General features: G+C 40.9%; 7 protein-coding genes across 14 annotated transcripts in view; 3 read left to right on the top strand and 4 right to left on the bottom strand.

Annotated features, from left to right (window-relative positions):
* Positions 1-18465, top strand: part of LOC126406148 (myosin heavy chain, fast skeletal muscle-like) — a 33729-nt gene extending 15264 nt beyond the window's left edge. Inside the window, exons 37-75 of the mRNA XM_050070326.1 lie at positions 6531-6757; positions 6941-7084; positions 7170-7326; positions 7421-7448; positions 7538-7643; positions 7729-7821; positions 7910-7973; positions 8071-8169; positions 8258-8361; positions 8450-8588; positions 10307-10425; positions 10538-10687; positions 10770-10940; positions 11027-11333; positions 11460-11536; positions 11635-11722; positions 11847-11964; positions 12079-12202; positions 12294-12430; positions 12519-12774; positions 12885-13127; positions 13242-13418; positions 13540-13685; positions 13795-13885; positions 13979-14368; positions 14637-14763; positions 14988-15106; positions 15345-15541; positions 15641-15824; positions 15919-16084; positions 16170-16294; positions 16462-16770; positions 16854-17057; positions 17142-17267; positions 17379-17549; positions 17703-17807; positions 17932-18027; positions 18121-18252; positions 18349-18465. Coding sequence (XP_049926283.1) covers positions 6531-6757; positions 6941-7084; positions 7170-7326; positions 7421-7448; positions 7538-7643; positions 7729-7821; positions 7910-7973; positions 8071-8169; positions 8258-8361; positions 8450-8588; positions 10307-10425; positions 10538-10687; positions 10770-10940; positions 11027-11333; positions 11460-11536; positions 11635-11722; positions 11847-11964; positions 12079-12202; positions 12294-12430; positions 12519-12774; positions 12885-13127; positions 13242-13418; positions 13540-13685; positions 13795-13885; positions 13979-14368; positions 14637-14763; positions 14988-15106; positions 15345-15541; positions 15641-15824; positions 15919-16084; positions 16170-16294; positions 16462-16770; positions 16854-17057; positions 17142-17267; positions 17379-17549; positions 17703-17807; positions 17932-18027; positions 18121-18252; positions 18349-18369 — 5837 coding nt within the window. The 3' untranslated portion in view covers positions 18370-18465. The remainder of the gene's footprint in view (positions 1-6530; positions 6758-6940; positions 7085-7169; positions 7327-7420; positions 7449-7537; positions 7644-7728; positions 7822-7909; positions 7974-8070; positions 8170-8257; positions 8362-8449; positions 8589-10306; positions 10426-10537; positions 10688-10769; positions 10941-11026; positions 11334-11459; positions 11537-11634; positions 11723-11846; positions 11965-12078; positions 12203-12293; positions 12431-12518; positions 12775-12884; positions 13128-13241; positions 13419-13539; positions 13686-13794; positions 13886-13978; positions 14369-14636; positions 14764-14987; positions 15107-15344; positions 15542-15640; positions 15825-15918; positions 16085-16169; positions 16295-16461; positions 16771-16853; positions 17058-17141; positions 17268-17378; positions 17550-17702; positions 17808-17931; positions 18028-18120; positions 18253-18348) is intronic.
* A 698-nt stretch (positions 18466-19163) lies between these two features.
* On the bottom strand, positions 19164-27375 carry LOC126405214 (mediator of DNA damage checkpoint protein 1). 2 transcript variants are annotated; one of them, XM_050068840.1, is made up of 15 exons: positions 27144-27375; positions 26134-26250; positions 25977-26041; positions 25743-25886; positions 25457-25616; positions 25116-25279; positions 23752-23934; positions 23499-23643; positions 23204-23379; positions 22884-23045; positions 22598-22751; positions 22363-22511; positions 21719-21895; positions 20209-20247; positions 19168-20109 (listed from the first exon to the last, which is right to left on the bottom strand). In XM_050068840.1, the coding sequence occupies exons 2-15, from the start codon at positions 26216-26218 to the stop codon at positions 19681-19683; spliced, it is 2232 nt and encodes a 743-aa protein (XP_049924797.1). In that variant the 5' UTR covers positions 26219-26250; positions 27144-27375; the 3' UTR covers positions 19168-19680. The 2 variants fall into 2 exon arrangements, with proteins under 2 accessions (XP_049924798.1, XP_049924797.1); XM_050068841.1 differs by lacking the exon at positions 23752-23934 and having other exon boundaries at positions 19164-20109.
* Positions 27376-29425: 2050 nt separating this feature from the next.
* Positions 29426-42379, bottom strand: stxbp2 (syntaxin binding protein 2). The gene is made up of 19 exons (XM_050068846.1): positions 42299-42379; positions 39688-39737; positions 39524-39605; positions 39260-39336; positions 39080-39155; positions 38755-38858; positions 38114-38262; positions 37943-38027; positions 37273-37403; positions 37052-37159; positions 35942-35999; positions 35755-35820; positions 35314-35394; positions 32983-33124; positions 32738-32844; positions 32496-32594; positions 31356-31441; positions 30231-30391; positions 29426-30139 (listed from the first exon to the last, which is right to left on the bottom strand). Exons 1-19 carry the CDS (start codon positions 42333-42335, stop codon positions 30060-30062), a joined length of 1779 nt encoding a protein of 592 aa, XP_049924803.1. The 5' UTR covers positions 42336-42379; the 3' UTR covers positions 29426-30059.
* Positions 42380-45714: 3335 nt separating this feature from the next.
* LOC126405251 (protein PET100 homolog, mitochondrial) lies at positions 45715-47911 on the bottom strand. The gene is made up of 4 exons (XM_050068900.1): positions 47757-47911; positions 47480-47566; positions 47324-47356; positions 45715-46613 (listed from the first exon to the last, which is right to left on the bottom strand). The coding sequence occupies exons 1-4, from the start codon at positions 47781-47783 to the stop codon at positions 46524-46526; spliced, it is 237 nt and encodes a 78-aa protein (XP_049924857.1). The 5' UTR covers positions 47784-47911; the 3' UTR covers positions 45715-46523.
* A 1537-nt stretch (positions 47912-49448) lies between these two features.
* Positions 49449-93159, top strand: brd4 (bromodomain containing 4). Of its 4 annotated transcripts, none has more exons than XM_050068816.1 (19): positions 49449-49734; positions 75453-75864; positions 77525-77662; positions 77758-77893; positions 77996-78333; positions 78491-78874; positions 78976-79104; positions 80944-81174; positions 81267-81496; positions 83341-83672; positions 83826-83921; positions 84003-84389; positions 85552-86400; positions 86495-86592; positions 86685-86835; positions 86952-87082; positions 87218-87423; positions 88503-88767; positions 90530-93159. In XM_050068816.1, exons 2-19 carry the CDS (start codon positions 75592-75594, stop codon positions 90596-90598), a joined length of 4443 nt encoding a protein of 1480 aa, XP_049924773.1. In that variant the 5' UTR covers positions 49449-49734; positions 75453-75591; the 3' UTR covers positions 90599-93159. The 4 variants fall into 4 exon arrangements, with proteins under 4 accessions (XP_049924773.1, XP_049924771.1, XP_049924772.1 ...); XM_050068814.1 differs by lacking the exon at positions 49449-49734 and adding an exon at positions 57476-58135 and having other exon boundaries at positions 86688-86835; XM_050068815.1 differs by lacking the exon at positions 49449-49734 and adding an exon at positions 57476-58135 and having other exon boundaries at positions 86952-87076.
* Positions 93160-97925: 4766 nt separating this feature from the next.
* lpar2a (lysophosphatidic acid receptor 2a) lies at positions 97926-107304 on the top strand. The gene is made up of 4 exons (XM_050068873.1): positions 97926-98150; positions 101317-102069; positions 103001-103263; positions 105207-107304. Exons 2-4 carry the CDS (start codon positions 101319-101321, stop codon positions 105291-105293), a joined length of 1101 nt encoding a protein of 366 aa, XP_049924830.1. The 5' UTR covers positions 97926-98150; positions 101317-101318; the 3' UTR covers positions 105294-107304.
* Positions 107305-108046: 742 nt separating this feature from the next.
* On the bottom strand, positions 108047-141266 carry pbx4 (pre-B-cell leukemia transcription factor 4). 4 transcript variants are annotated; one of them, XM_050068869.1, is made up of 10 exons: positions 140331-141266; positions 136229-136302; positions 119596-119840; positions 116889-117079; positions 116582-116717; positions 115938-116094; positions 112018-112020; positions 111804-111907; positions 110713-110799; positions 108047-109638 (listed from the first exon to the last, which is right to left on the bottom strand). In XM_050068869.1, the coding sequence occupies exons 1-10, from the start codon at positions 140513-140515 to the stop codon at positions 109549-109551; spliced, it is 1272 nt and encodes a 423-aa protein (XP_049924826.1). In that variant the 5' UTR covers positions 140516-141266; the 3' UTR covers positions 108047-109548. The 4 variants fall into 4 exon arrangements, with proteins under 4 accessions (XP_049924826.1, XP_049924824.1, XP_049924823.1 ...); XM_050068867.1 differs by lacking the exons at positions 111804-111907; positions 112018-112020 and adding an exon at positions 137892-138005 and having other exon boundaries at positions 108047-109665; positions 140331-141259; XM_050068866.1 differs by lacking the exons at positions 111804-111907; positions 112018-112020 and adding an exon at positions 137892-138005 and having other exon boundaries at positions 140331-141257.
* Positions 141267-141588: the final 322 nt, after the last annotated feature.

Here is a 141588-nt window from a genome sequence, read left to right as displayed (position 1 = left end):
CTAATGTTACTGCAGTGACAAGTTAGCAGGGTGACATGACCGTTAGTTAATTTAGCCATCTTGTTATATTAATTGTAACAACTAAGGTTGATGTCAGGTTCACTACAAATATCTGTAGAAATATTTGCGACCTCCGTGTTAAAATAAGCCAAGAAAAAAACCCCACAACTGTTGAATTTTAGGTGTTTTTCCAACACCACTGACGGAAAGTCGACTTTTCTTCATTAGCCAGAAACCATGGCAACAACAAGGTTCGAGTCGTGTGCATCACTTTTTTGTTCCCCCTGGAAACAGTTTCCGATGTGTTGTGAGATATTTTTTTTTACAGCTTTATTCAACAATACACGAGAACTGAAACAAATTGCAATGAAGGATGAACAAATAATAAATAAAGTAAGAAGTTGTGTTGTGACTCTATGCACGGCAGCTCATGACGTATTTTCCGGTGAAGTGTAAGGCTGCTTCAACTTCTGCTAAATGTGGAACCCTGTACTAGTGTAGGGATGCTAGTCATATTGTAGGTTAAAACAGCCTAAACTACGTTAATTTACAATACATTTTGATTCGTTTCTTTGTGTACGTTATTCCAATTTTAGTGTCTATGTTTATGTCATGACCTCAAAATGAGCTAAAGTGTATTTTCAAAGACGCGAGGACAGCACTTCAGGACACCACTGCTGTGTGCCGCAATGTACAGCTTCAGCTAAGTTTAATTCCTCTTAGTTTCTATGCATTTCCCAAAGACACTGAACTACAGAAGAGGTGGTTGATTATAATAAGACACAACGTGAAAATAAATAAGTTTGCCCTCTTGGCTAGTTTTAGAAAAAGGATAATAGTTTGGGTTCAAATTAAGAGGTTTCTGTCGAAATGGCTTTCTGGCAGAAATCCCCTAAATGCTAACTTCTCTATTTGCAGCAATTTTCCTAATTGCTACATGTGTAGTCAAACTGGAGGAGATGTTTCCATTTTGCTCTTGTTGTGTCTATTTGCAGGGCGTTGAGCTCTCAGGGCCACTGTATTACATGCCATGGACAGAAGCCGTCTGGAAATGAAGCGCACACAAATCACTTAAAAGAATTCAAAACAGAAACCACTGGCAAGCCACTGTCTGAGATTATGGTGGGACTTAACATTGAGTCAGTGGCTCTTGTAACAGTGTAGACACTCACTGTTATGGAATGACAATTGGCTTAATATAAGCTCAGAACCATTGCAGGCATTCAAGCACTCTCCTGTGGCTTGGCTGTGTTCAGAGGGGCCATAGTCGGTACAAATTAATAGGGATCCCAATAGCACTCTAAATTTATGACCAGTCCTGCTCATTGCCAACAGGGCCCATTCATAAACACAGTGCTGACTGGCGTATTTGAAATGAAACAGAGGCAGTTAACTTGTGGTGCAATGTGGTACATAAAACTGTCATTGGCTGACAATGTGATCATTTAATTTTTCAGTCATATTAGTCTGACAATACTGAGTAAGGGACTGTACGTTATTTATGAGGGGGGGAAGTCAAATAATTTGACTTATGGGTTTTATGTTTTGGCTTAGGGGAAGGGCATACAATTTTCAGTGGTTGTGTTTTGAACTTATCTTCACACCAATTCTTAAAGACGACATGCAGGTTAGAAAGGCAGGTTTTCGTTAAAAAAAAATGGCCAAAATTACACAGTTTATCAAAGCCAGAAACTGTAAAAACAGAAATTATCGTTGGATTTTCAAATTTCCGATAGTCCCTGGACACATCATGTACGACTACTTTTCAACTCCAGGATTTTGTCTTTAACTTTTAACTTTCAAATATCAAAAGGTGAGTTTTAAAAATTTAGTAACAAATTTATAGTGGGGGGAGGGTCATGAATTTTCCACTAGTCACTCATGTAGCTTCAGGGAGGGTCAACAAAAAAAGTCACATCCCAGCCACCCTCTCCTCTGATAAGTATAAAACAGCCCCTAAGTAAGAAAGAAAATCTGGTGGACAACTTTCAACAGAGTAAAATGTAAAATATGAACAACCTATTATGATATGAACAATTACTTTCTTGACTTTATTGTGGCTTCTTTTTTTCTTCCAAAGTCAAACTCAGTGCACCAAGGTAGGTAAGATTAACTGGATATAGGACCAGGTGTTGTATGTGGGATTTTTACATAGGCTTTTTATGAAGGGTTCTTACCATAAAAATTATTTCTGTGAAAGTTAATAAATAATCCCACACCATGGTTCAGAAAAAAAAGTCATTGAAACCTTCTCCTTTAAATGATAGTCTTTCAAGAATGAGATAATTGCTTTCCTATGTTTATTAATATTTATTTATTTACTTATTTATTTGGCACTGTGACTAAGTGGCTCAAATCATTATTTTACAAGCCACAAATAAGTTTTAAGACTTGGCACTCAAGTCCCAAGTTTTTGTAGTCCTTGCCCTCACCATGTATTGCCTTTTTAAAAACAGAATAATAATGTTTTACGTTTACAAAAATTATGAATGCTTTTAAAAAGTTGTATTTATTTTTTAAAACAAGTTTGTTGGAAGTTACTGCATCTGTAACTGTAATTGTAAACCTGCACATTTTGCATACTGCAATTAGATTTTTGTTGACCACCACATAGTTTTTGTAAAAATGTACAATTGTTAGTGTGCTGCTGGGAATAAATAGCATTAATGTTTGCTGATTAAGGATATGTAGACCAATGAACTGATTCATAGCACACTTTTTAAATAACATTGTCTCATCCTTGGACTTGGGGGAAGGCAGCGAGTAGCCTATTTTCAAGTCAAAAGGTTCAAGTCCAAGTGAAAACAAAGTCACTGATGATAAAGTCCATGTCGTGTTGCATGTCTTTTTTGAGTCCAAATCATATGACTCAAGTCCACAATTTAGAGGACATGGGTGTAACTATATACTGTATACAGTAGGTTACATGATGTTACAACCAGGAAGGATTAATTAACAGCAGTTAAAGGGGCTCTTGTCTTCATGGCACTAAACCCTCACAGTATGCATAAGAAGCACAGGTGTTGTTGGACCTTGGGGCAGATGCTATTTATGTGGATACTGCAGACTAACAGGTTGTCCATTTGTGCACCAAGATATTTTAGGAGTTGACTTGGGCTTTGTTCTGCTTATTGACAACTGCAGGGGAGTGGACCCTGGCCCTATGGCTTGTGACGTACATAAAGGCAATTTCCTTTGTTTAGAACCACAAACACAGTATCATATGACCATTCAGCGCTGTTTGTGTGTCATTGATGAATGACTGACGGATCTGGTACGCTGCAATGATATGCCTCAACTATGGAGAAAATTACCGCTGTTAAATATTGTCTCATGTCTCACTCATGACACGAGATTATTTATGAAATATATGTGAAATATGATATAAAGCTTTAGTGTTGGGCTCACCTTCTCCAACTTTCTTTTGTACTCCTTGTAATTCATTATCTCTTTAGAAATCATTGCATTTCATGTCAGATAATTACTATTAATTACATAAATCCTGAAAACTCAGCATAAAAAAGTAAACCTGCCAGAGATCTCCCCCATTCAAACAAAATCAAACAAAGAAAAACTGAGACAGAGAGAGCTTGACCCACACAACCTTTGGTTCTCTCAATGTTACTACCCAGCCACGGAGGAGCCTTACACTCTTTTAAACCTTCTCAGGCCCCTCCTTGCCAGACATGTTTGGCATGTCATATGTCAGTTTAAGGCCTCAGTGCAAAGGGTGATCTATAAGCAACTACCAGACTCAAGGACATACAAAGGAGAGGGTTAGTCTGGACGATTTTCCGTCTTCTCTCCTAAACACAAAGGCCTGGCCCTTTCATGATAACCTAATTATGAGATGGACTCATATTGACATTCACAGTTTACACTTGCGGTAATGATGCAAAAGTTTTAGCTTTTACTTATTACAGAGAAGGAAAAAACTCAAACGGCAATATGTGCTCCACATATTCTGCATTTTAATCTTTTAAAAGTTAAATTATATACAACAATTTTTCAGGCAACTGGCAGTTGAAATGTGTCTTTTCACAAATCCTCCCTGCACACAAAGCACACACATGCAATCAGAGGCAGTTTGAGGGTTCAGTGCCTTGCTCAAGGTGAACTGGTACTCCTCCAGTTGCTAGTCCACACTCCACTCTTGATCAGTATGAGGACTTGAACCAACAACCCTCTGGTTCTCAAGCCAGGTCCCGATGAGCTGAGCTTCTGCCCTGATGGTGGACTATTTAACTATAAGCACTGCAGCACTGGCAGCATTCACACTGGTGTAACTGAAACAACTCTGCATTGTGGAATTACATTAATTTCTAATTACATGGTTCTGTCCCTTATACTTCAAGAATTGTATAACTACTAGCACCTCAAAGCACAACATAAATATAACACTAATAAAATGGCAACTTAGGTTGGGGATTTACTGGGTTGAAAGGTTAAATACGGCTCAAATCAGCTGGCACATTTTGTCACAGTCACAGTAAGAGAGAATAGTGGGCCCTGTGTGTGTATGTGTGTGTGTGTGTGTGCACAGCACGCTCTGTATTCAAGGTGACACAGCACGTAGCCATACATGCCATCTGTAGCAAACTTTCAGCCTTAGAAAATGAACAATTTCCGACCAGATAGATGTAATGGAAAGACAGGCTCTTGTTTTTGTGATGCAGACTGGGAAATAGTGCTAAACCACGGCTAAAAAACTAAATCCTCTCCCTCTGATGTGCAAAAATAGCCCTTTAATTTGTTTAAGCACACCAAGGGTCAAACAAGTTGTCAAAAGGGGAAAAAAAACGACTGAAGACCTTTGACCTTACTTGAATAGCTTGTGTGCGACACATGTCTGTACAATAGCCACCTACTTATTGAGTTGTCATTCCTCAAGGTCATTGCCTTTTTTAAAGTAAGAAGGTGAGGTAAATATCAAAAGGAAAAACACAACGTTACTCAATAAATACATCCAATAACTAGGAAAAAGTACAAATTTCTTTCCCCTCACTTGTTTCAAATCTTAACTTTCATTAATTCTGGATGCTCTTTTCATTCATGGTAATATTACAGCTCTGGAATCTCCAACATCTTGTTTATAGGCCCGCAATTTATTTTGGGTCTTATCCCTGCCTAGATGGCAACTGTTCTTCCACTCCATTCCAAGGCGATATGTAATCCCTTTGCAGCTTTTATGGAATGGTGCTCAGCCTCAATTTTATTTCAGACATCTGAGATGTACGGCCATCCTGCAACTGTATACCAGTGACATTTACATGCCTCTCCAAGACCACAGCCTGTGCCTGCCATAGCACACTACAGTAAGATTATTATTACTAACACTGAGGATCATTAACCAAGTAGCATTTTGTTATTGAAACAAGTAGGTGACAGATCTGTCTGTTAATGGAAAGCATATTATCTAGTGTACAAATGCTCAAAATATACCCCCAGAATGTCCTGCTATTTACTGACTGAACGACTCTGACCCTGTTTTATAGACATTGTTGACCCTGTTTTATTGGACAAATGTCCTTCAGCTGTACACCTGTGACGATTTGGGGCTTCCCCAAAAATGGAAAAAAAAACATAAATCCATACCAGTATATTTTACAGCTTACATGCAAATCTTTATTTTAGATATTAAGTATCATTCTTACCTTCAGCAATATTTATAGATATTTGAATTAATGTCAGTATATTCATTTGTACCAATATAATATTTTGCTGCTGGTCTTTCATACTGTAAAAGTGAATAAACTGTATTGTAAGCATGCATATATATTGTTAGATATGTGGTGCAATAGCTTGGAAGTCATATGGGATAAAATCTAATATATGTTAATAAATATATGTGACATAAAGTTTTAACTTTTTTTATGTAAACACATAATTTCAAAATAATTTTATGGACACTATGCGTTTTGACCATTCAGATTAAGCACCAACCAACAGTGACAAAAGTAAGTACAAGCGAACATCAATCAATCTAAAAGTCAATGTCACAGGCTTAGTGACAACAGGACAAGAATGCATGACCAAACTGAGCAGGGCACACCTACTGAGAAGACATGCTGCCTCTATAAAAGAGGCTGCTCAGGACTGTGTGATAACTGGTAGGCTTCCAGCTCAGGTAAGTGCACCAGCTTTCATTGATTAGTGTTGTGTACGTAGTTCAGTTATGTACTTGCAACAGTGCCTAAAAGCATCATTTAATAATTTAATTTATTTATTTTTACTGGGTGTGCTATATGAAATGTGTTACTGGTAAATACTTTAGAAATAGTATATTTTAGAGATTAACCTCTATAAATGCATGTACTCATGCTTGTCAATTCATTAATAGGATAAAAAGAACAGACCTGACTGTTTTCTGCTGGGACCAAAGGGGGTAAATTATAGATTATTTCAAATGATATCCACACTTTCAAAACACACCTCACCTGACAGGCCTTCAAACTGCATGTTAACATTCATTAAACAAATACCAGAGATATTTACTATGACTGACCTCCCCTTATTCTCAGTCACTTAAGGAGTCATCATGAGTACAGACGCGGAGATGGAGCAGTATGGCCCTGCGGCCATTTACCTGCGAAAACCAGAAAAGGAGCGGATTGAGGCTCAGACTGCTCCATTTGATGCCAAAACGGCCTTCTTCGTGGCTGATCCTGACAACATGTATTCCAAGGGTAAACTCGTCAAAAGAGAGGGTGGCAAAGCCACAGTTGAGACACTGGCATTGGAAGGAAAGGAATCAAAAGTAAGTGTAATCATGTAAAACTCAAATGACCCTAAGAAGGACAGACAGACAGTTCTCTAGCACATTTAAATGGCATTGACTTTATTGCTCCCCATACTATCTCAGCAAAAGAGAATATTTTTTATTAAACTACTATCTGAGACTACATGACAATCTGAGTGATTTTTTTTCTTTCCTACTCAGACCCTCACCGTAAAAGAGGACGACATCCATCCCATGAACCCTCCAAAGTTCGATAAGATGGAGGACATGGCCATGATGACCCACCTCAACGAGCCATCTGTGTTGTTTAACCTTAAAGAGCGTTTTGCATCATGGATGATCTACGTAAGCTCCAATCTTATAATAGCGGGCTTGTATCTGCAAAGCTAATGCATCAAAAGTGATTATGTTCCTCTCCATGCTGCCATAGACCTACTCTGGCCTGTTCTGCGTCGTCGTGAACCCGTACAAGTGGCTTCCTGTGTACGATGCTCAGGTTGTGGGAGCATACAGAGGCAAAAAGAGGATTGAGGCTCCACCCCACATCTTCTCCATCTCTGACAATGCCTATCAGTTCATGCTCACTGGTAAGACCCAAGTTAAGGCAGAATTTGAGGTGCAGTGAAAAAGAAGAATCTTAACTATAGGTTTAAGTCGATTGTGTGTGTGCTCATATTTCAGACCGTGAGAACCAGTCTATCCTTATCACGTGAGTACAATACAACTTGTGTGGACAGTTATTTTGCAACTTCATGACTATCTTGCTAATAAGTAAAGATATATCCTTTTATTCCCCAGTGGAGAATCTGGTGCAGGAAAGACTGTCAACACCAAGCGTGTCATCCAGTACTTTGCAACAATTGCAGTGGCTGGAGCTAAGAAGGCAGATAGTGGCAAAATACAGGTGAAATTGGTTGTCTGCTGAGCATTTGAGCCACAGTTGATTGTTGCTGAACACTTTTATACAGCCTCATAATGTCTTTATATAGGGTTCACTGGAAGATCAAATCATTGCAGCTAACCCTCTGCTGGAGGCCTATGGTAATGCCAAGACTGTGAGGAATGACAACTCCTCTCGTTTTGTAAGTGTTCATATCATGTATGTTTGCATAACTTTCTTTTGCTTATTGTTACTAAGAGTCAAACTGATATTTTCTGGTAAATGTTTAGGGTAAATTCATCAGAATCCACTTTGGCTCCAGTGGCAAGCTGGCCTCAGCTGATATTGAAACTTGTAAGTTAGTGTCCTTTTGTAGTTGGCAACAATTACGAGTGCACAAATGTGGCACCAGCTCCATCATCAATTCTTTATATCTTACAAACACTCACAGATCTGCTGGAGAAGTCCCGTGTCACCTTCCAGTTGTCTGCTGAGAGGAGCTACCATATCTTCTATCAGCTGATGACTGGCCACAAGCCTGAGGTTCTGGGTATGTTAATAGACAAAAAAATGATGATAATAATAATAAATAAATAAGAGTATGCACCCATTTATACATTTCCTCTAATTTCTTCTAGAGGCTCTTCTGATCACCACCAACCCCTATGACTATCCAATGATCAGTCAGGGTGAAATCACAGTCAAAAGCATCAATGATGTGGAGGAGTTCATTGCAACAGATGTAAGTTGATAGTTATTTGTAGAAAAATAGCAAGTGAATGTCAGAATTACCTGATTTTCTAAAAGGATTTGCTGTGCATGAACTGCAGACCGCTATCGACATCTTGGGCTTCACTGCTGAGGAGAAGATTGCCATTTACAAGCTGACTGGAGCTGTGATGCATCATGGCAACATGAAATTCAAGCAGAAGCAGCGCGAGGAGCAGGGTGAACCTGATGGCACTGAGGGTAATTATATGTGATATTATATCATAGAATGTCATTATACTATATCAAAGCACATTAAGCAGGTAGATCATGAAAACAAACACCTTTTTTGCATAAGCTGATACTGTAAGAATGGAATCACAACTTATTGGCATCTATAACCTATAGAGAAGGTCTGGCAGTCAGTGTTGTAGTACTCAAGGTTGGACTTGGTCTCAGATAAAGAGGACTTGGGATTTTGTTTTAAGACCTGTCAAGACCACAACCGTTCCTTTGTTTTCTGTGTACTCACAGAAAACAAAGGAACATTCTCACACATAAAATTTACCTCTGCAATGCCGTTTGATAATTTTATCAAGACATTTCTCCTGGTCAACTTGAACATAAACACATATATGCAGTATATGGCAATAAAAGAGATAAATGAAGATGAATCTTCATTTGTTTTCTGTGGGGGGTTTTATGGGAGTATGGATCTTTTACATCAATTTCAGGGGTGTCTCTGGTTTGCATATTCCACATTTCATTGTAAGTGCGTCATGCAGTGTGAGACTTGTGCTAGTGTGGTTTTGGTCTTGACTCAGTCTTAACCCCTCAAAGTCTTGGTCTTGACTACAACCCTGCTGGCAGTCAGCACTCTGATGTGTGCATTTTTAACCTCCTGCAACCCTGCGTCCTCATATGAGCACATTACATTTAGAGTTTGCTGCACCTTTTACTTCATTTTGCTGAACTTAGACCTGTTGTCCTTTTTCATGGACAATTTCTTGTGCCATCTAGTGGCAGCATAAGTGCAGTACACTAATCCATGAAAAAACAAAATGGCAGCCATCTCTGCTGAGTCAGTCTACAAGTGTGGATGAGGTACAAAACCTGGTCAGATTTTATGGTTGAAACTTGTTGAGATATATTAACTCTAATATGGCATACAAATCTTATCAATTTTAGCAGTAGTAACAAGCTAAGACGCTGTTAATTAGGAAGAACACATTTGAGGATATTAGGACTTTATTATTGTATTATTGCAGCATTTCAAGCAGGCTCATTAGGTGTGACAGATCGTTCCTACAAACAAAAAGGACATTCCTAGCTAGGAATATAGAGCAAGGAAAACTCATACAGAGTTACAAAAAAAAGAAGCAAATAACAGACAGTTAAACACTTGTGACTATTACAGATAAACCCATCGTCCCCATATGAGGACATCATTTTTTTCTCCAAAACTACAAAATGTTCACAGACAATGCTTAGTTTTTTTTATACTTATCAGGTCCTACTGATCCAAAATAGGAAGGACAAGTTAAAAATGCATACCAAACAAAACCTCGCTCTCAGAAGGTTACAGCAACATGAGACAGCTTACAGAAAGGAAAAAAGGCCAAAATTTCAGGACCATCAATCACTGGTAAATGATTTATTATGTCAAGGGAACAGTCTGCAAGGTATCAAAACATATTCCAGTCAAACTGCATGAATGAAGAGAAGAAGCAGTCATAAGCTGTAACTAACCAAAAGGCTCATGATAGACTAATATTACAGAGGGAGTGACAAATGAACTATCAGTAACTGCCAACGAGCGTTCTACTTACTATATATGACATACAGTTTTCAGGCGTGTTTTTAATGGTTGATTTTACAGATTTATTACAATTAATATTCTTGCTTAATAGTTTTAACATTGCTTTGTTAGATCCTGTGTATTCCAGTGCACTAATGGAAACATTTTTCCCCTCAATCAGTGGCCGATAAAATCGCCTACCTCATGGGCCTGAACTCAGCTGATATGCTGAAAGCTCTGTGCTACCCAAGAGTCAAGGTCGGAAACGAGATGGTGACCAAAGGTCAGACCGTGCCACAGGTAACAAAAAAGAAAACATGATGTTTGAAAAAAACATATTAGCGTTTTGATATAAAATCTGATTATATTATATATTTTTGAGAAACTGCCACACAGAAATCCTTATTTCTAGGTCAACAATGCTGTCAGTGCTCTGTGCAAGTCCGTCTATGAGAAAATGTTCTTGTGGATGGTCGTCCGAATCAATGAGATGCTGGACACAAAGCAGCCAAGACAGTTCTTCATTGGAGTGTTGGATATTGCTGGATTTGAGATCTTTGATGTAAGTAATAAAAACACATCAGTATTGATGATATATAAACACAACATGCCCAATAAACTGAGTATCCACCTGTATACTATAGTTCAACAGCTTGGAGCAACTCTGCATCAACTTCACCAATGAGAAACTGCAACAGTTCTTCAACCACCACATGTTTGTCCTGGAGCAAGAGGAGTACAAGAAGGAAGGCATTGATTGGGAGTTCATTGACTTCGGTATGGACTTGGCTGCCTGCATTGAGCTTATTGAGAAGGTAAAACAACTCTGTCAGGTAGAACTTAAATCCTGTTTTCTGACTACCTGCTAGATTTTTTTTAACATGGCAAAATGTCCTTTCAGCCAATGGGCATCTTCTCCATCCTTGAAGAGGAGTGCATGTTCCCCAAGGCTACAGACACTTCTTTCAAGAACAAGCTGCATGATCAGCATCTTGGCAAGACCAAGGCCTTTGAGAAGCCAAAGCCTGGAAAGGGCAAGGCTGAAGCTCACTTCTCCCTGGTTCACTATGCTGGTACAGTGGACTACAATATCACTGGCTGGCTGGACAAGAACAAGGACCCCCTGAATGACTCAGTTGTTCAGCTCTACCAGAAATCTTCAAACAAACTGCTGGCAATGTTGTATGCAACTCATGCTGCAGCTGATGGTACTGTAACTTCTACGTGGCAATTCGGTTACTCATTTAATGACAGCATGCACTTTCCTTCAGGAAGTAAACCAGTACAACGAATAAAGAGTTAATTATTTGCTGGCACTGTGTTTAAAAATGCAGAGTCTGGTGGCGGTGGCAAGAAGGGTGGTGGAAAGAAGAAGGGTGGTTCCTTCCAGACTGTGTCTGCCCTTTTTAGGGTATGTTTAACATCCCCAAAATCAAGTTCTAATTTAAGCTGATAGGCTCAAGTTTTGAATTTGGAATTTGTTTTAAATATTAATATTTCACCTCACAGGAGAACTTGGGCAAGCTGATGACCAACTTGAGGAGCACTCATCCTCATTTTGTGCGCTGCTTGATTCCTAATGAATCAAAGACCCCAGGTTTGTTCTTTTTGTGTTGTTGTTGTTGCTATTTTGTAAATGTTCTCTCTCAAAAGTAGCCACTTTTGAGGGAAGAAAAGACGAGCCAGAATGCTTAATACATTGACTTATTTTGTATGTGCAGGCCTTATGGAGAACCACTTGGTCATCCACCAGCTGAGGTGTAACGGCGTGCTGGAGGGCATCAGAATCTGCAGAAAGGGCTTCCCCAGCAGAATCCTCTATGGTGACTTCAAGCAGAGGTGACTGTAGTTTTAATTATAAGCAAGTCAATTTGACTTCAGTATAGGTATGGTGGTGGAAAAACACTGGGAAAAGATAGGAGGTAAATACAACAACACTATTTTCTCTTGCAGATACAAAGTATTGAATGCTAGTGTCATCCCCGAGGGACAGTTCATTGACAACAAGAAAGCTTCAGAGAAGCTGCTGGGCTCTATTGATGTGGACCACACTCAGTACAAGTTTGGACACACAAAGGTTAATTCCAATAGACAATATTGACAGACTTGTGCTTGTGCAGTTTTTCTGTTCTATTCAAAGGTGCTAATGATAAATTACCTTTACATAGGTGTTCTTCAAAGCTGGTCTGCTGGGTACCCTGGAGGAGATGAGAGATGACAAACTGGCTGCGTTGGTGACCATGACTCAGGCACTCTGCAGAGGTTTCCTCATGAGGAAAGAGTTTGTTAAGATGATGGAGAGGAGGTATGATTGTCATGCAGCATACTAAATCAACTCTCAAATTCCAGTGTGATGCTAAACAACAGTTATATTGTTAATGTTATTTTATCAGAGATGCAATCTTCACCATCCAATACAACGTCCGATCATTTATGAATGTGAAGAACTGGCCATGGATGCATCTGTACTTCAAGATCAAGCCTCTTCTGAAGAGTGCTGAGACTGAGAAGGAGCTGCAGCAGATGAAGGAAAACTATGACAAGATGCAAACAGACCTGGCTACTGCTCTGGCCAAGAAGAAGGAACTGGAGGAGAAGATGGTTTCCCTGCTGCAGGAAAAGAATGACCTGCAACTGCAAGTGGCATCTGTGAGTAGAAAGCAAAAGCAGATGTTTTGCTTTGCCCAAACAATCCATTGCATACAACTTCTTGAAGCATGTTTCAGTCAAAATAATGGCATATGTATATGTTACCATAGGAAAGTGAGAATCTCTCAGATGCTGAGGAAAGGTGCGAGGGGCTCATTAAGAGCAAGATCCAGCTTGAGGCCAAACTCAAAGAGACAACTGAGAGACTGGAGGATGAAGAGGAAATGAATGCTGAGCTGACTGCCAAGAAGAGGAAACTGGAGGATGAATGCTCCGAGCTGAAGAAAGACATTGATGACTTGGAGCTCACCTTGGCTAAAGTGGAGAAGGAGAAACATGCCACAGAAAACAAGGTTCATGAAACTTAAAATATACACAGATGTAAAATTATAAAATGTTTCTATAAAGATTTCAAAATGTATAGATCTTAAATTATGACAAAAATTTATCGTTCATGCCTTTTTTAGGTGAAAAACCTGACAGAAGAGATGGCATCTCAAGATGAGGCCATTGCCAAGTTGACTAAGGAGAAGAAAGCCCTCCAAGAGGCCCACCAGCAAACACTTGATGATCTCCAGGCAGAGGAAGACAAAGTCAACACTCTGAGCAAGGCCAAGACAAAGCTGGAGCAGCAAGTGGACGATGTAAGAAAACAATGTCATGACTTTCTTCTGACCTTTTCCCTGGAATGACTTGGTATTCTTGGCACTGATGATCTGTCTTTTAAGTGCCTCTAATGAACTGTCATTAACTGTCATTTGACAGCTTGAGGGATCTTTGGAGCAAGAGAAGAAGCTCCGCATGGACCTTGAGAGAGCCAAGAGAAAGCTTGAGGGAGATCTGAAACTGGCCCAGGAATCCATAATGGATCTGGAAAATGACAAGCAACAATCTGAGGAAAAACTAAAGAAGTATGTTTTTAGTTATTTTTGATATATGATCTTACTAGAAACCATAATGTAACATAATGATCCGGAGTCAGCCATGACATTAAAAAAACATTTTGTTCTCCTCTTCCAGGAAGGACTTTGAGACCAGCCAGCTCCTCAGCAAAATTGAGGATGAACAGTCTCTTGGTGCTCAGCTTCAGAAGAAGATCAAAGAACTCCAGGTAACATATTTGACATGGATATTAAAGTGAGTTTATCAAAAACAACATGCTCAAGCTAATAAGCTTCCTTGATATTATTATCAACAAATCTAGGCTCGCATTGAGGAGCTGGAGGAGGAGATTGAGGCTGAGAGGGCTGCTAGGGCTAAGGTGGAGAAGCAGAGGGCTGACCTCTCCAGGGAGCTTGAAGAGATCAGCGAGAGGCTTGAGGAGGCTGGTGGAGCAACAGCCGCTCAGATTGAGATGAACAAGAAGCGCGAGGCTGAGTTCCAGAAGCTGCGTCGTGATCTTGAAGAGTCCACCCTGCAGCATGAAGCCACTGCAGCAGCTCTCCGCAAGAAGCAGGCTGACAGTGTTGCAGAGCTGGGAGAGCAGATTGACAACCTCCAGCGTGTCAAGCAGAAGCTGGAGAAGGAAAAGAGCGAGTACAAGATGGAGATCGATGACCTCTCCAGCAACATGGAGGCTGTTGCTAAAGCAAAGGTATGCACTGTTTTTGCAGGAAAACACATTCACATAAGATGGCACAGTGGTACAGTGGTTAGCATTGTTGCCTTACAGTAAGAGGGTGGGGGAGCCCATATGTGCCGAGTTTGCATGTTCTCCCCACAACACCATGGGTTTTCTCCGGGCTCTCCAGCTTCCTCTCCCAGTCCAGAGACAAGCAGGTTAGGTGTTCCCGTGAGAGTGACTGGTTGTCTGTCTCAATGTGTCAGCCCTGTTCACTGCATTTACTTTATGCCAATTGCAGGCCAATCTGGAGAAAATGTGCCGAACTCTTGAAGACCAACTAAGTGAAATCAAGTCCAAAAATGATGAGAACGTTCGTCAGCTGAATGACTTGAGTGCACAGAGGGCCAGACTGCAGACAGAGAATGGTGTGTACCCAATGATGTATAATGTGTAATACAATGTTAATAGTGCTATTCCAATTTTCCAATAATATGATTAATTTGTGTGTTTAAATTCAAACACTGTGATGTGTATATAAGGCGTAGTTACTGAGGTCACAGCTTGCATGTCATGTTTTTTGTTGTTGTGTTGAAAATTCCACATGAATAACTTCTCTCTTACTCTTACTATCTGACTCTTATTCTTTTAGGTGAGTTTACGCGCCAGATTGAGGAGAAAGAAGCTCTCATTTCCCAGCTGACCAGAGGCAAACAGGCCTTCACTCAGCAGATTGAAGAGCTTAAGAGACACATTGAGGAAGAAGTGAAGGTATACTATCTTGCATTGTCCACTTCATAATGCAATGTGTGCTTGGACTGTCTGTCGATTCATCAAGTATGGATATCCAGTAATATGGTTTTACTGGATTTACTTATGGCAAACCTGGTAAGATATGTCAGTAAAAGGGAAATTGGGTAGCTTGTGTAAGAAAATCTGTTCTGTGTATGTGCTACAGAACTTTAACCAAAATAATTAAACTTTTATGCTTCTTATGATGAATTTGTAGGCCAAGAACGCCCTGGCCCATGCCGTTCAATCAGCCCGTCACGACTGTGATCTGCTCAGAGAGCAGTTTGAGGAGGAGCAGGAGGCCAAGGCTGAGCTGCAGCGTGGAATGTCCAAGGCCAACAGCGAGGTGGCTCAGTGGAGAAGCAAATATGAGACTGATGCTATCCAGCGCACTGAGGAGCTGGAGGAGGCCAAGTACATAAAACTATTCTAGTTTTCATAAATAAATATGGTTTCAATTCAATATTCACATCAGATATTTTTTGCAAAATTACATTTACTTCTTCTCCACAGGAAAAAGCTTGCCCAGCGCCTGCAGGATGCTGAGGAATCCATTGAGGCTGTGAACTCCAAGTGTGCTTCTCTGGAGAAGACCAAGCAGAGGCTGCAGGGTGAGGTGGAGGACCTCATGATTGATGTGGAGAGAGCTAATGCTCTGGCTGCCAACCTTGACAAGAAGCAGAGGAACTTTGATAAGGTAAATGGTTAAACTGGTAATTATAACTAGTTTTATCAAAAGAAACACAAACCTATGTAGTTAAATAACCATTTATTAACCCATATAATTTAAGGTCCTGGCAGAATGGAAGCAGAAGTATGAGGAGGGTCAAGCAGAGCTGGAAGGAGCTCAGAAGGAGGCTCGCTCTCTCAGCACTGAACTGTTTAAGATGAAGAACTCCTATGAGGAGGCCCTGGATCAGCTGGAGACCATGAAGAGAGAGAACAAGAACCTGCAGCGTACGTGAACTTCTATCTACATTAAAGGCAAATAATTTATTGCTGATTGTGAAGAGTCTAAGAGTTTCTTGTATTTTCTCTGTAGAGGAGATCTCAGATCTGACTGAACAGATTGGTGAGACTGGAAAAAGCATCCATGAGCTGGAGAAAGCCAAGAAGGCTGTAGAAAGTGAGAAGGTTGAAATTCAGACAGCTCTGGAGGAAGCAGAGGTATCATCTTTTATATTTCATCTGTTTGCTTTTGCAAAAAATATTTATTGGCTCTCTATGCCATTAGTTTTCTTTAACTTATCTAAAATATGTTTTGTTAAAATGACAGAACAATTATTGTGGTTGTTAGCTATGCTAACATGCTATGCTATATACTTTTCTTGCAGGGCACACTGGAGCACGAGGAGTCCAAGATTCTTCGTATTCAGCTTGAGCTCAACCAGGTCAAAGGTGAGATTGACAGGAAGTTGGCAGAGAAGGATGAGGAGATGGAACAGATTAAGAGGAACAGCCAGAGGGTGATTGACTCCATGCAGAGCACTCTGGATTCTGAGGTCAGGAGCAGAAATGATGCCCTCAGAGTCAAGAAGAAGATGGAGGGAGACCTGAATGAGATGGAGATTCAGCTGAGCCATGCCAACAGGCAGGCCGCTGAGGCCCAGAAACAGCTGAGGAATGTCCAGGGACAGCTCAAGGTGAGTTTTGTTCATTTGCTAATGAAAGAAACTGTTTGAGAGTAAGGGAAGTTAAGATTAATTCTTTATTTTTATGTTTTCAGGATGCCCAACTGCATCTTGACGATGCTCTCAGAGGACAGGAAGACATGAGGGAGCAGGTTGCCATGGTGGAGCGCAGAAACGGCCTGATGCTGGCTGAGATTGAGGAGCTGAGAGCTGCTCTGGAGCAGACAGAGAGGGGCCGCAAAGTGGCTGAGCAGGAGTTGGTTGATGCCAGTGAGCGTGTCGGACTGCTTCACTCTCAGGTATTGATTCATTAATTCATGAGGAACAGGTATTTTGAATACATTCGAATATCTTATTAAACACGGCTTCTCATTAACATGCAGAACACCAGTCTTCTGAACACCAAGAAGAAGCTGGAGTCTGACCTTGTCCAGGTTCAGGGTGAAGTGGATGATTCAGTTCAGGAAGCCAGAAATGCTGAGGAGAAAGCCAAAAAGGCGATCACTGATGTGGGTTTACTTCTCTACCTCACCTATGTTATGTTATTGGTCTTCTTCCATGCACTCATGTTAACTTTATAATAGTTTATGAATTAATTCAAGAAAACTGTATCATTTTAGGCTGCCATGATGGCGGAGGAGCTGAAGAAGGAGCAGGACACCAGTGCTCACCTGGAGAGGATGAAGAAGAACCTGGAGGTCACAGTCAAGGACCTGCAGCACCGTCTGGATGAGGCTGAGAACCTCGCCATGAAGGGTGGGAAGAAGCAGCTCCAGAAACTGGAGGCCAGGGTATGCACTGGATATAAATGTTCACAAATCATTTGAAGAGGAAACATCATTCCTTAAATGCACAATAAACTTTGCCTTTCTTTCTCTGAAGTCAAATACTCGTACAAAGCATTATTCATTCATTTTTTAAAATAATTTATCATCACATTTCAGGTGCGTGAGCTGGAAGGTGAGGTTGAGGCTGAGCAGAGGCGTGGAGCTGATGCTGTTAAAGGAGTCCGCAAATATGAGAGGAGAGTAAAGGAGCTGACCTACCAGGTAAATTTACTTTCACTAAAAAACACTATAATTACTCCTTGATTCAAGCGGTGGAAAGTAACCGAAGTGAGGTACTTCATCTATCTGGTTCAACCCTCTAAGTGACAATCCTTTATCTGTGTAGACTGAGGAGGACAAGAAGAATGTGACCAGACTTCAGGACCTGGTGGACAAGCTGCAGCTCAAAGTCAAGGCTTACAAGAGACAGTCTGAGGAGGCTGTAAGTGAACTACATTAATGTGACTTATCGCGCAGTGGAATTAATAATGATATCACCATTAACCAAATGAATATAACTCTAAACCCTTCACAGGAGGAGCAGGCCAACACTCACATGTCCAGGCTGAGGAAGGTTCAGCATGAGCTGGAGGAGGCTCAGGAGCGTGCTGACATCGCTGAGTCCCAGGTCAACAAGATGAGAGCCAAGAGCCGTGAAGCTGGAAAGGTAACTTTTCCATAAAATGTTCCATTGCTTTTTCAGTCAGTTGTACTGATTGAAAACCCATGTCTACAAGTACTAATTATCTGTCTCCTCTTTCAGGGAAGTGACTCTGCTGAATGAGATACAAGATCCAGCTGAGGCCTTTAAACACAGCTCATACAATATGAGCCTCTGAGAATTTTCTTCTGTATATCTTCAATAAATGTTTAACATGTCTCAAGTGTTGTTTTCTCTTTATTACTTCTTAGATAACACAGTTAGTGTTGATAGTGGTTACACGAAACTGTATTAGAAGCCTGTGTGTGAATAATGAAGAGCAAACCGGCGAATCATTGCTCATAATATCACAGTAGCTCAGTCCATAGGGACTTGGGTTGGGAACCGGAGGGTCGCCTGTTCGAGTCCCCGTCCGGACCAAATATGGAGCGTGGACTGGTAGCTGGAGAGGTGCCAGTTCACCTCCTGGGCACTGCTGAGGTGCCCTTGAGCAAGGCACCGAACCTCCCAACTGCTCGGGGCACCTGACCAAAGGGCAGCCCCCTCACTCTGAGATCTCTCCACTTTGTGCATGTATAGGTCCTGTTTGTGCATGTGTGTGTCTTTCAGACCTGTGTGTAAACATTGAATTTCCCCTCAGGGGATTAATAAAGTAAATAAACATAAACTTAAACTTAAGATCAAATGTTACACCTCTTTTTCTTGTGTGTGTAGTTGAGATGCCCATAGGAGTGAGTGTAAATGGTTGTCTGTATCTATGTGTTAGTCCTGCAATAGTCTGGTGGCCTGTCCAGGGTGTACCCTGCCTGTCGCCCAGTGTCATTTGGAGTAGGCTCCAGCCCCCCCGCGACCCCCAACAGGATAAACAGTCACAGAAAATGAAAGAATGAATGAGTGCCTGGTGTTGTAGTAAATTAATAGCTCTGTAATTAGTGAAATGTTACAAGGAGGTTCTAGTCTGAATTCTATGGTTCAACTAATCAAGAGGAAACATGACTTGGTGATCAGGTTTAAATTTTTTTTATTATCATAGTTTCCCAGACTTTGCCAGAGTATTTGGATAAAGCTGCTAACAAAGTAACTGTATACATTGCATTTACATTTGGAAAAGCAAAGCAATGCGTTCTCACCCACACCACTAAGCTTGAAACAAAATAGACAATGTATATATGTATGTTTATGGAACATTTATCCAGCAGAGAAGAAGAATAATTAAATGCCTCAACAAATTGCCTACCCAATCTTGAAATTAAAAACAATAAACTTGAGTTGTACTACAGCAACAGCTTCTAATTAGTGTGGGCATATGAAAACTACAGATACAGTTTTATAAATATGGTTCAATCAATTGTTTCCAAGCCAATTACTGACACATCACTTTTCATCTGTATTGTTTTCCTTAATAAATAATATACAACATGACATACCTGACTATTACTTATTGCCACTGTCCTTCTTATCTTTCTTGCCACCCCCCTTTCCCTTTCCTTGCTCTGCCTTTTCCTTCCCCTTTCCAGCATCCCCTTTCCATTTTTGTCCTCCCTGAGCCATCCCTTTCTGCAGCTGGGCTGTGTGAACCTTCTCAATCAGAGAGAAGCAGTCTTCGTCCGGAGTGATGGGGCTGGCCATGCTCCCTTGGTCATTTGGGTTGGGAGATGATGGCCTGGAGTGTTTCTTTCTGGGACTTGCATGGCTTGGAGAACAGTGCCTAGACCTGACTTCCTCTTTTGGGACAAGGTTTAAGTTGAAGGACACGGGTCGGCCAGCTCCTGGGCTTAGAGGGATCACAAGGTTATCTCCAGGGGCTCCTAGAGTGAGGAAGACTTCTGGGAATGTGCAATGTTGGCCGATATTCTTCTGTATCTTGAGCAGATAAGAGCCAAATAAGCAACGATAAAGGCACATGTCTTTTACTGAGACAGTCTACACCTGACAGTATACACAAGCTGTGGCACAACTTACCTGCTCTGGTGTGAAGCTCATGGACACCCTCACTGTCACCTGCACAGAACAGTTCAAAGACTTGACTCAAAGAATTTAAAGCACTTAAAGGGTACCGTCAATATTTTGAACCTGGACTGTATTTTCCCATGTTTTGTGTCTAAATGACTAATGGGAACATCAATTTCTGAAATTAATCAGTACTGAGCGAGAGTTCTGCAGCCAGTAGCGGCAAAACGGGCAGCTTGTAATCACTTGGGGCAATTGAGCACTGTCCATTTACGGCCACTAAAAGTGCTTGTTTTTCCCACTGACAGGTTCAGATTGTTAATACGAGTGTCTGACAACATTATGGAAAGATCCCTACAGAGGTCGACCTTTTGGTTAGTAAGTAACATTCTTCTTACTTAAGCAGAAACAGCCCTGAAATCGCCATCACCAAATCTACCAGGCTCAATTTAAATAGACTGTAAATGTATCCTCGTAAATCACAAGTTGTCAGAAACAAAATAAAACTCACAAAAAACGTCTTTCCAACAATCAGCAAACTCTGGTTTGATTGAAAAAACCCATTACTTCACGATGTTCAAATAAAATTATTGCCTCATAATGGATGGAAGAGCACAACTGTCCCTACCTCTAAGATGTGGCTAGAGGATTTAACTAACACACTCCATTTGGAAATGATAAGATGTGCCCTGAAAGATAGGCTTCAACAATTTAATAAAACCTGGAAATGCTTCATATCATATATTGCAACTGCAAATCTAGCACAACAGTCCAACCCCAGCACACACTGTAGTGTAACTGAAACGACTTAAGAGTGATGGGCCTCTGTTGGTGGAGGGAGGTGGGAGAAGTGACGTGGGTATGGGAGGGTAGCCCTGCGACTTTGGTGATTCTTTTTTTTTTTTTTTTTATCATATCATTTTGTGTTGATGTATTTGCACTTCATTTTAGTACCTTATTTGATCCTACTTCTGTGCCTATTACTTTTGATCCCTTATTGATCTCAGGGTATCGTGCACTATTGTTAAGTTTGGAAAAATGAGCCTTAAATGTAGATGTTGATTATATGTGGAGTCCATCTGCTCATTAAAAGATATTCATAACAAAAAATATGCTGGCTGTTTTCATACTAAAATTAATGTTTATTTAAATGGAGTCAGGTGAAATTGGCAATTCCGATTTCAGGGCTGTTTCTGGTTTAGCAAAAAGGATCTTACTCTTTAACAAAAACGTCTATCTCTTTAGGGATCCTTCCCATAATTTTGTCACTTATAATAATAACCTGAGCCTGTCAGTGGCAAAAACAAGAACTTTTAGAGGACATACATTGACAGTGCATAATTGCCATGAGTGGTGACACTGCAGCCTTTTTTTTTTCATTTCAAAAATGGCATTTGCATTAGTTACCTAGACACAAAACATGTGAAAATAGGGTCTAGGTTGAAAAGAAACCAAAGGGTAGGGTATGGTGATTCAATTCACTAAAAGCTGGACACTGTTGCATTTGGGGTGAACAATTTACCTGTGCTGTGGAATTCTTCTGAAATTCTGTCTCGTTGGTAAATGAAGCAGATTTGGGTATAGCTCCGGGGAAGACAGACTCTGCAGAAGCCATCTGGGGTTGAGAGGTACGTCTGGAACAGTCCTTCCTTGGTGCTGTTGGTGTACTTTCAGCCACAGTGATGTGTGGTGGAGAAGCCTTGCAGAATAAAAGTAAAACGAGAAGCAGTTGAGCTGCCAAGTATTCTGCCACAACAGCTGTTATTTATTAAATCATAATAAATTGTGGTTATGAGGTTGTTTATTAAGCAAATATCTCCGTGTCAACATACATTTTCTTCTTTACATATAATAAAGATGGTACAAATATGCTCCATATCTACAATCGAGTACCATATCTGAATTTGTTAACATCTAGATGCCCTAAAAGCTATTCTATAGGAGCAACTTGTGGTCCAAGGAGGACATTTTTGCCATGAACAGTTCTTGAGTTACAGTATTGTTGACATGTGAATATGCCTGCATACTGACAGACATACATCATGCCCTGCATACCATTAGCTTTCTGTGAGTGTGACATAAAAATAACAAGGAACTAAATTTAGCAACATTTGGCAATATTCCTTGTGTTTGTACCACCAATGATATAAATGTTGTTTAACTTACTGAGATTCTAGCCTTTGTATTTCCACCATTTTCCTTTCTTTCAGAATTCCCACTTATCCCCGGCAGGGTGGGGAGTGCCACACGCTGATCATCTAGCCGTTGCCCCTGACTGGAGGCAATATATTTAAAGAATGCGTCGGCATCTGCACCTGTTAAGGAGAGCCAAGAGTTATGTCTGTGACGTCTCAGAGACAGAAGACACATGTTTGACCTCGCCCTGTGTGTTTTTACTGACCTGTGGGGACATTATTTAAAGCACTTCCATTGTGTGTGGGTGTGGCAGGTGTACTTCTGCTGGGTTGTAGAGAGCAACGTTGCTCTTCCATACGTCCGCCTTGGGCATGACTTATCATTTTGAAGAACTGCTCCTGCTCAGCTGGAGATATCTCCTAATAGAGATGTAAAGGAAGAAACACATAACTTAACTTACAATGACTCAAAACAATCAGGGGGGACAAAAGTTTCCCAAAAAAATAAAACATAAATAAATAAGCTGTGTATTGTGCAGTGTGACGTTTCACCTGGCTATTTTTGTCAGGTTTGGCACGGGTTAAGGAGGAAGACCTTTGGGGAGTTTTATCAGATGTATCTGAACTGGGATGATCTTTGCGCTCAGTACGCGGAGTACCCGTATTTTGGAGGATTTGGGGTGCAGAACACCTCTGTTCATCCATCCTTGAGCCCTGAAGGAGGAAAACAGGATTCATTGGTGTATGTTGGATCAAAGCACTTGGATGTGCTGTTAAATATATTCTACATCTACATAAGAACATATGGCATGAAATTTAAAAAAAAAAACGTTTCACAATGGTCTTTACACCATGCTGTGTATAGGGCCAACCTGGACTTTGGAGACCATGTAACACAAGTAGCTTGCGTCCTTCTCTGCAGCAGTTGACGTTGATGTGCTACCGCCATTCTGTATCCCTGGCAACGAGGGAAGAGACACTCGCTGGTCATCAAGCCTTCGGCCCTGAGAGCTGGCCAGCATGCTGAAGAACTTCTCAGAATCTGGACCTGGGATGGTGAAAAAAGAGACTTATTCGTTTCATGTTCAAATATGTAAATGATTATGACATTAAACAACATTAAATACAAGAATAAAAACAAGATGGTGAACATGTTTGCATTCTGACCTTTGGGCTCGGTGGTCTCACTGGGCTTGTGTTTGGGTGTGCACTGGGGACTAACATTTAAGACACATCGCTGTTCATCCATTCGCTCACGCTGGAAGTGAGTCATTAAGGAAAAAAATTCCTCCTGTTCAGCTGAGGTCAAGACCTACATGGAAAAAATGTACAGTACATATTAAGGTCAGAGAATAAAAATTCTACAATATAAATTACATACAAAAACAAGAGGAGAAATCGCAGATCTAAGATCGTATACCTGTTTTTGAGGTGCTTTATCTTTACTCTTTGGTCGTTCTATGTCTGAGCCCGGGCTGAATGAGGCTGAACGTGGAGCGCCTGAACCAGATGCAGACAAATTCTTTTTTGGTGAACACTGGGACTGTGTCTCCAGCTTTGAAAGCTGAGGCAGCGAGCACCTTTGTTCGTCCATTCTGGAGCCCTGAAAATGCATTAGACCAGCATTCTGATCAGGAGGCATATTTCTTTGACTCATTATGTTCCACAGAGCCTCATGATGGCTTCATGTAAGTAAATGATTATAGGATTAGTAGCCCCGAAAAAGCAACACTGAACTGTATCACAGCTTTCAAATACTGCTAATAGCTGTCCCATGTGAACTGTTCTTTGTGGGGTCATATGAAGCACTTATTCATGGTCAGTGTAGGACATAAAGTAGATGTCAGTCTGCACGCCCTCAGTTTGCAGAAGAAGGCAGGAGTACCGCCACAGAAGATAAGCAATGTAACCTGACCTAAAAGAATAAAAAGTTTAAGTGTATGCTATATTAAGAACATTTTTCACATCCTTACTTTGCTGCAGACGGCCTGTTACAATGGGGAAGGTGATTATTGCTTCAGTTCCCCATGTGGGTTCTCATCAAAGCCACCAGACTCCACTGAAAAAACCAACTGAATTTTAGCTTGCTAAACACAGAAGCTACTGGTCTACCACTGCCTCGATCAGTTAGTGTGTGTTGTTGTGTGACTTTGGTGAATGTGAACTAACCCTTTTGAATGTCACACAATCACACAAACAAGCTAACTGATGGAGGCAGCAGTTCCTGTGTTCATCAATGTTAAATTACTGTTTTTGTAAGTGTGGAAATATTCAGAATATGGCTTCCACTTAAACTGTTGATTTTTTTAGGTGGGGCATCTTTTAGGTGGCTAAAATAAGTTTTGCTGCTGACCCCATCTGGAGCAGTACATTGCTGAGTTTCCGCGTTGGTGCTCCTGCCTGCTTCTCGAAACTGGAGGCAAACTGACCGACACTAACTGTATGTAACACACTGAGTATGGATAAGTGCCTCATACAACCCCACTTCAACCCCAACTCCAAACTATCCCTTTAAGATGTTGGCATGTTATGACATGACTGACTTTGAAGCACTGTACACTCAAGCTATTGAGAAGAGTGACAATGCCCTCTGTAAATTTATGGCTGTGTTTACAGCTTTGTAGCATCCTATAAATTACATTTTAACTGTGTAATATTTTGCCCACATTCTAGTTTTATATTTGTGCAACATTTATAGCCAGAGTTGTATACTACTTTGGTACTTTCGATCAACAGCTTTTTAAAATGTATAAATCTTTGGTCTTTGTAAAAGGAAGTACTAACCTGGACTTTGGAGACCATGTAACATAGGTAGCTTGAATCTCCCTCTGCAGTTGATTTGGCGTTTTCCTTTCCTTGCAATCCTGGCAGTGATGGAAGGGACACTCGCTGGTCGTCGAGCCGTTGGCTCTGAGTGTTGGCCAAGAGGCTGAAGAACGATTCAGGATCTGGACCGGGGAAGATGAAATGTGAAAATAGGTGAAATAGCTGTGTAATGATAGACAATGTACTACATTTCTATCAAGAAGAAATGGTAAGTAAGAGGCAATTTCAAGACTTGCAGCACATCACTGGAAATATATACAGAGACAGATTTATGAGTAGAGCCAGTTTTAGTTTTTTACCTGTGTTGGATGTACTCGCAGCAGACTTTCTGTCTGCGTGTTTGGGTGTGCAGGGTGCACTCTTGCTAGGATCAATGGAACAGCTCTGGTCGTCCATGCGCCCCCGCTGGCCACGGCTGATCATATTCATGAACTTCTGTTGTTCATCAGGTGATTCTTCCTATTCAACAAACACAGTGAGGTAAAGATTTGAACAAATGAGGGCAAACAACATCTAATTACACATACTGCACTGTGGAAGAAACCTGTAATCATTAAGTAACTAGAATGGCACAGTAGGACAGACCTCTATAGACTTGGAGTGCTCAGGCTCAGAGGGAACCTGTAATTGGTTGTCTGGTATGAACAGAAGCTTCCTGTTTCTATCCGGTGTACTCTCTGTCAGAGAAATCTGAGGTGCAGAGCCGTGATGGTTATGGCTCCCAGGTTCCTGAGAAAACAAGTCACATTTGAATGGATTAATCATCACACTACCTCTGCAGGTGCCTTTTACAGCCCTTTACAGCATCTAGTCTAGTACCTGGTAATTAAACCCCGGCAGTGACACCCGCAGTTCATCAAGGTGTTGCCCCTCAGAGTGTGAACCTGTGGGGAGCAGGGGTGAAAAAATCAGCAGTCAATCTACAAAAGGACACACACAATGCAGATGTTTTTTTGTGTGTGTTTGCCGTCCTAACCTGCAGGGGAAGTTTTGATCTGGCTGGTTTTAACTGGACAGGAGTAATGCTGTTCATCCATTGGTCCACGCTGTGAGGAACTCATTATGTTGAGGATTTGCTCATGTCCTGGGGCCTCTATTTAACATCAGCCAAAAAAAGCAAATAGTGAAACAGTCACAACTTATAGATGGTGTTATCCTTGATAGTTGTCCTCCATCATTCGGGCTCATTGGCCAATGTAAATTTTAAAGGAGCACTTCACTCACAAGATGCCCATTTGTATATCAGATGTTGATGCTGGATTAACTTGAATTCATAAAGAATACTTTTTTTGCATGCCTCCTCGGAAAACAGCAAACGTATTGATTTATTGTTAGATTGGGTGCCACGTTTGACGACCGCAAAACTATAAAAAATATCTGTCTACAAACTCTCACACAGCTCATGCAGTCTAATCTAAGTCTCATTTATTCAGTCATATCCTCAGTTCTCCCCAAACACATGCATTTTTAACAAAACAGAAGTTAAAGTAAAACCTATCTATGTTTTTTTCAGTTTTTTGGCGATCCCTATGGTCCCCAGTCTATCAGTAAATAAATATGTTCACCATTTGCATGCGAGAAAAACAACAAATTCAAGGTAACACGGCATGACTAATTGATTTACAATCGTTTATTTTGTGTGTAAGTAATTATTTCTAAAAGCTCTCACACCTTCCTATCACAATAAAAGTCCTGAACGTCATGTCAGGGACCAATGTATGACCAATGAATGCAACATGTAATCAATAATAATATTATTTTGCCAACGAATTGAGATAAAATGCTTGTTCATGGAAGAAAATGAATACAAAATCTTAAAATATTTGCCTTTTTGTTCACTTTCAAGAACTAAATACTATTTGGCACACAAATGTATAAAAGAAATATACAATATGCAACAAACAAAACATTGGTCAAGAACATAAGGCATCAATATAAACAAATCTTGCAAGCACAGGAATTAATGTTCTGCCATAAAAGTCTTACCAGTGCAGTGTCGGTAGCGTCTTATTTTGAGTCCGCTTCAGCAGCTGAAAGTCGTGGAAAACAATAAAAAAAAAAGCGAAAGAGCCCACAACTGAAAACTAAATAAAATGTACAACAGCACAGAAAGTTACTCTGATAACTGTAAATGACGGTGAGTCCTTTCAGTGCTTCTTGAATGGAACTATTGTATGTGCAGTGGAGATGACAATCCCGATTGACACTACTCCAAATGTGTACTGGATACAACTTGGTGGAAGGCTTTTAAATAGAGTTAAATCCCGAGTATTAACCCATTACCATTAAGACCCAAGCCAGTGCCGCGATCGTAATATTACCATCTGTAATCCCAGATGAAAACATAATCCTCGGTATGGAGAGGGATGATCTTTTTCACCGGTAGGTGTACACATTCTCTTCTCCTTCTGACCCAACACTGTACTTAAAGTTCATGTTTGCATTTTCAAGCCACCACATTGTATAGGGTGTGAATAGGCATATGCCCAGGTTGTGACATTGAGATGAGCAAAACCACCACTGCTGTGATAAACAAAGGTTAAACTCAAAATCTATGTACAATTGTACTTACAAATAAAGTCAGCTACTGTAACTATTATTATTGCTGTGCATCTCTTTCTCTCTCTCAACCAAACCTGTCAAGGCAGAAGGACATCCAGCTTGAGGCTGGTTCTGCTAAAGGTTTCTCTGCCGTTGTCCCAAAGTGCTTGCTCATGTTGGGAACTGTTGGGTCTGTAAATTAGAGTATGGTCTACTTTTGTTATGAGTTAACACCATATAAACTAGAAATACTGCCTATCCGTTGTATGACTCCATTAACCTGTCAAGTTGTCTGTCCAGACCCATATGTAGCCGTGACAGTAGACATGGGCCAATCATAACGTAGCACTGGGCTGGTTCAGATCAGGGTCTGACAACAACACAGCTGTGCTCCATTGACTCTAATGCAATCATCCCTTCATTTTCAGGCTGGTTTTGTGGATTTGGAGCTAAATGTTGTGCCTGGGGCACGTCGTGTATTAATGATACTCGTTACCTGGAGAGGTCGGAAAAAATTATACGTTTCTACCCTGTTCCAAAACCAAAATCAAACCCTGAAAAGTGTAGGGTTAGCTAGCTAGTGAAGATATAGCCTACTGAATGTATACACATGCTGCTTTTGCTTTTTAATGATTATAACAGTGAAAAAAGACCGACCCTGCTGTACAGGAACCAGTGAAGGGAAGCAGGGAAACTTTGCTGATATTCAACCAGCTGTGTGTCCTCGCAGTGTGTGCAGATGAATGTTGTTTGACTTCCCCCAGAGATCCCTGCTAGGCGGCTGAGGTCCGAGCACAGGGGGGAGGCCAAACACCGTTCATCTGCACACACTGTGATGCCACACAGCTGGTTCAATATCAGCAAAGTTTCCCTTTATATTCATTGTCTTCTGTGGCGATCAGCAGTGATGTGGTGGTTCACTTTTATACTGTGATCTGTAGCCTATAGTTTGGCTTTAGCTTCTAACTATCTTTGTCTTTTTAACCTGTTGTTGCTGCTGAGTCAGTTTGACATCCTGGATATATCCTTCAAACACAGACTGTAGACCCCTCTGTCTGCTTCTGTTTCATTTTTCAAAAATAGGATAATATTTCTTCAGGGAGTGCAGTTAGTTACAGTGTGGGCTCCATGCTTACTCTGACAGCTTGTCAGATGATCACAAAAGGGTGGGACTTAGCGGAAGGTCGATAGCCACTCATGATGGCATATTTTATAACTATATAACTACAAATCCCCGTAAACGTCCCATAAAGGCACCACTCATGAAAACCATAAGCAGAGCCCCCTATAGCCATTGTATGACACTTGAATAATGTTAGTCAGGACTGGGCCTCTGTGGGCTTCTTGCCTAGGGCCCTCGAGGCATTCTTGGGCTATTGTGTTCATGAGAATTGGACCAGACAGTGGATAGACGTACAACCTGAAAACATAATACCTCTGGCCACTGCTGTCACCAGCACAGAGGCATAATAAAATTGACTTAAGACAGACCGAACAAATTGGAGTAAATTCTCTTGATGTCAAGGATACAAGGAAAGCATGTTAGAGGTGGTTGGAAAAAGCTCCGCATTGACTTAAAATAATTCAGAGCATGGTTTATTCTCGACTTTGGGATCAGCACGTGTAGCGAGTTGAAATTGTTTGGTCACACATTTAAAACAACTTTTTATGCCTACTGAATGAATGAATGAATGAATGTCCTCTGGAACACTACGCACAAGACACAATTTAAAGTGAATATCATGTTTCTTTTATTTCTTATTTAAAACAGCAAAGAAACAAACACCCACCACACTTTCTCCCAGCAATATATTAACGTATTTGGTAAATGTGCAAGATCTCGTAAGACAGCAGTTGAGACATTTTGTCTAGGGTAAAATTTCTCAGACATTAAAGACAAAGGTACCTGGAGAAAAAAGGTATTCCACACTTCATATCACTGGATATATGATACAACTTCTACTGACTTATATACATCTACATTAAGACTTGATTTTTGGTGTGAGATGATCCAGTTTTGTGGGAATGATGCAATTTTTTAATAACAAAATTAGGGACAATCACACACGTATATATTGTAGTAACAAAAATAAGAATTTGAACGAGAACAGTAAAATAATCTAAATATTAATGTCTAATTAAATATTTTCATACATTTTTTTAATCACAGCAGTATACAGAACCCAATTCACAACACACAATAAAAAGGACCGTACTAAAAAAAAATCAAGAATCACAAATGTTTCCTTCCATGGCTACATCTAAGATTTGTCATGTTTCACTTCAGACGTCAGGGATGCTGTGACAGAAAATGCTTAACCCTTATTCCAGTGCGCTCTCCCCCATCTGGAGTCTAACCACCTAACAATCAGGATTAGGAACCTGGTCGAGACTCTTCAGGTCATTCAGGAAGCTGGTTGGAGTCATGACGTGAGAAGACCCTGTCGAGAAGAAAGTGGTATTTGTTTAAAAAAAAATATTGAATGCTGTACTTTTGGGACAGAAATTGCCTCCTAAACAGTGATTACTTACCAATCAGCACTTCCCATTTCCCATCGGTGGCTCGAGTGACTTCATACGCAGAGCGCATCTCTGAATGTGACACCCCACCAATCACAAATATAATAAGCCGAGGGCCAGTGCGGTATTCTGTTGGAGATTTATTTTTGTGCCAGTGTCCAAAACGTGCGCTGCTGTAAAGGAATTAAAACAGTAATTGAGCGACAAGTATTTTCTTCTGAAACTTAAGGCATGTGTGTGGGCAGCCAAACAGTTGTGCTAGCTAAACACTAAGTTTAAAGGGACAGTTCAACCCAAGATCAAAAAGACACATTCTTCCTCTTACCTGTAGCGCTATTAATCAATCTAGACTGTTTTGGTGCGAGTTGCCAAGTATTGGAGCTATCTGCCTACTCTGGAATATAAAGCCCCATTTCCACTTAACACTTTCGGTATAGTACCTTTGGAACCAGAAGTAACCCTGCAGACATGATGTCTAGACCCTAGGTCCATGTCTCTTTCCCAAAACCATGACTTGGTTACTCAAGATAATCCACAGACTTTGTCATGAGCAGTTTCATGTAGGAACCTTTGCTAATCAGTATCATAACCGGAACTGCCATGTCTGGTTTTACATTGCCAGTCTATATTCTAGTGTTAATATTTATGACTACTCAGTTTTAATTCTGCACTTTGCTAAAAACAAAGGAGGACAAGCATTGTGCATAGTGCAGATTATGAGTGAACTCAGGTTCATGAGAGTGGTTTGTATAAGCACTATCATCATGAGAGGAATTCCCTGGGGGATTAAAGGTTATTTAAAGCAAAACTGGCCTAATTTCACCTTTTCAACTCACTTTGTCAAAAGCTTGGCTCCAACTCCGTCACAGGGATAAAAGCTTTTATTTGACAACCTTAATCTGTCTGCTACCCTAGTTAACATTGTTGTTACTAAAATAAAAAATAATGTTTTAGACTGACATCACTTTGAAACAAAAAGGGCACATGGGATTTGTTTTTCTTGTTGTCTTGTTTTGAAAAAGTTTGGTTTGTTAACCATTCACCAATTACTCCTTTATATACATCATGGACTGTAATAAAGCAATAATGTGCAGTTCATATATAATATATTTTTTCCTTCCTGTTTCCAGCACCCACCTGACTGCAGTCTGAGTTGTGTTGATGGGAGCAGGATCAGAGATGAATGGCCACTGCTTTCTGTCCAGTTTGTCGTCTATGGCATTCTACAATACATAAACACAGATCGTTTGAGAAAGCTGAAGGCAAAACTGAGCAGAGGCCTGTACTACGAAGCAGGATTTGAAGTTAGCAAGGTAACTCAGGGTGAACTCTGGGTTTTCAGTACTAGGAATCTGGTTCTCTTTTTACTGGGAGAAATCGCTGTGGTAACTTGTGCAGAACAGCTAACCTGCTCCGGAGCAGGTTAACTTCAGGGTATCGGGTCGCAGCCTGTCAACACCCCAGTCAGATCACTGAAGAAAAAAGTATCCATGAGTCTCAGATAAAAAAAGAGAGGCTTTTACTGTATATTGTTATAGGTCAGTAGAATAAGTTTATTGTTCCAGGGCTCTTTTTCCACTGGTTTTGAAACAGAGCTTCTAACAAACAAGAGATTGTTTACAACACTAAACACATGATTTTAGCTGCATTTGAACTGCAAACTTTACTTAAGTCGGCAGTGATCGCTGACAGCACTGCTTATTTTACACTCTGATTCCATCACTGCAGCTCAGAACAACATGAGACACCTACATGATGAGAACTAGGATAACACAGATAATATTTTATGAGAAAAATAATCCACACGCTGTTAATTAAACTTTTATAGCTCAGTGACACCTGCACGTATTTAAAGTCTCGGCCTATGGTGTATTTTTGGATAGTGTTCTCAATGTTTCCATATTTTTTGTTATAAGATTACAGAGTATCCTTTACATCCCGCGTCACTGACATTTCACTGTCTTGGAGTCACAGACACTTTCAATACCCTTTCATCATATATCATATGACTCAGGCTACTTCATCCATGGTTCTAATGATGTCGCTTGTAATTAACACCCCTGCCTCTTTCACATGAACGAGCTCGTGGCTGGAAAGGAAAACCCAGAGCTGACGGAGCTAGTTGTTAATCAGCTTTGTAGCACTGCTTATGCAGACTGACAATGTTAGGGTTTGTCAAACCCGATAATGAAAAGATATCCTGGTAAGTTGAACTGGCGTCGTAGTACCGGCCTCAGGTGTGCCAGCAACTTCAAAATCTCATTTTAGCTTTAGTACCTCCATGATGTCCTTGATGATGGGCGTCCATCTGGAGAGCTGGTATGTGCTCTCTGTGCGCTCCTTCCTGTCTGGCAGCGTTTTCCCAGCATTGCGGCCCTAACAAACAAACAAAAAAAAATAATATATATATATATATATATATATATATATATATATATATATATATATATATATATATATATGTAACAATACTGAAGGTATTGATTTACATTTAAGACTGTATCAATCAGGAAATTTACCCCAGCTATGATGTTACAGCCCAGATTCTGCAGGTTGGTGATGATGTTGCTGTCGGCCTGTATGTTTGCGTGCTGGATGAGCTTGGCAAGGTTCTCCTCCCCGATGCCTGCATGGATTACCACATATTTAAAAACAGTGAGGGCAATGGTAACACTTGACTCTCCGCTATTCACTTCTTACTAAATCCCCTGGTCCCATTAACCCTTCGAATTAAGGGTCAGTCATTAAGTCATTAAGGGCACACCTTTTTTCTTGTGGAATATGTACAGCAGTATGATGCGGATTTTGTCATAGGCCTCAATCTCATTGTTCAGGAGAACAGGGACAATGCTCTTCATGGCGTCCTTTAGCTGTTCCCCTTCTGCAGTTGATCCCATTGCCAGGTCCTGTGGAAGAAACATGTGGTTAACTATTAACTTCAACAGGAATCTTGATCACCAATTACAACTTAAGTCAGCTGATAGACAACTCAGGGAGCAGCTGACACAGGAAGATGAGTCGCCTCTCAACCTTTTCCAACAATTTCTTCTCTTTCATGGCATACTTATGTTGTTTATGACAATTTGTATATTGAGAGTTTGCTTTAGTTTTACTGTTCATTTTTTGTTATTCTTGCTGTTTTATTTTTTTTACATTTGAAATAAATAAGTAAACAAAACTGTCCTAGATTGTGCAGTAAACCCCCGGAGTAGCATTTATAATCCATTAACTATGTCAAAAATAACGACAAGTATTGGCTTCTCAACTTGGGCTTTTATACTTACACTAGCTTTGGGATTTCCCTTTAATGCAATCCTGGGCACTCTGCGAGCTCCCTAAAAACTCTTGTTAAGCTTTATGAGTATTCCGTCTAAGCCTTGTTAGGGCCAATCAACGACGAAACTTTTTATGAGCACATAAAAATACAGCACATCGTTTTGTTTATAACCTAATCACACAGACATTTGTATTGGGTTGCCCAAACAATGCAGAACACTAAAACAAACGACAGCTGACAGAGAGCTGTTGCTGTTTGGATCACGCTGTCCATCATTGAGCCAAAGCATGCCCATTGGATTAAAGAGGCAGCTTTCAGACATGCTGACAATCCATTAGTGCAGCTGAGTGATTCACTCATACAAAAAGGCCCCATTAACACTTGCGTCTCATAATGCCACAACCATGCATCGCTTATCATTTCCTGTGTGCTTGCGGCTCATCTGATACAAGACTAAGTGTGACAGAGCACACCCTCCCTCAGGGAGACAAAAGCATGTCTGGCTCATACAAACAACACACTGGGGCTTGGCACTAGTCTGGACCGTGGCTTTATCCCGGGCTGATGTTGATAGACAGATTTCTACATTACCAAGTAGTCCATATACGTGTTATTACATGACTCAATAATGACATAACAGCTTCTTCCGCATTTCTGTAGATATATAGATGATGATATCCGGTCCCAAGCTTCTTATGCAATATTATGATTCTCCATTAAATATCACAAGACCAGTGGCTTTGAGCATACTCCACAACAGCTATAAATAACGATGCCACCATACTGAGGTCACTTAGTGTGCAGAGTTAGTGGGGGAGTATAATTCTACGTCTGACATCCCCTCTAAGATACTTACTGCCAGTGACTAACACGGTGGGGCATTTAGTTGATCCACTGAGATATAAAAACTACAGACTGATGTGTTTTGCCAACAATGCATGAGCAGACAAATTCCAAGAATAATGATTTAATGGTCATCTATGGTGCTTTTCTCCTCAGGGATCAAGAGATCATGTTTCTACTTATACCTCCAACTATAAATGTACAGGATAGTGTCACTCATTAAGTTGCCATCGCTTCTGGGACCTTTGTTATTTTTACATTTGCTGCCCCTTAAAACAGATCATAAACAGATTTAATATTAATATTATAACACTATTAGGGAGTGGACGGCAAAGTATTGGGGCTCTTTCCTCTGCTGCACACTCAAATCTGTGCAATTCAGTGGTAATATTTGATCAGCTGTCTTTTGACACATGTTGAGCTGCTGACCAGATCTTGTTTTTTCACTTAAGAAACATTATTAAACTGAGATCTGTAGTTTCAACTGCTGAACTAGAGATGCTTAATGCTGCCTTTATCTCACTTCACACTGACTACAGTGATGCACTTTTCTCTTCACTTAGTATGTCTGCTCGATCGTCTGCATGCAATTCAGAATGTTGCCAGAAAACTACTCACTAGGTCAAACAGCTGGTCGCACATTACCCCTAAACTAAAAGCTTAGCATTTATGTATTGTGCTCTTAGTTTTGCACTTTTAAATACATGTCTCCGGTTGTCATTTCATCCTCTTTGGCTTTGTTTTTGTGTGTTGTAAATGCCCTTGTCAAGCAGTTTGTGACATATGTCTGTGAGAAGCGCCATACAAATAAATTTTACTTACTTACTAATAAAACTGTAAATGTCATGAACTGGACCTAAAATTGATATTTTTTTAATCTATGAGAGTTTGTGTCCTAATAGCTGGGTTAAAATGACAATGATACTTTCACCACAAAAAAAAAAAAAAAAAAAGATTCATTTTAACCGTACTGACCTGTTCCACTTCACAAAGCTTATCAAGAGAGGCCTTGAATTTCTTCATACAAGCTTCGGCTAGGTGCAAGTGAGTAGAGTACTGTGAATGAAAATGAGCGGTGATTATTTATTTATTAATAAATTTGTTATTATGACAAAATCATATGATATGTAAATCCTGTAAAACATTTTTCCTCAAAGCTACAGGCAAGACTGACGACTCCAACATGAGATAAAAACTTTCTGTAGCTTCTGCGCTGATAAGAAAGGGACATTCTTGTAGAGATAGACAGTCAACGTATGGGCAAATTAACTAGAGAGTAGATACTTTATTTTAGACTGTAATCTACTATATAGTCCTCTTCCTAAACAGTTCAGAGAGTACTTGCTTACAATGAAAAAATTATCATCAGACGATAATACTGATGGCAAAGAGTCGGCTGTTCTTTATCCCACTCACCATGCTCAGCTCCTTCTGGTACTGTGGCATCTTTTTTAACATCTGAGAGAGATCTTTTATGTTGGCCTGAAATTCAAACGTTTTCACCACAAAATTGAATAAGAACATAAAAAATAGTCTTCATCTTATATCACGGACATCTGTAATAGTAACTGAACAGAAATGAGTACTGCACATGAACACTCACGTTGTCAGTGCACATTCTCTTGCTTTCACAAAAGGTGCGAAGAAGCTCCGTCACTTTCCTGCAACAATGGGTTTTGGAAATGATTAGTCCCTTTGTGCAGATGTACTTTTGAGGACCAAAGTTTTACCCTTAAAAGAATACTTCACCTGCAAAATGACCATTTGTATATCAATTACTCATCGAGTGTTACCTTTAATTTGTGAGGAAAACTTCGCTCTCGTTGCCTCGACAATGAACACAGAATCCAAAAAAGGCAAACATTCTTCATGAATTGAAGTAAACTGGGGTCGCTAAAATGTTCCAATATAAAAAATTCCACCTACGAGTAGCGAGCCCAGAGCTTGCCTGAGCATGTGTGTGCGTATAAGCTCTACTTAAGTTCAAAAGCGCACGTGTGGGGCGCCAAGTTGCTCATCTTGTAGGGCAGGTGCCAAATGTACAAAGGACATGTCCTTACCGTAGCAGCTGTGGTTTTGAGTCCATACCGCGGCCCTTTGCTGCATGTCATCCCCCCTCTCTCCGTCCCCCTTTCACGCTAAAACTCCAAAAAATAACCCACGCTACTCAGCTGTGTATAAAACTATTTCTATTGACATGTTTTAAATTATAATGTTTTAGCACAACTGCATGTATTTGGGAAAGTACTGAGCATACGACTACATAAATGACACTTGGATTACACTGCATGGATTATGTGAGAGATTGCAAAAGGATGTTTTGATGTAGTTTTACTGTTGTGAAACACGTTCCCGGTTTACATCCCTTCATGAAGAATGTTCACCTTTTTTTGGTTCTCCGTTCACCATGGAGTCATACGCAGAAAACAAAGCTTTCTTCATGAATTCAAGATAACATGGTGAGTAACTGATATCAAATCTTTAAGCCACTTAAAAATATATACATTTTCTTACAATATGATTATCATACATTAATTCATTCTTTTTATATTCTACACCAAATATGAGGTATGGGGTAAGTGTGTGTTTTGAAGTTGTAACATAAAACCATGTGAAAGCAACGAACAGAACTTGTTGAGAGGGATGACAGTGAAACCCAGTCACGTGGAGATGTGACATGAGTGATTTTCTCATCTCCTTGTGACACACTTACTTAGTGACATCAGCAATGTGCATGTGTCTGAGCTGAACCCAGAGCTCGTCATCTTCGTCCAATAACACTTCTCTGTCATTTGAATTCCCAATGCCAGTTGTCTGGTAACTTTAAAAAATAAAACAAGTACAGCACAGTTGACTAGGAATAAACGTGATGCCCATGACAGACGTGGCAAAACTAATGAACAGCAGCCTATATGTAATAAGATGTTCACTCACGAATAGATATCCTGTTTGATATCTAGCAAGTCGTAGGCCATTGCCTGGAAGGTCAGCTCATGTAGAATAGGCGAGATGGGGTCAAAGCCACGATCGACAATCAGCAGCTGGGATCGCGCCTTGTCTGCACCCTAAAACAATGAACATAAGGGATAACAAATTAGTAAGGTCTACAGTACACATGAAATATAAGGCTCTTTGTTATGTTTTTGTGAATCTGTCATGCCGTGAAAGTCTTATCAGCTTTTGTCTATAGGGGTTCAGTGTCAGTGTGTGATGAGGCATGCAGCAGGACTCCAGCAAACTTGTCAAGTCCAGTAAAACAATAAAGAGAATGCAGCACAGCATGGTAACATACTTCAGATGTATGGAGAGCAAAAGGAGAACAGTAATACATGCCTGATAAGGCCCATCTCAGGAGCAAGGAAATGTCAGCTAAGAAAGACAGAACAGAAGAAGGGAAAGGTCCAGGAAAAGCGTGAGAAAATAACCAACAAGGAATAAAAACCAGAAACCACAGAGAAGTCCACAACCTGTGAAGAGCTGCAGAATCCCAAAGAAAGTGTACCCTCTTATACAGAAGCAGAAAAAAAAAGCAGTATAAGAATTCAGAATACAAGAATTTCATTTATACAGTAGAGCACATAAGTTGGTCTGAGCAGTTCCTTACCTCTCCCATGCTTGGGTTGTCAGCTTTGTGAGCAGTGAGGCGCTGGTAGACTTCTTCAGCCAGCCTAGCATTCTCCTCTGGTCCCCTGAGAGACAGAGACGTACACAACAGAATCAGTAAAATAATTAGCTTACTCTGATTTCAGAGTAGTTTCATGCAAGGCTTCCATACTTGCGGTAACGAATTGCAGGGTACTCCTTGAGAGTATCACACAGGGTCGCGATCTGCTCTGCCAGATTTTCCATCATTTTGTCTTTATTTTCATTCGGCTTAGAGCTGTAGAAGGAGTACAAGGAGGTTGCATCATCCAGGGAGAACACCTGCAGGGAGGAAATGGATTGATATTTGCCTCAATTTAACCATATCATGTTCACAACAATCAAGCTGCACTATTCTTTTTTTTTTTTCATTTACAATGGAAATTAATATTGCGTTTAAGGTGTCACTCGTACTGACAAGCCCACAGAGAAACCCACTCTAAAGCTCTTCTCAGCTCTAGCGGAGCATTTTAGCGTCTTTCAGCGCAAACTTTACAGTCTTGTTTCATTCTTAACTCTCTGATCAACCTTGTTTCCAGCCTCAGCAGTCTGCAGTTTAAGTGAAAAGGCTCTGATAAACCCACTGTATGCTACCTGCCCAGCAACAAACATCACACAGACAAAATAAGTGACTAGCTGTTGAGCATTTAGCAGTTAGCCAGGTAATTCTGTCAGAAGCTGTTGGTAGCTAAATAATAACCAAAACAAAATTGAATCACTACGTAGCCAAAAAAAATCCAGGTTGGTTCAAGTAAAGGGGAAATAATTTCCTACCTGAGACTCATATGGCAGGAAAGCGACATTGATCTCTTTTAAAGTCTTGATGACCTTGGCAATTCTGGATCTCCCAATCTCGGCAAAGAGACCATCTGGACAAGCTATGGAAGCAAAAATAGATTTTAAAAATTTAGAAATGATAACGGTTTAATATAATTATTTGATATGGTTTGAAAATTTAAATATTTTGCACTGTATATTTGAAAATAACTGATAAATGAGCTTCTTCAGGTTGCATGTTTTTCAGGGAAATTAAACATAAAATTAATGATGCAAACTTGTACAGTTCACTGTGCACACACACAGACACAGACAAACTTACTATCAGTGAAGAAGATGTGTGCCGCTTTGTAAGTGAAGGTCGCGTCTTTGAAGTCGTTAATGAGGGCACGGACTGACTGTAATTGAAAACAAGTTTTGGTTAAAAAGATTATAAGAAAAACTCTGAGCACTAAGAGTTTTGACTCTGAGGGAAAAGCAGCAGGGAAAAGCAGTGGCCAACCTTCTCCACAGGTGAAATCAAATAAATGGCCTCCAAACTGGAGATGGGCTCCCTGCGTTTGTTGATGTCCTCCACAACTGAAAAAGGAGAAAACAGAGGTATTTTGCTTCAACCTAAAAAAATCTGACTTGATCGATATACAACTACAAAGTTAAGCAACGCTTTAAAAAAGTGTAAGGATATTTGTTAGTTTTTTAAAGTTTGATCCCTAATGTATACAATTAATCCAGAGGATGCAAGACCAGAAATTATCTGCATACTTACTGGTGACCCCCTCTGCCAAAATGTCAGACATCTTGCAGCAAGAGGACAGAATCCGCATGCTCATGTGATCCACAATAAGAACCTGAAGAAACAAGAAACACTGGGTTACAATTTCAGTGTGACAAAAACAGGGGATTTCTCTAATCTTACTGGACAAGTGTTACCTTCCATTCTCCATCCTTCTTCACACTCTTGATGACCCCATTTAGGATTTCTGTAGAAGAGAAAAAAAAGATCCTGTATGATTACAGAACTATCAAAAACTTGGAAAATTTTCTTGCAAGAAAAAGTTAGGTAGAAGAGGTAACAAGTGTTGGAATTTTAGCAATGACTCACTGACTTACTTAACACCATAATATTTTATGTGTTGGTTATCTCCTATCTATCAGTCGTTTTTATCGTGTGAAATAAAGAGTGACACTTAATCTATTGTGCATCAGTGGCTGCAAAGGTAAAATGTATGTGTAGAATTAATTGAAATATTTTCTTAAGAGCTTCAGTTTAATCACTCCAAGGACATACAACAAGACTAGAGCAAGTGAAATATCAATGTGAGATGTTGCGACATGTGTCTTCAACTCTCTAAACCAGGAACCAGGAACTTTCTTGAAGCAAACCCATATTTAGCACTTGTATTTACCAACTCTGTTAGTTGGGTGCAACTTCCTTGTGCTATACTGTTCAGATTACAGTGTGTGAAGCTCAGACAAAAGCATCGTGGTTCCAGTGACTTCATAGGCACAACGGCTGAGACACTGGGTGACTAACCACCTGAGCTAAACAGTCCTCTCTTTAATAGTGCACAACAAAAAATGAAGAGTTAAACTGCTGTGATACCATGTTAATCACTCAACTTCCTTGCTTAACCTCATTAGAAACACAGTAGTGACGCCCTAAAACGTGATCAGTTGTCGCAAGTCTTATTACTACATCAACTCACTTGCTAAATAACACAATAAATAGCAGGTTGTGGGGTGGCATGAGTTTAAATCAGCAGTCAGCAGTCATTGTTATCACTATGTCATGACTTGTTTCCAAAATAATATCCGGTGCTGGTGGGGTTTATAAATGATTCATTGGACAGGCCTACAAGATATTTGTTTGTGGGTCGGGAGGACTGTTGAGATAGGACAACAAAATTATAATCTAACCTGTACCAACATATGATCAACAACACAGAACTGACTGACAAAATTATTTAAGACTAGGGTTGCACAAGTACGAGATTTTCATGGTACAGTGATCATCGCAGTTTCACAGTATCACGTCATTACAGAATTGGTATTATCAGTTACAATGACCCGTAAAGGAATGAAAACAAAAGGTCTTTCCTTTTGTTTAACAAATGTTTTATTATTTTAATCAAAACTTGAAACCATAGTCTTAATGGAAGAATGTGTAAACAGTCTCCTTCTTTAAAATAACTGAAATAATTGCGAGATCCTCCATCCAGCTGCATTTTTTCAATGCCGTAGATAAGCAAATGTACACAGCATGATAACCATCAATTTTCATACCATGTTTTGCCTTGACAACAGTGTACAGCTACAACCCTGTTAAAGACTATCTGACAACAAATGTAAATGCAAAAGAGTGAACTAATAATTTTCATTTTTTCCCATGAAATATTTTGGACCAAGTGGAAAATTCATTGCTCACGAATGTCTCATCGTGCAATGCCTAACCTATTTGCATACAGGGAACTGGAAAAGATGACTACTTGTGTGGCTGGCGGCAATTATTTATATATATTTACATATATATATATATATATATATATATATATATATATATATATATATATATATATACATATACACATACACAAGCTCCTAAGACTTGTCCATATGCAACCTTTCAAACCACTTTTGCAGACTCTCACAAAAACAAATAGGTTATGGGGCCTTGTACAAGCAAATGGCAAGTCATGGTGTGATCTTTAAGTCCTGTGTAAGGTCAGGGTTACTTATATTACAGGTACACACCTTAGGATTTTAATCACTTTGTGTAATACACCTGCTTAACCTTGACCTGGTCACAAGGATGGATCAGTGATCAAAGAAATATACCTTCATCATTTTAAGTTGTTTAGAACAATTTAAACACTTAATTACAGTACTTAAAATGCAGCAAAAACGCTTATAATGTTAAATAACCATTACATAAATTCAAAATGACACAATGAATTGGTTTATAATTATTATATCTAACGTTATGCTTCTTTAAGAAGTACTTTAAAAGCAATATTGATGTTGAAACAATAATTATTTGTTAAACGAAACAAGACACCTGAGTTAATATTAAAACATATGTAACTTTACGAACCTTTTATAACAAAGGTTGTGTTTTTATTTACCTGTTTACAGCCTGACTGTTCCGGCTGAGAGGCCAAGTGATCGGACTTCCTTTAACGTTAGCTAGCTAGCGTTAGCCTAAAACTTGGGTTGTCACTGTCACTTCTGTGTCTACATCCGCTAAATATCGCAACAAAACTACCATTTCGCCACTGCAAATATTGTTACCGACACTTACAACACAAGACTACCACTTCTTATCAATGGCTTTGTTAACCTTAACATTTTTTATAGGTATTGTTAGCATTATAATTGGGGCACAAGCAGGAAGAGAGACTTCAGGTGGACCAACGTCCGCAGCAGTTTTATGCTAAAAGTAGAGCTTCCGTTTATCGAGCTCCTACAAGACCAGTCCTAACAAACTACATGTGTCTTTTAGTTGTGATAAACTTCTAAAAGATACAACAAATGTGTCACTTACTTTCTCCAACTACCGCTTTCAGCCCACTCGGTGCCATCTTGACAGCAGTCTGATGGCTACTCGGTCACTTCCTTGTTGTTAAAGCCTGAATGGTTCCAGCCCACTGCTTTTCATAGCCAAATATCGCCCCCTATCGTCTGACACTGGTAACTACATATCCCATGCTTTTTTTTGTGCTGTAACATTCAGTGTATAGTTGGACAACAAATAGAAAACATGCAGGGAAAATCAGTTAAAGCCACATTTACTCCAATTTGATTCAGTCCTAAATTAAACCAGTGCAATTCCTGGCCATATTTAAAGATTCATTGTCACTAACTACGACAGTTTTGTTGGCGGGTGTACTAACTACATCTAAATATCATCACTTGGCTTCTATCACACCAGCACATCATAAACTATTATAATACCCTCTTCCGAAATGAATATCAGCCATGATAAAGAAACAGCTGCAAGAAAGGAAATACAAATCCTCTCTTGCCAGTGCCTCAGGAGACAGAGTGTGAGACGTCCAACTGGCCACTTGTCCTTGCCAAAATATATTTGAGGGTATCATCTGGTGAGCCTTGGGGAAACATGTCATCGCTTCATCATGATAAATATGACATTCAGTGGTTTGTTAAGTATGATTGGACACATCCAAGACTTGAGATTGTCTGGACAAGCCAAGCACAGCCCTCTGCCATGTATTCATACTCAGGAGATCATACATAGTGCTGGTCTGAAGAGGATCATCATGTAGTTATCTGATTGGTATGTCATATCAAAATGATTTATGAACTGTTACTCTCTATGACCAACAGTGTATGGTCATCTCCAATACTAATGGTACAATAACGATACAAACACATTTCACAATCAGATCATTACAGACAGTGCAACATCCCCATTTCTGAGCATAATTCTCCACCTAGTCAATGCGATGGAGAGACGATTTCTCATATGCTGCAACAATCCTTTGTTGACTAAACCACACAAATCCAATCTGCATCTGACGTGGGGAGAACATCCAGTGGTAGGGGATCACCTAAAATGTACAAACAGGGAGACAATAGAACATCCTCACCAATGAGCAATTTCATGAAAAGCTGTCCAATAATCTTGCACTTTTTGGCAGGACCACAGAAGGTGTACCAGTGTGTTGTCATTCTCATTACATCTCCAGCACTCAGGCCTCTCCCTCAGGTTCCCTCTAAATATCTATGAGGGAGTCCTGTAAATGTTATTTATAATCTTTAACAGGACCAGTACTGTTTTAATCTCCCTTTCTTGAAACTCTTTTAAATTATTTTCCACATCTCCTCAGAAAATTACATATTTAAATCTGTTTTCCACCCAGCTTAAAGGTTAGACAACGTAGTATCTGAGTGGTTAAGAAGCATGCCTATTTTGATGTCTTGTGTGTCCTTCTAAATAGAAGAGGGAGTGTTAGGAACTGCTGTAGTAAGTGAGAAAAAGTGTTATTGTTGCCTTTGCACTCCAATCAGCACTTAACTGTAGTGGCATTCAGGGCCAAATTAACAGACAAGAATCATCTGCACTATAGCTTCATAGCACTATCATTCCACATCCGTATAGGGTGTTAAATGCATATACACATGCACTTTCAGCGTACACACATGCTGGGAATTCATCTTTTATAAACTACAGTAAAAGCATCAACATTCCCAGGAATTATGTGAGGGTATGACATGTTTTTGCACCCTCATCAGTCACCTTAAACTAGACCATTTTATGAGCATGGAAGATTATAAAAACAGGATTAAGGACTATTAGACCACTGAATGCACATTCTGTTACTGGCAACTGCCAATTCATTGTTTGATGTTTGTTTTAAAGGTTTAGTGTGTAGGATTTAGTGGGGTGGTGAGGTAGCAGAGCTGAAACTTCTCGCATGTGCCAAGTGAGTAGGAGAACTACAGCAGTTTTAAGCCAATGGCTCCATCTAGAGACAGTGTTTGGTTTGTCTGTTCTGGGCCACTATAGAACAGCATGGTGAACTCAGTGGCTCTGTATGTACATTACATATAAACAGCTCATTCTGAGGTAACAAAAACACATTTCTTAGTTTTAGGGGCTTAAACACCAGTAAAACATAATTGTCAATGTTACATTCCATTTCTGCCAATATCTCCTCTTAAATCAGGGGTGTCAAACTTACAGCCCAGGGGCCAGGACAGCCCCGCTAAAGGTCCAATCCAGCCCACTAGATAACTTTGCACATCTAATATTGATGCACGTTTGAAGGCTAAGATGTGCCATGTTTAAACAGTGAGTACTTCATGTAAAATGCTGCCTCAGAGGCTTTGCCACTCCAACTAGAATACAGCTCTCTGAAATAACAATGAGTACTTACTGTGATCATATCTAAAGATATTGAACATTGAACAGCTTCAGTATAAAATAATCTGTATCAGACTTCTATCTTAAAACTATTCTGGTGGATCCCTGCTGCTGAGGCACTGATAAAACTTCTATTTAATTTTTTTTTTTTTTTTTTAAATGTACATGTAATGACAGTGAGTAGTAGACTGACTGAATGTGGAAAAATCTAGACATACTGTTGAATTTGCACATATTTTTCTGAGGCTATCGTGGTCTGATAGTCATCTGTTTTATAAACGGATGACCGTTCTCAAATGGAACTTCTTTACACTTAAAAAAAAGGAAAAAATTTAAAGGTGTTGTTATTTATAGGTTATTATGTAATGGTTTTACTGGTCCGGCCCACTGCAGATCAAAATGGGCTGCATGTGGCCCCTGAACTAAAATGAGTTTGACACCCCTGCCTAAAATCTTACACACTGGACCTTCAAGTCTGTCGTTTGTTCTTTAATGTGAAACTCTTTATGTTGCTGTCTAGGCCAGGACACCCTTGTAAAATAGATTTTTAATCTCAATGGGAATATTCCTGGTAAGAATAAAGACTAAATAAAATAAAATATGGAAAAACATGATCAGTATTTCACTTCATTCCAAAGGTTGAGACATTTTGAGTTACTGAATTACCTACTTGAGAACTCCATTGTTGTGCCTTGTACCAGGAAGTACATTCCAGTCACACTTCATTTAAATAGTCAATGTCTCTGCCAAAGTTAGTCATTCTTATCCTGTTCATACTCAAAACATTGGCTGCTGGTCAAACCAGCAATCCTCTGGTCACAAGGTGATGCCTTTAACGTGGGGTTAAAAAGGGACGGACATAGGATGCAGATACACCTTCATATCTAACCACAAACACATCCAATGGGTGAATCACTGCTTCTGTTACAATAGGTGAAACATAACCAGCAGTGACTTCAATGAAAAATAGCTTTACAATGGCATATTAACAAGTATACACATAATCAGAGCCAAGTGCTGATTCCCCCCACCTCCTAAACTTTTTAAAACAAACACAGGGAATGCCACTCCGCTTTTACGAGTGATAAACAGAAAAAAATAATTTAATGTCAAAGTATCACATAGCTGCTGCAGCCAACTGCCTGTCATTTACAATAAATGCACGGAAATACAAATCAGTCACAGAAGAAAATGCAGAGGTCTGTGAGTGGACTGTGACTTAAGGAAAAATGTATTTCCCAAAAGACAGCCCAGAACATGAGACTAAAACTACCCAGATTTTGTATCGTAGGGTAAAGGCAGTAATTGCTGCCACATGCCCCTCTGATAAATATTATTTTGAAAGGGCTGAATATTTATGCAATCAGTTACTTTGTGTTTTATGTTCGGTTTAATTCAAATCAGTTTATGGAGATTTGTTTCACACTGTGGTTTTAAGATCTTTCTTTCGATGAGTGTAAAAAATGCCTTATTACATCCAATCTATTACAATGTAAAAACTTAACAGGGAAAAAATCCATGAGGGTGAATATATTTCATAGGTACGGCATCATCTCACAAAATAAATCATGAAATTCACAACAGATCCGACTGGATTTACAACTCAAATATTTGTTTTACGACAGTGATAACACAGCAACTCAACTGATCAAGCGTTCAAACACACACACGGCTGACATTTGAAAAGTCTTGTGTGGAAAAAACCCACACGTGTAAATTTAACAAGCATATTAGGCACAATGAATCCCTAGAAAAAAAGACATCTTTGAGATGCATTAACTTCTTAGAGATTTCAGTCTGGCCAGTTTTCTTTTGCCCAAAGGACTCTGCCAAATAATCCTTCATCGCCGGGACTTTACGCACTGCTTCAGACACATAATCCTCAGTTCTCAGATTCCACAGAAATCTGCTTTAACATCCGCTGCTCCTTACGAAGACGCATTCGTTCTTTGAAGTCCTCCAACTCTTTCCTCTGTAAACAAATAAAAAACAATAATTAACATAACATTATACTATTTAGAACTACAATTTTTTTGTCTCGTCATTTTTTACGGACTTTTTGATTTTTTTGATTTTATGATCTCTGGATACATTGCTGCTTGTTTTTTTTTTTTGTTTTTTTTTTACTGTGTCTTGTAAGGTGTCCTTGAGTGTACCTTTGAAAGGTGCCTACAAATAAAACGCATTATTATCAGTATTATAATATTGTGCTGTGAAGCAGTACTTCTGACAGCTAAGGAACCATTCAGACACAGATACATCACTCTCAGATCAACAATAACTTGGGAATTTGGCACTAAATTATGGAAAGTGTGTGTGAATATGGTCAGTGTGATCTGACACATTAAAATGCAAAAAAAAAAAAAAAGTGGTATTACAAGATAGTACTCTGATAACTGCTATGTAGTTTTATTGTGCAATATATCCTTGTGTTTCAGAATGATTCAGCAAGAACACAGTGTGTATTACAAAGTAGGGGCAATAAACTGAACGATGAATACATGATCAGAAAAATCAAACCACAAATAAATAAATGTGAATAAAAAATGAACAACAAGCGTTTGTGGTAGTGAGCACCGCCTGTACAGTCACATTTAATTTTATTCAATTTTCTGATTTTATTTTTGTTATGGGCAGTACCATGGACGATATAAACACGTAAGCTTGGTGCATTATACTCACATGCAGTTGCTCGTCAGGGGGGAAGATCTCCCTCTGGGTACCATAAAAGACGCCACAGTTGAAGAGAGAAATATAAATTAGTTATCACAAGAAGAGTACCAAGCCTCATTGAGTAGACTAATAAATATAATCAAAAACAAAAACAGTAACACTTACCTTTCTCTTTACTATGTACTCTTCAAAATACTCTGCCTGATTTGAGATCCAGAACATGGTCACGGGAAAGGACAGATATAGCATCATCTGCTCAAAACAAAAACAGACGAGGCAGTGAGTGACAGTGGAAACTTACATCACTTGGCCTCACTTGGCTTCACGTTAACGACTAGCTAGATTGACACACGAAACATAGGCCCATTTTTTCGAATTTAAACCTTAGCAGCATTACATATTAAACAGCCACGGACGACATATTAAAATATATTTTACTTACTCGAAACACTTCTATTTTAACACCCATTTTCACATCGATACTGGTCCCACAACTGCGAAACGTTATCTAAACTCCAACCATCGTCAAAGACCTTCACGCTACTTCCGGGTTTCTAGAATGTCCGGTTGCTTGGAAGCAACAACGCATGCGCATGAGTTGTCGGAAATTAATATTTTTTAAAAAACAAACAAAATAAATACACGTTTGGAATATTATTTCTATACTTTTTTGTCGCCTATAACAATAAAATTGAAGATTTAAATAGCCGACGCTTAATTTTGTATCGCTGCTAACCTTCGGTTTAATAAAGGCACTGTCTTAACAATGGTTGTCCACTGGGGGGCGCTGCGAACCACTGATTTGGTCCAGACAGCCTGTGCATGTGAGGTAAGATTTGCAATATCATTCATTACCCTGGAATGACAGTGGATGTTAACTGATCCCATTCCACTGACCACAAATGTAATAAAATATTAACAAACCTACGAGCATGCCAGTCTGGTAAGTGAGTTGATGGTAACCATATTTACATATTTTTCAAATATACTATTAAATTAAATATAGTGATTTTAGCAAACCTATTATAGTGTATCTTCCAACTACTAAGAGCTAAATTTTTGGAAACATCTGTCTGACTTGATTTTCTTTTTACTCTCACCCACCTTTGGAAGTTCAATCATATCAAACCTAATCAAAAATAGAACAGTGAAGACATAGGGTCTTATATGGGTCTATTGGGCACTGATACTTTTGAGAACAACTGCACATTTTATTCATTTATTATTATTATTATTATTATTAGTAGTAGTAGTAGTAGTAGTAGTAGTAGTAGTAGTAGTATTATCATTTTACTTTCACCCACATTTTCAGTTTTGGCTTTGTCTCTACATTTCGTGTCTAATACTTTTTCTTTCCAATTATCCTGGTGCACAGATATAATTTCTCCTCTCATTTTCCCCAATTTCTTTATTGTGCACACATTCATTTACAGAAGTACAAACAGATACATAGACAACCAAAAAATAAAACACAAAATAAGGCAAAATTAACAAAAAAATAAATAAATAAAAGATTTACAGACATTTAATTTTATATTGCCAGATTTTTTGTATGCAACATAATATAATCATTTAATAACTCAAAGGTTTTAATCGCTTTTTTGTTCTTAACATTAGATATCATAGTGCTGGTTGAAATTTATCAATAAAGAGCAAGAAAGTCGGTTTGGTTTCTGAACACTTCCAAAAATAATAATAAATAATAAATGAATGAATAAATAATAATAAAAAAATAAAATAAAATAAAGAGTTGTATGATACACAACATGTTTCCAATTTTATCTCGACTAAAATACAGCATTACAGCAAACGTGTATTTCAACATGGATCTTAAGTTTATTTTTTATAAAGTTGGCAACATTAATTCTAAACATTATAGTGTATATACAGTGAAAAAATAAATGAGAAATACTCTTTTTCCAGTTCACAGAAAATCGCACTTAAATCCATATTCAGCTTGAATCTTTCTAACAACAGCTTTATCGGATAAATTCTATGAAATATCTTGAAACACACTTTTTAAGCTTGTGATTTATGCAGTATTTACTACAAATTAACCATGCTTTCTCCTACTGCATATCATTAAATAAGGAAGAAGGGACAGTAACATAACTTACTGTGTTTCTAATATTTTTCAGAGTAGTTCTCCTTTAATATATTGGTTCCACCAGTATAAATATTTCCCACACAATCTTCAAAATGAAGAGGTAGATCTCCAGCACAAGAGTTTATAATATCTCCCCTCAGCTGCCTCTGGAGTTGCAGCACAGATACTCCATCAGGGGTCTCTGGTTGCAGTCCGTGACACTCGCTTTTACGTCCTCAACGAAAGACCTACGCGTGACGTCACCGACAACGAGAGGTGTTCAGGATCCTCGGAGAGAAAGATCCCGCGCGCCCTGGCAACCTGATAAACCCAGGTAAACGCCGTTGTTTCAAACATTATTCTGCCACTCATGTTGTCTCAGTAAAGCGAGCGAGTAGAAAGAGAGAGACACGGTAACAGCGGTGTAAAGGCTTCAGAGGTAGCGCTGATGCCCGGCGCCCACTGAGACCGTTCACTTGCACGGCGGCCTGTTCTGGCTAACTAGCTTCCTAGCTAAAGCTAGTTGGCAGTTGTCTATCAAAAGACACAATAACGGCATCTACATTGTGTGTCTATCTGACATCCCTTGCCTGTCTCACCCACTGTTGGCCACAATTACGCTGCAAATAGCCCGACAAATGCTGCGACGACCACCGTGTTGGGCATCTATTGCTAGTTTGCTCGTCGACTCGTCTTGTGTTGTGGGAGACGGTGACGCCGTCACGGTGATGATGGCGCACACTCAGACTGAGGCTATTTGATGAGAATGCAGTCAGTGGGGCAGATAACACAAAATAGGACTGTAATGTTCATTTTCCAGAGCTTGCTGCCACGATCTTGGAGACAATAAGTGTGTATCTTTGTGCGCTTTTAGCTCTGCTGTGCATAGCACTGACGTCCATTACGAAACCCAGGCAATAATCTATGCCCTGTGGCCTAACGTTGGGATCTTGGCTCCTCGACGATGGTCGCTCGCCAGCAGTCATTACTTTGCAATTTATCGTCTTATACACCACATCTGGCAATGAAATCGTATTTCACACAGATGCGTTTAGAGCTATGGTGTCTATATGACACGAGTACGGTGGGGTATTATACAGACATAAAGCAGTGGCATCCAACCAACTGCTGTGTTCAAACAGATAACTAAAGCAGAGGCCCGTTACTTAGCATCCTGTCCCTGCTGTTTTCCTTGTAGGATGAATCCTCAATTCAACAGCTATGAACTGTGCTTTGTGATTTGTAATGCTTGATTATCGCTATAGTAGTTGGAAGCTCTAATTGCAGATATTAGCCCACCTGAAGTCACGTGCCTGCTAGGATATTCTTCCTTGCCTAAAGGTGCACATAGACCCATGTACTTTTTGTCTTTTGTCTGTCTATTATGCAGACTTGTAACTATGTATTGAGAGTGAATCAAAGCCAAAGGTCAGTTTTGTGATTAACTTGCCACTGATTAGGTATTAGAAGTGTTATCTCTGTCAACGCTGTGTGTAAATAGAGGACAAATTGGGTCAAAGGGCACACATTTACCAGGAAAGCAGTAAATCAAACAGTCTCAGAGGGCAGAGCTATTATTAACATGACTGGAAATTAATTCTGCTAGCTGGAATTGATGTAGTTTTAAACAAAGGCTGGGTCAAAGTGCTTGGAGATACCTGGTAGTGTTAGGGTTTACAGAGCTGAGATTTTAATAACATAACTCAGAAGAACTCAATGTGTAAGGCGGTATAGAGAAAATCAAATATCACTATATTTTGACTAAATGTCTTTATTGATTTAGCGACAATATTGTAGCATTGACTATTGGTGCTTTCACGTTGTATTTACACAATGCGATTTTTGATAATCAATAGTAATGTTGATATAATGACTTGAAGGCAAATAATAACAGCTAGATGAGTCTCTTAAGTTCAGAGAATTGCATCACTTTAGTGTAATGCAGCCTTTAACACAATGAAAGGGCAACACTTACGATATTACGATATTCCAAACCCTAAGACGACACCTAGTCTTATATTACAGCATCAGTATAATATTGACATATTATCCAGCCCTACCAGTATAATGATGTTTGGTTTTCCATTTACCAGCCAAGAAAACGTGCATGTGTGTGCTTCTCATTCTACAGACTCAGATCTGATTTATTTCTGGCTGAGATTTTGGTTATCATGTTCTACACTAAAGAACATACTTTTCTCGCCCCTGTTTTTTTTTTTTTTTTCCTTCGCCTTATTTTTTTTAAATTCCTTTTTTTGGCTCTGTTCTCTCTGGTTTAGTTGCCATGGTAACACCATCCTTGGCCTAGTTGTGAATGACCTCTGAATAAAAAAGGAGTGTGTGGTCAGGGAACAAATGAGCGAGCAAACAAAATCTATTATTGTGTGTGTGTGTGTGTGTGTGTGTGTGTGTGTGTGTGTGTGTGTGTGTGTGTGTGAGTGTATGTGCTTCATTTATCACTTTTGAATCATTGACAAGAGTGTGTCATGAGGTTTACCATCATGTTACTGCTGCGACTGAGAAAGCATTATTACAGAGCGAGGAATTTTTGGTTGCTCTCTGGCCGCGTTTAAAACAGTGCGTCTTTGTTGTATAGTGGCATACTGGGATGTAACAGACAGTATTGACTATCTTTTTATTGTTTTGTGATGACTAATAAGTAATATTTCTTTTCCAGCTTATACATTTTGTATTTCATTTCTAAAATGTTTAGTGATGGTTTGCTTTTAAGCCCATATTATTTTAGGCTTTAATGTTGTTAAATCAGCCAATCTAACACCAGTCCCTGATTCCTGTTTTTCATCACATTTACAGACTCTTTCCTAATAGTCACTTTAAAAGCAAGAGTTTACTCCTGACCCATGTCATTTTCAAAGGTCAGTTCACTATCCCATAATATTGCTGTCCAATGGCAGCAAATTTACAAAGCAAAGCTCAGTATAATCCATGTTGGTTAGAACAAATTCAGTGCTACATCCCGTGGCATCTGATGTGAATAATGGGCATAGGGATTTTTGGGGAAGTGGGAGGCTTTCGATAAAATTATCTGTTGAATTTGTTTTTAATTTTAACAGTACTTCTTTGTGCTTTATTTGGAGTGGACATTGACACAATTTAGTCATACCCTACATAAATCAGAGCTCACAAACATGTCAAAAAAATGTCCCTTACTAAGAGTTAGTCACCCATTTCAGAAGTAATGCGCTATGTTATGGAAAGCAGTTATTTATTGCAACTTTAACTTTCCAAAAGCAGCAATTTTGTGGTCTTATAATTAAAATTCTCAAGAGTTGTCAGAGTGCTTGAAACATTACATATATTATATTAAAGCCATATACTCGCAGTTTCCATTTTATTATGTCAAGATCTGACTGCATCTTAACTGCCACTGTGAACAGCGGTGCCAGGGTGTATGGCATGAGACAGCGTGTCTTGTGGGTAATACCTTGAAGTCCCCCAAGTCTGGAACCGGGACTGAAATTTCCATCTGGTGAATGTAATCAAAATATTCACTTTCACTAAGCTCTGTTTTTGGTCTCTCCCAACTCCTGAGGGAAATATCTGGCACTTTTGTTGCTCAATGCTCTGCCATGTTCACCAGCTATTTGCTAACTGTGTCTTTCTGCTTTGGTGCCTAGCAGAAAGTGCACAGTGCGTATTTGGAGCCTTTTCACTGAAAAGAGTGAATCAGTACAGTAAAGCTTGAATGAGTTGGTACAAGCTATAACGCTCTGAAATCCGTTGGTAGTTTGGGGTGATAATTCTCTGTGGGTTCATTGGTCTGAGTGACGCCTTTCACATTGTCATTTTATTACATTTAGATATTGATTGTAGCCACTGTGAGGTCTATTTAAATACTAATATTTAAAGAGGCTTTCACATCAGGAACCTTGGCCCAGATGCGAGTACACTTGACCCCAAAATCCAGTTCATTTGATTTGCGTAAACACTGTGTCATCGATCCTCTGAACCGCACGGCCATGGGTAAAAAAGTAGGAAGGCAGGCGAGAGGGTTGTTTTTGTCGTTGTCTCAAAAATACAATTACAAGGCATAATGCAAAGGTTTATTCCTTTGTATCGGCTTGGGATCTTGCAGTTGGCGCGCTTTTGTATGTATGTATGTATGTTTGTTTGTATACTGTAGCAACAACTTAAACTCGTCACGTAGGTGATACTTGGGCACAGAACAACATCACTAAAAAGTTGAGTAGCTTTGTCAGAGGTCTTTGTCTACATGGTTGACAGAAAAAAGTTGAAAGGTAACTATGCAGGGAGAAGCCCCAGATGTGCTTTGAAACTAAAATTCTTAATCCCTTCTAAAATGCAGAGGTTACTAAGTGTAGAGAGGTCTAAATGGGTACTCCAGTGAACTAGTACAGTGTTGCCTTTCCATAAAGCTGGAGGACTCATAAGAAGCTCTTTAAAAATTAATGGGCAAAATTGAAGCAGCAGAGGAACAGATATCCCGACTTTTAGTGTCTGCTGCGGGTCAAGCTTTCTTTCATTAGACTCCTCTACCTCCTAAATGGCCACTTCCATTCAAACACAGGCTTTCTGTTTAAAAAGATTAAGTCTGACGATTGTGATGATATTATCATGGTTGTTTTTTCAAACTTAGACAGCTCCCCCAGATATGATACAGCTGATTTCACAGGCTGAGTAGTACTCCACAAAATGAGCAAACTGTATTTCATGCGTAAAATCACTGGAGTGCCTCTTAAATTGGCATAACATATTCCCTCATCCAAGATCTAGACTGTAGCGTCAGTCTAGACAATATATATATCTGTTTTCTGTTTTGTTGGCATAAAGAGATTGCCAGATTGTTTAATAATTACAGGTTTTGTGGGTGTAAAAAGCAAGATTTTATAAGTGCAGAGACATTATCTGTTCGATTCAGTTAATTCTCTAATGACTAAAAGGCTTTAGTTGTTATTACTACCAAGTACCTCTTTCACCACCCGTCTTTTTCCTATTGTTTTTCTCAATGCATAACTGAATACAAGTCCATGCAACACCATGGCAAGTTGGCAAATTGCCTGTTCCCTGTTTCTCCACTCCTGGTCCCTGTAGATTTCAGCTTCTCCGGTGCTCTGATGATTAATGGAAGTGCCTCAGACTTTCTCGCAGAGTCTCATCTCTGCGCGCACTGCTGCTTCTCCGTCTGACCCAACCCCCAGTCTAAAGGCAACCCTCTCCTTCCCCTTTCCCCCTTCCTCTCGCTATCATCCCTCCCTTCCTCCTTCCGTGTGTCTGAATACGATCTCCCCCCACACCCCTCCAGTGACAGGGCCATCGGTTTGGCCTCCTCTGAATTGCTGTAGGTTGGAGCTTTGTCACTCTGGCAGCTGCTGTATTGTCTTTGAGAATGGTGCATATGGCATGTGGACAGGGAAGTGGGTCTGCGAGGACACCGTCAGTGTCTGGTTGCAGCACAGATGAGCCACTGCTTGTTTCATTTGGGAAAACTGACATTGTGCATTGCATTGCACTCACCAGTCACCTGAGTGTCTATATATATTGCACAGAGTGGCTCATTACCCGCCAGGTCTCTTGGGGTTTTTGACAATTGACTGATTTTGAAACTGGGTGTGTGCCTGTTTGCATGCAGATGAGACTCAAGATTGATTGTGAGGTGAGAGGTCAGCAGTCAATTTGCGTCTACATATAAGGTACATATAAGGCAATATTTTATGGCTTAGGTAGTTACATAAAGATGTGAAACGTCAGGGATATCCCTTCACCATCAAACTGTTGCCTCTCACTTGCCCTAGGATTTGCTCATGTTCTGTCTTGGTGGGTAGTGAACAGGAGGTTAAAAGTCTGGTGTTACTACAGCAGGTTTAAGAGGCAGCATTGTCAGGCAGGTTGGATGATTGGTGCAGAGTAAACAGAGTCTCTATATGTCACATCTGTCTCTTGAGATTGCATCTTCAATTGTGATTCTTGCCCGGCAGCTATTCTTATCCCTGATTCTACAGCCGTCGCACAGAGAGATCCCTGCTGCTTTTGGTCCCGTTTACAGGCATTTATTATAAGGTTGCATTTACTAGCACTTCTGTATTTTGGTAATTGTGGTATAAAAATTGTTACTTGGTATTTACTTGGCTTACTAAGAACCTAATTTTTAGTCCTATCTTTTGATAAGATCTCACTGAGCCAAGTGGTTTCATAGTCACATCACAGTGTGGTCACCACGCTGTCATGAACATCATAACTTAAGGCTGCTCTGCCACAGGAAGGCACGGTGGGTGGTCCCATGCGTTTGCACTCTTTCTGTCACACTCTAACATGCTCACTTCAGTTTTCCTTTACGGCCCCAGCTTGACTGTTAACGCTGCCCTATGTTGTGTCCTGAATTCAGGTTAATGATGTGAGTTTACCTGCAGTCTTGAGGTGCTCAGTGTGCAGCGTCTGCTTTCATGCACGTTTATTGTGGGATTGTGCAAATACTAATTAGTTTAATCTACAGGCAGTTTAATATTTCCATGTGGCAGAGCTCCAGACTAACTTCTCCACTAGTAGCACTGATGCTACCTTCTCCCTCAGTTGTTTGTGCCAGCACATGATTTGGTCGTACCCTCAATAGCTGAAAAAATTAACTAATTGAAAAATGTGCTACTTTGGCCACAGCAGCTCCGCTCAATGTCCTGTCCACAGCTGAGTTGTTACATGTCATGAATAATTGCCTATCAACACTGATGGCTGTCACAGACGGGAAAGATGAACACAGACTGGAGCTGCTCTGGTGAGTGAGCTACGTGTTGAATGTAAGACAGCAGGTACAACTGCGTTTGTGATAAACGGCACAATCCTTTATGCTGTGGTTGCAAAAACATCCAGTGTTTTCACTGGTAAATTCTGCAGTCAGTTATAGTATTTACTGGATGTAAAGGCCCAGATACACCAAACCGACATCATAGAACTAGGGGTGTCAATATCCGTCCGTTACATCATTTCATATCACCTGTGTTTCTCCCAAAAAGTTGCACCCGAACACACCGCAAAGACTACAGATAATGGCCAAATAGTAGGTACGTCCTGCACCTGCGTGAGTGTAAATAAATCTACACGGTGGTTTGTTTACTTTCCTCACTTCTGTTTCTTTTCTTGTGCACTGAGCTGAACTGCCAGTCAGTGTAATTTCACTCACTGCCAGGCTCTGCCATCTACGATGCCAACAAGAGCCAATTAGGGCCAACAATACAGGACACACATGCTCACTAACAGTGACCAACGGCCAACCTTCGGCTTGGTGTGTCAGGGCCTTAACTTGAGTTATATGGGTACAAGAACTGCTGGGAGTGAAAAAGCACCTGAACACAGGGAGCGATGGGATCCAAGACCAAATGTGTTAATAAAATGCATGGTGAGGTTACAGATATTTCATACACCAGGCGTAAATAACGCGGACCTGCCAATAAGCATCTAACCCGTGGTGGACCTGTTCATATGATTGAGCTGTCACTCTGGTTCTTACTATTAGTGATGACTTCTGGTCTCTATTAACAGAGACTTAAGGGGCCTTAGGGGTCAAATGGCCACACAAACGCACTTGTCTTTTTATTTTTTTAATTTCACGGAAATTGGACCAAATTGAATTTGTTTGTTGGACAAGTGGTCATTTTGTTAATACTGATCAAAACCTCGCTGCTTGAATTAAATGTGATTTAGAGTGTTTTTGGGTCTGCAGAGTTTGTATTATTGATGTGGCTCAATCTCAGCCACAACATTCTCCTCAACAGTTTATCAAAAGACTTGTATTTTTGATTGAAGTAGCCCTGCCACAATATGAGGTGTATGAGGACAGGACAGAGTGCAGATAAGGGAGTCCTTAAATTGGTGGGGGAGGCATATACAAGATCACTCTGAGGGAAGAGAGTGAGTGGGGGTGGGGCATGATGAAATGGACAGAGAAAAAGACAGGAAGGGGGTGGGGTGTTAAAGGTGTAAGAGAGAGAGGAGAGAGCAAGGACCTCAATCTATTGATGGGGAAAGAGGGGAGGGGTGGAATGAGCAAGCGTGTAGGAGCGAGGGCGGGAGGGAGGGGTGTGTGGGCTGAGGCTCCGCTGAATGAGGAAGCAGCAGAGCCATTTTTACTGTTGAGTAACTGCATGCTGGTCTGCCTGTGCTAGAGAGAGGGTGAGAGAGCGAGCCAGAGGAAATAAGTGCTCCTCCTGGATCTTATCGGAGCCCTCTCTCCCCTCTCTCGCCTTCCCCTCTCCGTCTTGCTTTCGGCTTGTGTCAGTTTAAGTTGGGGAGGCCCTGGAGAGGACACAATGGAGCGAAGAGCCTGTGGCAACTGGGCCGTTGTACTGCTGAGAGGGGGATGGGGTAGAGAGAGGACCGGTTCACACAGCTAACAGCCTGCCGGCTGTAGGCTTCCACAGCCTTTCCTTCCCTGGCTGGACCCACTGTTTCCAGGCTGGGGCCTTTTTTGTGGAGCAGCCACCCTCAAACTCCGCTTGGAAGACACTAAGGATTACTCACCGTGTTCTGTTGGATTACATACTGGTGCCTGAAGAACAAATCTCTCCTGTGTTTTGGATGAGAGAAAAAGAGAAAACAAACTTCTGTGTAATTCGTCTTGCCCTTTTTTGGTTTTTGGTTTCTGTTTCTGTTTAGTGGAATTCATAAATGGATTACAAGATGCATGCCAAGTCAAACGATTTGCTGGATTTCCAAAAACTGGACGCCCTTCTGGAAAAAATTGCACATTCAGTCTCTGTGAAAAGGTAATGTTATCTGGTGAGGTAGACTCTCCTACAAAGTTTTCAGACATTTACCAGAGTCACTGAATTTTTTTACAAACATACAAAATATTAACAATTGTAATATATTGTTTAAAAACTGAGAAAAGGGTTAAATCAAAGACAGGCTTGTGTGATGGTTCTTGGGACTATCATGTGGTTACCAGTATGCGATCTCAAGTTTTATATGGCCCAGAACAACAGTCCAGTTTATGTTTGCTGTATTGAGAATAGTATTGTTATCCAGATTTCAGTCAGAAGCAACGAACCTACCTCCTGGGGAGAGAGGGGGGTGTGGGGGAAGGGGGGGTTCAGAGGAAGAAGGGGGTTGTGTGTGTGGCAGTTGTAGAAATGTCTCCTGATTCCGGGTAGAGTTTGGCTTGCTCATCCTAGCCAGCTGGAAGTTAAACCTGAATGGACTGGCATGATTCTTCCCTTTTCCTGTTTATGATGTGCCTGACTCATGCTTAGTCTACTTGAGTCACTACGTGCGCTCTTGCACTGACTCATGAAGTAAGCCTGTAATCAATACTAGGGAAACCTGTTTAAGTTTCTGACTTCACGATAAATGGTTGGAATCAATGATTCTTTTTAAAGTTAGTTGTTTCTGGTTTTAAGCTGTAGTTGGTGTCTTCTATAGAAATGTTTTGTCACAATTGCTGATACTGTCACTACATCCACACAGTGGTAAATGAGAAAGATAATCTGTGAAAAAAACCACATTGCTCTGCCTACTCTATTAATGGCTTTACCACGTGTTCAATAACAACCAATCAGTCTCTAATGCAGCTGTTAATCATGTCAGTCACTTCATGAACTGCAGTCAAACTGTCAAACACAGCACTGATCACACATGAATGCAGACTGTTACTGTATCACCTTTTTCTTGCCTCAAATGTTTTCAGAAACATAATTAAGAGTACTTTTAAGCTGTAAAACGAGGAAGTATGTGACCCCGTCGCCATGATGGATACAGTGAGCAATGGCCGGAGCAAACTCAAAACTCTTTTTGTGGCTAAACAGCAGTGTCTGAAATTAACTTTTGACTCACCTGCCAAGAGGACTAAACAATGAAAAAAAAATCCACCAGCCAAGTATATTTTTTTTACTGGCCAAAAAAATAAGTTGCCTTTTTGTGTCACATATACAAATGTTTAAGTACATTTCACCGAGACAATAAGGTATTATGTTGAATACAAACTTAAAGTAGTGGTCAGAGCAAAATTTAAAAAAAAAAAAAAAATCATCGGAACAGCCTCAGTATGTGAATACGTTCCATCTGGTAAGCAGTGATACAATGTATATGTCTAGGGCTTTAATTATGAAAGGTAAGAACAGAAGAAATGAAGCCCTAATGCGCTGTCATTGACGATGTGGGAGGCAATAGTTTGCAGTCCTGGTTCAGACTACAGAGCCTCCATGTTATTATTTTATTACCATCATAAGTATGGGAGCAACTCATAACCCTCAGCTACCCATTAGCCTAACAGCAGCTAGCAGCAGAACGGCGGCAAGTGATATTTTAGCATATCAGCTGATGTCCTGCTGCAAACAGTGCTGCAAAACTTACAGCGCTTGAGACGGTCAGCTTGCGGCACTGTTAAAACACACATAAACACTTTTGTAGTGTATGTGTGTATGTGAAACTCCGACACTGACAGCAGCGGAGCAGTGTGCCCCTAAATGACACTAAAATGTGATAGAGACTATTTTGGTCCAAACATTTACCCACCAGTGTGGCGGGTAACCCTTGGAGATTTACTTGCCACTTGCATTTGGTGCTTGGCGGATGTTAATTTCGGACCCTGCTAAACAGTTCACTAAAATATGTTTCTGAAAACATTTGAAGTGAATATATTTATTATTATAGATGATCTGCACTGTCTGGTTTGACAGTCTGACCACAGTTCACAAGCAGTGATTGACATGATTGACAGTTGTGTTTAGAGCGTCTTAAGTTCTGACTGGTTGTTTTGAGCCATGGTTGAGTCTTGCAAAAGCCATTAGGGGGAGGAGGAGGAGGAGGTGAAACCTGATTTTTTCTTTTTCTTACAGACTATTTGTCTCATGTGCTCCTGTGTGGATGTTGTGACTGTCTCACAAATTATGACAAAGATCTATCTTTATAAAAGTTACCAACTGCATCTTTAAATACCCACAAGACAGCTGTAAACAAAGCTGCCCAGATTTCTCTGCGCGCTGTAACTGGTAGACCCGAGTTGCACTTCTCTCCTGTTTGTCTATAAACACACTCAAGTCGCACAGGTCATGGTTACTATTGAATTGGTAAGCATCCAAAAGTAGGATCTGGAACCATCGAGAATAAAAATACAGTACACTGGCCAAGAAAGGGAGTGTTGCTATAGAAACCTTGGCAACATTAGTTTTTCTTGAAGCCAAGTTTCAGAGGTACTCAAACAGGGTAGCAACAGACCAATCGCACTCAATACAAGGTGAATAGAGGTAGAATAATTAATGTGCCTTGGAATATTATTAGTGTATAATTCCTTCGGCAGTACCCACACAACCCACACTGTACAATTATGAGAAATGTGGGGAATTTATTAGTATGCTGAGTGTGTCTATGATATCTGTATAGTTGTGCACAGCGCTTTTTTATGTGGCTGTGAGTGTTTGGATTGAATTATAATTGCTGATAGTACTTAATGTTAAAATGCTTAATTGATTTTGAATGGAGTAAGCAAGAAATTGCAGTGGGACATGCTCAATTAGGTTTGCTTAACCTTTTCTTAACAGATAATTAGACACATTAATGATGAATTACTTGTTTGACAAATGCTGTCTCTTAATTTGGTTATAAAACACATCAAATAATACATTTAAAGTCGCTGCTCTTGCTCAGCCTGTCAATATTCACAAAACCGAAGGACAAAATTGGATGAAATACTGAAAACTCTTGGAAGCACACCAGCGTTATTGGAGAGCATAACATGCCTTGACACATTGAGTTTACAGTCGGCCTTAAGATTCCGTTGGGTTGTAGTTGAGGGTCTGTGGCTGACCATTGCCCATGATTTTTGGCTTCCCCAATGCAGTTGATACATTAATGGCTGAATAAGCAACAGAGGCTGAGTCTGTGATAGACAGCGCTCTGACTGACTGTAGAGCCTGGCAATGATTTTACTCATTTGGTTAGTTTCTCATTATTTTATTCACCTGCACCTTTTGTTTTCTTTATACGCATGTTGGAAGACTACAGGCTGACAATGCCACTGCAAAGCAAAATGCTGTTTTCCATTGTACTTGGAACTCAGAAAAAAATAACCCCAGACATGGAAAATTGCAATGCAACAGTCATTCAAGTCAGAAACTATGGCAAGATTCATCTAAACACATCTGACATCAGAGTAGTGTGGTGACACACAGTGAACCAGCACAATTACCTGTATATATATATTTTTTTTTTTTACTTTATGTAGCTTTTTAATGTAGTGTTTGTGTTGTGGAATGTGCTGTAACATTGAAAATGGGTGCAAACAAGTTTTGCAGCTTTGTGCTGTTGGTTGCATTCAGCAGCTGTTAACACAGTTTCAGCTGTTTGTTATTTAAATGCAAAGATGAGCGAGACAGTTGACTTGTTTTATACACTGTTTCTCTTTGCTAATGGTGCTGTGGTAATCGATGTAGGTCCTCTGTAGATGCTTGTGAAGCTCGGAAACTTGCCGTACAAACATCAGTTTGCTGCGGGTGTCCATGTTTTCCTGAGCAGATGCATTTAGATCAGAAGTCGGGAGTACTGAGTTGGAATTATCAACTCCCGAGTTGAAATGGATTCCAGGGAAACACCACCTTTTACCTTGGCAGTCCTGTTATATGGAAACCGTGTGCCCTCATTGTAGGTTCTGATCACACTTTTGTATGGTCTGCTATGTGCTTAAACACTCAGATAATTGATGTCCCAATGATGCACAACAAATATTGCACCAACTCTGCACAATGTCGGTTTATATTTCCTCAACTGCTCAAATTCCAAATGGTGATCAGTTGTCACTTCTGTCACCATACAGACCGCCTCCATCTTTGTCCTTAGAGGTCCTTATCCATTCACCTCATTGGTGTACTTTAGGATAAGAAGAATAAGAACATCAATGGAATCAATAAATTGGTGTGTAATGGCAGATAAGGTAGCATTAGAGTGGACTTGTTCCCAGTAGAAGGTTTGATGGTGGTTTTATGAAAGCGTGAATAAGCAGGGAGTGGTGTTCTTGGCCCTGTCACTGGTGCCATTAATTATTTATTCCTTTGCTTTCAGGCAAAACACAGGCCATCATTCTGACACTTAGTGAGGGCCTCGAGTGGAATCTGCAGGCCTACATTTTTGCCTGAAATTGCCCCCCACCCCCCACTCCCATACATGAATGATTAATAGTTTACTTTCATGGGGGATGCAGACATCTTGCTATTATGTTTTTCACCCCTTCCAGGTAGGACAGTCACAGTGAAGCTGCATGCAGCACCAGATTTCCTGGTGTGAGATGTGCATCCCCCACCCCAGTAACCAGAGCCACTTCCTCCCCAGAAAACATTCCACAGCAGTCTGCAGTGATGTATGTCCAGGTCAAAGGTCAACTGTTATTCCAGAGCTGGGAGCGATGTAGGACATGCAGCAACAGGAAGTGGACCTCTTGATTGACCTCTGTTGGGGGCTTCTGCAGACTTGATTAGTCTCACATGCCAACATTGCTCTTTCATCAGGACAGAAAGCCCATAAGAGTGGTTTACTAATCTATTGTATAGGCTGGTTGAATATCATTCAAAACCTTGTTAAAGTTACTTTTGACATAAAAATCAGATATTACTCAAGGTTAATTGAAAGCAAAATGATGTTCATGATGTTTACAAACCTGCAATACATGTTTCAGAGTATTCTAATGTTGATGGAATTGGGGATCTAAACATATATGTGGTGATTTTAAATCAGTGTTTGTCAGACTGGAGGAATGTCATACTTAAAAGAACCCCACTAGTTGTTGTGTCTGAACTTTAAGAACTAGGAACAATCATAGCTCTTAAAATGCTGTTTTGAGGGTTTTTTTTTAGCTTCCTTTTCAGAGTAGTTACTCCCAGCAGAAGAGGAACCATGACTGACATAATTGTACAGTGACTGCTCTCGATATAAGTGGATGGTGATTGGTCATACACAGCCAGTGCAGCAGCAGCTGCCTGTTAGCTGTGGAAACATCAGATGACACAAAACAAAAACAACAGCTCAAAATGAAAAAGAATAGAAGAAAACAGACAAATGGGCCGACAGTGAAGTTGAAAGTGATAGTGCTATATCAACCACTGGCCAGCTTACAGTAAACCACAGTGTTCATACTGACAGTGCGATTGCAAACATTAAAAAGCCCCTTAAGGTATAAAGTTCTCGGGGAAGCTCCCCAGTGGACAGTTCCTCTCATGGAGTGCCCAGAACCGGTTGGTCTGAAAACCTCTGTTTTTTAACTTGAATGTGATGAGTGCTTTTGAAATATTGACTTTGAAGAATGTTCCTGACTTCACTGCAAAGTTCATGAACCCAAAAGTGTTGACTCCTGAGGCTGCGCTTTCTGGATAGCTTTAATGTATTGGGGTTTGAAGTTCACAGGTTAAATTAACATTAATTGACCAAAAGGTGTCATTCCTGGTTTTTGTCTAGCATTTACAGAAAATTGCTGACATTTTATGGATTGGACAATTATTTAATAGAAAATACTAATTAATTGTTAATGAAAATAATCAGCCCTAGTATTAATTATAGCCCTATTTGTACCAGCATATGTCATTTTTGTTGTAATAACAGACTATCATCGGAGAAAAGAAAAAGAAAAATCAAAATTTTAACTTCACTTTAGTTGGTAATAACTGAATGAGGGTCACATACTAAAATGTAAAGGGAACTAGAAAAAACAGACTCAGCAGGTTCCTTTTTCCAATATTATTTCAACAGCCGTCCAAAGAGAAGCCATTACTTCAACCTTGTTCACATAGGTGCAAAAGACCTTAACATCACAAACCAAACCACCGCATTGTAATAATTTAGCATAATCCCTAATGTTTCTTGAAACAAAATGTACCAAAGAAGTTTTTAGCTCTTAAGATTATCCCAAAAGAAGAGGCCTGTTGCTCCCGGGGACTGTTTGGGTGCCTAAATGACATGCCTGCAGGAGACTGTCCTTACATAACACTGGAACATGATGCACGTACAGGTTGTTAGGCTATGCAAGGGGTTGACTTGACATACTGCAATAACTAGATCTGACAGAAGACAATAGAATAAGTTATTAACTTAATGTATAGGTGAAAAGTTTTTTGGCTCCAGCAATTGTGTGAAAGGCTCTAAATGGCATTCATGCCTGCTGTAGCCTGTCCTTACATGACATTGCAATATGATGCACTTACAGTTTGTGAGGCTATGCAAGAGGCTATGCCTTGGCAAAATTCAATAACTAGATCTGACAGGAGAAAATAGAATAGGGTGTGTACATCATGCGGAGGTGACTCAATTTATAATCACTACCAAAACAGTGTAATCTACAGTCATACTGCCTGCTGCCTCTTACTCTGTCTACAGTGTTTCCTGTGTATGTATTTAGCTGCGCCGCTGCTCAATGTTTAGTACTGCCACTATGTGAAAGTCCCCCCTACACCTTTATCATGCTATTTCTTCTTTAGCAGCCAGAGTCAGGGACAAGCAAGGATTATAACTTGAACACTGCCATAAGGGTGCTCCGATTAATCAGCCACTGATCATTATTGGCCAATATCCATTCTAAGTAGTTTCAAAGACGATCAGATACAAAAACATGCAAGAAAATTTCTCTACATGCTGCTAAAGTAGCTGCACTGGTTTGGTGGTTTTGACAAAGTGTTACATTGACGGTTTACTTCTAACCTGACGTCCAGCTCACCTGCCTGTCTCGAGTGCAAACACACTGTCCTTCTATTTACTCGCCACACACACACTACACTGAACTCCTCTGTAGAGGCTGCAATATATTCTGTTGTTTTCTAATAGTTTACATTTTAGAGTATGGGAAGCGTTTTATTATATTTGACATCTACAACTTTACGAGCTGTTTTCACATCAGTGAAGACGTTAAATAGCGCCCAGTGGGGCAAAATAAAACTCATGCACTTCTGCACTGCTGCTGGAAGAAATCCAAGGGGAAACACCAGTCTGTGATCGTCTGTTTTGGGTTTCAGTGAGGTTTAACTCCGTACATGACTGTGTTTTCATTAGGATTTAGACAGTAATCGACGTAGCTTAACATTAATGAAAACCTTTTGCATGTCATTATAATGGTTTCTGAGGAGCAAAGAGAGAATGGAAGGGATTTCTTGAAAGCAGGCCTCTCAAAGTGTGTATTTTTCAAGCGAACCTGCCATCATTAAGAGTTTATCATCGTAGTAACACATGCTCTTGATGAATTTAGCATGTTAGGCGATGGACCTTTTTCACAGTAGACATTTTGACTTGTATTAGTAGGAAAAGCACAGGTGAAATTGATAACATTGGCGATGGCTCAGTTCCATTAAGTGTCTTAGTAAGCTAATTAAGTGAGCTAGCATGCACAATACCATGGCTTATCCTAAGTGGAATGCAGTTATCATTAATGTTATTGAATATGCTTGTGCTTTTCCCACTATGATGTGTCTAGATATCGGCTTAAACCCGTCTCCCTTGTCATCACAGGCAATGTGGGATTGTCTTGCACCTCAGTATTTTTCACAAATAGATTATCTGTGCATGAAAGACAGATACAGACAAACATCAGATAACGAAGTCTGACAAATTGGAAAGCCAAGGTGTTATTTGGGAGTATCGTCTCTGTAGATGTATACCTGCTCTACAGATGTCTGAATCCTACAGGAGGCATTGTTCATGCTCCCTCATTTATTGCATCTGTCTCTGTGTTCCCAGAAGAGTGTTTACACTTGTCATCATTGCCGTGCTGTAATGTCAGTGACTGTCGCTCTGAGTGCTTGTTGCTGATTTTAATAAGCTGTTGAGGACCATCTGGTGGTATTTGTGCATGTATATGATGAGACTTTGCTCTATGTAGCACTGGAGGCCAGCTGGACCAGGCTTATATTGTGGCTACTTTTTTTTGACTTTGTCCTTGTGGAAGACGTCTATAGTGCCGGCTGTTAATGTCGTACATGTGTCTGTCTGTCTGCCTGGTGCCCCCAGCCATCTGTACTGCTCCTGCCTGTGTTTCTGGTAAATGCTGTTACACTTCATACAGGCTGCTTCTTCTGTGTCCCCAGGAGGCATTGATTCAGAGTAGCACAACACATTTCCGTGGAAGTCATTCACTGTCAGCATCCTTCTACACTTTGTCAACAACTAAAGCAGTCTACTGACTGCAGTGTTTAAACAGAACAAGGAATTTGCGTTTAATTACCACCTTGACCCCCAGCAGTATCTGTCACATTTCAATCTTAACAAAAGGCTCTTTGTAGTTGACACATGTATTTCAGACTGCAGCAGACACACTGATACAATGGTAGTCCACACAAAATAACCAGAAAAATAGAAACTCTGATATGCTGTAATACAGTACGATATCGCTGCAATATACTGCAATACATTGTAAATAATTTAGTAACACATTTGAGGCTGTTGGCTACTTGGTGTTGGATGAAACTGCATTATATTGAGATGGGTTTGCAACACTTCATTTCCAGTTACACATATAAAAGACCAAAATATTAGAAAGACTACAAAATAATTCTGAATTTCTAAAAAATGACCATCACAGGGAGTATTTATTACAGGATCGTTGTATTGGTTTGCATTCAAATGTACTGGGGTCCTTCAGTGTATGGGTTTTATAAGCAATTTTGCTTTTAAGGGGTGGTATGGTAACAAATACAACAAATGAATCTGTGTTGCCTTAGTCTCTATATACAGACTCTACATTCAGTGAATGTAGAGTCTGTAGGCAAACCCCGGAGATCTTGTCTCTGGAAGAAGAGCGGAAGAGCCCTGGTTCCCTGTGCTAGGCTGTTTGTAGTCCGTGTGATATTGATCAATCATGTTTGGGCTGGCTGCAGTTGTTGCCAAGTTAAAAGCTCCATGCTGTGAACTAACGAGGCAGAACATAATTGGTGTTACTGTAAACTCTGAATTCTAGATGTTCTCTGACATTTATCCTAACAATATGAGGCGGTCTTTGTGGAGAAAAAGCTTGTTTAGTGGACTAACTTTGCACTTGAAAGGATGCCCGTTCAATTAAGTTTTAACAGGTCTGACGCTACGGCTGCATCTAGGCTAACGGCTAACATGCTAACTATTATTTCTATGTCACTAGTGACTTGAAACAAATTTAGGACGATAGGAGACGGGTTGAAATAAACCAAAATTTCCCTTTAATGTCATAGAAAATGCTAGATAATGTGTTTCCCCACTGACCCTTTTATTTTCTTTTTTTTATGTGGGGGGAAAAAAGGAGTATTTAGTGTTAAAAATGATAGAATTACAAACACTTTTTACAGCCTGAAAGCTTGTCACGTTGGCATTGACAGCAGTATTTCTTCCTAATAACTCACCTAAATGTTGTCATTCTAGTTTGGTGGGGTCAGCTGTTTCTGTGTTGCATAAGACTAGAATAACAGCTCCTTAATGTTGACCCTGGACAGTTTGTTTGTCCTGTGTGTCCCATTGAAAACACTGCACGTAAACACTTTTTTTTTCTTTTTCTTTTTTTGAGGGGAGGGCCTTAACTGCCCTTACTACTACCTTGTCCTGCTTTTACCTCAGGTTGCATTTTGTAGCTCTCCTCTGGATTCTCTGAACTACAGTCGACATTGCTGTAGTCTGTTTTCTCTTTCTCTCCCTCTCTAGTGGTCATCTCTTTGAGCTGCATCACTTTCCGTACATTTTACAAATCAAGCAGCTCATTTGATCGTTGTTAAGTTTGAACCATGAATGTATTGCGAACCAGTTGTCTTTGGACTGCTGCTTCACCTTAGTAACGTTAGCTTTACCTGTCATAGTAGCCTATGGATTAACATTGTTAACTTTGATATCACTGGCACGGCCATTTATGTTGGTCCTTTCGGGTTCTGCCAGTGTGCCATCATGCATACTTTCAACTTCACATTCTTGAAACCTGTCTGTATATGGGAGTGAGAGCTGCTGCTACAGCAGTCGGGGCTTGTAGGGAGAAAGAGAGGGCGCCAGGTGTGTTGTCCAGGGTGGAAGTTGGTCTGTCTGATACAGCCTTTAGGCCATAGACTTTATATAAAGATATATCTCCACTTGTGCCGCTGCACATAAGTGAAGTTAAAATATCTTAGATATGGCCACTGCCATCTTGCTCTGGTGACGTCACTTGGAGCCAGAGTCTGCAAAGTGGCAATCTCTGTGGTATCAAGTTTCCTGCCCATACACGCATCCGATCAAACGGCACTGAATGCGGGTCCACTGATTGGCTCACACTGTTCCCAATCATGTTGTAAACTCCCTAGAAAAATGAAAAATATTATGTATAAAGTGCCACCAGATCGCAGGAGCTACGTTTGAAGTACCGCATGAAAGTAGTATGAAGATAATTTCACAGGACACAAAAAATAGAAAAGTACAGAGGGAATGAGAAATGTCTGTGCCTAATGTTGTCTCTTTCAAATAAAGCTGGTACCCTCTGCAGTTGTGCAAGTAAAGTCCCAGCTGCTATTTGTGAATTTTGTTCCTTTTATCCCTCTCCATCATGAAGAATTACGTTCTTTGCTAGCTTGATGCTAATGGCAGTACCTTGTTGCTGAAGTGCTTCTGCTATTTCACGCCAGCATTTTTCTTTTTTCACTCTGTTGTGGTAGTCCCAAGGGGAAATATCAGAAAGGCTGCTGTGTCAGGCTACAATCAGGCTGATATCATGTAGTCTGAACCCAGCATAAGGCTGATTAGTATAAAATATTGCTAAATTATTGTTTAATCTCCTTTTAAATCCAGTTCAGCACAGCTTTGAAATATTCAAGTGTATTTTCAGCAATGTTACCCAGCTTTAAAGTTTTGCTGTATTGAGCTGGAAATAAGCCCAACATGCACATTCGTGCCTCTGGCCAAGACAAGTTCAGAGCTTGTTTATTTTGGTCTTATTTGTGAGGTCTTTTTCCTTCCAGCCACAAAAGTACCATCTGTGTTAAACTGGTAGTGTTTCTTTTCATGTGTTGTCATTCAACATATTGGTCAGTTAGTCAGATTCTCCACTGTGTTCAAGTGCCTCGGGCCAAGACAGCGATCATGTGGTGCGCAAACTGCTTCCCTCTTCTCAGAAAGTGACTCATCAAGAATGAGATTACTCACAGATCTATACTGTGGTGTGTGTTTATCTTTCAGGCCCCGTTGTGGGGGTGGATTTCAGTGTGCGAGACCCGGAGACTAACTTGTTTCTGATAAAAGCCTGAATTCACAACCTTATGATCAGTGTTTTTTTTTTCTAGAGAAGTCTATTTTTAGTATTTTCAGCTTATATTATGGCCTTGTTGTTTTAACAGCCTTTGTGTGTATCTTGAATGTGATGTCCCTGACTGCCTGGGAGAGGACATAATGTAGGACTGAGCTCTGCAGAGTGGAACACACAGTCCCCCAGCTGCCAGATGACGCTGACTCCCCCTCACCCTCCACCCCTATCCGCCCACATCCCTAAACACTCCCAGGTCCTTCCAGAGTGGGAAGACAAAGATCTACTAAAAGCGCACAAACACATGCCAGAGCCAAAGCTAAACCTCTGAGCTCTTCTGAATACAGCGCACTCATATTTTTCAATTAACATTCGTAGTAGGATGATATTAACTTTTATATCTTACGCCATAATTACATGCATGCGGTTCTAACCTTTTGTAAGCGTTTTGTGTGTGTATATAGATTTTTTTTGCAAAGTAGAAATGAGTTTCTCTTTTTAGCACCTTGACGCACACACAGTTCCCCTGCTGCCAGCTCAATTGAAATGTACATCAGTAAGTTGTAAAGCTGTTATGGTTCATGTATTTTTTCCACTCGCCACAGGGTGGGGTTCACGATCCGGTGCACACAGCCGCACGCAGAATACGGAGTATGTATGTTGAGGCATGTAATATAGAACCAAAGTTCACAAGCACTGCCTGGAAATTCCTAGCTGTACGCCATTAGCAACATATGCTGAGGTTAGCACAACAAGCTGGTTGACGTGTGAGTTAGTGACACAGTGGCGATCGCGAATGAAACGCCGCAGCTGGAAGACCCGCTAGTGGGTTCCGGGTCAGCTACAACAACAGAGAGAGAATTGTGTAGAAGACAAGGACGGTGTGTCAGCATTTCTCCACCGTTATCGTGTCTGTGGATGGAGGCACATCCCAACACGCTAACGCACATTTCACGGCATCACCCAGATGTGTCGAATACTGGGACGATAAATGTTTGGGTGCTATGACTGTTCTGTCGGCAGCTGTTCTCAAATACTACTGGGCCAATCAGCCTAGTATTTTGTGTGCAGATTTATGACTGTATACTAAATACCTCTTACAGTTGCAGTGATTCACAGTTGTTGAAAAACCTTTTTTATTTTTCATACTGTCACTGACTGCTGACCCCTCTGAACCAGCTGGTAGGGGCTGCAGTTCCAGAAGCCGGCTCAGCTAACAACAACAAGTCTTACCCAGTCTGTTGCAGGCCACATTTTGCCCTTTGTAGTAGCTCAAAAATTGACATCCATAGAAAAGTTAGGTCTCATTTCAAACCACAGCATCGCAGATTAAATCCAGACTCAGTGTGTTATGATCCACCAAAGTCAGGCACCATACAAAAGTAATAACTCTGCTGTTTGTGTTATTTTTCACCGCCATTTTAGCTGTAAGGAAGCCGGGAGGGACAGCTGCATTCGGTCTGGCATGGTTGAGACCTGGTTTTGTTCTGTCTAGGGCTGCCACTAACGATTATTTTCATTGTCGACTAGGGGTGGGAATCTTTGGGCACCTCACGATTCGATTACGATTCAGGGACTACGATTCGATTATAAAACGATTATTGATGCATCTTTAATTTATGTATATTGATGCACTTTTTCACAACACACATTTCTTTTTGTCTCACTGAATAAGCATTCAACACTTGCAATTTTTAAAAACAGTGCATTTGTAATAAGAACGAGTTGAATTCATTTCCATTATATTTTATTAAACATATAAATGGAAATGCTTGCAAACTGGAAAGTTACAACTTCGTTGTACGGAACCAAAGGTAACAACAGGTATCTTAAATCACAAGATAAAATGCGCAGTTAGAGTAACAAATGATTCGGTGGCGACAGACGTCCACGCATCACATGTAACTGCGTTCCTACCTGCCTTCAACAGTGAGGCCATGACTTCTGTTTTGGTTTGGTTGTAGAGTGTCGGTGAAATAGCGTCGGGATGGGATGGTGTATCTGGGCTCCAGTGTATGCAGCAGTGCTCGAAATCCCTGATTTTCCACGACAGAATAAGGACGCAAATCCTTGGCAATAAATGCCGCGATGGCCTTCGTAATTCGCTTCGCCTTTTCCGATGAGGGTGGCAGCTTTCTAATTGCTTCCTCGATTGTTCTCTGGTCGGTAGCGCCACTAGTTGCCGCAGCAACAACAGCCTGCCGTCTCCCTGACTCCTCCGTCAGGTGGAATCGAGTTACATGGCTTCTCATGTTTGTTGTGTTGCCAAAGTATTTTATTTTAGCACGACACAGCTTACATATAACGTGGCTCTTGTCCAGTTCGCTTCCGCCGTCAACGTTGTAGAAGGAGCTGTTAAATTAGAAGGAGCTGTTCGGATCTCACGGCGAGGTGGGTGGCGGTCAGCCATGTTTGTTTTCCTCTGTGCGCGTGTCGGCGTGTCTGCTCCAGGTGCGCATCCCAAAGTGTCCCGGAGATGACACGTACTGCGCTTCTTAGTTCCGCATTATTTAGAACCTTCTGTATTACTCTAATTAACAGATTTAAATAATCGAAATTTGGACGTTTGTGAATCGATTCAGATTCGTCCACATCCGAATCGCGATGCATCTAAGAATCGGAAATTTCCCCCACCCCTATTGTCGACTAATCTGTCGATTATTTCTTCGATTAGTCGACTAATCGTTTCATTGAAAAATGAGTTAAAATGTTGACAAATGTCGGTCTGTCTCGCCCAAACCCCCAAATTACGTCATCTAATGTCTTGTTTCGTACTCACGCCAAAGGGTTTTAGTTCACTGTCACGGGAGAGTGTAAAAAGCTGCAGTAAGAGTATTTTGGGGTACTTTTATAGTACTTTTCTATGAAAAATGACTCAAACCATGTCGGTGAAAGCTGTGGCTGGAGACAGCTGTAGCCTGAGACATAATGTTATCTGATTGTCCCTCCATCTGTCTGTACATCCATATGTACGAGCGTACGTCCCATTCTCATGAACTTGATCTCTCAAGAATGCCTTGAGGGAATTTCCTCAAATTTGGCACATACAACACATAACGGATTAGATTTTGGTGGTCAAAGGTCACTGTGACCTCACTAAACAAGTTTATGGCCATAAATCAAAAATTCATGTGCTAATCATGACCGAATTTCACACAAATGTTTAATAGAATAAAATGCAGAAGTGATGACATTTGTGACATCATAATGTTCTGAAAAAATACTTTTCTGGCCGTTATTCAGAATCATAACATCATAACTTCGAACAAAAGGGGAGACTGTTAGATACTAGATTGGTGACTCTAATCTTGTGTGTCCACCTTGAAACTGTGCTGATTGTATAGATCTTGCTGCTGTTTAAGATGTGTGTGAAGTGTCCATGTTTTAGAAATTTGTAGCTTCTTCGCAGAGACATCCATATTTAAGCATTGCCTTCTGTCACAGCTACGTACAAGTCTGGACCAACATGGATGTAAACTGCAATCTCACTAGTTGGCGAATTCATACAACCATGTGGTATCATATTTTTCCAGCATTCTTTGTATCAAGCTTCTCAAATAATTCCTTGCCAGAAAAAAACTGAGAAGAGAGATGAGAACTTTGCTAGGTTAATTATTATCTGTATAATAGACACCTCAGAGTGTATTATCACACTTACGGCAAGGGGAATGCTCGAGAAGAACTAGTTTGTGCAATGTGTGGTCTGACCACATCAGAAGGAAAAAGTGTTATAGCTGCTCTAAACAGCTACACTCAAAGGCGGTGTGAAAATCTGACCATCGTAGAAAGAGGCAAGATACAATGAATCATTTAAACATGGCAATAGCAGTGCACACGTTCCTTTTTATTCATAGTGTTTCACTTGGATGCACATGAAATGAGCAGGAAGTAGCTGTGTAAAGAGCGAAAAAAGAGAACCTGAAGAAAAGGTTTAAACGTTGGCTTCCTAAATTCTGCGATGCATGAAATTGGTGTGATTGTCAGTTTCTGAAAGTTACACTAATTGACTGACAATGCCACTCTCCAATTCAGATGTCGAAATAGTGTGGAGTGTCAGTTTGACCATCTGACAAGCACTTTGGTTGGAGCATAACTATGCCTTTATAACATGGGTACTGAACACAGGCAGAATGAAAAGCTGTGTTCAAATTGTCATCCTTTTTTTTTTTTTAAGTTTGTCAGTTTAATTCACGTTTAGCTCTGCAACACCAGTAAGAGTTAATCATATCGTACGAAATGCGGTTTAATACACATGGTTCACTGATTTACAATAGTGTTTAAACTGTTGACCAGAGATATATTTAAAGTGTACCTTTTTGTGAAAGAAAGCCCTTAAAAGATTAGGTACTTTACATGGCCATAGCATAAACTGTGATTTTCTGGGGCCAAGGGTCATAATTATAGAAGGTACATGGTTAATTGCGCAACAAAATATTATTAACGCGTTAACTTTGACAGCCCTACTCAATATACTTTATTTAATCATGAAGCCCAGTGTTGCTGTATAATTCTTTCGTTTATGAGAGAAGTGCATGAACTACATTGCAGACTGAAGTCTCTATCAAAGGTGACAGAAGCAACTAATTTTATCCCTATTTAAGGTAGAGGGGCACTAAACTTGAAATAGCCGGCTCGACTGGTGGAAGTCTGTAGTGTGTTTGCTCCATGGGCCCAGTGATGCGCACCAAATATCTGGGTAATTTCATACCATGGAAATGTAGCTTGTTTGGCTTCATGCGTCACAGAGCAACTTTCGGAATGAACAGGGTTCCACCTTCAATGCTGAATCCAGGTCTCTTAATAAATCCATGACAATGATCCTGATAATTGGTTTATGAGTAATGTATCTGGTCTAACAATCCCTATAATTTTTATTGTTTTCTCCCTCTGTGGCATTTTGGATTTAAGAAAAGTAATTTATAGTTGTAATGTGTTATTATCTTTAGTATTACCAGTTAAATGTCTTCTTCACTGAATAAAACAAAATATAAAACGCAAAGCTGTGTCGTCAGCGTGCTACTGGTTTTATCAATCAAAAGACCCTGAATAAAATACGGGTTCACCAGAGCGACTCTTATTGACTGTCCAGCTGGTCCATCTGGTCGCAGTGCTGCCATCAGTGCACTCTACTCAGGGCTGTGAACGATCACCCCCTCCATCACAGTGAGGAGCCTAGCATTCTTCGGTGATATTATGAGGCATGATGCAGGCAAGAATGATGTTGCAATTTGCAACAGCTTGGAGTTGTTTTTTTGTTGTTTGGCAATTAATTGAAAATATTTTATTGGTTAATTGTTAAATTTAGAAAGGATATTGCTTTTGCATGGACCGTACTTCTTTAACATGCAAGCACTGAGTAAAAGAATGATTAAATATGTGCCATGTGTCCCAAGTCTCCACATCCACCTTGAAGTGGTTTCATTCATTCACACATTTAGTGAAATCGTAATCCCCAGTTTAGTGTTTTGAAATACCCCAAACAAAATGTGATTTAATCACAAATTCACATCCTAATTTGTGGGATGAGGATTGCATCTCCTGTTTTTGAAGTACCCATTTTTAGCTTTAATCCAATCCGGATATTTTGGATCTGAATTGAATGTTTTGAAATACTACACCCAGGGTATCATGTAGCTTTCTATGTTTCGATTTCATTGAGGTGTTCCCCAATACAGAAGGGTGCACAGTGCATTGGCTGCTCCAATGGTGGTTAATGACCAGTATGTTACAACCTTTTGAAGTGTAATTACAATAAGCAAGACATCTGAGTATACCTAACTATGCACTAATCAATGATTCCAATTAAGTTTTGTTAAATAAGACAAAACAAAGAGATTTATTGTAGACTGTTTATAAATATGCCAATGACTGTATCCTTGTTATTCTCTCACCAGAGAGTCCAGCGAGGAGTGCAATGGGATCAGTGGTGCTCTGTCAGTGGAGTCTGTGCCGGGGCCAAGACTGAACTGGTGTCCTGCCAACACCACTACACCTGCCCCTGCGGCTCCAGCTCCCGCTCCGGGGCCCGAGCCCATGCCCAACCCTGTAAAAATGGGGGACGGCCTGGATGCAGCGCAGATGTCGGGCAGCAGCAGCAGCAGCAGCAGCAGCAGCAGCAGCAGCCACCAGGGGCAGGCCCAGACACTTGGCAACCCCCCACCCCCAGAGTACATCAATCCCAACAGGCCAAAGCGCCAGACCAATCAGCTGCAGTACCTGCTCAAGGTGGTGGTGAAGGCCCTGTGGAAGCACCAGTTTGCCTGGCCCTTTCACATACCGGTGGATGCGATCAAACTAAACCTGCCTGTGAGTACAAGCTTGTGTCTCTGTGTATGATGCCACACACCCCAAAACTCTCATGGATTCAACCTGCATTAAACTGTTCATATGAATCAGCCGTCCTGTTGCTCTGTTTGTCAGTGTGAGTATAGAATCCAGTCTGCAGTGAAGTTCATACATTTCCCTGATAAAGCAGGAAATTTTCAGTAACATTTGTAATGTACAGGCACATAATAGTCTGTGTGTAGGGTGCCAAGTTGCGTCCGGGGCACTGAAAAGTCCAATAAAAGTACTAAGACCAGGGGCAATAGTGGCAGCTAACTGCCAGCTGGGGTGTAACCGTGTTGTTTAAGATATGAGGTCTCTTTTTCTTCATTTTAAAATAAGTCAAATTGTACCATTCATTCTCATTCAGTGTAAAAACAACTTTCACACACACGAATCACTGTGAATGTGTGCTTCATTTGATTGTTGCTAAGTTGAGTGTTTTGTATGAGTGTACAGTGCACATCAGTAGACCTACTTTTGGACCGGAGAGTATTTTATGCTAATTGATAAACAAAATGAATGCCAGAAAGAGTGGGGAAACCTAGTCACTGACATGCTGAATGTCTTTTCTTAAAAAGACAGTTCATCTTGAAATAAAAAATACATCTATATTTCCTATTACTTGTAATGCTGTTTATCAGTCTAGATTGTTTTGGTGTGAGTTGCCGCGTGTTGGAGACAAAAAATACTGTTGTAAACCTTGACAGCAATGTCTTTCCAGAAATCATGACCTGGTTACTGATAATCCACAGACCTTGTTGTGAGCAGTTTTATGTAGGAAACTTCTACTAAGTTACACCTACCAACCATATCATTGTGCAGAAGGAAGCATGCGTCTACTCATGGACAAGAGGCTCGTGCTCATGACAGCGCAAGACGTAGACATTAATGCCGTCCTCCCTGGCTGAGCTGTAACATTAGCTAGCTCAGTGGTGTTAGGTGAGCTAGCAGTAGATGCAAGCTTCCTTCTGTACGGTGATACAGTTTGCAGGTGTAGTTAGGTGAAAAGAAAATGTTTACTACATGAAACTGCTCACAACAAGGTCTGTGGATTATCTTGGGTAACCGGGTCGTGACTTCTTTAAAGAGACATCGCTGTTGAGTGTGTTTTTGGCACTTTGAGCACGACAACCCTGAGTGCCATCTAGTTACCTTATATTGAAGAGAAGGCTGACATCTCTGTGGCCGATGTCTCAAACACTCTTCAATGCACACTAAAACAATCTAGATGGTAAGGGAAGAGGAACGTTGTATTTTTGATTTTGAGGTAAACTGTCCCTGTAAAACACCTTAAAAACATTGTCATACATCTTATTGTTTGTCTTTATTTGTCTTGTCAACATGTCTTTGCTGATGACAGCAGTTGATGTCAAGATAGCACAGACGTCATAAAGATTTACATTGATAAAGATGTGGACAGACAGTATGCACTGCAGAGTGACAAGAGCAATCCAAAATTATTTACAGTCAAAACATATTGGTAAATTGCAGACAGTATTGCAATTCAAGAGTTACATATTTTTTTTAAGCTTTATATTAATCACAGCAGCTTCACTGTGGTGGGAGACAATGTCACATTGTTGAAAAACAGTCCGTGTCTTCATTATATTGTTGACATACTTGGATGTAACCTTTGCAGGACTACTACACAATAATCAAAACTCCTATGGACATGGGAACAATCAAGAAAAGGCTTGAGAACAGTTACTACTGGAACGCCCAAGAATGTATCCAAGACTTCAACACGATGTTTACCAACTGCTACATATACAACAAGGTAACGTAGCTGGACACTTGAGCCACTGACACCATACAGTGCCAAAGATTCTGATAAGCCTTACTTTTGCTAAGAGTATTTGTCTCCCCCTGCAGCCTGGAGATGACATAGTCTTAATGGCTGAGGCTCTAGAGAAGGTTTTCCTCCAAAGGGTCACAGAAATGCCTCAGGAAGAAATCGAGATTGTTGTCATGACAGGAAAGGGACGTGGCCGCGGCCGAAGAGACGCAAGTAAGTGATATGCCACTTTACACACTTGCGATCAACACATGCTCTTGGAGCTGACCTCTGACAGACACGATATTTATCCGAGTGTCTTGTTCTCTCATCAAGGTCAAAACTTGAAACCAGGGGCCATCACTGATTCTTCGTCCACGACTCCTCAAACACGTGGTCTGTCGAACCTCTCAGCAGCACCGCAGACCAGAGGACCAGTGCAGGGCCCGCCTTCACTACCTCCCCAGCCTTTGATGCAGGCCCTGCCGTCCCACGTGCCCCCAACGTTACCCAGCCACGCACCACAGCTCGGAGCTCCCTACTCCTTGGGCCAGTCAGACTGTGCTCCTCAAGTTCCCATCATGACTTCTGTGCCTCCTCCTGCTCAGACCCCCCTTCCCCAATCCATCCAGAGCACTGCCCCCATGATGCAGAACCCTATAACCATGACCAAAGTAAGTGTGACTGACACAGGGAAATATTCTTGGGCATGTAGGCCTAGTTTTACCAAGCTTAAGAGCACCAGTTAAGTTGTGGCATCTCATTCTAATTCCTTGTTTCTTTCCCCTTTCACACTATCTCTCTGCTCTCTTTGTGTTCACTTCTATCTAGCAAAGAAAGAGCCAGAAAAGGAAAGCTGACACTACAACGCCCACAGCAAACGACCAACTGAGTGAGTCTTCACCGGCAGAGTCCAAATCTGGGAAGACACTACCCAGGCGAGAGAGTTCCCGGCCTTCAAAACTGATAAAGAAGGATGCACCGGACTCCCAGCATCACATAGGCATAGGGATGGGACTGAGTGGACCAAGTGGAGGTCATAGCCCCAAACCACAGGATCAGATGGGATACTGCGCTAGTCTGGTCAGGGAAATGCTATCCAAGAAGCACGCTGCTTACGCCTGGCCATTCTACAAACCTGTTGATGTGGATGCACTGGGACTACACGATTATCACGATATCATCAAATATCCAATGGACCTCAGCACTATCAAGGTGTGTTAAAGAAGGCGTAGCGCATCAGTTGTTCCAGAAGGCATTGAATAGAGAGGAGTTATGGCATGGCAAGTAATTAATATCCTTGATGTGTTTAATAGGCCAAGCTGGAGAACAGGCAATACCGGGAACCCCAGGAGTTTGCTGCTGACGTGCGATTAATGTTTTCCAACTGCTACAAATATAATCCACCAGACCACGAGGTGGTAGCTATGGCACGCAAGCTCCAGGTAAATCTAGTCCTTTATATCTACTATATTTATAATAGCCCATACCGTAATGTTTGCAATCCTTTATGTGTAGGTACATCATATTTTGCTGGCAATGTATTAAAGCACATTTTGGTAACTTTTATGAAAATAACTTGGTGTCATATTTGCTGAAACTGTCACTATATTCTGAAAGAAGTACATGAGACTGATAGACTGTGAATGGCCTGTGAATCTACTGCGGTGCACCAGAAACAAGCAATCAAAGCCGATGTGTCTCTAACACAGCTGTCAGTCATTTCAATCAATGAACTGCAGCCAAACTGCCAAACTAGGCAGAGCTGATCAAATATAAATCAAGATTCTGTTACCGCACTGCTTCTTTTTGACCTCAGATGTTTTCAGAAACATATTTTAGTGCACTGTTTAGCTGCAAAATGAGAACATTAGTAGTAGACAACCATGTAGTACGTACAGCACAGATTTGAATAATATAATAGTGCAATTAAGACTACTGGATGAAATAAATACATCAACTTTATCATAACAGGTAAGGCTAAGAAAATGAAAGCTTCTTAAGGTTGCACTAGCCCAATAAAAAAACCTGTAGTATACATAATGCAAATAAAATACAGTAGTGCAAATTAAACTGTCGCAAATAAAAACTGAAGTGTAGGTAGGAACGTGTGCAACAGGTCAATAGTCACAATAGCAGCCCTGCTCTGCCAGGGAGACACCGCAGGGCCAGAAAATGAAGAGAGTGGCATAACGAAAAGAATATTACAAGAAAAATTTTATGAGGAAGGTGACAGGCAGGGGATCCCAACCAGAATATACAGATAGTTTCAGCAAATATGACAAAAGTATATTTTTTATATAAGTTACTAACTACAGCTTTAAGTGAAAGAAAAATGAGTAAGAAAGCATGTCACTGTTTTAGTTTACATTTGCAAGAAAGATCTATTTTGCTTGTATGTAACATTTGCATAAATGTTTAGGAAAGGAAGTGAAATATTGGTCACAGTAGAACACTTAGTTTTGCCAGGAATGCTTCCCTAGCACTCACTCAATGTACTAACCCAATTTACTCATCACTGACGTCCACAAACAATCCCAGCGATGATGCCATGTCTTCTGCGAGCTCAGAACACTCTGTCGCCCCCTCACTCCTGTTGTTGCTTTACAGAAGCATCATTTAACCCGTCATGCTGTACTGTCCTGCTTGCTTCTTCTTCAACATGTTAACCATCTCCAACAACAACAAACTAACGAGCATCACACATACTGCTTCCAAAATCATCTGCCTTCCCACACCTAGTCTATCAAACATGAATCTCAGAGCCATCACACACTTCAGATTACTCCCATATGGTCGGAGATACAGGACTCTTAAAAGGAGAAGAGCTCGATTCAGGAGGATTTGTGTTCCTCCTGCTGTAGCAGCTCTGAACAATCTGCCTCGCTGACGCTGTTGAGAACTGGGATTATTGGATGAATGTGCTCATGAAGATTTTGTGGACTGACTTTTTCTGTCTGCTACCATGTGTACATGTTGCCATCTGTATGTTGCTATATATTGCTTTGTGTTTATAAGTCTGGCTGTGAATATAAAGATCTCTGGGACAAATACTTCTTAATCTTAAATCTAAATTCACTCACAAACTGAACAAACAGCTTCATGTTTTTGACTATAAATCTGGAAGTGAAACAACATTTAACACTTGACCAGAGATTTGTTGTATTTTAACACATTTTATCACATCCGACTAATTTCTGTTTTAATGTTGTAGTCTTTTGAGTCTGTTCCTACAAACGTCACATACATTTTGCTCAGCTTGTTTGTTTCTTTTCATTTTATAGGATGTCTTTGAGATGCGCTTTGCCAAGATGCCAGATGAACCTGAGAGCAAGCCTCTGGTACCTGCCCCAGCTCCTACACTTCACCATCCTGCCCCCGTCAAGCCCCAGCCTCCTTTGGCCCACGTTGCCTCGTCTTCAGACAGCTCCAGTGACTCGTCCTCTGAGTCTGAGTCTTCCACAGATGACTCTGAAGAGGAGAGAGCGCAGAGGTTGGCAGAGCTCCAGGAGCAGGTCAGTGACCAGAGTAGTATCAAGGTAGTGGCAAATTAGTTGTCAAGCCTTTATTACTCTTTGTTGAGAACCCGTCTCCTCTCTTGACACAGTTGAAGGCTGTCCATGAGCAGCTGGCTGCCTTGTCCCAACCACAAGCCAGCAAACCAAAGAGAAAAGAGAAGGAAAAGAAGGAGAAGAAGAAAGAAAAGCATAAGAAGAAAGGAGGCGTGTCTGGCCTTGTAGATGAGATCCAGGATGCTACACCTGTTCCGCAGCTCTCCAAGAAGACCAAGAACAGTAACAATAACAACAAAGAGGTTGTTCCCAAGAAGAAACCCAGGTGGGTTTTAAACTTACTTCACCTCAGGCAGTCTGTAAGAGCAAGTCTTTGATATTAGATGTTTCCTTAACCATCATCTTGGCTTTACACAATTCTATATTACCCTTACTGACGTTTAAATCCCCCCTTTTGTTATGCTTTTATGTTTTCACTGTGTAATTGTGACCATGGTTGAGAGTAATTCTGAAGTCATGTCCGGTCATCTGAAGACATGTATTACATATGGGTTTTTTTTGTTAAGAGTTATTATCCTTAAAATATTTATTAGTGTATTTCAAAAAGATGATCAGTTGGTGTCTTTGAGCTGACACTGTTTTTTGTTGAGAGATTGTTTTCAATTCTGAAATTGTGGCAACATTGAAGATGTAATGGATGCGTACTGCTGGCGGAGTGGATGTCCCGTGGATTGTATCTTTTTACTGGCTACACCTGCAGCACATGTACAGTATAGGGTTTTGTGGGTCAAAACAAGACTCGGAGCTTTTGTTTTGGGGTTGTGTGTGGGATTGTTAGCCAGTATAGCGCTGTGAAACTTCAGCTTTGTTACCAACTTCTGTAATATGGACACGTTATCACCTACAGACCACAGTAGACTATCTGAAGGATAAAGCTACTAAGCACCCACCAGCTGGTACTGGCAAAATAAATGCTTAAGGGTGAGCCAGGCCCCAAAGCTGAAGCCCTGTTGGATACAAAGCATCAGAGAAACGTTGCTTTTTTTTCACGTCAATTTGAGTGACTTGTGTGAATTGTCTAGTTTCAGAGATTTTGGGTGGGGGTTGGGGGAAAGATAACTGCATTGTGTATGCACATGCGTTTATATGAGCATGCACGAAATGAATCTCGCATTTACCAACAGTAGCAACCTCTTTGGGGACCAGTCTAGACAATATATGAGCATTTCTCATAGGTGGACATAATTTTAAAACAAGAAAAAGATGATCTATTCTTTCAGTCAAGGTTTAGTTATAACTATGGACTGATGCAGAATGGAAAGCAGTAAATATTGATTACATATGAAATTAGAAATGTTGATTAGCTGGTACACTAGGCAATATGGATGCACATTTCTGTGTTTAGCCAGGCTTTAGTATAAATAGTGTTTATACCTCATTCTGTTCTGTAAAGGTCTGCTTATCCTCAGACCAACAGATGGAGCAAACTGTTTTTAAGTAGGGAGGGTTGTAGTGGGAGCACTGGAGTGTCAGGTGTGACTGTGTGGCAGTGACAAATGGTTTGCTCATGGGTCAGGTAGGAGGGCACCTCAGCAGAATTTTGCATAGGGCCCCAGAGAGGTCAGGACTGACTCTGATTCTTTACATGGTGATATGATAATACGCTGTTGCATTTATTTATTTATTTATTTTTTGACTTCGGGTAGCTCTCTCTTTATTCATCATACATGTGCTCAAATCCGTGGCTATACAGTATATCTACCTCACTTACCAAAGGTAATTATAAAAAAGAAATATTGTTCTAAAAAAAAAGAAAAACTGTGAATAAAAAACAACAACAACGTGTTGGTGTTATTAGACAGTAATTTCCTCTGTATCAGTAGTTTAATTAAAAAAACAAATAGACACTTTAAAACCCACTTTATGTGTAAAAAGCTGCTCCACTAACAGTCCACATCTGCTACGTCTTCAGTGTAGCCACGTTATACCAGTGTAGCATGTTCTATGATTGGCAGGTTATCTGCATTATGTCTTCTTCACCTGCACTTGTTAAAATTCATCCATGTTTAGTTGTAAAATACTTGGAGCTGTGTCCCTGAAGTTACGATTTAAATTAAGACTAGTCAGTATTACATGTTGACAAATTACACTTTTGTGTTTTGCCTCTAGTAAAAAGGAAGCGATGAAAAGCAATCATCCTTCCAACGTGCTGCCGGTTCCCAACCTGGAAGATGATCTGGGGGCTGCTGGGTCATCAGCGACAGGGGAAAAGTGCAAGCCTATGACGTATGAGGAGAAGAGGCAGCTGAGCTTGGACATCAACAAGCTTCCCGGTGACAAGCTCGGCCGTGTAGTGCATATCATCCAGTCCAGAGAGCCCTCACTCAAAAACTCGAACCCTGACGAGATCGAGATTGACTTTGAGACACTAAAGCCTTCGACTCTGCGCGAGCTGGAGAGATATGTGTCTTCCTGCCTCCGAAAGAAGAAGAAGGTTCCAGGTAAGGAAGCCAGCAAGGAGAAATGGTCACTCTCTGTGTTAACACCTGAGTGTGTGATTCTCTAATTTATTTAGAATGTGAAATTACTATGAGCGGTTTCACATTTGATGCTTTGTTTTGGCAATGCATGAGCACAAAGTTGCTGTTTTGCAGTTGAGAAGCCTGTGGAGTCCATGGCTACCTCCAAAAAGACTGGATCCTCTTCAGAGAGCAGTGGCTCCAGTTCAGACAGTGAAGCTGAGGGGACAGGTGACTCACTGACTATTCTAATGCCCACAATAAAAAATGCAATATTACTTTAAGCGACTAACCTTTATTTCAATTTTTCAGGAATAATAAAGCATCAGAAAAAGAAGGGCCAGTCTGTGAAGGAGGGGAAGAAGACACATCCTCATGTACACGCTCAGAGTGGCCCCACTCAGACTGGGCTTCATTCCCAAATTGCAGGCCTTCAGTCCAGCAGTCAGATGAAGCAGCAGCATCAGCCCTCTCCTGCAGGCTTCATCGCCCCCCCTGTAGCTGCTCTGGAGTCTTCACAGTTACTGGAGACTAGCTTCGAGTCCCTGCCGCCTTTCGGCCAGCCCCTCATGCACCTGTCCCACCACACAGGCAACTCCTCCTCACCTGCACCTCCACACCTCAACGCTCATTCTGCTGGGCCAGTGTCCCCTGAGACCCACCCCTTCCTCAACCAGCATCCCGTCCTCCCATCTCCAGGTAAGGCTGTATCCAGGCCACTGCACCTCTGACGGGTCTAATATTAATGGGTACTTGGATTTTCATTGTTTCACTGTTTCTGCAGGTGTAACTGCAATCCCTCGAAAAATTATAACCAGTCCCCGTGCTTTTTCAAATGGGCACACACTATGTCTCCATAAATGGCAGAAAAAATATTCAACAGAACACTGAATAGTTAAATGATCAACCCATGTTAACTGAAACATACACGTGACAAAATGTCTGTCGACACTGATTTTTCTCCAACAAACACATTTTTTTTAAAAACTTAACATAGGAAACCGATGAGAACCCACCATAACTTAAAGATTTGATTAATCAGACCTCATGCTATTCTCTCAGAAGAACACAAAGAACCACCTCATTACTAGAATAAACTCTGAGACTCACCATAGAGCCATGTTTGTCTTGTTTGTTTTTAGGGCACAGGGGATCTTTATGGGGAGATAGCAGGTGAACAGTTTATGCCACATACATCATCTGAAAGCAGGGTGCCTAAGATTAATTTGAGATGCAGCTCAGCACTGTCAGTCAAATTTTTCTCGTCATTGTGTTAAAAATTGTGTTTTTGTTAGGTGCCTATTCAAACTTATAGAGTTTAGAGTGCACAAGGGCCTAGAACAGTATGACTGAAGCATATAATGGCCATTCCCACGCTCAATTATGTCTCATTGATCATTGTAGCAGTTTTTAGGTTGATACCAAGATGACATCAGTAATGTCATCTGAAAATGTCATCTTGGCCAGCGGTCCAACAGTTCTCCAATTTGATCAACACAGCCGCTCCTTTTTCTTGTATTAGATTTTTACTCACCATTTTTTGTGCTTCAGAAAATAGATAAACAAGCACTGATGCCACAGTAGGATCTATAAATCACCACTGGCTTGTACTTGTCAGATTGTGTGTCACAGTGGGGAGCATTTACAAAAAATGCTGTTTTCATCAGTTCCCACAAAATAACTGTAAAATGCATTTACACATTTTACAAATTGAACTGGTATTTTCATTTTTTCTCAGTTAACATGTGAATGATCACAATCACAAAAAACATCACCTGGAGGAAGATGATTTTGGAACAATAAATTTGTGTTAATTATACATTTTGTTTCTTCTTCTTTTCCTGGAACTGTGCAACCTCAGCCTTGCACATTTCCATGCCTCAGCAGCCTTCTCGACCCAGTCACAAGGCAGCGCCTCTTCATCCCAAACCCCCTCAGCAGCAACCAGCACCTCCTCAGCAGCAGCCAACTCTGCAACAGCAGCAGCAGCAACAGCAGCAGCAACAACAACAGCAGCAGCAGCAGCAGCAGCAGCAGCTCCAGCCCCAGGCAGCAGCAGCACCACCACCACCACAGCACCAGCTCCCCTCTCAGATCCTCCACCCTCCTCAGCCCCTGCACCAGCGGCCTATGTCACCTCCAACGCTCACACCCCAGGGCTTGCTGTCTTCCCAGCCTCCCCAGATGCTGCTGGAGGATGATGAAGAGCCAGGGTCTACAACTCCTCTGAACCAAGTACAGTTATACCTGCAGCAGTTCCAACAAGCCCGTCAGCCCCAGCAGTCCATGCAGTCGCTCCAGGCGCAGGCTCGTCAGCAGCAGCAGCAGCAGCAGCAGCAGCAGCAACAACAACAACCAGGACAGATCTCCCTACTGCAGTCTGTACAGACACAATCTCAACTCTCCTCCCAGACCACGCTGCCTCCTCCCCAGCTTCCTATTCAGTCCCAGGCTCAGCCAGCCCCGTCGCATCAGGCCCCGCCCCAACAGATGCCTCTACACCAGGCCCGCCACATGCAGCATGCTCAGCCGCAGCAACAGCAGTCACAACCGCAACAAATGAACTACCAGCAGGGTACTGGCCTAGCTGGTCAGCCCCAGGTATCACAACACAAGGTATCCATGCCCACCAACAAAGCACAGCAGATCATCCAGCAGCAGCAAGAGCAGCCCTCCCCTCGCCTCACCAAGGCCGACCCTTACAACGCAGGTGGGAAGATGACACAAAAATGTTTTTTTGTAGCTGGCTGTAGAAGTAAAAATTGTGCTGGCTGAAGTTTTAAGCTCTGTTCCTTCGTTGGCAGGTCACATGAGGGACAACCCATCCCCTCTCATGATGCATTCCCCACAACTTCCCCAGTATCCACCTGTATCTCACCAGTCTCCACCTCATAACAAAAAGGTGAGAAGCTTGTTTTTACGGTTTACTGCAGGGCTAACATTATGTCTCCATATGCCTGTGTCTGACTTTGACTCCATTTTTTTATCACGCAGCAGAGAGCCCCTGGGAGCCATGGTGGAGTAAAGGAGGAGAAACTGCCTCCATCACCAGTGATGAGAGGAGAGCCATTTAATCCTGCAATGAGACCAGACCATCACAAACATCCTGACAACAAGCCTTCTCAACCAGGCCACAGCCAACAGAGTGAGTAGCAACACGTTTTCTTTTTCCTCTGGCTTACTGTGGACAAAATGCATAAGAAGAAGGAGCCATAAAAGATACTGAGACACTGTGTGTGTATGCGTACTTGTGTTGAGCAGATGTGAAGTCTATGGACGGCTTGCGACCTGTCATCCGCTCCTCCGAGTCCAGTGGACCACCCTCCTCTTTGCAAGACAAGGAGAAGTTCAAACAGGAGTCCAAGGCGCCCATTGCCCCCAAAAAGGTACAGGTGAGTGGTTTTTAAAATTATCTCACACACCTCTCTCAGTTCCTAATGTGTGAACTTCATTGCGTTGCATCTCGCAAGATTTTTTGTAATGATTGATGATGAATTTTCTTCCTGTCTCTGTGTGTCTTCACTCAGGATGTGAAACTGAAGAATATGGGCTCATGGGCCAGCCTGGCACAAAAGTCTACGTCTACACCCTTATCTGCAGTGAAGTCATCGAGCGACAGTTTCGAGCAGTTCCGTCGTGCCGCCCGGGAGAAAGAGGAGAGGGAGAAAGCCCTGAAGGCCCAAGCCGAGCAAGCGGAAAAAGACAGACTGCGCAGAGAGCAGGACAAACTACGGTAAGGTTGCCCAGAAGAGCACAAAATAAAGGTGCCACATATTTACCTCATGAGGGAAATATAGTGTTTTGAGGAGAAACACCTGTCCTTAATTTGTTGTATGTTTTCAATCTCAGTAATACCTGTAAGACAAAAATGCACTGTGAATGTACTTGTGTGGGCTGATAAAGAAAACACGGGAAACAGTGTACTATGAGGTGAAGTGTTACGCCCTCTAGTGGCTGTATTGTAGGGCCCAGGGTTCCAGCACAGTGTGGAAAAGTATGAAGTTTGATTTTAGTCATTTCCATGTCTGAATAAGTATGGAACAAAGAAATGACAGTATGGAAAGATAACTGTGTTTCCAGGCTATGACCCCTATTAATTTTTCTGAACTATAAGATTCAGAATTAAATAAAATATTCTCACCAATTACATGCATTGCTTGGTGGGGCATGATGTTAGTCCTGAACTATTGGCATCAGAGAGTACATATGGACATCTACTCTTGCTCAAGCCATTACATATTTTCAGTGCGGTTTTAATCATGCTTTTAATACCCTGCCTCAACTGAAACTGACAAGGCCGAGCTAATGTTGTTTAATAGCTCTTTTAATAGGCCACAGATGGTAAAGATCTTGTAATCATTAAACTCTTTAATAATAAGCATGATGTACAGTACCTGTTGGAGGGCTGTGGAGCAGCATGTAGAGGAAAAAATAGACCAGGCTCGTAAAAATAGAGATAAGCAATGGGCACGGGCGCGGGGGCTCCTGTGGTCAGTGTAGTAGCTTCAGGTGATTATAATGGACAGACTCTACTGTGGGAAGTAGACGTGCTGAGCCATGTGCGTAATGTGTGATTTAACAGTTTAGAAACCAGCTTGCTGAGTCCTTTAGCTAAAATATCTCTGTGCAGATCTTTATCCATGTTGTTATTCTCTCTAAGTGATCTTGTTTTTCTGGCCTTGTTGTTTTATGTTTAGGTCAGCCATTTTCCCCCATGATACATCAAAGATGAAACCAGCTGTGAACCCTCTGCAGCAATGTCACACGTATTTGACTCACCTAATGTGAATTATTGTCCTGAATGTTTTCCAGAGGTCGAGATGAAGAGGACATCATGGAGCCAAGCAGAAGGGTGCACGAGGAGCCACGCAGACGTCTGGAGCAGCAACACATTCAAGCTCCTTCGCAACAGCAACAACAACAGCAGCAGCAGCAGCAACAGCAGGAGCCACAGCCAGCTGCCATCCAGCAGCCTCCACAACCCCCCACTCCGCCTCAGCCCACCGCACAGAACCCACTCGACCAACAGAGGGAGCTAGCACGCCGCCGAGAACAGGAGAGGAGGAGGCGAGAAGCGGTGAGATAATTGTTTAACACTCTTTAATTGGAGTTAAATATGATGCTAAAGGCCTTTACACACCAGGGGTGTGACGTATCAAAGACACAAACAGGCGAAATATGAATATTTAACATCACAACTTTTCATACCACCAGCGATGCGGAATTGCGATAGTTGTTACACTTGTTCAGTGAAAGGTTTTGATGCAGATTGACTTGCCACAGTGGATCTGATCTGCACCAGAGTCCTGCACTGGCCCATTTTTGAAAACCTGCACCCACACACAGGCTACAGTCACTCACATTACGCTAGAGTCTCCGGTCTTGAATTACAAATCCAGCAGAGGTAAAGTCTCTTTAACTGGCTGCGCTCAATGCCAGGATGGCAAAAACATTCCGCACAATCGCTCCCAGGGTAGGAAATATTTTAGCTTGCTCCTTCTAACACCATAAAACCTCAAAAGGATCCTCCATGGGTGTCTTGAACTCGTTGTAGGCTGCCACCTCATCCTCAGACTGCAAAATTTCATCTCTGAAGTCCTCCACAATGGTGAGGAATTTGACGATGAGGTCAAAGTTGTGTCATTGAATTTCAAAATAAAAGGAATTGCAGCTACATAATAGTGATTTAGATGTCAAAATATGACACACATACTGCGCATCTTTTTCGTTTGTTTTATTCTGAAAAATGAAAAAAAAAGAAAAATTCTTACCTGCTGCCTGCCCACGTGCAGTTTATTTTTACCCATGCCAGTACCTTTGAAATGATCTGATTATATACATATTTTTACCTGTTGGACAGGTTTTTGCAGGTTACTTACGTGTGTACACAACCTGGTGAAGGACTGTGGTCTGTGTTGTTTTATAATTCTCTCAAGTACAGGTGCAACATGACTGGTTGATGCCTTTATTCATAGTGCAAAAGCTCAGAAAAATCAACATCGTCGTTTTGAAAAAAATATTATGCTGTGTCACTTTTTTGCAGCATAATATTCTGTGTGATAGTACTCTTGACAAAAACAACAGTCCACACAGACATGAGTATTTTTGTATGAAGTTAACCCCTACCACACACACTGCTATGAAAAATCTCTGTCAAAATGAAAATGCAAAAACACAATTGAAGCGCTGTCAAGAGCATGCCAGACCAGCAGGAGGCAATGTAACAGTTATAAGGTGATAAGAAGAAGAAGAAGAAGTAGTAGATGTTGGCCAATCGGCAGCCTGAAAAAAAAAAGCTATTACCGAAAGGCTCCCTGCCTGGAGTAACTGTACATTTATGTGTAAACATGTGAAAAGTCCTGTTTGCAAGGTTAGAACCAGCACTATTTTGGCCATGTCCGACATTGCATGAAATGCTGCCTTATTTGTGATGCGTCACAAACATAACATAACATATGTTATAAGCCTAAAACTTAATTCTCCCCCTGTACATGTAGACTCTGACAACTGAGTTTCTGTATATCTTCACCCTGGACAGAGTTAAAACGCAGATTGTGTGGACTGACGGCCAAAACTCTTAGAAAAAGCTGTTACGTGTATGTATGGAATAATGAATGAAAAGTCTCTGGTGTGTAAACGTCTTTATTATAACATGTAATGCAGAAGATAGTGTGAATTGTCACAGATGTGCACCATAGATGAGGAGCTTAACTTAAACACAAACAGAAGCAATAACTGTTCATAATTGTACTTATATTTGTAGCTTTTCCAGAAGTTGTAGATGCACTCAGGAGTAATGAACGTAAAAGAAATGCTGACTTGTTCTTTTCTCTCTCCAGATGGCGGCAACTATTGACATGAATTTCCAAAGTGACTTAATGGCTATCTTTGAGGAGAACCTGTTTTGAGGAGAGGAGCAACGGAAACGTAACTGCAAAAAAAAAACCTAAAAAGAAAAAAAAAAGAAGAAAGAAAAAACTTTGATAATGTAAACTTCCTCTAAAGAGAGATTTGGCGAACATGCACCACAGAGGGACACGGACTGTTATGTAGATGTGACGGGCCCTCGGAGTACAAACGCTGGACGGGCGCTCACATGTCGCTGTGCCCCTGTGGACTGAACACACACACACACACAACACAACGGGGGGACAGTCTCATTGTTCTGGATGTCATTTCCTGGGAATCGCCTGCCAGATATCTCGTAACGGGAAGCAGAGGACCCCTGTCGGCACAGTTGCCTTTGTCACTTGCTTCTTAACAATGTTTGTGGGCGCAACGATAAATCGCAAGAGTAAGGACATCCCAATAACTATGAAAATGCTCTGATAATGTACTGACAGACTGCGCAGAGGTGTTTTTGAAACTGCCAGATGTCTGAGGTGGTGAAGAAGACTGGTCTTTTATGTTCTGTTTTGTTTTGATTGTTGTAAGTGAACAAATGACATGGATCGGGGGTGGGCAGGGCGGGCGGGGGGGCAACTTCCACACTGTAAATCATGTATATTTCTCAGCAGAGAAGGTACAGTTTGCCTTACACCTCTTTTCCTAAACAGACCATTATGTTCTGTGGCCTGCACACATGGACAAACCAATAACATTTACAACCAGGAGTAGGAGCAGACCTTTTTTCATCATCTAGTATCTACTGTAAAGAAGTATTTTCTTATACTATGATAACTGTTTATTTTGGATCTTTCTTTTTTCTTTTTCCTCTTTAGGTCTTTGAATCGCACCATCACACTCCACCACCTATGTCTATGCCAAACAAACCCATTATCTTTTATGCTAAATTACTTGTCCTAAAACATGGTAGGTAGCTAGTGTCAAAAAACAACCCTGAATATATGCATTAACATAGATCCAGCAAGTATTTATCAAAAACAGAATCAAGTTTCCATCCTGCCTTGTATTTTTTTTTTTTTTTTTTAGTTAAAGCTACAACAGGAACTTGTTAGCTGAAGAGAAGGGGGGAAAGCTTTAGTTGGAATATTTCACTACAAGTTTCGCACCATTTATTGTATTACACTTCGAGACATAACGTTGGATATCATCAGCCTGTTTGCAACAGTCACACTAATGGATCAGTTAAAAAAAACGAGAAGATAAGGAGCCCCTCACTGCTCCCTCCGTGTGCGCTCTGATCTTACCTCGAGGTTTTGATCAAATGTCAACAGGCAGAGCGCTCGAGGCAGGACGGGAACAATCGGGGGAATAAGACAAACACTTTCTGTAGCTGTTAACTTGAATCAGGTTTAGTTTTAAAAAAAGAAAGAAAGGAAAATAGCTGAAGGGACTGGAAGGAGTCGCATCACACCGTCTTCTAATTCACTGAGGGCACACTGTCAAGAGTACAAAATAAAAAGACAAAAGTTAAGAAGCAGAAAACTCTGAAAAAACAGTTTTGATTTTTATGCTTTGTTCTTGTTCGATAAATAGTGGATGTGAGTTATAATTCTGTTCTCGGAGACATTGTTTGGACCGGGGACGGGCCGAAATCTGAATGCATCTCGTCCTCTTCACTCGTCTCTTATGGTGTTTTTTCTCCAGTGCCTGTATTGTATTGCAATTCTCGTTGGCTTATATTACACTTCGAGGGGGTGGGGGGGTTTAGAAAAGGGGGCAGGTCAGGACTGGGTGGTGTAATATTTGAACGGGGAGGGAGATTTTTGAAAGAGTTTGTGTAAAAAAAATAAAAAAGTAATTTAAAAAAAAAGAAACAAAAAAAAAAGGAAAAGACAGCGTTTTATATTTTACCCGTTGTCAATATTCGGGTTTTAAATTTAGTTTTAGCTGGACTTCTATGAGTGTACACATCTGACAACAACTTTCTCATTTTGTTCAATCAGCGGATTTTAGGTAGATATGTTTCAGCGTTGCCACACTAGCGTTTGGTCTGTGAGTGTGACTGTGTAAATTTGGAGGGCTGCGTGACTGTGTGTTTTGTTTTTGTTGATTTTTTTTATTTTTTTTATATATATTAAAGTGTGTGGTGCAGGAGGCATGTTCCCCGATGTAGATAAGCATTCTATTGATGAGGAGCGTAAACAGATGAACAGTACTTCAGGAGAACTTGTTCCTGTGCTTAAAGTCACCTTTCTAATTCACTATGAAGTCCACCATATATGAATATAGAATTTTTATTATTAGACTGGTTTTTGAAAAGGGTTAAACAACAACAAAAAAAACTTCATTCCTTTTAGCCTCTTTTTCCTTTTCACGATAACTGTTGGACATAATGTGCCATGAGTTCTACAGAGAATGTGCTGACCCGCAGCTCAGCCCAGAGTTTGCTTTATTCAGGTATTTTATTTTGTGTTACATTTGTTCTGTTTTGGGGGTTTTGTTTCAAACATTTTCCTCGATTTATTGTTTGGTATGTGAGTGGTCTATCGAGGTCTCTGATTCAGTCTGTTATGATCATTGAATAAACTCATCTCTTTTATAGAAAATAAAAAAATAAACGAAATTCTGTCTCTTTTTTTATTTGAAATGCCTCTTGGAAGTAATGTACTCGCTCATTTCTAAGTGGGATTTGTAGTTGTGTAGCCTACGCCGTTTCTACTTATGCAGTGGTGTGCCTGTGCCACTGCAGTTACACCTCCAAAACACTAGTCGGTGGCCGAGTTTCTGTGAAGAGCTGTAACATTTACTTGATTCAAAACACACAAACACACATTAAACATGGCTTAATAGAGACAACTTCAAACACAAGTACATAAATCAGCTTCACTATAACTCGCAGCATTCACAGACAAACACTTGTCTTTATCTGGACACATTTTCGCCACAAATACAACATGCTAATGTTTTTAGCACAAACCTATGGCATTTTACATTGTATAAATTAGCCTAGCAGCTAGCAGACTTTTCCTCTTCTGATATAAAACCAGGGACAACAGCAACATTTAACAAAGGTAACGTCACACAATTTGGCTCCATTACAACTCACAAGGTTCACTGACAAAACAACTGTCTTATACTAAAAACGTTTTCCAAACAAATATAAGATGCTAATGTTTTTAGCACAAGCCTATGGCATTTTACATTGTATAAATTAGCCTAGCGACAAGTGGAGATTTGCTCTGCTCATATGAAGCCAGGATAAATCCCGAAGTATAAATCCCTAAAGGATAAATCACACACAAGACTTAAAATCGTATTTACGTGGAGGCTTTATTGTCTTCATAATTTATTGTTTCTTATCTGTGAAATTAAAGTAAATATAAGCTTTGTTTCCACTGAGGGAAATGGTTTCAGCTCACTAAAACAGGCGTACTCCATGTCAACACAGAGCCTACGCCGTAGCTATGGTGTCGAGTCAACGCAGAAGTATGAATTCCGCATTAGCCGACTCTAAAAGAGGGAGCTTTTTTTTGTCATTGTCAGGCCAGTTTAAGATATACAGGCACTGAGAGAAGTCACAGCATCTGCACTTCATTTCAGAAACAGTGCTGCCACCTGCAGACAAAGAGCCACTTGTTGCTTTTTGTGCCTTTACACCTGTGTGACGGCCTCCTGCTTCACCAGGGCCTGCTGTGTGTGTGTTTTTCCCTGTCTGTCTGTTGTTGTGTCTTGCAGGTCCTGGTGGGCGGAGCTGAGTAAGTGCAACTGGGAGCACCTGTCCAGTCTCCCAGGGGCAGCTCATTTTAGCCTGGCTGTTCAATCAGTTTGCTTCCTTCCCCTCACCTGGCACCATGTTCTTGTTAAATTGGCTTCAGCCTTGTTTTTTAATTTGTGGTCTACACCATACAACAGCTTGCATACATCAATCACTCATTAATCTACCGCCACACTGAGACACTAGCAAAAGTAAATGTGAGTACAGATTATGATCATTTCCTTTGCTTCATAGTCACTATTAATATTAGTTTTATCAAAAATAGTTAATAGTGGACCCATTTTTCATTTCGGACAAATCTTAGACCCAGAGGAGGACAGTGTGTCAGAGTCTCTTGCTCGAACAGTTACAAAACAATCCATTGTTGCTTACAAGACTGTCCATACATTTGAAATGAACCAATGAGCCAATATGTGGAAAAAGAGCTGCTATTTTCAGACATATTTTCATTTTATTAAAAAACATCCATCTATCCATCATTCATTTTCATCTGCTTATCTGGGACCAGGTCACAGGGGCAGCACTCCAAAAAACAAAACAAACAAAACATTAAATTTATCAAATCATGCAGTAATTTTGCAGCCCCCTGAAGACACTCTAAAGGTCACGGACTCCTTGTTGAGTAAAAAATTATATGAACTGATTAGAATTTAGTGGTCAAAGGTCAGTGTGAACTCACAAACCCATTTGTGGCCATAACTCAATAATTAATACACTAATTATAGCATAATTTGACCAAATGTCGAACAGGATAAAATGATAACGTGATGACATTTTGTATCCAAGAGGTCAAAGGTCAACTTGACTTTGACAACATAATATTCTGCAAAAACATTTTTTCCAGCTGTTATTCAACCACTATAACTCGGGAGCAGAAGCGACTGTATAGATCCTCTGTGTTGTTGGCTGGAAGATGTGTGTGAAGTATACACATGTAGACATCGCTGGTATTAGCAGTGCACGATAATATTTGCACGTCATTGATATCGGCCGATATTGGCTTTAAAATTATCTATTAGAATCGGCCAACGTTCTTTTTGTTATTTTGCATAATGATGGGTCATCACGATAAGAGTATATATGTGTAATATGATGTTAATTCCACTACAGATGAGACTTGATGATCACTAAAATTAAGTGGGGAAAAGTGGGTATATCAATATCTGTATCGATTTAATGAATAGTAACATACCGGCATGTCAGATATTGGCAACAAGTCCATTATGGTGCAGCCCTACTTGATACGTCACAATTTTTATTTATTTATTTATATATTTTTTGGTCTCCAAATCTCATCTATTCCCACCCTCCACCTCTCATCCTTTTTACATTGTGTGACAGAGAGCAGAGAACCTTTGCCCAGTTCCCAATATTCAGATGAAAATATGCTTCAGTTACATTTTGTAGGTTTACAGTGTAAAATATAAACACACACAAGAAAGAACATTGTTAAAAATCTAGCGCTGCTTTTTTTTTTTTTTTTTTTTTTTTTTTTTTTTCCTGTAGATGTTGCACATCACCATGTCTACATTAACACCAACACAGGTTGGACTGGTACTACAACTTCTAGTACTGTGGGTGTTGACTGGTCTAATTTTGAGTGCTTTGCCTCCATGACACTGAGTGCCTGCTCAGTGGATTGTTTTATTTTGAAGGTATTAGTATGGCTGGTATGTATATGTGTGGTTAGTAAGTGTTAGTATGGTATTATGTATGTTGGCCTCTCAATACATCCATGGTGTAGGTATGGATTGTGTGTAATCCATTTTTACTGTCAGTGGTTGTAATGCAATGTAGTTCCTCACTGTGACCACAAGAGGTCAGAGGACACTCATGACTCTGAACACAACCAGCTCAACCTGCTCAACCCATCGGACAATATACCAACGCTGATACTTCCAGCAAATAATTTTTATGCAATAGAACTCTCTATTAATCCAGTTATTACCAATATTGATGTTTCAGTTGTTATTACTAATAATCACAGTAATAGTACATCTAGATAGCCATTAAGCAAAGCGTTTATTGTAGTGTTGCAGTTCCCCACTGTGACCACTGGAGGGCAGTGAACACTAATTTGACACCTGAAATAATAACAGCACATATACACACACAAATACAAATAAAGAATAATAAGTGGCAATGTTAAAAGAAAATGACATCAAATTAAAAAGGAAAAAATAGAAAAAACAGGGGTACATCCATACAGAGAGAAAGATATATTCAGTCAAAAGATTTTTTGGGGGAAAATAGTATAATTTTCCTCAGGCTTATTACTTTTTTTGTTTTTTAATAAACTGAGTTATCTGAGAAAAGCCTTCAGTTATACGAGTAAAGGTAAAATTAGAGAATTAATTAAAGAAAATTAATTAGTTATTATCTAGATTATCATAACAATCATTTTACACCGGCCTCACGACAGAAACAAAAGCATATGAAGAATTCTGGTAAAAACTTTTAAAATAAAAGTAACAGTAATAGACAGTAATAAATAAATGTTTGGTATTTCAGAAAATAGCCCATAGTTGTGGTTATGAATATCCTTACTGTTAATTTTTATTCATTCATTCATTTATTAATATATATATTTTTTAAATAAGAATAGACAATTTGTTTTACTTTTTTTTTTTTAAGCCCAGGATCTAATAATCTGTCATTATCTTCATTCATGCATTAAAGCCCAAAAGGATATTGTTATTAAAAATGCAAGGCTATATATATTTTTGGATACATAATACACCATCATTTATTAGTGGATTATATTTTGTATTATCAATCTGAGTCTTAAACGTAAATAAAGCTGACAAATAAATGTAATGTAGTAAAAAGTAGAGTAGTTCCCTCTGAGTTGAAGAGGAGTAAAAGTATAAAGCATAAAATGAAAATATTCAACTAAAGGAAATTCATAATCAATCTAAAAATATATATATATATTTTTTTTTTGTTTAAAGATATTTTTGGGGCTTTTTAGCCTTTAATGTATAGGACAGACAAGTGTGAAGGGGGGAGAGAGAGGGGGAGTGACATGCAGCAAGGGGCCACGGGCTGGAGTCGAGCCCAGGCCGCTGCGGCAACAGCCTTTTACATGGGGCGCCTGCTCTACCACTAAGCCACCGGCGCCCCTAAAAAATAATTTTAATGGTAAATAGGATACCAGAGTGCATAAACATGCATCAAAATAAAGCTTGTTCGTTAAAAAAAAAAAAAAAAAAAAATTTTTTAGGCTCCCCCTGGACCCCCCACAGAGGTCCGGACTGAGCCCCCAATGTTCCCAAATCATAGAAACGCCCCTGGCCTCAGTCAGAGGTCATATGTTTTTTATGCTGTGTTGCCTTCAGGTGCTCCTCCTAAATGACTATTCCTGTTCACGTTTCTTGCGAAAGCCTTTTTATGTATTTAACGTTATTGTCACTGTGTTGGTATGTCATTTGCGTAGGCTACTTCACGTGTAGCTCCGACAATTGGGGACTCACACAGAACTAACTGTAAAGAGTTAATAAAAACACATCCGGTTTGAGTTGAAACTAGTTGAGCAATATCTCAAATTTCAGTAAGATTATGAGGATGGTTCCACAAAGCGACATTTCTTCTTTAAAGCCACAGAAAGGGAACAACCGACAGTGTCTCTGGTTTTTCCGACACTCCCGGCTGCAGCTGGAGGCAGCACGGCTACCTGTCTTTCGGGTCCAGCTGATCTGAGTGAGATGATTCACAGAGGCGTCGACCTGTGTGGACAAACAGAGCCGCTCACAGACCGTGTGTGTGTTTCATCTAATGGAGGCGACCAGCTCCAGTTTCATGTGGGACGTGTCTGGATGGAGGAGACTCTAAAAGCGGCGGTAGGTCTCAAATAATTTAACACTTCTTCTGTAGAAAGTCTGAAAATGTGCTCGACGCGTGAGTTTCGTTCAGAGATGAGAGATAACCAGTATCAGCAGCACGTTAAACTGCATGCAGGAACACGTCACACCAGTTTAAAGTGTTTTATATATTACGCGTGTGTTATGTCTCTTATTTTTAAAATGTTTTTGCGCTAGAATGAAGAGTAAAGCTGTCTTGAATTGTTTTGTTTATTTGCCAAATAATCCTCTGCCATGTGGTGTCAGCTGCTCAGATCTTAGAGTGTGCGGCTTTGGCCTGTCTTACAATACAAACTGGGCATGTTTGAGGTTGTGGGCTGGTCGTTGGACAAAACCAGCACTTGAAAGGGTGTCACTTTTTGTTTGGGGCCAGGGCTGGCCCTAGGCACTTATGGGTGCCCCAAGCAGAATGTGGTTGAGCACACACACACACACACACACACACACACACACACACAAAAAGCTGCATTTCCACCAAACACTTTAGGTACAGTATCTTTGGAACCAAAAGTGACCCTTCAGACATGGTACCTAGACCCTAGTATTTCCACTGCAAACAGTAGGCCTACTGTTACATGTGGGCAGGTTGTTGTCACTCACTGCTCCGTCCAGCTCTCACTGTATTTCCTCATTATCGGTGACACAGATGGAAGTCTGCACCTTGTTTATCGTCCACAGAACAAGGCTGCAAGTCGACATTTTCTTCACAAAATAGAACAGGCTGCAGTGAGAGTCTCGCTCCACGGGATATTTAAACATAGCAGGTTGTGCATTTAGTCCTTCTGAGGCAAGCTCAGGGGTTTAGTGTTGTCGGAGCCCACAGGAACAATGCTCTGCAACACTTTCTTTTTCTCTGAGTGAGGATTGAGATATATACTGTTCACATAACCTGCTTGAAGATCCACTCATTACTAAAAGACTATGTCATATAAAAAGTAAAGTAATGGTCGAAGCTGTCACATTAAACTTGAAGGTGTGCTGATGGATTCACGTTGTCAACTCATGCGTTGAGTAACATTACAAGTGAATGTTACTCAACGCATGAGTAACACTTGTAATGTTACTCATGTGTTGAGTAACATTACGAGTGAATGTTGCCGGCAGTCGGCCCAGTGAATTAAGGTTACTTTTTCACTCTGCAGCTGCTGTGAAAGGCAGCACAACATCCTTTCACTTTATAGTTGCAGTCTATAAATAAAACTCCTCGGTATGAGCAGTGGTTACACGAGCCTCAAAACCAGCCACAACTCAGCCCTGAGCAGAGCGACCGTCCGCTACTGACCAATCAACAGACTGCAGTGTTCACAGCTTCACCTTTTAGTACCAGATCTGTGTGCTAGGTACCCCAACAGAGGGGGGACCAAAAAATGGGGACGGTTAGGAACGGTTCACTTGGTACCATCCACAACTTTTCACAGTGGAAACGGAAAAAAAATGTACCAAATTGTACTGAACCATACCTAATACTCTAATCCAGAGTGATCTGACCAGACTACGTTCTCATATACAGTGCAGGGAAGTTCTTATCTCAGTTTTACATTTCCAACAGTTTCACTCTGTGGAGTCGTAACAGAGTATGATATTATGTTGTATGAGTTTCCCCCTCGCTTCTTTCACATACTAACCACATCCTGACACTAATATGACCATCTGTTACCATCACTGTCTTCCCCGAAGTCTCTTTGCTGACTCAGTTAAACACTGAGAGTTGTAATGTACAAATAATCACGTGAAGGAGACAGTGAGACCTGTTAGCAGCAACACTATGTTTAAACAGTCTGCAGTAAATACGTATGATTTTTGTTTGTTTTTACGACAGTCCCAGGAGTGCTTGCTTTGCCGGGAAACTGTTTTGTTTTGTCACACAGCATGAAATGTTAAATTTGTATTTAAATGTTATCTCATGTTCATTAAAAAACCTTCTAAACCTTAGTAACTCTAAATATTTCTGTAGATAGGGCCAGCTCTGTCCCTGGAGAATTGTGATGAGCATTTTTAACACTATTTCCTAACATTTTATAGAGACAGTTCACAAAGAGTTAATGCGCCGGCTTTATCAAATCATCGCTGGCAATGAGGCAGTCTTAACAACAACACATCTCTGTTTCTGTGCGTGTGGCCTGAAGTCATGTTCCCTCTCTCTGCTGCTGATGAGTATCTCTACAGACACACTGAAACCACTTTGTTGAATGTTACGTTGACTAAAGCCACAGTTCAGTATAATAATCTATTCTTAAAACAGCAAAAATAGGATCTTTAGACTGTCTTGTGTTTCCATTTTCAGTGTATTATAACATTTGTAGCATCAGGCTGGCTCAGACCAGGGTCTGACAGCAACACAGATGTGCTCCATTGACTCTCATTTTCAGGCTGGTTTTGTGGATTTGGAGCTAAATGTTGTGCCTGGGGCACGTCGTGTATTAATGATACTTGTTACCTGGAGAGGTTGGAAAAAGATATACATTTCTTCCCTGTTCCAAAACCAAAATCATACCCTGCAAAGTGTAGGGTTAGCTAGCTAGCTAGTGAAGATATAGCCTACTGAATGTATACACATGCTGCTTTTGCTTTTTATGATTATAACAGTGAAACAAAGACCGACCCTGCTGTACAGGAACCAGTGAAGGGAAGCAGGGAGTACAGGAACCAGTGAAGGGAAGCAGGGAAACTTTGCTGATATTCAACCAGCTCTGTGTCATCGCACAACATTGTTTGACTTCCCACCGTTGCCAAACTGTTCATCTGCACACACTGTGATGCCACACAGCTGGTTCAATATCGTCCAAGTCTCCCTTGTCCCTTGTCTCCCCATTGTCTTCTGTGGCGATCAGCAGTGATGTGGTGGTTCACTTTTACACTGTGATCTGTAGCCTATAGTTCGGCTTTAGCGTCTAACTATCTTTGTCTTTTTAACCTGTTGTTGCTGCTGAGTCAGTTTGACATCCTGGATATATCCTTCAAACACAGACTGTAGACCCCTCTGTCTGCTTCTCTCTGGAATCACTGTTTTATTTCTCCAAAAACATGATAATCTTCTTGTGGTGTCACCATGAATTAAAAGCCTTATATTGATGCACTATAACGTGTTGTTGCACCTCCTGTAGAAGCAGGTACATATACTCACATGTCAGTTTTGTGTCCCCAGCTATGGCCATGGAGAGCAGTGTGTGGAGTCCCTGCGACTACAGCCACAATGTCACCTTCTTCTACAACCTGGTGGGTAAGAAGATCAGCGAAACGTGGTCGCCGCGGGACTTTTTTGTGATCGGACTGGGCTTGACAGTATGTCTCATCGTAGTCTTGGCCAACCTGATGGTGATGGTGGCCATCTTCATGAACCACCGCTTCCACTTCCCCATCTACTATCTCCTGGGCAACATGGCTGCGGCGGACCTGTTTGCTGGTATTGCCTACGCCAACCTGATGTTGAACACGGGCCCCTGGACCAGAACACTCACCAAGGAGCAGTGGTACATCCGCGGGGCTTTGATTGACATCAGCCTGACAGCCTCTGTGGCCAACCTGCTGGCTGTTGCCGTGGAGCGCCACCAGAGTATCATCACCATGCAGCTGCACAGCAAGATGACCAAGCGGCGCGTGGTGCTGCTGATAGTCGGCATTTGGGCTGTAAGCACCATGATGGGCCTGGTGCCCTCCACGTTTTGGAACTGCGAGTGTGATCTGGCTGACTGCTCCACTGTCGCTCCTCTCTACAGCCGCCGCTTCCTCATATTCTGGGCAGTTCTCAACCTGTTCACTTTCCTTATCATGGTGGCCATGTACACACGGATCTTCGTCTACGTGAGATACCAGACCTGTTACGCTGCTCAGCACACGTCGGAGACGTGGCACAGGCAGACTGTTATCAATCTGATGAAAACCATCTCCATGGTTCTGGGTGAGAGCTTGTTTGTGTTCGACCATCAACTGCTGGATGTTAGTTTTGGGTCAGAAGTTTGTAAGGTTTGGGTTGTTTTTTTTTTTTTTAAGATATTTTTTTGGGGGGCTTTTTAGCCTTTAATGTATAGGACAGACAAGTGTGAAGGGGGAGAGAGAGAGGGAGTGACATGCAGAAAAGGGCCACAGGCTGGAGTTGAACCCGGGCCGCTGCGGCAGCAGCCTTGTACATGGGGTGCCTGCTCTACCACTAAGCCACCGGCACCCCGTAAGGTTTGGGTTTTAATTAACCACAAAATTAACAGAGGTAGCTCTGGCTCATTTTTAAAATGCACATCTACACTTTTTGTGCAAAATATTAGGGACTTATTTTTGTTTCACTTTGCTTTTCTTGCACATTTGCACAACTCACATTTTAGTTTTCTCACAACAAAAAAATGTATCTGCTATTTAGTTTCTCAGAAGATAAGGTGTAAAGGCTTCCAGCACACCATTTCATGTAAAAAGAAACTGTGTATTAAAGGTATCAGTAGTCTTCTAAATGTGCCTTAACTCAGAGCGGTTTGTAAGTATTGCTACATGCGGCCTCCCACTTCCTCCAGAAACCAGTTCTACAGCTGTTGCCTTGTTTGTTTGTCAGACCTCGTCTGATTACATGGGGTATATCATGTAAAAAAGCTGGTTAGGAATTTCCAGTGTAACAAAAGTGAAATTGAAATGGCATTTCTCCTTGTAATCTACCTCTGATTGTTCAGGTGACTCACCTCCTGCAGGCAAATATTTTCTAACCGGCAGTTAAACTTGATATTAAGCAATCAAGGTACAAATGTTGCCTAATGTAGCTGCACTTTGAGGCTAACAGCTGTCATATCACATGGCTGTGTTTGTAGAAGGTTTAAACTGATTGTTGTTAACAATGCACATCTCTGCAGGCGCCTTCGTAATCTGCTGGATGCCCGGCCTCGTGACCCTCTTACTGGACGGGCTGCTGGGTAAAGCCAGCCACGCCAACGCCTACGAGAAGTTCTGTTTGGTGATAGCAGAGTGCAACTCTCTGGTCAACCCCATCATCTATTCCCTGCGGGATGACGAGATGCGGAGGACGTTCAAGAAGATCCTGTGCTGCCTGTGTCGGAGAGGTGGCGACCAGCAGAGGGAGCTGTCACCTGTCGAGGTTGACTCGCCACTGCCAGAGGTACAGTCATAGTACAACCTGTTAACTTTACACCAGAGTTACTTAACTTGCTTTGCCTGGGGACCAATTTTGCAAAAACAAAAAAAAAAAAAAAACAGGACGCTGTGGGCCAGGTCTGTGGGCCTAGGATTTGAGGTCAGTCAAGGCTTAGTCTGAACCTCTGTTGGGTCAGGGTGATCCTCTCCTGGGACTTTATTTTAATGCTTTTAATGTCAATCCCAAAATGGCTGAGAGGCCACTCGGCACCCTATCACGGGCCAAATCTGGCCCACAGGCCTTGAGTACCGTTGCTTGTTTCCCTCCAAGCACTTTAAAACAGGTGTCACTTTATTTACATCCGTACCTGTGGCCTAGATGAACAAAAAAGGCCCCCCATTCTGATTATGAGTCATGCAGGTTTTCAATCACCACACCAGTGCACACGCTGATTTCCAATGTAACATATCAGATACTTTGTACCTGGCACGAAAAGGAACCAGCCAATTCCCCTTCTTGATTTCTTTGTTCCTTTTTTTGTTAATCTTTGAGTCATGACTGCTTTTTTTTCATATTTGCAGAAACTGTCACAGTATCAACACGGCACTAAAGGAGACATAATTTGTTAAAAAAAAAACATTCCTCTGCCTACTCTATTGCCTGGTAGTGCGTATAATGGCCTTACTGCATATTCATGAAAACAGCCAATGAAAGCTGAGGAGTCTCAAAGGCAGCTGTCAATCACTGCTCATGAATTTCAGAAAAAACAAGGCAGTGCTGCTCAAATATGCATTAAGATTGTTTTACTGCATTTCCCGTTTCTCACCTCAAATGTTTTCAGAAACATATTTTAGTGCACTGTTTGGTTGTAAAATGAGAAAGCCGATCCGGTCAGCTGTTTTCAACATGGCTGCCCAGTCACAAATTTTATTTACCAACTAACCAGCACATCAAAATACGCTTCTGAGAACATCTGAGGTGAGAAATAGCAAAGAGTTACTGCCTCAAGCGAGGGAGTTCAAGTATCTTAGGGTCTTATTCATGAGTGAGGGTAGGACAGAGCATGAGATAGATCAGCGGTTTGGTGCAGCTTCTACAGTGATGAGGGCGCTGCACTGGACCATCGTGGTAAAGAGAAGGCTGAGCCGGAAGGTCCATCTACCTCCCAACCCTCACCTATGGTCATGAGCTCTGGGTAGTGAAAGAAAGAATGAGATCGCGGACTAGCAGCTGAAATGAGTTTCCTCCGTGGGGTGGCTGGGCTCAGCCTTAGAGATAGGGTAAGGAGCTCGGACATCTGGAGGGAGCTCGGAGTAGAGCCGCTGCTCCTTCACGTCGACGGGGTCAGTTGAGGTGGTTCGGGCATCTGATCAGGATGTCTCCTGGGCGCCTCCCGTTAAAGGTGTCCCGGCACGTCCCACTGGTAGGAGGCCCCGGGGCAGACCCAGAACACGCTGGAGGGATTACATATCTCGTCTGGCCTGGGAACACCTTGGGGTCCCCCTGGAGGAGCTGGAAAGCATTGCTGGGGAGAGGGACGTCTGGGGTGCTTTGCCCAGATAAGCAGATGAAAATGGATGGATGGAAATAGGCAATGCAGGGACAGAATCTTGATTCAGATTTGATCAGTGCTTCCTAGTTTGACAGTTCGGCTGCAGTTCATGAGCAGCGATTGACATGATTGACAGCTGTGTTACAGACCCCTCGACTCCTCCTCCTTTTGTTTGTCACTGTTAATTCTAGCAAATGCTAGTAGAGACAGCAGGAAGAGGAGGAGGGACATGATTTTTTTCCACAGACTATCTTGTCCAGTATTTCTTTTAGCGACAGTTTCAGCAAATATGTCAGTTATTTTCATAAAAGTTACCAAAAGAAAATGGCATCATAATTGAATTGCCTGGATTTCCCTGAAATTCAAACCAGATTTTTCCTTAATGTCCTCCTAATAAATTATGTTTGGTCAACAGGAAACTCTTGGCTGTGTGGAGAAGTCAGAAGATCAGGCCGTCTGTACAAACAGTAAAGAAGACAGCTGGACGCTGCCGGTGGTATGATGGCTGTAGGCCTGCAATTTAAAAAGACTTTTACTGCCATCTAACCAGCACAGACTGTGTAAATTTATTTTGTATTTCTGCTGGACGTCAGTCAACTCCTGCCAATTGACCTCTCTTCTGTTTGCATTTCTGAATTGAATGAGAAAAAAAAAAAATATGTATAAAGTTGCATTTTTCGAAAAGGATTTTATCCATGTGGGACACGTTTTCATCTCTCATAGGACAGCGTATCCACCATCTCGACGAGGCTGACAGATTCACATATTAATCATCAGATGGTGCAATCTCTCCTTTTATTACATTTGACTATCACAAGAGCATTTGTGACAAATTATAAAATGAAACACTCCTAAAATCTGAAATCAAATACTGAAAAATCACACTAAATCATTTTTTATTAATTTTCTAATAAGAACACTACAATTTGTCATATTCTTCCTTTTTGTTTTACTCTTTCTAGAACAATTCTAAAGTTGAGGTATAAAAGGAGTTCATACAGACTCACAAGTCTGAAAACAGTGGGGGTTATATACAAGAGAAATGGAAAGACAGAGGTAGAGAGAGGGGTAAATACAAGGGAAAGAGGGGAGATACAAATATACTAAGAATAAAAACAAAGAAATCAAAAGGGTTTCAGGAGCCATTCGGTGCTGTGGAAGTCATTTAGTCACGAGATTTAAACATGATCAACGGTAACATAAAAAGTAGGTGTTCAAGGTTTGCAGATCTGTTGCAAAAATATCACTAAATGTTTACAGTGAATGATCAGGTGTGAAAGTTTTTGCGGTACACATTATTTTAGGAGGTGAGTTGACATTATTGGTGCATCTGCTTTAATGTGAAAGTCAGCCTCAAAAAAAAAAAAGAATTAACTTCCTGTTTCTGCTAAGTACTGTTTGCAAACTCAGAGTATGAGAGTAAAACATAAAAGCATTAAAAACCAGAGGCGCTCTCGAGTGCAAACCTCAGTCAAAGCCAAACAAAAGTGAAAAATAATTTGTGTATCAGTCCCGTGACTCAGATCGGCTCTTCTTTCACCCATGCTTTACACTTTCACCAAGTCTCATGAAACTCAGGCCAGTAGTTTCCCTGCTGACAAACTGAACCCTGGCGAAGGTAATTATTGATTTGAATAAACCTTAGGGTTAATGAGATTAACGTTCCACAAAACAGGCAACATCTGCACCTTCACATTAAGTTGAAAAAAGCTAGTAAATGTGAAGCTCCAAGAGCATGAATTAACAACGGTCCTTTAGACTGTTAAACAGTTTTACAACTCCTTTTTGCCACAGCACTGACAGAATAAATCTTCATCGGTCAATCGACTAGTTGTCAACTATTAAATCAATCGCCAACTATCATTCAGTTTGAGAACATTTTTGAGAAAAAAGTAAAAACTCCTTGATACCAGCTTGTTAAATGTGAATAATGTCTGGTTTCTTTCCTCCTCTGACAGCAAACTGAATCTATTTTGGTTGTGGACAAAACAAAACATTTGAGGGTGTTATCTTGGGCTTAGGGAAACACTGATTGACATTTTTTGACACAATTTCCTGACATTTTATAGACTAGCTAATCGAGAAAATAACAACGGTGAAAATAATCGTTAGTTGCAGCCCTAAAACTGAAAGTTCTGATTTCAAGGAATCAGAAAATGATTTAGAAATTAAAGGAAGCACAAATGAGTAAATATTTGTAGTGACAGGAAAAGGTTGGTTGATACAGCAAAGTGCACCAAACAATGTCCACTGGAGAACTTCAATTGATATTTCCACAGCACCAAACGTGACACCCTTAAACCCCACATTGCCACCCGGTTATGTAACAAAAGACCTAAATAATATTCAAAGTTGATACAGAGTTATCGTGAATCCTGTGACACAAAGGCCAAATAAAACTGGCATCTCAACCAAAACATCAAAGTTTATAAAAGAAAAAAAAAAATACTGAAACATTACACAAACTGTACAGTGACATCCATTACAACAGGTAGAAAAAGGGGGGGGGGGGGCATGATAATTTGGTGTGGCGATAACGTTATTTCATAAGATACAGTCGTATGAACTGCGATGAGTAACAAAACGAGTAATTAGATGTGGGATATCACGTGTGACCAGCTCATAAGCTCAAGTTTTGTTCTGTAACATATGGTTTAACAAAGTCTGGACTGACACTTGAATCTTCATAAGGCTGTACCTTACTATCAAAAATGCTTTGTTATTCACATAACAGTTAATGTATAAAATAGTTTCAAAAAGAATGAAAATCCCCCAAAAACGTTGCAGGTTTTTGTCTTAAACACGAGTTTTACCACACCCAGTGCTGCCTCTTTTTTTGGTAACAGAGGAGAGAGAGAAGCCCTTGCCCAATCGGCCATAGAACTAAAAACAAAATAGTTGTGGTTTTACCAGAAGGTATTAAAGGATGGGTTAAGGGGAGAGCATACCTTCTATGCTCACAATCAAATTACAGGTGTGATATGACGGTCCTCACTCCACCCACCCTCCCATGACGCCCCACAACGAAAAAACCCCAAAAATCAAATCAACTTGAGGCATGACAACACCACACAGAGAGACACAGATACAAATATAATTCCCTCCTCTCCTCGAACTGAAAAGGTGGCTGTGCGCCGACTTTAGAGAGACACAGAGTAGCATTATTACATTGCTGAACGTGGTATTTTTGGTTTTGATACAACAGAAGGTTGTAGTGTGTTGCCTCGGGCTCACAAGCTTTGAATGTTTCAAGATGGGGGGGAGGAGGAGATCTCAGTTGAACCCCCCCCCCCCAACCTGGTGTGTCATTGGCTGGTGGAAGCACCCAGTCTCTATAATGCTTACAAAGGTCAGAGGGCACCAGCCAGTTTGACTAAGACATCCCAAAGAACACTGTACACACGCCCACACAGAGACACACACATCATAGCAATACATGATGCACTTTTTCCTTTTTGGTCTGACTGTAATAATTATACCCTTTTATTTTTTTTTCTTTTGTTAATAAAAACGAAGCTAAAAACTCGGAAGGTTAAATGAAAAACAATAATATCACGCCTAGAAGTCCTACATGCATGGAAGACAGTCACGTTTCTAAATTCATGTCACGTTTGTCCCAATAACACATCGATGCCCCACAATCTTTCCGCCCTTCTCCTTCAACGTCATTTAGATGCTTTATTGAGCTCATTTTTGGTGGTGGCTGGTGCATTCTTGGTGAAACAGCATTAGAAAATAGCCTACAATCAAATAAACTAGTGGACAGAAAGCAAGAAGTAAAGTCTACAAGCCATCTACCAACACCCTCTATTGGTTAGCAACAAAAAGGGCTATTAGTTACATCCACTCAACCAAAGATATTCTCCTCTCTCTGCCCTTTCCTCCTCTTCTCACCAGCCCTATTATCACCTGTCCTGCCTGGTATAGAACAGTGATCCCCTTGACTACCCTTTGACAGGTAGAGACACCCATAACAAGGATGCTAACTTTTGTGCTTGACACATCTTTTATGTCAGCTCACTGTGAAAACGACTGAAAAGTTGTGAGGTGTGTGTTATGGAAGGGGGGGTGCATGCACGTCTGTGCACAGCTCACTTATTTTAAATCTCCAACAGAATGAAACACCGAGCTATAAAGGACTGGAAGATACAACAGTGTCTTGTGTTGAGTTGGCAGAGGGTGATCTCGGAGGAACAGATGTGTTGACAACTACCGGGGCAGCACTTTGGTACGAGCAAGGTGAGCGGAGCTCCCTGGTGATCCGTATCAACAGTTTGGCCGTCAAACGCCAAGGCTTCAAGAGATACAGGCAATCACACACAGTTTTCCAAAGCAAAGGGTCGAGTGCAGAGGTCAACAGCACATGGACAAGCTGTGTGAGTACTGTGTGAAGTTAACGTGCATATACACATAATGTACAGACATCATGATCATCTACACAGCTGGGTCAGTGGTTTTTCAAAAAGTCCTTGATAGTAAAGATGTTTCCTATCTGTCTCAGCATCAGTAAGCTCCGCCCCTCTTTTTATTCTGGAGCTTCTAGCGTTGAAGTGGAGCTGTGGGGTGGAGGGAGAACTCCTCCTAACTACTGTTCGGCTGTCCTGTGTTCCAGCACAGTGTGGTGTTTATGAAATGCGCGCGCAGCCTCTTGCGGCTGTCTAGTTGAGAGACGAGGGAATAGTGAAAAATGAGGACAGAGGATGGTAGTCAGAGCAGACCGCAGTGGGAATGAAGAGATGGCAGGGAGAGCCACCGAATCAGTTGGAGGTGTCGGAGTGGACGCTGCCAGGAGGACCGGGAGGAGAGGTGACCGAGGGGGGGTTGGTGGTGTCCTGCCAGCTGTTAGCCTGCAAACAGTCAGGGAAGAGAGTGTTCTGCATGAAGAAGGAGTTTTATAATTAGTCGTCTAAATCAGCTATATTTGTGCTTACAAGCCAAATGACGCAGTCTCAAGATAGCTCACTGGTTGCAGACAAAATGCGTTTAACTCTAAGAACTACATGTGTTAACACATAATATCAGCTGCTTACACTCAGTGTGTTTTCATCCACCCAAGTAAGGTTACTCAGAGAAATCAGAAGATGTATTCCTACTGACTGTAACCCAGTAATTTAAAGAGGACCTATTATCTTCATTTTCAGGTTCACACTTGTATTTTGGGTTTCTGCTAGAACAGTGGTTCCCAACTGGTGGGTCGTGGCCCAAAAGTGAAGACGGAGTCAGATTTAACGAAAATTCGTATATAACGAAATATTTAGCGGTTAAACCCATTAGTGTTTTATTCATGTACAAGGCCACTTAACTGTCATGCAGACACCCGCCACTAGTGGGTGCTACAGAGCCGTCAGACAGCAGTGACCCTCACCGCTGTTATGCTCGAGCAGACTAAAATTTTAAACAGCATGGTGGGAAATTGGAGCTGTTGTCTTTTTAGTCCTTTTTTAGACTAGTCAGCTAGTCTTAATTAAATTTTTCATTTAGTCTACTGGGAATTAGTCACCAGGAACATCCCTAGTCTTTGGTATCTCAATATCTCTGCAACGTCACTGCAGCCGGGGTATGTCTAACATAAAATAGCGGCACTCTATAACATAAAATATCACCAATTAAAGCTTCTAAACACAATCAGACATGTTCAGCAGGAATATAATCTGAAATTGGCGAGAAAACAACCAAGAATACAGGTTTCTTAACGTACCCTACATGTAGCAGTGTAGGCTATCTAATGTAAACGTGAAGTATCATGTCAGGAGCAGATGACCATATTAAGAAATCAGGCACACAATGATGTCATGCTGTAGCCAGAGTAGACCAAACAGTTGGAAACGAGTATTCAGAGCGGACTGACGCCTGAAGTTTTTGCTCAAATGAATTACCACTCAGTGCAAATGTAAATCATCACAAAAGGAGCTTGTACTCACATCCAGGCGATGAGGGGTGTAGAGGCCACTACCCGACAGCTCCTCATAGCCGCCCGTCAGGTGTGTAGCACGGTGCAGGGTATCCACCTGTCAGAGACAAAACACACCCACAAATTTTACAACTAATTTCAGCACTTATAGAAAACTAATGCTTTTTTAAACTCATTTTTTAAACTAAACAACCACAGGCTGAACAGAGGAGTGATGGAGTCCACAAACCTCTACTGTATGCATCAGAGCCAGTCTGTATTACTGACTGCTTTTCCTGCCAGTGAGCTCGTTTTAATGACAGTTGTTTTCCAGTCAATGCCGCCACTAAACATTGTGGCTCATTCACGACTCCCCATTAAACCACTTCTGCTCTAATTTCCATGAAATGAGGGACTGTACCCAAAGCCAAACGGCAAGCTTGTATGTTTTTTTTTAAAATGTTATATTTCAAGGCTATATAGCGCTTAACAGTAGAAATCTGTGAAATCCTCCGGAACAACAAAACTATACATGTCTATCAACAGACAACAATCACAAGGACAGTTCAGCTTGAGGACATTTCTTTTTGTTCTACGTCAGGGGGTGAACATATGGAGAGCTGGGATGGAGGAACGAGTGGAGAGGGCAGGGAAAAACAAGAACTAAAAAGGCATGTGGCTGTAGGAGGAGTTGTCCCGCACTGACCATTGATGAGAGGGTTTGTTGGTTCAATACGCTGATATTGCAGCTCTATTTCACAACTATGAGTCTTGAGGCAGGCCCTGATACCCCTAAACTGTTCCAGGGGTTCTTTGCTGAGCTCTCTTAAATATGTATGGGTAGGAACTATGTGTACATGTAGCTATTGAAGGATATGCAACAACAAACTGACATAATTCTTCTTGAGTGAAGCCATATGCTCCTCAGGGCCCAATGTACAGAGCAAAGAAGGGTCAGTTTGTGTGTGTTTGTGTTGGGGAGGAGCTGATGGGGTCAAAGGTAAAGTCAGGACGGGATCTGAGGAGAGGTTGAGGTCAAAAGGAGCTAGGCTAAGGGTAGGTATCCAGGGATTCTGGGTTGACGGCATTGAGGTCAACTCTGCAGCTGTCCTCAGTGCATACCTGCGACTGTAGAGAGGGGGCGATGCTGAGACCCTCCCCGTTGAGCGAACGCAGGCTGAGGTAGGCGTCGCCTGTGTGAGACAAACTGTATGACCCCGGTGACCCTGCAGGCAATATATATAGCCAATATCCAATCAGCACAACCACAGTGCCATGGGGTCAAAAGGTCACCACTGGTCACGGACATTGACTGAAAGAAGTAAATTCTAATAACCAGCTTTAAAATGCCGGTCCTCAGCCAGCTTATTCTGAATGGATCATTTTACAAGTCTGAAAGCCTGGCTTCTTCTCGGCACACACAACAGCTGCACACACCAACTGCTGAAACGTGTGCCAGCTGGAAAATAAAACCATAAAAAAAGAGGTGTGTAATTCCAATATTTGCAAACACACATTTTACAGCTGCAAAAAGTGAATTTGGTTTTCTTTGGCTGAGCTGCTCTCCTGTGTGGGGATTACAGACTGGGCTTTTCATTAAGGAAAGCTGAATGTGACACATTTCAGTTCCCAAGAGCTGGTGGTGTTTGTCTGTCATCATGGGCGACAGTCAAGTCAGGGCTGGGCAGTGATGGAGAACATAAGGAGTTTCACTTTGTGGACGTGTAAAACGCTCAGAATGCCTGATAGTGACCAAAAGCTACTTTTTTGACAGTAGGATTCACCGTTTGTGTTTTAGTGTGCTTTTACCATGAAATCAAAGATACATATTTTTCCTCTTACCTGTAGTGCTGTTTATCAATCTAGATTATTTTAGTTAGAGTGTTTGAGGTATGTCTGCCTTCTCTCGAATATAATGAAACTGGATGGCACTCTGCTTGGGGTGCTCAAAGCGCTAAAAAAGCAGATGCACGTTGTCGTCGTTGTTGGTTTAATACTTAGTTTGAAAATGCACAGGACATTAACAGATCATGATTTGAACTAGGGATGCACCGAATATTCGGTAACCGAATATATTCGGCCGAATACTGCAAAAAAACACACATTCGGTATTCGGTGGAATAAGTTAAAAGCAAGGCCGAATAATAGTGGCGTGTTTTGATAACGCAATCAACGGCGTGCCATGACGGGCGGAATAAAATGTCGGCAGTGTGGCGATCTGTCCGTCACCGCACTCGCATTTGTGACTAAAAATAGTTTTGAGCGAGCAAAATAGGCTTAAATCATTCAGCACGCTGNCCCCCTATGGAAGTATGAATAAGTCAATAAGTAATTTATTCCATTGAAATATCAGAAAAGTGATTTATCTTTTTATAAATGACAAAAGGCACATCTGCCTCATTTTCGCTGTATAAATGACAAAAGGCACATCTGCCTCATTTTCGCTGTGGTGTCGTGATACTACTCAGAACCATGGTATTTTCATTGGTATCGCACAGTGGGTCCCAATTTTGGTACCGTGACAACACTAATCTGGAGGGGGTTCATCTGCAAAAACTAATGAAAAACTAAACAATAATATTCGGCTTCAGCCACAAATTTTCATTTCGGTGCATCCCTAATTTGAACTGAACATTAATGAACTGTGCAACACTGCACACATCTGCTTTTTTAGTGACTTGTTGTACGCTATAACCCTCTTTACTGTATTTACACTTCCTTTTCTCCTCCCATAGACAGTGACATATCTTCTGGTCAACGCAGCCTGCTGCAGCGCCACAATTTTCTCTGTGTCCAGTAACAAAAAAGGAAATGGTGCATTTGTGACGCCACACATTCTCTTATGTCTAGTATCACTTCTTATTTATAAAAATAATTTCCCACAGAGACAGCTTTGAGTTTAGTCACTCTTAAAAGGTTTCAACAACTTGGCTGTTCAAAGTGGTCCCCATTTGAAGCCATAAAAAGGGAACTGACTACATGATTCGAACGTTTGAATGATCACCTACTTGGTCCTTTCAGCTTCCTTTCCAAATTGGAGTTACCATATTATTTCTATGTGCTGAGTATTAAATAATGGTATAAAATAATGCAATGTACTACGCAGATGCAAAAACTGAGGCAACGCACACAAATAAGCAATTAAATGAAGACCAATGGGAATGTTTTGTGCAAAGAAAATATGGGAGATGGACAGAAAGTACGTGAAGCAGACGTGAGTGAGTCCCTCTAACTGATACCCATGAGTGTCACAACAGTCCCAAGTTATATTTAAGTGTGTGAAAAGCATCTAACACATGACACAGCACAAGATGGATGCAAGTCTTGACCTACAGACAACCTAAGACCACAACTATCCTACTGATGACACTCAGCTTGAGATAGCGCCAAAAAAATACATTTGAAAAACTAAACAGGAATGTCTTGTTCCAGAAATCATGACCTGTTTATTAGGGATAATCCAAAGACCTTGTTGTGAGCAGTTTCATGTAGGAACTATTTCTACTGAACTACACCTGCCAACTGTGTCACCGTGCATCTATTCATGGACGAGAAGCTTGTTCTTGTGACAGCATGAGATGTTATATTTATGGCGTCCTCCTCAGTTGTGCTGTAACTTTAGCTAGCTCAGTGGTGCTGGACAAGCAAGCAGTAGATGCACGCTTAAGCCTCCTTTCCACTTACTAAGTGACTGGTGTCCGTAATGTAGATCCATAAATGTACGAATGATGCCTCTAGTGTCCAACGCAAGGAAGTGCATTTCTTTACGGATGGATAGAAACCTGATAGAAACTACCTGTAGCCTTGAGAGAGAGGCTAATTTTGTCCAGTTTTCGCCATCCAGTAGTTTGGAATATGCACTTGGAACATTACCAGGACAAAAACAGGACCAGTTTTGCATGGCAACAAATAAAATGAATATGTTGGCCTGCCAGGTATGCGGCATGTTTGGTAAAATATTTAATTAGAAAGACTGAGTCATAATGACGATTTGACTGTGTATGATGTATAACCATATTTTAGCAGAATAACATTACTCACATTCACAGTGTGTTCAGACTGGATAAATAGGATCTTTTTAATCATACAAACTCATCTGACAATCAACACAGGCAACTGAATTGAAGAAAACTGCCTGTTAGCCAGTTAGTAGCCTGTTAGCTTAGCTAGCACACTGTCATACAGCCTCTCCGAAATCCATCGCAAATGTTAAAAATTTTTTTTTTTTTTTTTAAAACATACTCGATGAAATATTACGGAGGGGAGGAGTTTTGCAGGCACAACGGATATCACACATCCATTCCCATAGGAATGGACTTCCGGTCGCCTCATCTCCATACACATACGCAAGTGGAAAAACGAGGCGTAACGTCTGTGTGATGATTCGATTGGAGGGTGTAGTCAGGCACAAGTAAAATAGTTCCAATATGAAACTGCTCACTACAAGGACATCCCTGTTGAGTTTTTCCATATGTATTTTTTTGGCGCTTTGAGCATCACAAGTTGAGCGCAATCTAATTCTATTATATGCAAGAGAAGGCAGTCAACTCTACAGGCGATATCTCCAACACTCGGCAACTCACACCAAAACAATCAAGACTGACAAATAGCACTACAGATAATAACTGTCCCTTTAGAAACATTAGCTACTTTTTAATCATGGGGATAGAGTTTAACATAGAGTTTAGAAGGAATATGTCAGGAAACGAAAAAATTAAATGCTTCCTTGTGAAATAATGGAGGGTAACAAGGCAACCCTAGGGGAAAAAGAGATTTAGACAATGCTGCATATTATTGTCACATTTTTAATATTTTCAAATCTTTCATTATCGTCTTTGTTAGATTTAGAATCCTTCATTTGAAGCCATGATTAAAAAGACAGTGTAAAAGTGTGCGCTACCCTTAACAGCTGGCTTGCTGCAGCAGTCCTGGATGAGTTAAGAGTGTGTCTAGGTTCCTTATTACACATAACTATGTTATATACTATGCTGGCTGAAGATAACTATTTACCAGTCATTTATTGCTATAAATACAGAGGATAATTTCACATAACTCTGAGCACAATCTGCGGAGAAGGGGGCTGAGAGCATATTTACAGTCCATAGTATGGGGGTTTCCTTTGAACATTCAAGTCAGTCCTTCATACAGTCGTATTGTGGTTCAGTTGTGTTAAAAAGAAAGTGTATGAAAAGGAACCGAAGCCTGTTAATGAGAAGTGACAGAGCTTGTGGGGAGACGAGCTGGAGCGTGGGGTACCTGAGTTGGGCGTTGCCGGAGAGTTAGCCTGGCTAGCCTGCGCAGACACATTGGCAGCATCCACCGCTGTTTTCACTGCGTAGAGGTTCGCCTCCTCCTGGAACTTACCAATATTCTTCTTGTAGCGTATTCTCTTGTTGCCAAACCAATTAGAGACCTGGGGGACAGAGTGATGTCAGAGATTCATATGCATTGTTTCCTTTGCATTAATTTAGCTGCTGTAGCTTCACTGTAGCCCCCTCAGCTAAAAACTTAAATTTGAATTCAACTTTAATCAGCTAGCTTTACATCTCTGCTTGTCAGCTTTTTTTTTTACTTATTAAAATGTGTCCAGATTGTATTTATATGTGAATTAACCTTATTACATTTCCACACAGATCTGTTCGCTCTGTCAAGCTCAAAAAACGTTTTTTAAGCATTTACACTTATGTTCAATGTGGTCACAACGCATCCGTGACCACCTCCAGAGGCGGTTTGGCCGATCAGATCACAATCTGTCCTCAATACGTTTTGGGTCCATTTTCACCTATACTTTTAAGCACTATCTGATTGTAAACAAAGGTGTAAAAGGGGTCAGGGACATGCGATCCAGCTTTCACAAAAACAGCTCCAGTTTCCTGAGTATTTGAGGTGTAGCAATTCACCTGAGACACAGTGATCCCACACTTTTTGGCCAGTTCCTCCTTGGCTTCCTCACTGGGGTAAGGGTTAGACAGATGGGAGTAGAAATACTCGTTCAGCACCTCTGTAGCTTGCTTGTTGAAGTTGCGCCTCTTACGTCTGACACACAGAGAGAAGAGATAATGGCCAACATGCTTGGAATGTTCAGGTCTGACACCACGTCAACATGCTCAGATCACTTCAGCCCACAAGAAAATAACCAGCCATCCAGAGCGCACACACACACACACACACACACTCACACACAGAGAAAGGCACACACAGACAGACCTGGCGTCAAGGAAGCGTGAGCGCAGAATCATGACGGCTTCGCAGGTGCTCTGTTTGAGCTGCATCTGAATGGAGCTGAACTTGCGGTGGATGATGGCCACCATGCGCTCAATCTCTTTGGGAGAGATGGGCCGTGTGCGAGACTGCTCTCTCAGCAGGTTCATTACATGGTTGGTGAACTCACTGCAGGCCTGGACCAAGGAGAGAGAGAGAGAGAGAGAGAGAGAGAGAGAGGAGTTGAATACTACTGCAAAAAGATAGCACGAGCACAGATTCTGTCCACTGCCGTGACATAGTTTTGATGATGACATGCCTCGGGTGTCTGACTCGTCTGTTGATCAGCTGCCTTCATCTTTTTTTAAGAAAAATAGAGTAATATCAGAATACCTTCTTTGTGAGTTAGTTGGAGCACTGAAAAGATATTTAACACTCTGCAGCTTTGAATCTCCAACCTACATCAGTGAAACACAGGTACTAAAAGCAAGAAATGTTTTTCCATGTGGTCTTGGAGAGAACATCATCTCAATGTCTGTTAATACAATTTATGAACATATGTGTAACCAAATCTAACATCAAAATACATTTTCTTGCTTTATAATGAAGCCACTATCTTTATCCATCCGTTATTTAATCAGTTAATTTTTAAAGAAAAGCACATTGAATGACTTTATGAATAAGAGTCCAGGAGCAAGATGCATAAGACTCTGTGTAGGTTGACAATAAAAGCAGTCTGTTGCACAAAGACAGAAAAGTATATACACATTCCTTTTCCCACATTTATAAAGACACAAATAAAGCTGGGTGCACATGCTCGAGCCTTACTTCCACACCCAGTTAGCCATAAATGGATGGAGAAACACCCTCAAGCAACTTTGCATATTGATACTTTTGCCCACTCCACCACTCATTAGACCTGTCAATGATAAATACAGCAAAGACAGGGCAATTGCACCGACTGTGTCGCATCCACAGAGTTCTTTAACAGCAGAGCAGCTGTCATAATACACAGCTGTGGCGTTTTGTAGTGTCCGTAATAGTAATTCATCACATTTCTACAAACCATTACTGTGGTAAAAATTTAAATTATAGTTATTATTTAACATCAGCAGGAAGATCAACGATTCATTCAAGGCTGACTTGCTTCAAAACTGAGGATAAAACTAAATCATTAACAGGATGATGATGGCTCAAATCTAAATAAAAACATTTAAATTCATCACTCACAAATAATTAAAATTAATTTAATATATGTGCCTTTGACTGACATTTTACTGAATGCTGTGCAGCCTGCGAAAATAATATCATAATCTCTGAACCTGACAAAACCCCTAAAAACAATATCGCATCTCTGCATTTATATTCAGTCTCCTCCTGTCACCCACAGCTATCTCAGGTGAAACCATGCGCACACTCTACCTTAATAAATACCAGTGTATGTGTGGGAAAAGGCATATGCATGGTGTTTATACATTTGGCCCCAGATTTTCATTCCAACTCGACAACACCAAATGTTTTCGTAGATTATGTGCTGACTGGTTAAAGCTGAAGTCACCTGGTGTACTCCTTGTTTAAATGATGCCTGCAGACTCTCAGCTGCCTGAGGCATGTGGTTGCCAATCCTTGCACGCTGTCATTCCAAACAACATGACAGCAGCTAATTATAGCAATTAACATACCTCCTAACTTGAAAACAGAAATAATCGTTCTTGTGGTGTTACATATTCTAACGATACCACAGTTTACTATATACGTCTCACATTTAACTCAAAATGATTTTTACTAAACTGGTGAACCCAGGTACAGAGGAATCCTCTCTGACCTCAATTAATTTAACTTGTTAATTTTACCCAAAATTAAATCAAAAGAGCACTGCTTTTACTTTCACATTGTGCTACATTCCTGCTAATGTGCAAATGTTTGAATCAAAGACTTAAAATAAGGTTCTTCTCCACCTAAATTCTCCTAGAAGCAAAATATAAATAAAATTGTTTATTGGATTTATGGTGATGCGCTGTAAAGCATCCCTGGATGTCTGAGTTAACGCAGGACAAGGACGAGGATTCAGTGAGGTAACATTAGCAATGTAACTCTTCTTTGCCTTCATGCATTCACCGTACTGCCGTTTGCTGTGTTTTTCCAGCTGGTTGAACGAGTTATTTGTGTTGCTTTGCAGTGTAGACACAAGTCTCATGCACTCTAAGTCTGAAATACTTCCAAACAAAGGATGATGATCCATGTAGTTGGACTAGCTCCTCGCCTTCTGCTCCAGACATTTGATCTTTGTTTTGCCCATCTGCTCTCTGTTGTATATTACTCCTCTACTCTAGTCTGGACTGCAGCCACAACTTTAAGAAAGTTTTTTCACAGGCTGCGCTAATGGGTATGTGTGTGATGAAACAGGGGATTGAGAGTTCCAGCATTATAGTGAATTTTTATGCACCTATTTGTGCCTTTTTAACATAAATCTTTGGTGTAAATGTCTCTATATTTGGCAAAATCAAAGTCCCCTGCTACTTTCATGTTTTTAATTGTGGGGCAAATGCACGTGTTCTAAATACTGAGGGGGGCGTACCCCCTGCGTCCTCCCTACAGCTACGTGGGAAGCTAAAATCGTTATTAAGATTAATATTCCATTAGCTGTGCAGCCCTACTTAATATATGTGACTAACAGTATATGTTCAAGCATTTAAGTCTGCTCTGCACACACCTGCTCATACTTCTCCAGCTCAGAGTGATAGATCTGGCGAATCTGGGCGAGCTTGGCTCTGTAGTCGGAGTGTTCGATGCTGCTGTCGGTAGGCGAGCCCCCCGCTGCTGCTGCTGCTGCAGCCGCTGCAGCTGATCCGCCACCCTTCTCTGGTCCTGACACACCCTCTGCTAGCAGCATGTTGTCCAACCGCATGATCTGGGGATCTGGGGGGTCCTCCTCCTGCACTCCTCGTATACTCAGTACTGGACAGAAGAAGAGAGAGAGTGTAGGAGTTAGACAGGCAAGGTCAGCGTTCACCTGCTCAGAATAAAAATCCTGTTTTTCTTACAGTTTGCCTGAGCCTCTCTAGGGCTGAGAAAACCTGTTGTTTATAAAGTTTTTGAAAACTGACAGACCACACATTTCCCTTCAAGGAGAAGGCTAATACTGTGGGTTCTAGGGGTGCATAGGAAGATACTTTATCACTGCTAAAATTCAAAGAAAGTGCAGCCCTGCCAAAACCCAGTCAAGTTTCTCCCCTGAGTCATTGCTATGAGCGCCTGGCTGAATTCTCAATGAGCCTGAACTTCCTCTAAATCAACAGCAGAGGGCAGTGTGGTCCCTCTGTGGCAGGCTGCCAAAGATAAGGGCATGAGGCATGGGACCAGTAATGGGAGTGCATGTGCTGTCACTATGAGCCCCAGTGGCCATAAGTATAGTTATCAGTTGCTGCTCTCCACCACTGCATTATACCAGGACCTCTGTCAGCCTGCAGCCATGCTCTCATCTCTCTCTCTCTTTCACACACACGCACACACACACCCCCTTACGGATACCACTCCGTTACTGAAAAGTTTAGTACAGACAACCATCTTTTCTTCAGAGCCTCAAGCTTTTAACACTTAATAAAATTTTCTCTCGCCCCTTTTGCTTCTCAATCATTCAACTTCAGAAAGTTCAGGCAGAAACTTGGTATCACAAACAAAAGTCTTGGGCACATTATTAATAAACAGTTCATTTATTTTACAAATCGTCATAATTAGAAATGAAACACATGGTGTTAACAGTACCAATACGCAAATCAAAAATAATTGTAGAGGGGGAGGAAAAAAACAAAAAAAACAAGTCACTTTTATTGCATTTACTCACAAACAGCTTTTTATTGCTAATTATAGAAAGGGCAACATATTAAAACTCCAATGATTGGTTGACTAATAAGCCAATCCACAGAGAATTAACATCAACTATTATGATAACTAATAAATAGTTCCCGAAATTTTTCAAGCATAAATGGTAAACATTCACTGACTTGCATGTGAGGATTCCCTGATTTTCTCTATTTTACACTGTAAACTAAATATATTTTGAATTTGGATATTTGAGATTTGAATATGCTTAAGTTTGTGTACAATAATAAAACAAATACATTTCTGTTAAGGCTGGGCAATGTAAAGATATATTGATATTGTGATATGACACTAGCAACTGTCTTAGTCAGTGTCGTCTTTCCCTAGTTTTAAAGGCTGCATTACAGTTAAAAGATGAAATTTTCTGAACTTAGCAGACTGTTTTAGCTGTTCTATTATTTGCCTGTACCCACTCAGTCATGATATCCACATTAGTAATTATCATTTTTTAAAAGCTCACTGTGTAAATCAACCTTACACTATCAGCGCAATGTTTATATTGAGGTATTTTGTCAAAAATACTGTGATTTTTTTTTCTCCAAATCATCAAGCTCTACATTTTGCATATATATCTTCATTACAAAAGAGGGTAAGTTGTTGATGCAGCGTTTGTAAACTCATATGGACTGGGGTTGCAGCAGTATACCATGAAACCATATACCATGGTGTGAAAATTGACATTTTTCACATCATGTACATTTGCTTATCTTTGGAAAAAATGAAATCAGATGGAGAATATCACCTGCATGCGCGCGTCTCCTTTACTCCTTGACTACCTGTCAGTCATTTTACAGATATTTTCATGTGATAAAGCATTTGTTCAACCAAGAGAAATCTTATAATTATTAATAATAATTGTGTATTACCACTTACTGTGAGAATTCAGATGGTCATTGTACCGTGAAAAGTTTTGTCACACTCATGGAGACCAGTGCAAAAATGTTAAAATGTGAATAGTGAAATATTGGTTCAGTCATATATAAAGAAACTACTGGGTCCACATTTATGTTTATCTAATTAACGGGAGACTAAATGAAGGAGGTAAAAGCCAATTAAAATAGTGTTGAAACCAGACAGGATTCTGCAGAACACAGACGCTAACAATATGTATGACAAGATTAATCCCAGTGGAAACTGGGTTAGGCATTTGTCCTCCTTAAGGATTACGCTAGTTAGTCAAAGCTCATCATCAGAGGTTAAGGGGTGCAAGAACTCACTCATTCACAGCCTCTCTTGTTAGCACAACTCCTACAATCTTGTGATTCTTTATGTTGTTGTCAAAGAGTCATGCTGAAAAAAAAGAAAAGAAAAGAAGTTTGCCGCCATGGAGCAGTCAGAGCTAACAAATGAGTGGAGCTGCACTGTAGCACTAACAGATGTGAAAGAAATGAGGACAAAAACAGTTTTGCTTAAAGTTTCCAAGTGCTATGAAGCAGATGAGTTTTTGCTTTTTCAAACTTCATTTGATAAATGAGTCTGTTCCACCATTTAAGGCCTCTTGTAGCAGAGCGTCCAACTTTCCCTCCCCTTTTTTTCTTGTTCCTTCTTGCCTTTTTCTTTCCCTCTGCTTAGGTCTCTTCTCTCTCCAAGGCACATTCCTGCTCCGCTGCTCCCCCATCTCAGGGCTCAGGAATGCAGCAGACCCAGCCGCCTGAACTAATGACCCTGATTCGCCCATCTCTTTCCCTCCTCTTTTTCCTCGCTTTCAGCCATTCACCAACGATCTCTGCACTTCCTTGTCGGTAAACCTATAGCTAATATATTGATCAAGCACCAGAGGTATTTTTTCTGTACCTGTTGAATCTACTTGACTATTTAGATGCTGTGTCTACGCTCGGATGGCAGTTAAAGTTTTGTGTGCGCTGACAAAATTTAGGCCATCCCACCACGTACATTTCAGACTGTACGTAGTCATGTGTGGGGCAGATCTTCACTGTCCATCCACTGAGAAGTACAACTGACCTACAGTGAAGAGGGCAACTGTGGCTCTTGAAGCTTCTCACCTCTCCCCCTCCCTTTTGCCCCCACTCCTCATTATGGCCCCCAGCTGTAGCCTAATGCCCCTACATTCCCCTAATTACTCCAATTAAGCTGTGATTACCCACAATTGCACTCATGCACAGTCTAGTGGCCTAGTGGTATTATAGCAGCTGTTGAGATGAGTTAAGATACTGCACAGAAAAAGACCATATGACATAGACGCAGGTACAATTAAAGAGAGTCCAAACATCTCCCACTCACAAAACTACCATGCTAATCCTGAGCGGTACACACAATAATAAAAATCTACAGGTCTGAAAGCTGGCTGGCTGCTTTGCCAAAATCTAAGCAGCGTTTCCTTTTGATCAACTAGCTCATGACATCGCCGCTGGGCTGGTTCTGCTACTGAGGGACGAAAACTCAGGAGCGCTGTAAGTAATGATACTTAAATTCCCCTTTTTTTAAAATAGGAAGACAACTTAAGGCCCACAGCCTGCATCCACAGCTCTTAGAAATCACACCATTATGCACACGTTACCACCCTAGCTGGGCTGTGTGGCATTGAGAGACGGAGCGAGCAACACATACTATGAAATATTCAGGGTATCCAGCTGGGCTTTCACTGCATACATAATCATTCTCATTTCTGCACAGCCAATGTGGAAACGGTGCGCTGTGCAGACACAACACACAATATATGAAGTGGTGCAGGTAAGGGTGAACAACCTATCCAATAGTGTAGTGCTGTACATTAACTGTAATGCCTTCCACACATAGGGATAGATAAGACTTAAACGCAGTCAGTATATCATTGCTCAGCTCACAACACAAGCTTTATCCTTGTCTGTCTTTTCCCTCGCTAGCATCCCCTTTTTCACTCTGTCTCCCCCCAACACACATCCCCTCCCCCCTCTCCCTTTCAGCGCACCCCCACCCACCTCCCCGAGTGCCCCCCCTCCCTCCCTCTGTTCTCCATTTCAGTCGAGTTCTCCATGTGAGCCGCAATCCCTCATGCTGTCAGCCCCCCCTCTCCCTCTCTCTGTAGACAGACAGGATTAGCATTTTAATTGCATCAGCTCCCTTGGGTATTCTCAGCCTTTCACTGGGAGAGAGCAAGGGAGCGGGAGAGAGAGGGAAGGATAGAGAAGGAAAAAAAAGGGGAAAAAAAGGTAAGGAGAGAGAGAGGGTAGAAGGAGAACCAAGGAGAATTGAAAAAAGGAGTCACAGGAGAAGATATGTGTGCGAGAGAGGAAGAGACACAGAGAGGGAGACGGAGAGAGAGGCTACAGAAATATACAGAATCCAGAGTACAGACGTGCCAGAGAGCGAGCGAGCCAGAAAGAGTGAAAAGATAGGACTGTGAAAACATCAGTTTTTCCTTTCATTACAGACAGAGAATTCAGATAAAGAGAATGGGCCATAGAAAGATGCTTTTCACAATGAAAATATGCTACATGAATATGCAAATCTACCGCTCAAAAACAAATCTCGACTGGAGCTCTGGAGCTATGATAGGTAAAACCTTGCATGAGGATTAAAACTGTTTGCAGGATGTAAAATAGTGCCTGGGCAATACAAATGTAGCTTAGGAAAATCTGCCTATTTAAACTACTCTTTCAGATTGTCACTCTTAAACAGAATAAACCTCTCCCTGTACCATGCATGGCACTGAAAAGAGTTACTTAAAACCCGCATGGTTGAATTTGATTCCATGAAATACGGCTCTAGATTCAAATTTTGGGGTACCTTAAGCAGAAGTGTTACAAAACCCAAACATGACCAGGCTAGTGTTGGACAATATGACTGTATATAGCCTACAGGGCAAGAGTCGAAATAAGGTATGTGTCAATACCAAAAATATAGTAGTCCATACCAATACCAGTGAAATTCCACAATTCTCAATACCCAATCTAATACCTTGGTTAAAAACAAGAACGAAAACAAAACAAAAAATCTTATGTAGGACCACAACAAAGTCCCTTCTTCATGCCTCCTTTGCATTTTCAAACAGAACCAAACAGCGGCATCATCATTTCATTCCAGAATCAAGAGGTGCGACAGGCATGACATGTAATCTAACAGTGTCAGCCTCTTGTGTGACATAAAACTGACACGTCAGCAGCAGTTTCTATACAACAGTGACATTAATTTGTCAATAACAATCATTTACCTTTCCTGTTATATGGATGCTGATCTCATCCTCTGCACGATGGGTGAGGAGCTCAACAAACGTTTTCCGAACTTGCAGCCATTAACAGCCGCTGTTCTTCTTCGAGTTAGCCACTAACTGCTTCTTTTTAGATCACCCGCAGTGGGTCGCAAGCATAACATGTCGTCATAAGGTCACACCCATGCTGTCCATGATCCCGTCTTGCAAGCTGTTCTTTTTAAACAGACACCGTTTCAGTGCTATTACTGCCTCCTGTGGCGGCTTAAAGGTAAGACCGCTCTGTCCCCACATCTCTAATCGTAACTTGTATACAGAATTATGGGGCAACATAACAGCACGATATTCCCACAACGAACAGGCGTTATAAAAGGGGCTACTAACTCCAACATTAAGAACATTTAAAATAAAATTAATCCTGCCCCTCCTCCACTGTAATTTGATGGCTGGGTGACAGTGAAGTGTGCAGCATTTCACCCAAGGTTAAACAATTTTTATCTTGAGGCAACCAGAAAAAGCTTAACATGCAGCGCACAGCACAGAATAGAGGCTCAGCCCCATGCTGCCCCATCATGTCCGAAAGAGTTGCATCCCTGGTACAAGGGCTGACCTGAGTGCTTCGAAGCTTGAATCACTGCCATGGTAATCGATATCCAAATAAGTATTCTAACGCTCCATTTTCCCTTCAAAATCCCAAATAGTCCCTAAATTAAGAAATAGAAATCCAACATAATTCATTATACATTGCCATTAATTATTAATTATTCTCAGACAAGGACATTCAAACTTAGTAAGTCTTGTGACTCCAATTGTCTGACCACCCATGACAGGCTTACAGATACGCTAGCTATATGTCAAAAATAGCCAAGCATCTAGAATAGTTTCAAAATTTACAAAGATGACCCCCCCGAAAGTAAAGTGCCAATTATGCCAAAGGGATCTGGCTATCGAAGGTACTGGAGACTAACAAGCACTGCCATAATTTCAGAATTTAGGCATCAACTAAACACCAAAGTACTGGCTATTGTGACATCCCTAGAAGAAATGTATCCACCAGTAGAGATTTGGCAATATCATTTTTATGTCTGGAGCTATTCAGGGCAGGCTATGTAGCAAATTGGGGCTGGGTTCTCATGTGATCTATTGCATAATCTCTTAAATCCAGCTGCCTCACAGGGTAATATAATTTTGGGCAGACATGGAGGAGAATTGTTCTGTTGTTCTCAAGAACTTTTAATGTGAGGCCACTGTTTGTTGTTTGTATGGAAGCCCCAAATAAAAGACAAAGATAATCATTGTGATAAAGTATGGTGTGGTTATTCAAACCATATCTTAATTTAACCTACAGAACAATTACTGTGATAACGTTTCCGTGATAAAGGATATTGGCCATATCGCCCACTCCTAGACCAGACCTTATCTGAATTATATTTTTCTAAATTCTCATGTTGGATCAGCTTGCCTTTCGCTATGCAGAAAACAGTGATGAGTGGCTTTGGAGATAAGAGAGAGCAGTTTCATCAAAGTCCTTGACCTTTAAATCCATGCAGTGAAATACAAACTTCACATTCATTATGTCCACTTAGTCACCCAGTTAAGTCTTAATGTAAAATCACGTGCTCATATCATGATAGCAGTCTTTAGCAATCTAAGTAGCAGCCTTGATGCCAGTGGCACTTTCTTTACAAAATCATATGCTGTAACAATTGATTAATGTCGACTTTCTCAAACAAGTTCCTCTGTGCATATAGTATTTTGATTTACCAGGCCATTTCGGTGGAATATGGGTTGCTTGGGTGAATAAAATGTTGCCTTGGGCGAGTTGTAGAATATGGCATTAAAAATGAATAATTTCCCTGATGGGCTTTTTGCCAAATGGATTTTGGGAGAAGCTAAATTTCTACTGAAAATTCAACATAAAATGTGTGTGTACCCCATTCTTCTAAAATGGTGTTTTATTTGTGGAGTGCAGTCAACTTAATGAGCCTAATCCATATGTCTATTCCTACTTTAAGCAGCTCACGCTAATCAGCATCTGTTTGGGTAGTCCACAAGAGTCCTGTTGCACGCAGCCCCCCACAATGACACACACACACACACACACACACACACAAAAAAAAACACAAACACGCACACACACGGAGAGGTAAGCATTCAGAGCAAACACAGTGTGGTCTGATTAAGGTGTGAATTGGAGAACTCACACCTTGGGCAAACACAACACTTCAGTCCAACACATCATTAATCAGCCCTTAATTAACTAAAGAGAGAGGCTTGGACACTCGAGCGATGACTACGTGTACCCCCCTTGAATGGTCATACACAAACACAAACACACACACACACACACAAACACTAATGAGGGATAGATCAATTTGTGTTGTCACTTAATTTGAACAGAAACTGGGCAAAAAGGGAGCTGCAATGTCTTTTCCTTACGTCTACAATTTATATGCATGCATTTGGCAAATTATTGAAAATACATTCCTGATAGCCATCCCAGTAAAGTAAAAATAGGCTGTAAAAAATTGATCAGCAAATAAAAACTGTATTAAAGCTTGAGAACACTGACAATTAAACTAGATAGCAATCATTAGGCCTTTCACTATAATTTCATTATCAACTTAACGTGGTCAGCCATGTCTATATCTCAGTTCATGTATGATAAGATATTGTCCACTGTGTTGCATAAAAATGTCACCTAAATTTTAGCCAACACAATGCCAGAATAAACTGCAGAAAATGTTTCCATTATTTGACTATAAGACATGGGCATAGCGCCTGAGCGTTTTTTTCTCATTGCCTAAGCTGAAAGAACAGAAAAAAACAAAGCTAAGACACATTTTACTGTCATTTCTGGTTGAATTAAAAGTTCACTGCTCTTGAAAGGATGTGCTTTTGTTACTATGCCAATATACTGTCATTATGCCCGTGGTGTAAAATGTCTTAAAATGACAATAATATTGTGTATTGCAATTATTTTTGGGACAATACACACAAACACACACACCAGTTATCATCTCAAGCCTAGCAATCATATTAATGCAGTCCCTTTAAATGTAACCCAGAGGATACAAATTATTAGCCACCTCCGCAAATGGGTGCACAAGCTATTAAAATCAGTACATACTACATTCCTTATAACACAGTTTTAGTTGACATATCAATATTGAAAATACCCATTAAAACTTTAAATAAATCACCTTGAATAAGACTGATATAGTATAAGACAAACGTCAGAAAGTCATATTTTGTGCATTTACCGTTGGGCTTGACCAAAAAGAAGCACAACATTAGGCTTCAGTCACAAAAGTGTGGGCAGGCTAACCAGCCTGTGACTCCCAAACTTATCCAGGTAGCGTGGACAGCATTAAACAGGCCTCGAGTTGTGGTGAGTACACTGGCAATTGCTCATAGCTTGTGTTCAGTAATGTGAGAAAAAATGATTCAATTTGGAGCATGCTGCGAGCCTAACTGGTAACGGACCGCACACTGAGGTGTTATTTTAGGTGACTGAGCGATACAAGATCTTTTTCATGAAAATATTTTGGTGTTAATATTGCCCAACGAATGGTGTTTCAAGGGTTTATTAAACACTGCTGAGCACCCGTAACTACATCTCCTACATGATACCCCCAGTCTAGTACAGTTCTGCACACAGAGAAAAACGAAGAGACATGGAAGAAAGAACCTGAAATGTCACAGGAGGAAGAGGAGGATGACGAAGAGCACCTAAGCAGGAGGCTTGTTAAAGCACTGCTAGGATCTTCCCCCAGTCAACTCTCATCAGGCCAGCTGCCTCCTGTGCTCATTAGCACAGACTCTTAAGGAGCTCCTAAAGACTTTGTGAAAAATGAACGCTCATTTGAGAGGTCGTTAATTTGCACTGTTATGCAAATTAGGTGGCAATTAAGCGATAGATCAGAAGAGCAGTGCCCATTTATAACAAGTGAACAAGCATTATGACACAGTCAGATGGTGCCAGAGAGAGCTGAGGCTACATGGTTAGTCTGCACAGGTCCGATGTACCAGCTTAGTAAGGGATGAGATCTCTGTCTATAATATGTCTCGCTGGTCAGGATAACAATTTACCAGTGGTTTTACAGGAGGGTTCCCTAAATTGGCTTTGCAACCAGCACACACATAAATGAATACACATCTTACAAACTGAGGGAAAAATAAACCAATCATCCTCCCAGAATATGGTTTTATTCTGGATTAACAAAAAGTGCTAGTACATCATCATCCATCTATACCGATGAAGAGCGCCACAAGATTAAAAGGAGCACTGGCCTCCCAGTATCTGTAATTACCCAATGCATGCTGCTAATCTCGGGGTGGCTGCTAACCCCCCCCCTCACTAGCCCTGATGTTTCCATCTCTCCCCTGCATTTATGACATGGTGTGAAATATACAAACATACTGTCTGGGACAGCAACGTGCACTACTGCAGAGGGGTGGAAGGCTCCCATCAATTGTAATTAATCCTTAATTAGTCAGGATTAGGAGCCAGGCTCCGACACTCTCCCACCCCACCGCCACCAAACTAATGCAATCCAGCTGAGACCACATTTACATATCTTTAATTAAAGAGACGCCGGCTTCTTTTAAGAGCAAAGCCTAAAAGCAGTGTGAGAGGCATGGACATGCTGAGAGGGAGGGCAGATGAGATGAAGAGGTAGGAGTCGGCCCTGTGGGTGATCCCTGACCAATGCTGATGGGTCACTCAATATTTCCTGGTTTCTTGTTGCTAGGCATGAATTGATGGGAATTTTCGTGGATCCAAAGTGTGCAAAAACACGGTGCCTTACATATCGTGTCACTGTGGCCAATTAAATTTCAGTGCTGTCTGTCACCAGTATGTGTGTGCGCACTTCCTGAGTGTTGCTAAGTTTCATTTTCTGCCCTTAATTTAGTAAGTAACCCTAATTAAAAATATGGCAGAAATATATTTAATTAATTTTTCGGTTTAATTTCAGTTTCTCTCGTCGCTTTTCTCAAAAGACCCGTCACCAGTTTCAACTATCAGGCAAATAAGCAAATGCTTAATTAACTCTGACCCGTCTCCTATTCCAACTGTCCTTGTGTCAAAGTGTAAATCATTCTTCACAAATTACATCACACAAAAGTCCTAGATCTGTCCTGCTATAATGCAATTCACAACACAATGCTTGTCAACCATTAGAGATTTAGTCATTTTTACACTCGGTTGTCCATATCCAGCTACCCTGATCCCCGTGAAATACTGAGTGACAGCACAGCCAAATCACTGCTCTTCATCATGGCCAAAATCATGTTGCAGCAGTCTTGAAGGTGAACAATTCCACTGAGCTGTTCCCATCCTACAACACACCCCAGACAGCAGTTCCCCCTGTCAATATCCAGAGGCCCAGTTCCTACAGGAATAATACCACATGAGGAAATCAGTTGGCCCACACACCATTAGGCCTAGGCTGAAGGTTGGGGTGCTCTGCCTCCCCACTTTGAGTTGGGTGGTGGGGGGTGGGGGTGTGTCTGTCAGGGCCAGGGGTCTGTGTGATATTAGCCGTCTGCCAATCTGGCTTGGGGAATGGACACCGAGTAATTACTCCTGCTCTTACTGCCTCATCAATCTCCCTGTATCGCTTCTGCACCCCCCCCCAACACACACTCTATCTTTTTTCGTTCTCTTCTGCAAAGGAGCCAGGGAAAGAACAAAAAAAAAGCGATTGAGTGGCAGGACACCACAAAACACAAGAGAAGATCCTGAAAAGCCAATGAGATAATCCAGCACCAATACATAGCGAGTGTAAATATAAATCTGTATCTTTAAAATAGAAAACCAGAGGGTCTGACCAAGTGAAAAGTTGTTGTGGCTGTACAAAGGTTGGTGGCCTATTCTTGTTTTAAACCCATGTGATAGTAAAACTGCCAATGCCGGTTTGGTGGCTTCACATTGGTCACATTTCTACCTCAAACTATTTTTATCTTGTTACTGCTTTTGGCTTAAAAGGCAATGTATGCTTCCCCTCATAAAAATATAATAAAAGACTTCCCACAGGTTCCTAACAACTCATAAAATTTTATGGCTCTGTTCCAAATTGGGCTCTTTGAAAACTAATAATAATTAAGTTGCTTTAATGAGGCATGTGATTCACTAGACTTCATGTACTGTAGTCTGTCAAAGTCAGTAGAATACAAACATCTAGATCAATCATGTGGGGCTGATTGGGTTTTTTCCCCAACAAAAACTGAGAGCCTCCAACTGAATAACACAGGTGTGTGATGTTTTGCTGTCAACTTTCAAGCATGGCCTCTAAAATCAAGATATACAAATTTAAATTAGCTCTCTAAAGGCTTGGAAATGCTAAGTGTTTATTCTGGCTGTGAATTAACACCTGGCAACTATGTGTGAATTTAAGCAGTGTTTTGTTTCAGTGTTTTTACAACTACAATCATGTTGTAATTCAATTAACATGTAATTGGGGCTGTTATGTTGCTCAAATGGTATGTAGGCAGCTTTTGAATGCCTAGGTGAGGCAATATTTGGTTAAGGAACTTACATGGTTTGTAAAAACATTAAAACTAGGAATGACTAACAACTGCTTTCCCTGACGTTTAAATGGAAGTTTAAACTTATACTCACATTTAAATGCTGCTAAAATAAGTGAACACTGTACATGAGAAAAACTCACTAAAAATACCAAACCATACTGATTTTTTGACAAGATGTCATCACTGTTGCACTTTCCACCGTCGTACCTGTGAAGCAGGGCTCGCAGGCCAGTGTCTTTTTTGTTTTTCCTATTATTTTGTTTTTGTAAACTAACGTTGTTAACATTAGTAGCTAATAGATGCTTGTTTTTCTATGGCAAAATTTTAGTAGGAAGACATTTCACTGCAAATTACATTAATATATAATGTGAATGTCTACATTAATATAATTATAATCCAATAATAAGTTTAATCAACTAGTATTTCTGGTGTTGACTAGTGAGGGTAGCGACAAGTCAACTAGTTGTATACATTCCTAATTACTGTAGATACTGTATGTTGTGTTATATGGACCTGTGTCTGCAATAAAGCTTTATTATTATGACCCCAATAAACTGATTAGAAGATCCAATATGTAAGATTTTGTGTTTTCTAGAGATGAGGTTGCAGAACACTATCTAGAGCCAGTGTTTGGTTTGTTCGTTCTGTACTACTTAAGAACAAAATGGCAGATTATATGAAACGACCCCCTATACGTAGATATAAACAGCTCATTCTAAGATAATGAAAACAACAATTCAGGTTATTATAAACTAATGAAAACAGTTATGTTTGTTATATACCACTTTTCCCAATACATCCTACACCCTGGTCCTTTAACATAAATTGTTTAATAGTTTGGTTACCCTGAATGTTGTGTAGAAGGTTATAGGCAAACAGAAAATAATACAAGGACACATTCTGATAAAGCTTGCACTCCTAAAAACAAGGGGCTGCACTGGTGTGTATGTGTGTGTGTGTGTGTGTGTGTGTTGCCACAGGTTACAGAGTAGATAAAATATGAACCACTTTGAAGGCTTATTAAACGCCAAGAAGCTGCATGGTGGTTTATACTCCTTTGAAGTAGGATTGTACAACTCTGGACTGTCAATAAGACAGCCATATTTTCTTCATCACATAGTCTAATTCATATTCATTCAATTTTACAATATGTATTTCAATTTATTGATAAGATAACATAACTAAACAGTAGAAGCTTTTATATTAACCAGGGATAGCAGTGAAAAACATAAACCAGAGAGCGAGTTCGTGGAGTTGGCTAAATCTCACCATTCATCCATCTTGTCAAAACATTAATAGGATGTGATGATGGGCTGTCAGCTAGCCGCTTTGCCAACATACTAGCTAAGTGCTGCTGGCTCTGCTGGCAGGCATCAACTATGAAATGCTGGTGCTTGTAGGTGTTTAGAAAAATAAGACATTTCCATCCAGCGTAGGTAAACATCACTGTCAAATTAAACAAACATTACAGGACTGATCTTCATTTTCATCCTAATGGTTTACTCATTATTTAAAGGATCAGGCAAAGCATGTGCTCTATTAAAACTATCTGATGGACTCAGAGGCTGGTCAGATAATGCACAGAGAGAAGGGAGTGGGCCTGTGGCAGAGGCAGACAGAAAATACCCAGACACATTGTTAGGAAACTGGCACAACTGGGCACCTAACAGAGCAATCAACTGGCTCAAGTTAACATCACACTGGCTACAGGCCATCAGGATGTCCTTGCTGTTAAACCCTCACTGTTGCTGCTGAGGGATACATGGCTCATAAGAGTGGTGGTGTGCAGGTATGTATATGCATATCATAACAATGGTGACTGGTTCATTTACTTTTAACGGTAAGAGGCGACGCAGAGCTGGCCATTATAGTCTTAAATAGTTAGGATGCCTGCCAGTTTGCCAGTATTTCTACACAGCCAACTAGCAGCATTATCCCACAGAGTTGTTTATCAGACAGCTTATCAAGATGAGTGGCAAGTGTTGGGGTGTGAACTTGTCCAAGTGAGGGGGAGGAGAAAGAGATTCGAAATACACTTTGCCATCTCTTAGCTAAAAAAAACTGTATAGCTTTAATTCCACTTCAAAAACTATTTTTATTTTCATTTAAAACCTGTCCAAAAATAAACAACCAGGAATATTCAGGCTTGAAGAGAGGGACTCGAGCAGGGTGACAGAACAGAGTGAGTGACAGATTCAATGTTGTCATGTGTGAAGCACGAGGAATGCATAAAAGTAAGGAGAAATGCCACAAACATGCCCAAACTAAATGAAAAACTTCTGAGAGTAGCTGCAGTGGCTTGTGAGAGATTTTGGCATAAGCTGTCCCATTGCACCAAGAGCTATTTTTACAGCAAATACCCATGAGAGCGAGGGAGAACAGAACTGAGTTGAAGCAAAGCCACTGGCTCTCAACTTTGATCATTTCCCGTCTCTCTCCAAGTGCTTTAATTTCTTTTTTGGAGTGTATCTTTAATAAAGTATTAACAAGAATCAAATTTCACGCAGATGGAGGTCATGTTTAATATGAGAACTCAGGACAACGCAGGCACTGTTGTAAAATAGGGGGGTGATTTGGGGTGGTGGCAGTGGGGAGGTGGGGGGCACTGGCATTTGCGCAGAACATTTCCTTTACAATGAAAACAATCTAACCAACTGCAGCACTCAGAGGAATTCACCTCCCATCCCCCACACCCCACCTCCCCTCCTCCACCACCACCATTACATTACCATATCAAAGCCCCGAGTTCAGAGCAAGTCTTCTCTTTCAAGAATGGGAGCGAGGCAGAGGGAGGGAGGGGGAGAGGACAAGACCGAGGCAGTAGGAGTAGACCCAAGACCGAGTTTGCTTTTATCCTTGTTCAGTGTGTGCGTGTGTGCGCAAGAGAGACAGAGTGTGTATGTGGGCGCGCCGACACAAGTGCATGTTTGTTATTGAAAAAAGACTGCAGAAAATCTGTGGAGATACTAGAGGACTACTGATTGGGTCTTCCACAAGATGCACTGAAGAGAAGTCAATTCACATTCCAGAGGCACATAATGGGGCCTGCAGGGGGTCTGATGGAGTAGCAGAGAAATGCCAAAGCAGGTACACAGTGCAGTTAGGAGGGCATTGCGTGGCAGATGGCCAGCAGAGTACAGGCAAAGCCAAAGATCTCTATATCTCATGGTTGGCATATTCACCTCAAGCGTGAATCTATTGTTAACCTACCTCAATGCCTTGTCTGTTTTTCTGCTTGGCTTACTGTAAGAGCACTCACAGACCATCTCTCTAGTTTGCTGGGAGACTAAATGTGAAAATCAAAGTGAATGGCATTAGGGTAAATAAGACCACTGGTTGCCTGGGAAACAGTGTACCCTGCCCCACTCACTCAAGCCCAGCCTTTACTTTTGTCCAATCACTGGAGAGCAATAATACATTATTGACAGAGGGCCACAACAGGCAGCAGTGCAGCATTTTCAAATTGTATTTGAACAAGAGAGGTTTGCTGTTAGAAGATACACAAGGCAAGTGAAAGAGAGCAAAGCACACAGAAAGACAAGAACGGAGAGAGAGAGAGAGAGAGAGAGAGAGAGAGAGAGAGAGAGAGTGGTAGAGGGAGAGGATTCAAAAACGCACCCCATTTACACTACCATAACCATCAATCTGCCATCCATCCCCGGCCTGCGCCTTTGAACCACACTAGAATCTGTCAGATAGCTGACTCGAATAGCTAACAAGATGAGAATAAGCAGCGTGTTTACTTACTGAATAATTGTATGAGTAAGAGCAAATCTGAGATATTTACATAGGCAATAATTTCCATCAGATCACGTGTATATGAAATATAACATTATTTGTTAAGACAGTGTCAGAGCACTTTCTTGTTGCTTTGCATGTTGTGTTTGGATGTCGGTACTGCATTGATATGCATATCAATGTATTCCCAATACACAATTACCCTACACTGTGTGGTGTAGCTGTTTTAACAGTGTGGGAGAATAGAGCATCTCTTTGTACTGAAATAGCATAACAGTGTGACTGTAAAACAATAACCCCTGCGGAGTTTTTCATATCTGCCTGCTGTCAACGAGCTGTGCATGAACTTTCTGTCGAGATCAGGGTTGATTTTATAATCTAAGAATTTGGAAGTGATACTTTCTGGTAGTGGTAGCAGCGGGGCTTTACTACCCTGCTTTATCATAGTAAATACTGCTGTGACATTCAGCTAATTGTAAGAGCCTGTTGGTTGTATCATTCATACATTTTGTCATCGACTCTTCATCATCCGAGATTGAAACTGACAGGAATGCATAAATGTCAAACCAAGCAGGGTGTATTTCTGCATTCAGGGGCTCCAGGTCAGAATGGAGAACAAAATGGCAAGCTGATAAAAAAGCATGTGTAGTCAGAGTTGTTAGCATGTTCTGCAGCAACTTCTACGGTCTGACTCAGGTTTCAAACGCACCGATCCACTAAGATTAGTTTCAGCTGGTCAGTGTGAAGTCTGGACAGCAGCCAAAAATAGGTTAAGTTTCTATAATTACTGGGCCAAAACAAAAAAAAACCAAAACAGCAGTGCATATTTAGAATGATTCTGAACCAAAGCATGTACAACACATGCAGCTACCTCAGTTCTGCAACTAATTCAACCAATATCCAATCAATAGAGTTCTCTGAGAGGCCGTTAAAAAGGAAACTTGGAGCCAGGGGAACTGGAACAAAGGCACACTGCATCTCAACACTAGGTTACAACCTGTGCAGACTGGAGAACACAAAGAGAACGAGTGAAGTAGAAACTCACCCGTCTTCTCTTTGATCTCACAGAGAACGCTGAAGAGGGCTGGCTTCATTCTGTGACAGTTCAGGGCATGCTTCCTGTAAGAGAGAAGAGGGAATAAGAGAGGGAGAGAGCGAGGAGGATTACGATAAACAGACCTCCATCTCAAGTCATTCCATGTCCTCCCCCATAAAACAGGTAGAGGAGCTGTATGTATTATGCATACAGCATTTCAAGAGTGTAGTGCAACACAGCAGGACAGAGCCATGTTGTTTAAAGGCATTTTAAATTGTCAAATGCCATTGTCAGTGCAGAAACATCCCTGATGCGTCAATCTGAACTAGCAAGAGTAATGTTGTCATTTGGATGCTTTGCACTGTGGGACAGGTAATGATGCCAAACCTCAAGGTCATCATTACTGAGCACCAGATTCCAGAGTTAATACACAGTAATCTAATTTCTACCTCTAACAGAAAGACTTGTTTCATGAAAGAAGATGGTGAGTTGATAGAGAGGATTAGGATTAAGTTGCAATTTTAATTTAATCAGAGACGTTCTCTTTATTGCCAAACAGGCTAATAGCAATTAAAGGAGAAAGGGCAAAACTTCTACAGTTCACCATAATCAAATCAGAACACCTCAGCAACAAAATTTCCTGCTAATACACATCCATGCACCCACACACACCCATACAGCTTACATGTGTATTAAAATTTAGAAAACTGGAATGCTGTGGCAAAGCCCCATTCCTAATACGACCCTAAATGACTTGTCTCCAACGTTAACTACTGTACCGACAGGGAGAGGGAGTGCTGAGTACGCACAGCACCACATTTTAAAAGTAATGTTTTTCACATTGAAATAGGTTTGAAAGGCACAAATAACAAAGACATGTAACTAAGCATGCACTACAAGCATGCTACAACAGTGTAGCTCATAATGTTCCATTATTACTGTCAGAGGTGTTTTATTTTACTCTACAATGACTGTGTGTAGTTTATAGTGCTGTTGTAATATTGCATTATCCTGTAAAAATGTTTCTGTAGTTTTGTGCACCCCCTGTATTTTTAATGACTCGTTCTATAAATAGAGAAAACACAGGCATATCGGTGTTCTATGGAGAGTCTTACAAATCACAACAGGCATCATTTACTGGAAAAACAGATTTCAGTGGAAACAACTTAAATATGTTATCAGAAAAGTGCAACATACAGTTTAAGTTTAGGTGAAAAACAAAAACAAAACCAGCATGAGGCCTCCATTATTGATGAGTATGAATTGGGAAACATGAAATAAGAAAAACCTGAAAATCACCCTGAAATAAATAATTCATTTTCCAAATAACATTACTAACAACACAGTGAAAACAACCACGGATGAATATGATTTGGCTACACCTGACCTCAACACCAATTCCAGTTGTGAATGTCCACTGCAGTATTAATGAGGGGACCATGGGGACTAGCAAATAGTGCGCCTACTGTATATTAGACTGCGACGAAAGACTGCCTTTCTGTGAGAGTATTCTGAGAGGCAGTATGATGTAAAGAAGTGTGTCTAGCATTAATATGTCATTTTGTCCACCAATTCTGTCACTGCTGGATTGAGTTGGGGGGAGGGCTGCCTTCAGCATGGAGGGTATGAGCAGGAGGGGGAGAAGGAGGTGCTCATGCGGTCCTGTACTGACCTGTGCTGGAAGTTGAGTGGCAGGCCACCCCCTGCCATGCCCCCCCCTGCTCTCCCTCCCTCTGTGGGGTCGTCTGATCCACCCCAATGCGCCGGCGATTCCTCTGGCCAGCATCTGAACATATGGCGACAGGGTGAGAGGATGAGGGTGGATGGTGCGCAGGAAGTGTACTCTGCAACACCGAGTTCTTGCGCTGCCCTGACCACTCCCCATCCCAACACACTGCCACCCTGCACGACAAGGGCGTCATGCTCACATGTGAGCCACGACAAATTAATTTATAGACCATGACTGAGGGAAAGATTGATGTGTGGGTGACAAACTTGATCAGAGTTAAGTATGATGTTGATAAAAACTGTACAATGTAAGTCATACCTACCGCTATATCTTAAACCTATTTGTTATTACAGACTACATGTGGTACCGTTATGTTTTGTCCTTTTACCTGAAGTAAACCTGAGCCTAACGATTCAGCACTTAGCGCAAGCTACTCTGTCGGCTAATGCTAAACATATACTGTCCAGTGGATGAATATTTTATTATCAGAATTGCCTTTAATGATCACATACATACTATGCACATGACAGCAGCGAGGATTTGAGCTGTATGGGCCTCACAATTTCGATCAAGTCCACTGAACTGCCAGTAGGCTGCATTCTTTTTAGTATTAATCCTGCACATAAATGGCATGAGGAGGACATGCTCTGAGTGGGAGTTTGGATCAATACAAGCATACAGCAAGGACACCTCTGGCACTTCCGAAGCAGCCACACCTTTAATTAGTTTTTCAGAATAGCCTGTTAACATCTACTAATAGGCCAGCTACTTGATTTCCTACACTATAATTGGCCCTTTAAACCATAATATTTGAAATTTACATTATTCTATTCACTACAGTACAACCTTTAGTAAATGGTCTTTACAATTCATAACGAAAAAAGGTTTGGGAGAGGGAAAACTAGACTGCAAGAAATATTCCAAAGGAAAAATATTTGCATTTGTCCATGAAATAAGGCCTGATTGAGTCCTCAAACTTCTACTGAAGAAAAGGTAATATCCCAGTGTTCATAGGCTGCTGGTATAGCATCATCCCTCCCCCTCACCACCATCTCATTAATAGAAACTCGATTTGCGGACAGCTGCACTCGCGTACACATTATAGGAGAATTGATTGCACCCAGCACACAATGAAAAGGATGAACACCAGGGAGGGAGGGAGTGAAAGAGGAGTGAATTAATTAAGAGAACCAGGTGGTCAAATGTTGGGTGGAAAATCACTAGCTAATGACACATCACACTGTGGCCACGGTCTTGCAGTGGACGGTTGTCTATTGTTGAAATACTGACGCTTCATCTGAAACTGACCTTATGCTCCTTGAGCCACATGGCAAATGAGTGCGGGTCAGTGGCTCACTGCCGCGCATACAATCTACAATAATGCTACGTAAAATACCTCTAACACAAACATTAAGTGACGAGTCATATGAATGAAGGATTGCTGTCATCACAGGCAGCACTGGGCTGATACGTGGGACAACTGAATAATCCTTACCTTAATGTATCAGCTCATTTGCATTTCAATGACTAATGTTATCGACACCCATTTGACGTGGAGCGGCATCCCTGATACATGTTGTTATAATTAGGCAAATCTAATTTGCCATAGTCTGATTAGTGATATGTGAAAGCTTTGGCAACATGACCAGAATGCCTAGTTTATACTCAGATAGCTCTGACTCCAGCAACTTAAAGCATGCACTATCTTAAGAAAAGGGCTTTTGTGTGTTGTTGACGCACTTCTTGGTAGTTTTATTAGTTGATGTAAAAAGGATATTTGCGTCACTAAATGGATATGGTCCTGTGAGCCAATGGGGAGATAACAAAAACTCATGAAATATGTAGGAATTGTTTTCTGTATGCAGGGGTTAATGAAAGCATTAAAGATGCACTACTGTGGCCTAAACTATTTTTTAAACCGAGAGATCCATGCATCACAAATACAGCTTCAGTGTTTGGCAAGTGGTTGTGCGCATTTTGCACGGCAACCATTGTCACAGACTCAACAGGGAATTCAAACTTTTTAATTTAACACTTCATTGATAAACCACACAGGATTAACGTTATCGCCCCTTTTCAACCGAGTGAGCATGTTTACAAACTACAGTACACAATAAAGCACGATTTGAAGTAACAAAGAGCCTCCTTTCAAACTACAACAGCACTGTAATGTGGGTGTTCAAGTTATTCTGTACCTTAATGTATTGGTTTAGCAGCGGATTACAATGTAACGTGAAGTTGCATCAATGATGCAATTAAGCATTACCTCAATTTATGTGATCGTTTCAGAGAAAAGACTAAGCCCTAAAGCAGAAATAAAACACATACAGCGCACTTTAGCTTAGCTATCATGTGTGGAAAATGGCTCTTCGCTTGTCTTACCTGGCCTGTGCTTCGTCCAGGCTTTCGTCGGTGATGGCCATTATTTGCTGTAGGATATCCCCTATGTCTTGCTGAGGTTGACCGAGGGACTGCTGTTTCCTGACCGAGTCTGGGTCACCGACATCGGCTTGTGCTAGTCCAGCGAGTCCGGTGAGACCCGTCAGCATCCTGGTCTGGTCATCCATACTTTCAAAGAAAACTCGCCGTTTTCCTCAGTCGAAGAATACACACAAATAGCTAGCCTGTTAGCTAGCCAGCAAAGTATCTTCTACGACAAATCATACAACACTTCTTACCGTAGCCGACAGCAACGGTTGGAAAATAGTTAACGGCTGTGAACGCGAAACAGATAGCACAAGCTCGCTTTACATTCGCTTGTGTTTTCCCCTCCTCAAGTTAATAAACGCGGCCAGGCTAACGTTAGCTAACCACCGAGTGAAAAGCAGCTAGGTTAGTAGCCGTAGCCCAGCAGAAAAGCAGCAGGGACACACATGCACAGACTGTGTGAGCTTGCCAACAGCGCCTCGCACATTTTCGAAATAAAAAATTAAAAACGGAAAATGTAACGATAGACGACCACTCTCGTCCGGGAAATAAAACTCGCCGATTTAAAAGAAGAAATAAGACGTGAACACAGCGGCTGAGCTGTCGGGCTGTCTCGCTCCAATCAGAAATCTCCTACCAAAACAGACTACGGTTTGCCATTGTTGTTGATGTCGCGCGAGTATGTGGGACGTTCTGGGCTGCGCGAGCAGTTTGCGTCGCGTTGACCATTGAACTCGTAGCACCACGGAGCGAGAGCTTGCGGGTGGGTTAATCGGTAGACTACTATATAGAAAAGCTAATATAGATTAATTTCCACATTAGCTGGTGTTATATTAGTAACAATGCATCATATAGAAATATTACACCACAACATCCCATGTACTATAACTGTATTATTCCTCCAGGTGACAAGATTCTCCTCAAGTGCTGCCTTTACAAATGGATAGCCCCTTACGTCATCACCATTGCTTGTCCTATTATAATTGGTTCAAGCATTTCCCTCATTAATATAAGGCGAGATCACCCAATTAACAAAATGCTTTCTGAGCAAAACTTTAAAATGAATGGTTGTATACATGCACAGAAGGGATGGTGTGATATGTGAGCTTATAACAAGCTGCACATGTTAACACAGTAATAAAATGGTGTTAGAGCCTCTCTGACATTGCACACAAAGATGTGTATGAACCTAACAAGCCACAACAACCTGTCC

Source organism: Epinephelus moara, chromosome 18, assembly GCF_006386435.1.
Source record: "Epinephelus moara isolate mb chromosome 18, YSFRI_EMoa_1.0, whole genome shotgun sequence".
NCBI lineage: Eukaryota > Metazoa > Chordata > Actinopteri > Perciformes > Serranidae > Epinephelus > Epinephelus moara.
The sequence above is the reverse complement of the archived record's forward strand: the minus strand, read 5'-3'. Positions and strand labels throughout refer to the sequence as shown.

What these genes read in the sequence shown, in the direction of transcription:
- LOC126405214 (XM_050068840.1), bottom strand. Translation starts at nt 26,218, where the DNA reads ATGAGTTCCTCACAGCGTGGACCAATGGATGAACAGCATTACTCCTGT. An exon ending in TGCCGGGGTTTAATTACCAG is followed by an intron (nt 25,887 to 25,976) that starts GTACTAGACTAG and finishes TTGTTTTCTCAG; the next exon opens with GAACCTGGGAGCCATAACCA. An exon ending in ATAAAGCACCTCAAAAACAG is followed by an intron (nt 23,644 to 23,751) that starts GTATACGATCTT and finishes TTTTCCATGTAG; the next exon opens with GTCTTGACCTCAGCTGAACA.
- stxbp2 (XM_050068846.1), bottom strand. Translation starts at nt 42,335, where the DNA reads ATGGCACCGAGTGGGCTGAAAGCGGTAGTTGGAGAAA. An exon ending in ATCAAACAGGATATCTATTC is followed by an intron (nt 37,160 to 37,272) that starts GTGAGTGAACAT and finishes TATTTTTTAAAG; the next exon opens with TTACCAGACAACTGGCATTG. An exon ending in ACCAGAAGGAGCTGAGCATG is followed by an intron (nt 35,395 to 35,754) that starts GTGAGTGGGATA and finishes TTTCATTCACAG; the next exon opens with TACTCTACTCACTTGCACCT.
- LOC126405251 (XM_050068900.1), bottom strand. Translation starts at nt 47,783, where the DNA reads ATGGGTGTTAAAATAGAAGTGTTTCGA. An exon ending in AGTACATAGTAAAGAGAAAG is followed by an intron (nt 47,357 to 47,479) that starts GTAAGTGTTACT and finishes TATGGTACCCAG; the next exon opens with AGGGAGATCTTCCCCCCTGA. An exon ending in CCCCTGACGAGCAACTGCAT is followed by an intron (nt 46,614 to 47,323) that starts GTGAGTATAATG and finishes ATTTGTTTACAG; the next exon opens with AGGAAAGAGTTGGAGGACTT.
- brd4 (XM_050068813.1), top strand. Translation starts at nt 58,038, where the DNA reads ATGGATTACAAGATGCATGCCAAGTCAAACGATTTGCTGGATTTCCAA. An exon ending in CCGCGGCCGAAGAGACGCAA is followed by an intron (nt 77,894 to 77,995) that starts GTAAGTGATATG and finishes TCTCTCATCAAG; the next exon opens with GTCAAAACTTGAAACCAGGG. An exon ending in AGAGGAGGAGGCGAGAAGCG is followed by an intron (nt 88,768 to 90,529) that starts GTGAGATAATTG and finishes TTCTCTCTCCAG; the next exon opens with ATGGCGGCAACTATTGACAT.
- lpar2a (XM_050068873.1), top strand. Translation starts at nt 101,319, where the DNA reads ATGGCCATGGAGAGCAGTGTGTGGAGTCCCTGCGACTACAGCCACAAT. An exon ending in AACCATCTCCATGGTTCTGG is followed by an intron (nt 102,070 to 103,000) that starts GTGAGAGCTTGT and finishes ACATCTCTGCAG; the next exon opens with GCGCCTTCGTAATCTGCTGG. An exon ending in TTGACTCGCCACTGCCAGAG is followed by an intron (nt 103,264 to 105,206) that starts GTACAGTCATAG and finishes TTTGGTCAACAG; the next exon opens with GAAACTCTTGGCTGTGTGGA.
- pbx4 (XM_050068869.1), bottom strand. Translation starts at nt 140,515, where the DNA reads ATGGATGACCAGACCAGGATGCTGACGGGTCTCACCGGACTCGCTGGA. An exon ending in TGAGATCAAAGAGAAGACGG is followed by an intron (nt 119,841 to 136,228) that starts GTGAGTTTCTAC and finishes TCTTCTGTCCAG; the next exon opens with TACTGAGTATACGAGGAGTG. An exon ending in AGCTGGAGAAGTATGAGCAG is followed by an intron (nt 117,080 to 119,595) that starts GTGTGTGCAGAG and finishes TCCTTGGTCCAG; the next exon opens with GCCTGCAGTGAGTTCACCAA.